This window comes from Myotis yumanensis, unplaced genomic scaffold (genome assembly GCF_028538775.1).
Source record: "Myotis yumanensis isolate MYYU_CA2020_CCGP unplaced genomic scaffold, mMyoYum1.0.hap1 SCAF_1, whole genome shotgun sequence".
Lineage (NCBI taxonomy): Eukaryota > Metazoa > Chordata > Mammalia > Chiroptera > Vespertilionidae > Myotis > Myotis yumanensis.
In genome coordinates this window covers 83,952,060-84,094,213 of record NW_027223752.1, presented here as the reverse complement: position 1 = coordinate 84,094,213, position 142,154 = coordinate 83,952,060, and the positions used below count along the sequence as shown (strand labels likewise).

Here is a 142,154-nt window from a genome sequence, read left to right as displayed (position 1 = left end):
TTATAAAAATATTCTATGTCCAAAAAGGCAGACTTAAATAAGTTGGATATATAATAGTTAAGCTAACCCTAATGATTCTAACACATAAACTTTAGCATTTCCTTGACTAACACAATAAAAATCTATTTCTTCTTCACATGCAGTCCAAAATGAGCAGTGCCCCCATTTACTTCAAGTGTCCCAGTTTGGACAATAAATTACTAGTACATGGTCAGCCCATGCGAAGAAACCCTCAAATAGTTTCCAAATTCCCAGGTTCACCTGCATCAAAAACTGGAAGGGGCCCTAATCAGTTTGGCTGAGTGGATAGAGTGTCAGCCTATGGACTCAAGGGTCCCAGGTTTGATTCCGGTCAAGGGCATGTACCTTGGTTGCAGCACATCCCCAGTGGGGAGTGTGCAGGAGGCAGCTGGTCGATGTTTCTCTCTCATCGATGTTTCGAACTCTCTATCCCTCTCCCTTCCTCTCTGTAAAAAAATCAATAAAATATATATATTTTTTAACCTGGAAGGGGATGGTCAGGCACGAGAGGATGTTTGGGGCCAGGACTAGAAGGTGTCCACATCCTATCCTCTCACATCCCATTTGCTATGACAGTCACACAGCCACACATGGCTTAAGTGACGCTGGGTAATGTAGTTCACCTATGTCCCCTAGAAAGAAAGGAAATTGTTTTTGCCAAACTATTACCTCTTCTCCACTACAATGTTTAGCAGTGTTTGCTGTCTATAAAGATTAAGAGCCCTAAATATGATTCTGCTCATAAAACTAACATTTCCGTTATAGAAGAAAATTAGTAATATAAAGGTGACAAAGAGCCCCATAAAATAGTTGTTCTGGTTGTTGCCCTTTTTTAACAGAATTAGTATCAACTTATACACATCATTTTACATTCTACTTTTTCCTCTTAATATTAGATGAAGCAAACTGCTCCATGCCATGAAGCATTCTTCTAAAGCTGGAAGTTTTTAATAGTTGGATAGCATTTCATCCCATGACTATATCATGATTTATCCCATTAATATATCATCTTACCATCTCCTATTGTTGAACACTTGGATAGTCTGAGCAGTTTGGGAAGAGGGTCTCAGGGAATATGTCCGCCTCCAGCTCTTTCTCACATTTACCCAGGGCCCCAGGGTCAGCTGCTCAAACTCAGAAGTGAACTTTTCTGCCAGGAACACCTGAGAGCTTTGAACATTTTGCAAATCTTTCTCTGCCACATCCAGGCTTTGCAGACCCCTCTTTCCTGCTAACTACACTGATGGAAAGATTTTATGCAGATCCCATTAGATTTCCTTTGTCACCTGCTCTTCTCTACAAGAAAGTGCCTCAGTAACGCTGGCACAGTCTTCTCCCAGTACCGACACTCCATGAAATAATCACAAGCTTGTCAGTAGAGACTTGCCAAAGAGTTTCCAAAATACCCTTCAAAGGGTGATATTAAGGCACCTCTGAGGATGTCCAGGATCCCTCAGAAGTACACGGCCTCCCACAGAGCCAAGAACAGCTACATAGTGACTGACTAGAGCAGCATCAAAGGGGAAGTGACCCAGCATCAGCTGGCAACTGCTTTCCCAGAAGAGCTGGGCATGGGGGCCCCAGTGGGAGCTGGGAAACAGCCTACGTTAATGTCCCAACATCCCAGAGGAGAATAACGTTGTAACTGACGGAAATGTAATAAAGCAGTCCAAAGTAGATGTAACCAGCTATGGATATTGTGAAACAAAGTGCTGTATTATTAGTACAAATATTACAATTTTTATTAAGATAGAAAATAAAAACTTGCTTGCCCATCTACTCTCATATAGTCCCCTCTTTCTCCAAATGCTCTCTCTAATCCCCACCCTCTGGCAAATAGGCTTTTACATTGTTTTATTGTAAAATATACAGACATGAGGAGTGCACAAAACATAAAGGTACAGTTTATAGGATAATTATAAGGCGAGCACTACCATTTATGTCAAATAGACCAGGAAACATTCCAGAAATCGCCCATATATCTCCTCCTGATCAAAAAGCCCTCTCTGCTCTCCAACACCAGACTTAACTACTATTGTGACTTTTGTGATAACTACTTCCTTGCTTTTCATCATAATTTTCCACCTATGTATACATTTCTATCCGATGATGTTTCATTATTGCTAGCATTCAACTTTATATAAAGAGAATCATACTGAATGCAGTCTTGTTGGGTTTTTTGCTCAACATCATGTTTCGGAGTTTCATTTGTGAGCTGCCTGTGCAATAGTCATTCCTTTTCATTGCTATACAATATCCCATTACATAAGTATGCCACAATTTGATTATCTGTGCTGCTGGTGATGGACCTTCCACGTGCTTCCAGTTTGGAGCTATCATGAATAATGCTGCTATGACCTTTTTGGACATGTATCTGATGGAAATTTGCACGTGTTTCTCTAGGGTATACACCCAGGAGAGGGAACATAACCAACCTGGTGATTGTACCTGGGATCTCACTGTGATTTAAGGGGGAGGTTCTAACTACTGAGAGTAATACCTTATCACATGTTTATTGGCCACTTGGATTTCCTCTTTGGAGATGCAGCTGTTCCAGTCTCTTGCCCATTATTCTACTGACTTGAATATCTTTTTCATATGTGTGTTATAAGCATCTTTGCCCCCTCTACAAAGTATCTTTTACTGCTCTTGATTTTAATAGATCAAATTAACAGTCCTTTTTTATGATTAGTACTTTTATGTACAGGGGTAGACAAAAGTAGGTTTACAGTTGTGAGTATGCAAAACACATTGTTTATCCTTGTATTATTTCTTAATTATTGTATTACTTATTTGTATTACAACTAAAAACCTACTTTTGCCCACCCTTATATATAGCATTTAACATTTTTACCTATCATAAAGACATTATTACATTACTAGAGGCCCAGTGCATGACATTCGTGCACTGGAGGAGGGGAGTCCTCAGCCCAGCCTGCACCCTCTCCCAGTCCGGGACCCCTTGGGGGATGTCTGCCTGCCAGCCCAGGCTAATCCTCTCAGGGATCGGGCCTAAGCTGGCAGTCAGACACCCCTCTTGCAGTCTGGGACCCCTTGCTCTTTACCACCCACCTGCAGTGGAGGCAGAAGAGGCTCCCGCCACCGCTGCTGCACCTGCCAGTCATGAGCCTGGCTTCTGGCTGAGTGGCACTCCTCCCATGGGAGTGCACTGACCACCAGGGGGCAGCGCCTGCATTGAGCATATGTCCCCTGGTGGTCAGTGCACATCATAACAACCAATCATTCCACTATTCAGTCGATTTGCATATTAGGGTTTTATTATCTAGGATATTTTCAAATCTTTATTCACACCTAAAATGGATTCTTGGATTTGGTATGAGTAAAGGACAAGTTTTTCTTTTCCACATAGAAAATGTGTCCCTACAGGACACCATGAAGATACCTACTGTCCTAGCATCATTAATTGGGGAGGAAAAAAGTCCTTTCCCCTCTATCTGTCATGAAACCTCCATCATAATTCAAGTGTCTATATATGTCTGTATCTGTCCAAATGGGTGTGGAATCTCTATTTCTGGTCCAGTAGTCTATTTTCTCTATGCCCCCACCAATAACACTCTAGCTTCATCACTGTGGCTTTATTTGCTAAAATAAGACCTCCCATCTTATTCTCATTCCTCAAGAGTGTCTTGGCTATTACTGGCCATTTGTTTTTGCGCATATATCAGGAATCATTTAAGTTCTATAAAATCTCTCTATAGTGCAATAAATCTATAGATCACTTTTTGGAGAATTGACATTTTTAAAATATTTTGTCTTGTAATCCACAAACATGGAATACCTTTATATTTAGGTCTTTTTAAGTGTCTCTTAATAAAGTCTATGAGTTTCTTCAAAGAAGTCCTGCACACCCTAAGCAGTTTTGCTCAGAGGTTAAGAGCATTAGCCCACAACGGAAGGGTCTAGGGTTCAATTCTGGTCAAAGGCACATACCTCAGTTGCAGGATCCTTTAGGAGGCAACCAATCAATGTATCTCTCTCACATTGATATTTCTCTCTCTCTCTTTCTGTCTCTCTCCTCCCTTCCACTCTGTCTAAAAATCAATAAAGTGAGGATTTTAAAAAAAAGTCCTGCACATCTCCTTAAATTTATTTTTTGTTATTTGATCACTTTCATGCCATTTATATTATTTTTTTCAAAATTTAAGTTTCTAGCAGTACTTACGTACATGTAGAAATATGGTTAATCTATATATACATAAATTTCTCTAGCAATTTTTTAAACTATATTTTTAATTATAATAATTTATCTGTAGATTCTTTGGCATTCTCTATGTACATATTATGTATCAATTTCTGTCCTTATATCTTTCACTTCTATTTCCTGCCTAAATGCACTCACTAAAATCTATAGCATAATATTGAAGAGAAATGATGATTATGGCTACCCAGGTGTCATTGAATTGTTTCACTCTCAAACATTAAACATTTCAACATTAGGTATAATCATTATTGTGGCACTTTTGTGGATAATTTTTACCATATTAAAAACATTTTTCTATATTATTTTTAAATGAATGAGGATAAATTTTGGCAAATGCTTTTTTGTTTTGCTTCAATTAAATAACCACATGGTGTTTCTTCTTTCATCAATCAATGTGATGTGTTATAGCAATTGAGTGTAGAATGAAAGGTCACGCATACCTAGTGTGAACCCACATTAGTCATGATATAATATCTTCTTGCTAATTAATTGATTTGGTTTACATCAATATTCAAGTGGCCTATGATGTTTCTTTCCCATGTTGTCTTCATTGGCTTTGGCGTTCAGGTTTTGCCAGTCTCATAAAGGAAATGGGTAGCATCTACTCTCCAGAAGAAATTCTATAGCATTCTTTGCATATTCTGTATAGATTTTCAGTGCAGCCATATGAGCTTCTGCATGTCCTTGATGAAATGTTTTTGATAACTGAATTAACTGACTTCATATTTATGAAAGAAATTCAAACTTCTTGAGTATGTTTTCTAGGAATTTGTCAATTTTCAAAATTATTGGCTTTCTAATACTTATAAGACAACATAGATGAGATTTATATATAAACTATATATACATACTAGAGACCCAGTGCACAAAATTCGTGTGTTCAGGGGTGGGGGGTCCCTCATCCTGGCCTGTGCCCTCTCGCAGTCCGGGACTCCTCGGAGGATGTCCGGCTGATGGCTTAGCAATCAATCGGACATCCTTAGGTCTCCTGCCACCACCGCCGTGCTCTCCAGCTGTGAGCCTGGCTTCTGGCTGCATGGTGTTCCCCCTGTGGGAGCACACTGACCACCAGGGGGCAGCTCCTGCATTGAGTGTCTGCCCCTGGTGGTCAATGCACGTCATAGCAACCAGTCATTTCACCATTCAGTTGATTTGCATATTAGCCTATTATTATATAGGATATCTTCCAGGCACAAACCCCTTTCCAGTTATTGCAAATACCGACTTTACCTTTCACTATCTTAATAGTGCCTTTGATAATAAGAATTTCTGAAGTTTTACATAGATCAATTTATCCACTTTTCCTTTCTATACTAATAAAAGCCTAAGTGGCCCTGACCGGTTTGGCTCAGTGGATAGAGCGTTGGCCTGCGGACTCAATGGTCCCAGGTTCGATTCCAGTCAGGGGCATGTGCCTTGGTTGCGGGCACATCCCCAGTGGGGAGTGCGCAGGAGGCAGTTGATCGATGTTTCTCTCTCATCAATGTTTCTAACTCCCTATCCCTCTCCCTTCCTCTCTGTAAAAAATAAATAAAATATATATTTTTTTAAAAAGCCTATGTGGTCCTCATGCCCTCACACCGTGATGCCCTTACGCCATCACAATCCATCACCAGGAGGCTGCATGTGCAGTGGGCACACGCGGGTGGGCGGGGCTGCATGCACGGCAAGGCGTGCGTGGGTGGGCGGGGACTTGACGCTGCGTGCACGGCACAGAGGTGGGGCCCAGCAGCTCCGTGTGGCAAGGCCTGGGGGTCCTGCAGCTCTGCACACCACAGAGGTGGGACCCCTGGCTCCAGCCTACTTCTTTGGGGCAATCCATCGAGGAGCCCCAATGGATGGGAAGGGCCTACCTGTTTGGGGAAATTGATTGTGGGGCTCCTGCACTGTGAGAGGGCACAGGCCAGGCTGGGTGACCCCCTCCCCGAGTGCACAAATTTCTTGCACTGGTCCTCTAGTCTACACTAATAAAAGAGAAACTTGGTAATTAGTGTACGACCGCTACCCTTTTCATTGGCTAATCAGTGAGTATATGCAAATTAACTGTCAGCCAAGATGGCGGCCGGCAGCCAGGCAGCTGGAGGCGAACATGAGGCTTGCTTGCTGCGGACTCCAACGTTCCCCACCTCACTTGCCGGCCTCTCAACTGCAACTCTAAGCAACTATGTACTATGTTGCAAATAAGAAGATAAACAAAACTCCAGAAACCAGCTGGACTGAAAGCCAGGTGGACCGAAACTTTGTATCGATGTTTTCAGCAGTGAGGCCTCAGAGCTAAAGCTGGCCCAGAATAAAAAAATAAAAAAAAGAAAACAAGGAGCGGTTGGAAGCTTCAGTCACTCACTTCCGGAAAACAGCCCTCAGCCCCTCAGCCAGCCTGGCCAGGCATCCCAGTGGGGACCCCCACCCTGATCCAGGACACCCTTCAGGGCAAACCAGCCGGCCCCCACCCGTGCACCAGGCCTCTATCCTATATAGTAAAAAGGTAATATGCCTCCTGGCACCGGGATCAGCGGAGCAGCGAGGCTCCCGGCACCGGGATCAGCGAGACAGGTGTCAGCGACCAAACCCCCTGATCGCCCTGCGGCTCTGTGTGTTATAGGGGGCGGGGCCACAACCTCCCTATATGCCCTGTTCTGTGCCTGATAGGGGGGAGCTCCCCAATCCCCTGATTGCCCTGCGGCTCTGTGTTTGACAGGGTGCAGCACACCAACCCCCTGATCGGCCCTGCTCTGTGTGTGACAGGGTGCGGCGCCCCAACCCCCCCCCCCCCACGGGCCCTGCTCTGTGTGTGACAGGGTAGAGCCATAACCTCTCCTGCCCCGAGTGTGACAGTGGCGACGCACCAACCCCCTGATCGGCCCTGCTATGTGGGTGATAGAGGGTGGCGCCCCAAAGGCCCTCCAAGGGCCTTGCTCTGTGTGTGACAGGGTAGAGCCATAACCTCCCCATTGGCCCTGCCCTTAGTGTGACAGGGTGCAGTGCCCCAACCCCCTGATCCGCCCTGCTCTGTGTGTGACAGGGGGCGGTGCCCCAACTCCCCTATTGGCCTACTCTGTGAGTGACGGGGGGAGCTCCTCAACCCCCTGATCGGCCCTGCTCTGTGCGTGACAGGGGGTGGCGCTGCAACCTCCCCATTGACCCTGCCTTGAGTGTGACAGGGGGCGGTGCCCCAACCCCCCAATCGGCTGTACCCTGAGTGTGACTGAGGGTGGCATCGCAACCTCCCGATCCGCCCTGCTCTGTGCATGACAGGGGGCGGCGCCCCAACTCCCCAATCGGCCCTGCTCTCAGCCCGACCAGGGGCTGCACCTAGGGATTGGGCCTGCCCTCTGCCACCCGGGAGCAGGCCTAAGCCAGCAGGTCGTTATCTCCCGAGGGGTCCCAGACTGCGAGAGGGCACAGGCCAGGCTGGGGGACCCCCCCCCCGAGTGCACAAATTTTTGTGCACCAGGCCTCTAGTATAATTATAAATGGTCAGTGTTTTTTATGTCTTGTTTAAAAATAATTTCCTACCTTATGTTTATAAAGAAATTTCCCTATCTTATATTTTAACATTTTTACCTTTAAATTAATTAATTGGAAGTATAATCTATCTACACTAATAAAAGAGAAACATGGTAATTAACGTACGACCGCTACCCTTCCCATTGGCTAATCAGCATATCCTTATGCAAATTAACTGTCAGCCAAGATGGCGGCCGGCAGCCATGCACTGAAGCGAACAGGGAGGCTTGCTTGCTCCAGTGACTGCAGACTCCAACATTCCCCTCCTGACTTGCCGGCCTCTCAGCTGCAACTCTAAGCAACTATGTAGCAAATATAGAAGCTAAACAAAACCCCAGAAACCAGCTTTCAGTCAGCTGGGCTTCAGCCAGCCTGACTGCAACATTGTATCAATGTTTCAGCAGGGAGGCCTCAGAGCTAAAGCTGGCCCAGAATAAAAAAGAAAAAAAAAGAAAGAAAAAAAGGAGCAGTTGGGAGCTTCAGTCACCCACCAGCCGGAAAACAGCCCTCAGCCCCTCAGCCAGCCTGGCCAGGCACCCCAGTGGGGACCCCCACCCTGATCCAGGACACCCTTCAGGGCAAACCAGCCGGCCTCCACCCGTGCACCAGACCTCTATCCTATATAGTAAAAGGGTAATATGCCTCCCGGCACCGGGATCAGCGTGACAGGGGGCAGCACCCAAACCCCCTGATCACCCTGCGTCTCTGTGTGTGACAGGGGGCGGGGCCACAACCCCCTGATCAGCCTTGCTGTGTTTGACAGGGGAAGGCGCCCCAACCCCCTGATCAGCCCTGCTCTGTGCCTGATAGGGGGGAGCTCCCCAATCCCCTGATTGCCCTGCGGCTCTGTGTGTGACAGGGTGCAGCGCCCCAAGCCCCTGATCAGCCCTGCTCTGTGGGTGATAGAGGGCAGTGCCCCAAACCCCACCCCCGCCCCACGGGCCCTGCTCTGTGTGTGACAGGTGGAGCCATAACCTCCCCATCGGCCCTGCCCTGAGTGTGACAGTGGCGGTGCCCCAACCCCCTGATCGGCCCTGCTCTGTGGGCAATAGAGGGCGGTGCCCCAACACGCCCCCCCCCCACGGGCCCTGCTCTGTGTGTGATGGGGTAGAGCCATAACCTCCCCATTGGCCCTGCCCTGAGTGTGACAGGGTGCAGCGCCCCAACCTCCTGATCCGCCCTGCTCTATGTGTGACAGGGGGCGGTGCCCCAACTCCCCTCTCGGCCCTACTCTGTGAGTGACAGGGGGGAGCTCCTCAACCCCCTGATCAGCCCTGCTCTGTGCATGACAGGGGGGAGCTCCTCAACCCCCTGATGGGCCCTGCTCTGTGTGTGACAGGGTACGGAGCCCCAACCCCCCTGATGGGCCCTGCTCTGTGAGTGACAGGGGGCAGCACCCCAACCCCCTGATTGGCCCTGCTCTGTGCGTGACAGGGGGTGGCGCTGCAACCTCCCCATCAACCCTGCCTTGAGTGTGACAGGGGGCGGTGCCCCAACCCCCCAATCGGCTGTACCCTGAGCGTGACTGAGGGTGGCATCGCAACCTCCCAACCCGCCCTGCTCTGTGCATGACAGGGGGAAACACCCCAATTCCCCAATCGGCCCTGCTCTGAGCCTGACCAGGGGCTGCACCTAGGGATTGGGCCTGCCCTCTGCCACCCAGGAGCAGGCCTAAGCCTGCAGGTCGTTATCTCCCGAGGGGTCCCAGACTGCGAGAGGGCACAGGCCAGGCTGGGGGACCCCCCTCCTCACCCCTGAGTGCACAAATTTTTGTGCACTGGGCCTCTAGTATATTTATAAAATCCTAAGCAACCTTTACAACCCAACAACCCGAACGACCGGGACGACCGGTTGGCCAGTCACTATGACACACACTGACCACAAGGGTGAAGACACTCAATGCAGGAGCTGCCCCCTAGTGGTCAATGCACTCCCACAATCAACCTTCTCCAGCCCCTCCCCCTGGCCAGCCAACTTCCTGCAGCTCCACCCCGCCCCCTCCGGCCAGCTAGCCAACCTCCTGTGGCCCCTCCCCCCTGGCTGGCTGGCCAACCTCCCACGACCCCTTCCCCTGCCAGCAAACCTCCTGCCACTACTTCCCTCCTGGCCAGCCAGCCTACTCCCACAGCCCCTCCCCCTGGCCGGCCAGTCAACCTCTCACTGTCCCTCCCCCTGACGGTCAACTTCCCAGGGTCCCTCCTCCCAGCCAGCTGGCCCTCCGATAGGCCTTGATCACCAGCCAGGCCGAGGAACCACACCCATGCACGAATTCATGCACTGAGCCTCTAGTGTTTAATAGAGGCATCATCTTTATACATAACCGACACATTTTGCTATAAATTATTTTCATGATTATTAATCATTTTGAACTCACTTTTGATTTCCATTATGACTTAGACTTTGACTCATGATTTATTTAACATTCTATTTTTTTAGTTTTAAAAATAGAGGGGAGCAGACTGGGTCTTGCCCTCTGGTGTGACCTCAGCCAGGACAGTGTTTTGTAAGAAAATCAAATAGCATGATCCAGAGCTCATGTGGCACTGCAGTGGGGTGGACCCAGAGTTCAAACACAGATGAAGATCAGAAACTAATCTCACATTTCTGTTAGTGATAATTATTGCAGAAAAAAATGAAGAATTCAGAAACCAGCCATAGGCTCAGATCAACTGCAAAAGCAGGAATGAATATTCAAAAACCTTGGAACAGAATTCCAGCAACATCAAACCAACAAGCATGGCCTTGCTTATTGCTCATAAATCCAGGACATCCTCCACCATATCCACAGGCAAGCAAAGGGCCCTCCCCAATACCACCAGCTCTGCCAGCACCACTCCACCACCTCTACCCGCAGGAATTGCTCCTGCTTCTCATATATATGTGGATTTTCTGACCATATTTTCTGCATTTCTAGCTTAAATTCATTGTGACCTACATACAATAAATGATGTGTAATTTTAATCCTTTAAACACTTGTTAAGACCTAACCTATGGCCTAATCTATGGTTAATATTTTGTAAATATTGTACATGTGCTTGTAAAGTATATAATCTTCATTTGTTGGCAAGATGTCATATCATTTCATCAGCTATCCATAACTTCTATATCATTACTAATCAATTTATAAAATGTGTCTGAAAAAGCCCAGAGGATATGAAGTTGTTTCTTCCTGGCCTTTCCTCATTATTGCTATTGAGAATTCAGCCTTTAATCACCATTCAGTTGAAAGTCCTCTTTCTGTTTCATTATCTCTCTTTCTTAAGATTTCTGCCAGGTGGCCCTAACTGGTTTGGCTCAATGGATAGAGCATTGGCCTGGGGTCTGAAGGGCCCCAGGTTCTATTCTGGTCAAGGGCATTTACCTTGGTTGCGGGCACATCCCCAGTAGGGAGTGTGCAGGAGGCAGCTGATCAATGTTTCTCTCTCATAGATGTTTCTAACTCTCTATCCTTCTCTCTTCTTCTCTGTAAAAAATCAATAAAATATATTTTTTTAAAAAAAGATTTCTACCATGTGTCTATGGCATTGATTTCTAGGTATGCATTTTTTGTTACTATTGTACTTAAATTTTATTTATCCTCTTAAACCTGTAATTGGACGTTTTTCATCACTTTTGGAGAGAAAAAATATCCCTTTTCTGATTCTTTCATTTTTCTTCTAGAATTCTAATTATATTTATATTCAACCTACTAATTGGGTTATTTAATATATTTTTGTCTTTGTGACTCTCTGTTCTTTATTCTTGACAACTTTTTCTGAGCTACTACACATTACAAATTTTCTTCTAATCTTTGTCTAATCTGTTAACTTTATCCACTATGACTTTAACTCTGCTTGTAACATTTTTCAATTTTAGAAGTCATATTTAGTTCTTTTTCAAATGGCATGTCTCTTTTTAAATTTTCGTATTCCCTGCAACTCCATTTAAAGTTTGTTTTTATATCAACCCACTTGTTTTGTAATCTGTTTCAGATTATTCCTATAATATTAACCCATGGTTTCTTAGTCATGGTGTCATATTTCTTTGTTTGCTTGTTGATCTTGTTTACATTTGAAAATATGGTTGTCATTATCATTGAAATTACCACACCACATCTCTATTCAAATCATTGGATGCATATATGTTATTCCCTTGGCTACATGTGCAAGCTATACTTTATCCTTCTGTTTTTAAATTTGACTAATGTTTCTAAAACAAAATTAAGTTGTAAAAAATAATTTAAGTAACAATAAATTAAAATAACCCCAATGCTAAGAGACTAATGAGCTATTATACTATTTCTCTTTTTTCTCTTTGTTCTGCATATTGCTTTTCAGATGTATAAAAAGAAATTCATGATGTTGCAATCATGGAGATGTATTAGAGAAGGTATTAAATTCCTTACAGCTTTGAAAATTAAGTGAAAATCTGTGTATCCTATGTAATAAAAGGGTAATATGCAAATTGACCCTAAAGGCAGAACGACCAAGAATGACCATTCGCTATGACGCGCACTGACCACCAGGAGGTAGATGCTCAATGCAGGAGCTGCCACCTGGTGGTCAGGGTGCTTCCACAGAGGGAGCACTGCAGTCAGAAGCTGGCTCATGGCTGGCCAGCACAGCAGCAGTAGTGGGATGTACATTAGGTGGACATCCCCTGAGGGATCTCAGACTGTGAGAGGGCACATGCTGGGCTGAGGGACCCCCCAAGTGTATGAATTTCCATGCACTGGGCCTCTAGTATTTATATATAAGGAGAGGACACTTAACTTTTATAAGATTTTCAAGTGGACCTATCACAAACTTTAAAAGTTTAAGAATTGTACTACTTTGTACCGGATTATACTGTTTTTCTGAACATACACAGAATCTCCTACACAGTCTCACAGCCCACTGTATTATTCTGCAATTCTCTACCAGGTCTTACTCTCAGTGTTGAGTGAGTAGCTTCAGTCCTTTGGATTTATGTATTATAGGGAGCACAGCAAGGATGTCCTTCTAAATCATCCCCATTCCTGGAAAGAGGATGGGGATTTGGATGGTGGGTCTCATATCCTGGATAAAATAGGATCTTATACATTTCAAGCCAGGTTCTGACAGCTCTCAACAAAATCAACCCACCAGGCCTTTCCTGCATACAAAGAACCCTCTGAGAAACAAAGGTTTTCACCTTGAGCAGGAAGCAGCAAACAGAAGACCTCAACTGTTCTGGCTTTTACTGAGAGTTCCTTCAGGCTCAAGTGACCTAAGAAAGTTGCCATCAGTGGAACAGCCTTGTTCTTCCATTTTCCTTCTCTGCCAGCACCCTCCACCCACCCAGCAGAGAGAGCTACTCAATCTGCCTTGACAGCTTCTAGAAAGAGGTAGGAGCAGCCAGGGTTTCAGCAGGTGGCCAGGGCCCAAAGGGTTCAATCCCAGAGGGACAGGAAATGAGGTAGCAGGCAGCTAGCAGATTCTGTGCCTTCTTGGGATATTATTGAATTAGATGGGTTTAGGGTCCTGGGATGCCATGCCCAAAGCTTCTCTCCTTGTGCCCTGGTCCCCATTTCTGCTGACAACATGACTCAGCATCTGTGGGAGATCCAGTGTTGCCTTCCCCCAGGTCACTGGCAGTTTGTAGACGAACCTCCTGGCCAGCCAGGGGTGATGAAACCTATTACACCAACAGAGGAATGGGAATGGGAACCCTCGAGTCCCCACCCTACCCTTCCTTCCTCTCTTGGGGATTAAAAGTCTGGCAGGAGGAAGCACCAGCAGCAACTGACTGGTCAGCCTTCCTGGGAAGATGCAGCAACTCCTGCTCCTGGTGGCCTTTCTCCTACCCACAGGGGCTGGAGCAGGTGAGTGACTGTCCAAACCTGTAGCGGCCCAATCCCATCCCATAGATTCTGGGCCCAGACAGCCTAGGCATTTTCTAACTCTGTGTCATTGGGCACAGTATTTGAATTCATAGTTCCCAGGTCCTTCATCTATAAATAGAAATAATAGCAATGCCCACCTCATGGAGTTGCTAAGACAGTTAACTTAGTTAGTGTACATGAAACTCTTGGAATTGCCCCTGGCACGTAGAATGTGCTCTGTAACTCTGCTCTATGAATTTTTTTGCAACCCATATGCCAAAGCCAAGGAGACAAGGATACACAATAACAGTCCCCTTAGCTTATATCTAGACTAGTGGCCTGGTGCACAAAATTCATGCACGGGGGGAGGGAGGGTCGGGGGGAGGGGTGTCCCTCAGCCCGGCCTGCAACCTCTCCAGTCTGGGATCCCTCTCACAATCTGGGACCGCTAGCTCCTAACCACTTGCCTGCCTGCCTGCCTGATTGCTCCTAACCGCGTCTGCCAGCCAACCTGATCGCCCCCTAACTGCTCCACTGCAGGCCTGATTGACACCTAACTGCTCCCCTGCTGGCCTGATTGCCCCCAACTGCCCTCCCCTGCTGGCCCGACGGGCCTCCTCCATGTGAGGCGGCATAGACGCTGGGACCGGCCTCCGCTCCACTGCACAGAGCCACGGGACGCCCAGGCCTCACTGCACAGAGTGGCTGCTGGACCCCTCCTCCACTGTGTGCACGGTCATCTTGGGGCTGCCATCTTGTGATGACATCGTGCAGGAGGGCATGAGAACCACCTAGGCTTTTATTAGTATAGAGTCTTGAAAAACAGTTTGTGAGCTGGTCATGAGCTGGACTCAGAAGGATTAGGAAGGTCCTTGAAAAAGAAAGTCCCAGGGAAGTTCAGGGAGAAGCTACTCCAGCGGACTCTGGATGCCAACAGGAGAGATTGCTCCACATTGTGAGAGGTTTAAGTGCCTTGCCTGAAGCAAGGGTTATTCTCCTTTTGGGGAGGTGGGGTGAAGCTGAGGTCTGGGGTGGGAGCCAGCAGTGTTCCCTGAAGAACCCTGGAGCCCTCTCCCATAATGTGGTACTCTGCAAACCCCAATTCTTACCACCAAATTCTCCTTTCCCTGCATCATTTCTGTAACTTTCCCAGCTTCCAACCTTTCAAGATCAACCAAGCTGTGAGTTCAACGAACACAGAGATAAATGCTGAATACTTCCTTCCAGGGGAGATCATCGGAGGCCAAGAGGCCCTCCCTCATTCCCACCCCTACATGGCATATCTTCTGACTCGAACACCAAGGGGCCTGAGCACTTGTGGGGGATTCCTGGTGCGAGAAGACTTTGTGATGACATCAGCTCGATGCTGGGGAAGGTGAGGAATTAAGGATCTTCCAGGCGGCCAGTAAGGTGGGTTCAGAAGAGTTTATAAGACCATGAAGCCAAAAGCAGGGTTCCAGCAATGAAGGGGTAAAGAGAGACTAAGTAAACCCTGGGAGGCAGGGAATAATCTAGTGTAAATGAGGTCAAGAGGAAGAGATGGAAGGCATACATTAGGCCTCAAAATGTGAATTCAAGATATTTCTCAAGTTATTCTAGGGGAGGCAAAACTTAAGGTCAGTGTGTCCCCCACCATCCTCAGTGCAAGGCTTTGGAGAAGCAGCAGACAGAGATCTCAGCCCCAGAGCCTCCCTGTCTCCTCATTTCCCTCAGCTGCAGTTCTGCTGCCCTGAGCTCTCACTTGCCCAGAACAGCTGGTGGACTTTAGCACGTGAAGCTCATACCTACTCTTAAGCCACTATTCCTTTGCAGCCGTATGCGCGTCATCTTGGGGGCCCACAACATCAGGAGGCAGGAAAGAACCCAGCAGAGGATTTTGGTGCTCAGAGCCATCCGCCACCCTAGATATAATCAGCAGAACCAACTGAATGACCTCATGTTACTGCAGGCACCACCTGCCTGAGCTAGCTCCTTCCTAGCATGGGGGCTTCATGGAGGAGGAAGCAGGGGCAGAGTCCCAGGGGTGGTGGGGTGAGGGCTGCATAGACATTCCTTGAGTGCCTGCCCTCTTCCTGCCAGCTGGAAAATAGAGCCAGACGGAACCGATTTGTGAGGCCAGTGGCTCTGCCTCAGTCCCAGATCAGACTGAGTCCTGGGTCCTTGTGCACCGTGGCTGGCTGGGGCCTGGTCAGCCAGCACAGGAGAACAGACACACTTCGGGATGTGCAGCTGAGTGTGCAGAGGGATCAGGAGTGCAGCAATTACTTCGATACCTTCAACGGCCAAAGGCAGATTTGTGTAGGAGACCAGATCGCGGGGAAGACCACCTTCCTGGTAAGGCCACTGGCATCTGCAACACTACCTGAGATGGGGGAACAGACTACATCCCCCATCAAGGCAGTGGGAACAGACTACATCCCCACAGCCTGTCTAGGGACCAGACCAGAGTAAAGTGGGGGGTTTTCCCATCAACCCAGTCTCTGAGGGAAGGTGAGGAGCATGGGACACACAACGCATACACATGCAGTGTTTTCATGGGAAAGGGCAAGATACCTTGACTTGGGTTGAGCTATAGACAGTCACCACAGCCAGGGTTGAGGCCTAACCAATGAAAGACCCAGGAGCTTGACTTCTGCACCTGCATCAGCCTCCCTCCTCTGAGGGCTAGACCTTAGGGCCCCAAGGTTGGGAGGCATGGAGTTCGGGGGCCTGACTTGGTGTCCCTTCCTCTCCACACACACAGGGGGACACTGGAGGCCCCCTTGTGTGTAACAATGTGGCCCAGGGCATTGTCTCCTATGGAAGAAATTTCGGGGTTCCTCCAACAGTCTTCACCAGGATTGCTCGTTTCCTACCCTGGATAAATAGAACAATGAACCAACTTAACCAAAAGGGAGCACACTGAGACCTCTCTCCCCGCTGTAACTGACTTCTCTGGGATGGAAGCCAGCTCCAGTGGGGTTGCCAGAGCCTTAATAAATGGTCATGTCTACAGGGGAAATAACAGATAGATTTCTCATGTTATTAAACATCTATTCTGTACAAAACAAATGTATCCAGGACTGAGTCTGACCTCCTGCAGGAAAATGGGGTCTTTTCCTCAAGTCAAATGAACCTCCGACAATCCATCCTGGGGGACAGAATGAGCTATGTACCTCCTCCAAGCCATCCATTCTCCATCTTCCCTCCCCACATAGCTTTGGGGAGTGATGGAAAGTCAGATGTCTCAGCAAGGCAAGGGTCTCTACTCTCCACCCTACCAAAAACTCTCCTAACAGATATTAAAGTATACTTTAGAACTCTGTGCCACTGGTGTGTGTAGCACAGGCCAACCAAAGGAAAGAATTAAAATTCCATACAATGTTCAGTTTAATATATGGCAAAGGTGGCATCTCAAATCCCTGGGAAATAATGAACTTTTAATACATCGCATCAAAACAGCTGGATAGTTTGGTGGCGAGGGGCAATAAAATTGGATTCACTCCTCACACCATAACCCAAAATAACTCTCAAATGGACCAGAGATCTAAATGAAAAAAAATTAATCATACAAGGCTTAGAAGAAAGAAAAGGATCTGCTTATTTAAAAATAGCCAATGAACCTGCCCACTGTGGCTCATGGTTGAGTGTCAACCTATGACCCAGGAGGTCATGGTTCGATTCCCTGTCAGGGCACATGCCTACGTTGTGGGCTTGATCCTCAGTAGGGGCATGCAATAGGCAGCTGATCAATGATTATCTCTCATCACTGATGTTTTTATTTCTCTCTCCCTCTCCCTTCCTCTCTCTGAAGTCAATAAAAACATATTTTTACAAAATAGCCAGTGAACACCCATGTTCACAGCAGCACTATTCACATGGCCAAAAGATGGAAGCAATCCAAGTGTCCGTCAATAGCCAGAGTCCTTCTCTCAAATCCCCATGCCAACCAATGTAGACCAATATCCCCATTTTCAATATGACAGGGGCCTGATTCCTGTTTTCAATACTCTAAAATTTTACCAAACTCAACCCAAATGTTGACTAAAATAACATGACTTCTACCCTAAAGATTATTCCATGACTGTCTGCATTAATAGTATATTCAAATAAAAGGTTACTGAAGTTGCATGACTTAAAATCACACTTTAAAGACATTCTTAATGTGACTGTACAAAATCAGCTGGGAGGTTCGTCTATGTCCTTCAAAATGTCAATTATTCCCTTTGATCCGACATTTACCATCTGAACTTTGTAGTTTCCATCCTCTAAATGGAATTATCATTGAACACATTGCAAATCCAACTGGCTATATACATAAATACTTTGGTAAATTCCCATTATTTTGTGGGAAGTTCTTATTAGAAAGTCATTTGCCTAATATTCAGTATAAGCTATTTAGCAACAAAATTTTAATCAACAATGCATCTTTGACAATATGGTCATTCTCTCTATATGTGCTACAACCTAAGCATAGGAATTCCATCACTGCATGTTCTGGGGGATAAGTCTCATTTTTCAAATGTTTGCATTGCCAAATGGAAAAAATACTTGTTGATAGAGCTGGGGAGGAGAAAATGTGGAAGAGCCCTCATGCAGCCTTTACTGTCTGTGACAGGTACTGAGATTCCCAGAGCCCCACCCAGTCTCCAGGATTCAGTCCCAGGAAACACTCAGGGCAAACCCATCTCACTTCCTCATCTTTCTCTGACACTCAGCACTTCTAAGGCAGCTCTCTGCCTCCACCTGCTCTGCTGGAAATGATTCTATAGACCTCACGGTGCTCACCTCCAGAAGACAATTTCCTGACCATCCCAGACCCAGCTGCACCACTTCCCAAAGCTCTGCACACTTCCCCACTAAATGAACCTCAGCAGCAGAGCTTTGGCAAGAATGTATTTTCAAGGCACATTGAAGCTAGTGCAAAAGGACACAATTCCTCCCACTTTCTTTTTCCAGGTACAGACTCTGTGCATTAGGGGCCCTACTGACTAGACTGGAAAATCATAAAGCCAAAACAAGCTCTTGTGCAGTAACCTCACGAGGAACCTCTCTCCCAACCCAATAGCCAAGGCAGACTTCCCATCTACAGAGGCTACTGCCTCTGGCCCTGCACAGAGTATCAAGATCAGGAGAAACTAGACACGGGCTGTTCATCACAACTGTAGCAGAACTGCAGAAGTGATTGGTTGGTGACATTGATAATGGTGTCTGAGTTTGGGGGGAAAGTGGGTGCTCCTGGAGAAAGCCATCTGAACCTTGCGTAGGACAACAGAGGGCAGCACAGGTCAGTCCCAGTAGCTCCTGGAAAACAGAAATGTGAAAAAACCATCGAAGTGCATGAAATCTGAAAAATAAATTATAAATGATTTCAAGATTTTAGACAGCATGACCCCCAGAAAAATTAAGAACTCTGTTAGCCTGATACCCTGCCACAATTGCTTTTTCAAGTTTCCAATGAATTTTCTGAAGTATAATTTTCCAAGGCTACATTATGATCCACTATATAGCAAATTATTAAAACAGAGTTTGTTTTAGGAGCTGCTGTCACAACTTTGACAATTAGAATGGGTTTCAGAGGTAGTCAGCCTCTAATATGGCCCTGAATGATTCCCTCCCCCCCACACACACACGTCCTGGTATTCATACTGGTGTGTGAAGATTTTGTTGGCAGACAGTCATCACTGAGACTCCAAATTCCCAGTGCAATGGAGACCAGAATGACTAGGGAACATCAAGATAAACTGCACCCTCTTCATCTACTCATGGTGCCCACAACATCACCAAGGGGATAGCCACCCAGAAGCAAATCTCTGTGGGCAGAGTCATCCCAAACCCTGATGGAGACAAGAGACAGGGACTGGATACAACTTAAGTGCCCCATGCCTGCATTCCTGGCTCAGGCAGATCAGGCCCCATCTCCACCCTCTCCTCCAGCCTGACTCATCTACTGGGTCCCAGGTCACTCAGGGGCTGGTACAGCTTCTTCAGGAAGGCTCAGGAAACATAGCTCCTCCCTGGCTCTAAGGCCCAACAGAGAGCAACAGATCATTTGCCATCTCTTCCAGCCATCTGTACACAGGCCAAAAGACTTCCACTTTGAGGTCCTTCTTCTTGCACAAGAGCTAGAACTAGGGGATTGAGGGGATGAAGTGCAGATAGCCAGGATGGGAATATGTAAATGATGGCAATTATCCAGACACACTCTAGGAAGTGGAAATGGAGGTACACAGAGCATCATTACTACTAAGGCTTTGACCAGTTGTGCATGGGATGTTGCATGTGGGAAAACCAAAAGAGAAGAAGGCTGTTGCAAGGGATAGTTGACCCAGAGGCAACAAAAAAAAAGTCCTAGTGGTATCTGGGAAGATTATTATGACACTAGAGGCCCGGTGCAAAAAAATTTGTGCACTCGGGGGCAGGGGGGTTCCTCAGCCCAGCCTGTGCTCTCTCGCAGAGTGGGACCCCTTGGGGGATGTCCACCTGCTGGCTTAGACCCGCTCCCCAGGGGATCAGACCTAATCTTTCAGCAGCTCAGGATCCCTTGGGGGATGTCCACTTGCCAGTGGGGAGCAGGCCTAAGCTGCAGTCAGACATCCTTAGCACTGCTGAGGAGGCTGGAGAGGCTCCCACCACCACCTCTGTGCTGGCAGCCATCAGCCTGGCTTGTGTCTGAGCAGAGCTCCCCCTGTGGGAGCGCACTGACCACCAGGGGGTAGCTCCTGCATTGAGCGTCTGCCTCCTGGTGGTCAGTGTTTGTCATAGTGACCAGTCATTCCCAGTCTTTCTGCTGTTAGGGTCAATATGCATATTACCCTTTTATTATATAGGATAGAGGCCTGGTGCATGGATGGGGGCCGGCTGCTTTACCCTGAAGGGTGTCCTGGATCAGGGTGGGGGTCCTGCTGGGGTGAGTGGCCAAGCTGGGTGAGGGGCTGATAGCTGTTTGCAGACTGTTCAAGCCCCCCAGTGGGGACCCTCACCTCATGGGGGTTTGACCAGCCTGGGTGAGGGGCTGAGGGCTGTTTTCAGGCTGGCCACACCCCCTTCAGGGTGGGGTGCCCTACTGGAGTGCCTGGCCAGCCGGGGTGAAGGGCTAATGGCTGTTTTCAGGCTGGACATGGCTGCGGGCTGGAAGCAGGTATCTGGGATTTATTTATCTTCTATAATTGAAACTGTGTAGCCTTGAGCAGAGCCCAGGTCCTGGAAGCCTGGGTTGCCCCTGGCAACCTAGGTGCCCAGCCCCTCCTTGAGCAGAGGGCACCATGGCTGGAAGCAGGTATCTGGGATTTATTTATCTTCTATAATTGAATATTTGTAGCCTTGAGCAGAGCTCAGGGCCGGCAGGGCAGGCAGGAAGCTCGGCTACCTCCATTGCCGGGGGCAATCCAAGCCTCCTGCTCACTCTAGCTCCGTGGCTGCCACCATCTTAGTTGGGTTAATTTGCATATTGCTCCTGATTGGCTGGTGGGTGTGGCTTGTGGGTGTAGCAGAGGTACGGTCAATTTGCATGTTTCTCTTTTATTAGATTAGAGGCCCAATGCATGAAATTTGTGCAAGGGGCTCGGCCCCCACCACAGCGGTGGCTGCCTCTGCCTCGGCCCCCGCCATGGGGCTCTATCTGGAAGGTCATCCAGAAGGACATCTGGAAGGATATCCAGTCTAATTAGCATATTACACTTTTATTATTATAGATGGGTGAGTCTCAGATCCAAAGAAAATCTCCCTCTGAGAGGAATACACCTGAAAAGCCAGGTGAGAAGAATGAGGAAGACACCTGAACAGGGGCGGTGAGCTGGGCTAAGAAACACCTGAGGGTCCAAGAAACCACTCATTCCACCATGACCCCTTTCCATAGAAAATCACCCACATATCTCTGGCCCAGGTTCACACAGCTGACTGTTGCATACCCTGTGGGTAACTACTGGAATCCTTTTTGTGGTGCCAGAACTCCTGGCAACTCTGGTCTGGATGCTGGAGGACAAGGTGGTAGCACCTGCCCCAACCTCAGGGTTGGTCACTCAGCAGCCACAGCATATTTTAGCCCAGCACTCTGGTCACAGCTGGCAGTTTGGCTCTGCTCCTGCCATCCATCAATAAATGGTTAGTGAGGATTAGTCAACTGCTAGGCAGAGTGCAGGGTCTTTGAGATACAATAGTGAGAATTACAAATGCCTAATGACCCATTATCAGAGGGGCCAGCATAACCATTCAGCAAGAGATGCACAGAAGCAAGGCTGCCTGATGTCTCCACTACCAGGTCATCCAAGAGATTTTACTCCTCACACTCTCTTCTCTCCAAAACTGTGTCCATACAGCCATACAGGATGCTCTGACGCCTACTGGAGAGGATGTCCCCTCTGGGACCATGAGGCACATCCCATATCCTGTCCATAAGCTCAAATCAACCCCTCTGGGCTTCCAGACAACTGTATTTCTCAATTAAGAGGTAAAATATAAGTTATCTGAGTATCTTCTCAACCCCCTCCATTAGTGTAACTCACCAGGTTATTGAACTTCAAGGAGAAAATCTCACCCAGGCCCTGACAGTCCTTAAGTTCGGTGAGCAATCATGTATACCATTCTTTTAATCCAACTACACTTACACTCTCTTCCAAGCTAAATGCCTCCAGTTCCTTACCCATCCTCCTCCTAAGGAAGTGAAAACCCATTCAACTCTAGTGGAAATTCTCCTCAGAGGATAAGATGGGATCTCCAATGGCCAGATTCTCTTGGTTTCTCTCTACCATATTCTCAAGTAATGAAGGAATCTTACCAATTTGGACAAGACCCCATTCTCCACCCTAATGAGCTGCTCCAATGAAGCTCAGGCCAAAGAATGTGATGGCAGGAGAAAAGTGGCCAGTATTTCCGCCACACCCACCATTCCTCTCATGATACTAAGTATTGGTCAGGACATTGAGTAAGAAGAAAGGCAGAAAACAACACCCAGGTTGAGTCAGTCGCCCATAACTGGGATTATTTCTTTCTGTGGAAATTAAATCAGACACTCTCAACCAGGAATGGAAGAGCTAGCTAATACTATACAAAACATCACAGCCAAACACTGTAGAACCTATATTCCTTTCAAGTGTATGTGAAACATTGACCAATATTAGATATCTGCTAAGGCAAAGAATTTTAAAGTTTTGAATTCATACAGTATTGCTCTGACCCACAATGGATGTTATGAATAAAAAATTAAAAAGTATAACTAAAAATTAACCAACATTTTTCAAACAAACTCTAAATAATCCTTGGATCAAAGAAAAAAAGGGTGCAAATTGAGAAAAAAATTAAATTAATAATAATAAAAGTAATTATTACCTTGGCTGGGTGGCTCAGTTGGTTGGAGCATTGTCCCCTACACCAAAAGGTTGAGAGTTTGATTTTCGGTCAGGAGACATACCTGGATTATAGGTATGATCCCCAGTCAGGGCATGTATAGGAGGCAACTAATCAATGTTTCTCTCTCACATCGATGTTTCCTTCTCTCCCCCTTCCTCTCTCTCTCTAAAATCAATAAAAACATATCCTCAGAGGAGGATTTTTTAAAAAGGTATATATATATATATATATATATATATATATATATATATATATATTAAAATACAGAACTTCCAGTCAAATTTGAAGTGCAGATTTTAAAAAGTCTTGTATAAGTATGCACCATGAAATAGCTGGACCTACCTATTTATGCTTAAAATGTATTTATTGTTTATCTGAATTCAAATTTAACTAGACATTTTATATGTTATTTGACAATCCTTAAAATGATTTTAAAAGATTGAAGAAAAAATTACCAAAATAAAACATGGGAAAGGGGACATCACTACGCATTTTATAAACATTTAAAAAGTGTGTATGATATTTTAAACACCTTTTTGGTAATTCATTTTTAATTCTAAGTTAAAAATTGACTAATCTTTTCAAAAGCATAACTCACCAAAATTTGAAAATATGAGTAGCCCAATATCTGTTAAGAGATAGAACTTGCCATTTAAAACCTTCTAGAAAGATGCACTAGCCAGTTTGGCTCAGTGGGTAGAGCATCAGCCTGTGAACTGAAAGGTCCCAGGTTCAATTCCAATCAAGGACAAGTACCTCAGTTGCAGGCTCCTCCCCGGGCTGGGCCCTGGTCAGGGCACATGCAGGAGGCAACCAATCAATGTACTTCTCTCACATCGATATTTCTCTCTATCTTTCCCTCTCTCTTCCACTCTCTCTAAAAATTAATGGGAAAATATCCTCAGGTGAGGATTAAAAAATAATAAATAATAATAATAAATAAATAAAATCTTCTAGAAAGAAAACTCCAGAAGCTAATATCAAACACTATCTTCATGACCTTTAGGTGTGCAAGAATTTTAAATAAGGCACACACAAAACCACTAATCATAAAGAAAAATATCTTAAATGAGCAAAATATTAAACATGCCCTTTGCAAACCAGGATATTAAGTGGCCAATAAGCAAGCAAAACATTTTCAACAGCATTAGTTCAGGAAGAGCATAAAAGATATCTTGGGGTTGGGCCCTCTGACTCTTGCCATGCTACCTGACTCCATTCCTGGCAAATCAGACAAGCTTAATGTAGGCACATGAAAAGGATAGTTTGTGCTGCAGAGGCCTCCCCTAATAGCCCACCAGATATGAGATGATCGCCAATGACAGATTTGATTCTAAGATGCACAGAACTATCTCTTGCAGGCTGCCCATGCTTTCTACTGGTAAAGAGACTGGCTGCATCACAGAGTATATGAGAGAAGCATCCCAGATTTAAGGGACTTTACCCAAACTCATGGAAAAAGAATGGCTTGAAGACTGCCTAGCATGACTCCTAGACAAATGGAGAGGCTGGTAAAGGAAGTGAGACGGAACAGGAAACAACACAAGGCCAACTGTTGTCAGATCTGCAATGAACCTACAACAGAAGTCAGAAACCAAAACAAAAATCTGTCCCCTGCCATCTCTCATTCTTGAGAAATTGGAACCCACCTCCCCTCCATGTTTTACTTCCCTGGCTACTTTATTCACTACCACCTTCAAGCAGGAGCACAGTTAAAACAAATAAATAACAACAAAAGACCAAGATGCCCTCAGGCATATGGTAGAGAGCCCAGAAATCCTATAACTAAAGACTAAAGTACAATGAACATCAAAGCAAGGCAAAACTTTCTAATAAAGTGAATATCAGAGAACTATAAATAGATTCTGGCTAAAGTACAGAAGAAACAAATTATCCAGTCCCTATCCTATGCACTCATCTTGGGAAGCCCTCTTTATACACAAAACAGGGTGTGTGGCATTCAGCTAAGTGTCAAAATAAAATTCAGGGAGGTGGGGTTAAAACCACAAATTTCATACACACAAACACACACACACACACACACACACACACACACACACACACTAGAGGCCCAGTGCACAAAATTCATGCACTGGAGAGGGTGTCCCTCAGCCTAGCCTGCACTCTCTCCAATCTGGGACCCCTCTGGGGATGTCTGACTGCTGGTTTAGGCCTAATACCACAATCGGACATCCCTGCTGCAATCTGGGACCACTGCCTCCTAACCACTCACCTGCCTACCTGATTGCCCCTAACCGCTCCCCTGACGACCTGATTGACACCTAACTGCTCCCCTGATGACCCGATTACCCCCAACTGCCCTCCCCTGCAGGCCTGGTTGCCCCCAACTGCCCTCCCCTGCTGGCCATCTTGTGACAATGTGGGAGCGACCATTGTGTGATGACATGGGGGTGGCCATCTTGTGATATGAGGCATGAGAGTCAATTTGCATATTTCCTCTTTATTATATAGGATATAATGTGTTGTTTCTACACTAGTAAAAAGAGAAAGGGAATATTTAAAAACTCAATCCCTTACAAAAGCAGACAAGAAAGGAGGAAAAATGCATACTATAAAAAAGTTAGTTAAAATAAAAAAAAAAGAAGAAGAAAAAAGTTTGTATATATAATTCAAAATATAACAGCAGTTAAAGAAATTGTAAATGAATTCAACACTTAAAAGATAAATATCAACAGATTTGGAGAACAAATTCAGTTAAATGTTTACTTACTCTTAAGAATGTTAAAAGGTTGGAAATAAAGTGACACAAAAAAGATATACCTGGCAGACACAGACCAAAATAGAGATGATTAGATTATACTAAGACCAGACTACCAACTATCTAAGAACCCACCTTAAGAAACTATTAAAATAAGAGAGAAGAATCGAGATGTCAGTGTAGGTAAACACTGGTACTCGTTGCCTCCCACAACCATATCAAAATTACAACTAAAACACAGAACAACTGAAAGCTGGCTGAAAGGAAGTCGTACAACTAGAGGTGTGAACAGGCAGGTCCAACACCCACATGTAGTGTGTTTTGAATTGGGAGGAATATCTCTGTTGCGGAGGCCCTCTGTGAGAAGCAGGGGGTCCCAGCCCCACACAGACCCCCAGCCTAGGGTTCCAGAGCTGAGAAGAGAAGTCGCCATAACTTTGGGCTGCAAAAACCAACAAGGACTGTGGCTGACTGACACGGAGGCTGCTGGAGACTCAGGCAATCCCTCTTAAAGGGCCAGTGCACAAACTTAGAAGGTCCTGCTCACTCTGAGCTCCAGCTCTGTGCAATAGCATTGGGGAAACTAGGGACATACATGGAGGAACTGGGTTGTCTGGCATCAGGGCAAGAACTCGGGGGTGGTTTTCTCCCAGACTAAGATGTTAGCAGGGGTCATTGTTCCTATGCTGAAATTTCCCCAATCACAGAACTGACTGGCAGACATCTCTGAGTTTCCATAAGCTTGGCTCACAATGTTCACTCCACCCTGGTGATATCCTAAGACCCCACCCCATCCAACTTACAGCCCCACCCAAGCTCTTTGCAGTGGTTTTTCCATATGAATAGCCTATCCTGGCTCAGGCTTCAGACTTTCCTAAAAGCTCTTAAACAAGCAGCAGCTGTCATCAGCATGCCCCATCCCTATCAATAAGAGGCCCAAGACCTGGTACTAGCACCAGCCTGCCTTGCTTCACAGCTTGGCCTCTCCTGGGCACTTCCAAGCCCAATACAAGTAGCATCACCTGCAGATCACTCCGTTACTCCTGTCAGGTCATTCCAGTCAGTAGCTGACTTTGCACTTCTTAGGAGGCCCCAGAGCCAGAGCACCCAGTGGAGTTCAGATCATACCAGATTACAATTCTACACATCCACAAGTGTCACCTAAGGGTCAGACTCAGTGAGCACCAAAGCTCCACTGAAACAAGTCCTGCTCCATCAGAGTATCTCCTGTACAGCAGCTCTTCCACTGTAGTCGCAGCTGGCCCTCACAGCCAATTGGCCTGGAAGTCAATTCCTTCCAGTGATGCCAACAGCAATCAAGGCTCAACTACAACAAGACTGTGCACACAGCCCACTCAGGAGCGCACCTAGAGTGCCCCGCTTGGAAAGGCTGGGGAGGCTGAGCCACTGGGCCCTACAGGACACCTACACAAAGCCACTCTGCCAATTCCAGGAGACAGAGCAATAGTAGCAAACAGAGGGAAGCAGTCAAAATGTGGAGACAAAAAATCGTGTCACAAATGAAAGACCAGAAGAAATCTCCAGGAAAAAAAGGCTAAATGAAATGGAAGCAAACATACTACTAGATACAGAGTTCAAAACAATGTTTATAAGCTTGCTCAAGGATCTTAATGAGAGTTTCAAGGGACTTAGTGAGACTTTCAAGAATCTTAGTGAGAATTTCAAAGACATGAAAAAGGACCACTCAGAAATTAAGCATACACTAACTGAAATAAAGAATAATTTACAGGGATTCAACAGTAGAGTAGAGGATTCTGAGAATCAAATCAACAATGTGCAATATGAAGAAGGAAAAAAACACTCAATCAGAATAGCAAAAAGAAAAAAGAATCCAAAAATATGAAGATAGTGTAAGGAGCCTTGGAAACAACCTCAAGCATACCAACACTCGCATTATGGAGGTACCATAACATGAAGAGAGATAGCAATATATTGAAAATCTACTTGAAGAAATAATAACAGAAAAGTTTCCTTACCTGGTGGAAGAAATAGACTTACATGTCCAATAAGCACAGAGTCCCAAGCAAGAGGAACCCAGAAGACCACACCAAAACACATCATAATTAAAATGCCAAGGGTTAAAGAGAAAGAGAGAATTCTAAAAAACAGCAAGATAAAAGTAGTTAGTTACCTACAAGGGAGTGCCCATATGATTGTCAGCTGATTTCTCAACAGAAACTTTTCAGGTCAGAAGGGAGTAGCAAGAAATATTCAAAGTGATGAATAGCAAGGACCAAGTGATGAATAACAAGTAACCAAGATTACTCTACCTGCTGGGGTCCAACCCAGCAGGTCCAGGGGTCCCCAAAGGTGTGGACGGAGTCGGCGAAGAAGGAATGACACGGAGACAGTGTTCAGTTGATCAGCAGCCTAGCCAGGGTCTCCAGGCAAGTTCTGGTCAGGATCTCCAGCGAAGTTCTGGTGCCATGTTCTCTGGCTAGGTTCTCCATCCAGCTTCTCCAGGTTCTCCTGCCATGTTCTGTCTAGGTTCTCCAGCCAACTTCTGTAGCCAGGTTCTGTCCAGGATCTTTTGCCAGGTTCTCTCACTAGGTTCTGTCTCTAGGTTCTGTCTCTAGGTTCTTTAGCCAGGTCCTGTCTCTAGGTTCTGTGTCTAGTTTCTTCAGCCAGGTTCTCTCGCTAGGTTCTGTTTCTAGGTTCTGTGTCTGGGTTCTGTCTAGGATCTCCAGCCAAATCCTGTCTCTAGGTTCTTTCTTCTGTTGTCTTGTTACATCTGTATTTATACCAGTTGATTTTAATCCTGTCAATTTCTATTCCAAAGGTTAGGGCGTTGTTTCTTATCTCCATTCCAGGGAGTAAAGATTATGTAGCTAAAGCGTGATTGTTCTTAGTTAAAGTGATTAACTACCCACCTGGCACTTAGTTAAGGGGTTTTATTCCCTCTCTAACTTCAGGGAAAAATTCCTACCTAGGGAAATAACCTTTCTCGGAGAGGTGACCTTGGTTAAAACACACAGCGCCAAGAAGGGGAGCAAACATATTAAGAACAGTATGCCATATACGCCAGGTCCCTTGAAACATATGCTGTGCAGATGTTTCTTCTCTGCAGTGATTGTGTCAAGCAGCAAGGATGGACCGGCTCCCGGCAAATTCCCCCTTTTTAGGGAGAGAACATGGCAAAAGATCCTGGCCAGAACCTGGCACCAGAACTTTGCCACAGAACCTAAAGACAGAACCTAGTGACAGAACCTACACAGAACATGGCAGGAGAACCTGGATAGATCCTGGCTAGAGATCCTGGCAAGAGAACCTTGCGACAGAACCTGGCTGAAGAACCTAGAGACAGAACCTGGCTGGAGAACCTAGCGAGAGAACATGGCTAGAGAATCTGGACAGAACTTGGCTGGAGATCCTGGATAGAATCTGGCTAGAGAACCTGGAGAGAGAACCTCGCTATGATGATCACCTGAACGCTGCCTCCGAGTCCTTCCTTCATCATCCGACTTCGTCCACACCTTTGGGGACCCCTGGACCTGCTGGGGTTGGACCCCAGCATCTACCCAGCAAAGCTCTCATTTAGAACTGAAGTTCAGATAAAGAGCTTCACAGACAAGAAAAAGGCTAAAGGAGTTCATCACCACCAAACCGTACTACATGAAATGTTGAAGGGTATTCTTTAAGAAGGAGAAGAATAAAAATAAGAAGAAGAAAAAAGAGGAGGAGGAAGAGGAGGAGGAGGAAGAGAAAAGGGAGGGGGAGGAGAGAGGGGGATCAAAAACAATTAAATGGCAATAAATACATATCTATTAACAATTGAATATAAAAATAAACAAACAAGGAATCTAATGAACAAAATAAGCTGATAAATAAAATAGAACCAGATGCATGGAAACATGGAACAGACTAACCAATCTCAGAGGGAAGAAAAGAAGAGGGAATGGGAGGAGATTCACCAAAGATCTTATATGCATATATGCATTATGTGTGGACACAGACAATAGGGTGATAAAGTCCTGGGGTGGGGCAGGAACCAGGTAGACGGAGGCAATGGAGGGGAGGAGAGGGAGACATCTGTAATATGCTCAACATTAAAGACTTTTTAAAAAGAAACTATGAAAAGAAGGGAAAGTTAAATCCAAAGTAAGCAAAAGAAAGAAAATAATAAGAACAAAAAACAAGAATTAAAAATTAGAAAAACAATAGAGAGAATCAATGAAGCCAAAGCTGGTTATTTGAGAAGATCAATACAATTTATAAACCTCTAGGCAGCCTGACCAGGAAAAAAGAGAGACAATCCAAATTACCAGTATCAGCAATGAGAGAAGCAATATCACTACAGATTCTACAGCTATTAAAAGGGATAATATGTTAATATTATGAAAAACTTTATGTTGTAAATTTGACAAATGAGGTAAAATGAAAAAATTCCTTAAAAGACACAAGTTATCAAACTCACTCAATAATAAATGTGTTATTTAGAGTACCACATCATGTAGTTACTCATCTTCCTTCAAACAAGCTTCAGACCCAGAAAGCTTCACTAGTGAATTCTACTGAACTTGGGGGAAAAAAGTAATACCAATTCTTCCAAACCTTCTTTAAAAATAGAAGAGGCCTGGCTGGTGTGACTCAGTGGTTGAGCATCAACCTATGAACCAGGAGATTCGATTCCTGGTAGGGGCATGTGCTCAGGTTGTGGGCTCAATCCCCAGTAGGAGGCGTGCAGAAGGGAGCCGATCAATGATTCTCTCTCATCATTGATGTTTCTATCTCTCCCTCCCTCTCCCTTCCTCTCTGAAATCAATAAAAATATATTTTTTTAAAATATAGAAGAGGAGAGCTCATTTCCCAACACATTCTTTGAGGTCAGTATTACCCTTATACCAAAAGCAGACAAACATATTACAACAAACGGAAACAGATAAATATCCTTCATGAACATTGTATTAATTATTTCTGCAAAACAAATTACCTCAAAACCTGATGACTTAAAACCACAATTTCTGTGAATCAGGAATCCAAGTGTGATTTAACTAAGTGCTCCTGGTTCAATTTCACCTATGAGGCTTAATCAAGCTATTGTCTGAGGCTGTGGTCTCATCTGAAGATTTGATTGGGGCTACAGGACCCACTTGGAAGCTCACTCAGGTGGTTGTTGGCAGGTTTCAGTTTCACACAGACTAAGGAACTAAGGGCCTCAGTTCTTCACACATCATTAGCGTCACTCCATAGAGTTATGTACAGTATGCCAGCTTGCTTCTCCCAATGCAAAAGAAAAGCACTTTAAGAGAAAAAAGAAAAGAAAAGAAAGAAAGAAAGAGGTCTGGTCAGTGTGGCTTAGTTGGTTGAGAGTCATCCCATGCACTGAAGAGTTACCAGTTAGATCAGGGCACATGCCCAGGTTGTGGGCTCAATCCCAGATGGGGAGCATGCAATAAGTAGCCAATTGATGTTTCACTGTCACATTGATGTTTCTCTCTCTCTCTCTGCCTTCCTCTCCCTCTAGAAACCAATAAAAATATTTTTTAAAAAGGAAGGAGGGAGGAAAAGAAAGATACCCAAATAGAAGTCATATTATTTTAGCAAGATAATCATGAGCCCATCCAGTCTCGTTCAGTGGTTGAGCATCGACCTATGAACCAGGAGGTTACAGGTCAATTCCTGGTCAGAGCATATGCCCAGGTTGTGGGCTCAATCCCGTGTGGGGCATGCAGGAGGCAGCCAATCAATGATTCTTTCTCATTATTGATGTTTCTACCTCTCTATCCCTCTCCCTTCCTCTCTGAAATCAATACAAATATATATTTTTAAAAAGATAATCATAAAAAAAGATAATCATGAAAGTGGCTTTCTGTCACTTCTACAATATACTATTAAACAGAAGTCAGTCAGTCAGTCTAATCCACACTCGGGGGGAGAAGATTACACAACAGTAGGTATCAGGAGACGGCATCACAGAGGACCATCTTAGAGGCAATAAAAGATTCAAATAATCTTTTAAAGATTTTAGAAAATCAAATATAACAACATAGAGAAGAATGATGTATCATGATCTGGTAGAGTTTATCCTAAAATTGTAAAGTTAAATATTAAAAAATCAATTCCTGTAATTCATCATATTAACAGACTAAAATTGGGAAACCTTATGATCATCTCAAACTGTGCAAAAAAATTTTTAATAAAATCCAACATTCATTCATGATTTTTTTTACTTAAGCAAACAAGGAATAGAAGGGAACTTCTTCAACCTCATAAACAGCATCTACAAATACCTACGTCTAACTTCATACATAATAGTAAAGGACTGAATGCTTTTCCCTTAAATGAAGGAACAATGTCATTCTCACCACTCACTTGGCACTTCACTGCAGGACCTAGCAAGAGCAATAAGACAAAAAGAAGAAATGAACAGTATATAATTTTAAAAGAAAACTGTCTTTTTGTTGTTGTTGTTTTGTGTAGTTAATCCTCACTAGAAGATTTTTTTTCATTAATTTTAGAGAGAGTGAAAAGGAGGGGGAAGGGGAGAAAGGAGAGAGAAAAATATCGATGTGTGAGAATCACATTAATTGGTTGCCTCCCACACATGCTCCAACCAGGGCGGGGAACCTGCAACCCAGCTACATGCTGTTGACCAGGTACATGCCCTTGACTGGAATTGAACCCGAGACCCTTTGGGTTCAAAGGCTGATACTCTAATCACTTAGTAACACCAGCCAAGGAGAAAATTGTCTTTATTTGCAGGTGATATACTCATCTATAGAAAATCTTAAGGAATCTACAGAAAAAACTACTAAAAGTAATGTGAGTTTAGCAGGTTTACACATTAGATCAACATATAAAATTCTATTGTATTTTATATACAAATAAATATGTGTCCATTTATATAACATTCTTTTTTAATTTTTTTATCCTCATCCAAGGATATGTTTTTATTGATTTTAGAGATAGAGAAAGGGAGAGGAAGAGAGAGAAACCTCAATGTGAGAGAGAAGTATTGATTGGTTGCTTTCCATAGTATGTGCTCCGACCAGGGATCAAACTCACAACCCCGGTATGTTCCCTGACCAGGAATCAAACCGGCAACCTTTCAATGCACAGGACAACACTCAACCAACTGAGCAATTCCAGCTGGGCTATATAACATTCTTGAAATAACAACATTATAGACAAGAGATTAATGGTTGCAAGAAGATAGGGAAGGGGTGAGGGACCACAGTAGGGGAGAGGTGAGTGTGGTTATAAAATGGGATCCTTGTAATAATAGAACTGTTCTATAACTTGACTATTGTGGCGGGTAGATGAACCCACAAGTGATAAAATTACATAGAACTAAATATTACATGTGCACGCACACACGCACTCTCACATATACATTATGAGGTGGATCCAGGCCAAAAACTGTTTGTAACTCCATAAGCCCCTCCTCTGACTGGTGGTGCACAGAGGCCTTGTGGGTCTTTAGAAATTAATATCAATCAGAGCCAGTGCACAGTAACTGAACAAAAAGACATGGTTATTTCTCAGATTTCTTTTTTCTCTAATTCAGTCACTATGGGAGATGGCCACAGGTAGCTTTGGGAAGTCATGAAGGATATGTACTTGACACCTAGTTCTGATATTCATTGGTTATGAAATCTCCTCAAGTGACTCATATTCTCTGAGCCTCCATTTCTCATCGGTAAAATGGACACAAAAATACTTCTCAGAGTCTATGTGAGGGTGAGTGAGATAAAGCACATACCTGTATTATGCTATAGTTTGTAATATTTCATTGATTCTAAGGTGCACAATATTTCACATTTTAACCTCTTTACAAGAATGAATCCTGTAATCAATGGCATGTTCCTATCTAATTGAGAACACTTTTTTCCTTTCTTGGTGCACATCTATACTAATAAAAGGGTAATATGCTAATTAGACCAGGTGAACCGGACATCTTCAGGACATCCAACTTCCTTCCAGACAAAGCCACAGTGGCGAGGGCCAAGGCAGAGGCAGTTAGGGGCAATCAGGCTGGCAGGGAAGCAAGCAGTTAGGCGGCGATCAGTCGGGGAGGGGAGGGCAGTTAGGGGTGATCAGGCAGACAGGCAGAGGGGTTAGGGGTGATCAGACAGGCAGGAAGGTGAGTGGTTAGGAGCCAGAGGTCCCGGATTGTGAGAGGGATGTCTGACTGCTGGTTTAGGCCCTATTCCCCAAGGGATCCCAAATTGGAGAAGTTGCAGGCCGGGCTGAGGGACCCCCCCTCCCAAGCACAAATTTTGTGCACCGGGCCTCTAGTCTACACTAATAAAAGACAACAATGCTAATTGACCTACCTTCATTATGCCCCAAGCCAAGCCCACCAGCCAATAAGAGCAACTATATGCAAATTAACCCAACCAAGATAGTGGCCGGCAACCACGGAGCTGGAGCAAGCAGGAGGCTTGGTTGCCCAGGTGATGGAGGAAGCCAAGCTTCCCGCCTGCCTTGAGTCGGGTGTGGCCTCCACTCATGGCAACAAAGTTTCAATTATAGAAGAGAAATAAATCCCAGATACCTGCTTCCAGCCAGCCTCCACTGGGAATGTGGGTGGCTGGGGGCCGTGGCCAGCCTGCAAACAGCCATCAGCCCCTCACCCAGGCTGGCCACACCCTCATGGGGTGAGGGTCCCCTCTGGGGGGCTTAGCCAACCTGCAAATGGCCCTCAGCCCCTCATCCAAAATGGCCAGGCACCCCAGTGGAGACCCCCACACTGAAGGGGCTGTGGCTAGCCTGCAAACAGCCATCAGCCCCTCACCCAGAATGTCCAGGCACCCCAGGGGGAACCCCCAATCTGAAGGGGCTGTGGCCAGCCTGCAAACAGCCAGCAGCCACTCACCCAGCCTGGCCAGGCACCCCAGGGGGAACCCCCAATCTGAAGGGGCTGTGGCCAGCCTGCAAACAGCCATCAGCCCCTCACCCAGGCTGGCCAGGCACTCCTATATAATAAAAAGGTAATATGCAAATTGATCCTAACAGCAGAACCACTGGGAATGACTGGTCACTATGACACATGCTGACCACCAAGGGGCAGATGCTCAATGCAGGAGCTGCCCCCTGGTGGTCAGTGTGCTCCCACAGAGGGAGCTCTACTCAGCCACAAGCCAGGCTGACAGCTGACAGTACAGAGGTGGTGGTGGGAGCCTCTCCCGCCTCCTCAGCAGTGCTAAGGATGTCCTACTGCAGCTTAGGCCTGCTCCCCACTGGCAAGTGGACATCCGCCGAGGGCTCCCAGGCTACCAGAGGGATGTCTGACTGACAGCTTAGGCCCAATCCCCCAGGGAGCGGGCCTAAGCCAGCAGGTTGTTATCCCCCGAGGGGTCCCAGACTGTGAGAGGGCACAGGCCGGGCTGAGGGATCCCCCTGAGTGCACAAATTTTTGTGCACTGAGCCTCTAGTAAAATAATAAGAGCTCAGAGTAACATCTCAAGTAATGACAAGTGCAGCCCTAGCCGGTTTGGCTCAGTGGTCAGAGTATCAGCCTGAGAGCTGAAGAGTCCTGAATTCAATTCTGATCAAGTGTACATACTTCAGTTGCAGGCTCAATCCCCAGCACCAGTCAGGCCACGTGTGGGAGGCAACCAATCGATTCTCTCTGTCGCTCCCCCTCCCTTCCATTCTCTCTAAAAACCAATGGAGAAAATATGCTCAGTTGAGGATTAACAAAAAGAAAATAATAATGACAAGTTCAGATATCATTTCATTATCAAATAAAACATGACTCAGTGCACCGGTAGAAAACCTCAACACCCCCTAGAGAACACAAGTGTTCTCCTTTACACATTCCATTCCTTTCTCCATTCATTGTACTAACCCTTCATTCCACAGTCCTTATTATTCAGTTTAGTGGAATGAAAAAGTATGAGTTTTAGAATCTAACATATTACATTTTCAGTCTTAACTGCTATGTGACATTCTGAGCATCAGTTGAGTACTCCATAATTGTGTATAATAATACTTACCCAGATCTTGAGTAGCTGTTATCCGCATCCAGAGATCGGCTACTAACCTGGAGGCAACGGCTCTCAAGCAGCGCGACTACATGAACTCAGAGGAGACCTGCTTCCCTCCACGGAAAGCAGATTCAAGCAACAGCGGCCTCCTGATCACCACACACTCTGTCTGGGGAACAGTTACTGTGTGTGAAGCCTCCCTCCACCAGCCAGAAGAGCCACCACAGCTGTGAACAGCACCCACCAGAGGCCCTGCTATCAACGGAGGAGCTGCTGCTACCACAACCGCCCAAGGAGCAACCACAGCCCGAGGAGCCACTGCCACCCAGGGAGCAGCCACTGCCACCCAGGGAGCAGCAACTGAACGACTCAACAACTAGATATGTCAGTGAGATCAAACATGGGTAGACAAAGAAACCCCCAAAGGAAAGAAAAGGAGGACTCGCCAGAAAAGCAGCTAAGTGAGACAGAAGCATGCAACATGACGGAAAAAGAATTCAGAATAAGGGTCCTAGAGTACATGCACCGGACGGAGGAAAAAAATCAATACCATATGCAAGAAGCTAGAGGAAACAGATGAAAAAATCAACTACCTATGCAAGAAGCAAGAAGAAATGAAGAGCGACATAGCTGCAATAAAAAACACCATTGAAAGTATCAATAGTAGACTAGGAGAAGTGGAGGACCGAATTAGTGAATTAGAAGACAAGGAAGCAAAACACACTCAAACTGTACTGCAATTGGAGAAAAAAATTAAAAGACAGGAGGAGAGCCTAAGGGAGCTTTGGGACAACATGAAACGAAACAACATACAAATAATAGGGGTGCCAGAACAACAGAAAGATGAACATGGATTAGAAAACCTATTGGAAGAAAACTTCCAATAGGTGGGGAAGAAAAAAGTCACACAAGCCCAGAGAGTCCCAAACAAGGTGAACCCGAAAAGACCCACACCAAGACAAATCATAATTACCATGGCAATGTTCAGGACAAAGAGAGAATCTTACAGGCTGCAAGAGAGAGACGGAAAGTTACATACAAGGGATCTCCCATTAGATTATCAAATGATTTCTCAACAGAAACACATCAGGCCAGAAAAGAATGGACGGAAATCTACAAAGTGATGCAAAGCAAAGGACTGAATCCAAGAATACTCTACCCAGCAAGGCTATCATTCAAAATTGAAGGGGAAATAAGAAGCTTCACAGACAAAAAAAGGCTATGGGAGTTTATCACCACCAAGCCAGCCATGCAAGAAATGCTAAATGGACTGGTGTAAAAAGAAGAAATAACAAGCTCAGAAAGAAAACAGCCACACACAAAAAAAGAAATGGCTACAAACAAGTACCTTTCAATAATAACTTTAAATGTAAATGGACTAAATGCTCCAACCAAAAGACATTGAGTGGCTGAATGGATAAAAAAAACATGACCCATACATCTGCTGACTACAAGAGACCCACCTCATTAGAAGGGACTCACACAGACTGAAAGTGAAGGGATGGAAAAATATCTTTCACGCAAATGGAAAGGAAAAGAAAGCTGGGGTAGCAATACTTATATCGGACAAAATACATCTCAAAGTGAAGGCCATAACAAAATATAAGGAAGGCCACTTCATAATACTAAAGGGATCAATACAACAAGAAGATATAACCCTGGTAAACATATATGCACCCAATGCAGGAGCACCCAAATTCAAAAAAAAAAAATCCTGGAAGATATCAAAGGAGAGATCGACAACAATACAATCATAGTAGGGGACTTTAATACACCACTGACATCACTGGATAAGTCCGCTAGACAAACAATCAGCAAAGAAACAGCAATCCTAAATGACTCACTAGATCAGATGGACTTAATTGACATCTTCAGAACACTTCACCCCAAAGCCACAGAATATACATTCCTCTCAGGTGCTCATGGGACATATTAAAAAATAGACCACATATTGGCTCACAAGCAAAGTCTCCACAAATTCAAGAAGATTGAAATCATAAAAAGCTTCTTCTCAGACCACGATGGCATAATGTTAGAAATAAACTACAATAAAAACAACCCAAAATACTCAAACACTTGGAAGCTGAATAGCATGTTATTAAATATTGATTGGGTTACCAATGACATCAAAGAAGAAATTAAAAACATCCTGGACACTAATGACAATGAAAACACAACAATCCAAAACCTATGGGACACAATGAAAGCAGTCCTGAGAGGGAAGTTTATATCTCTGCAGGCCTATCTCAAAAAACAAGAAAAAATGGTAGTAAATCATCTAACTCTTCAACTCAAAGAATTAGAAAGAGAGCAACAAGAAAACCCCAGAGTGAGCAGAAAGAAGGAGATAATAAAGATTAGAGCAGAAATAAATGACATAGAGACCAAAAAAACAATACAGAAAATCAATGAAACCAAGAGCTGGTTCTTTGAAAGTATAAACAAGATTGACAAACCTCTAGCCAGGCTCACCAAGAAGCAAAGAGAGAGGGTCCCAAATAAACCAAATCAGAAACGATAGAGGCGAAATAACCACAGACCTCACAGAAATACAAATGATTGTTAAACAATACCACAGACAACTCTACTCCAACAAACTAGACAACCTGGAGGAAATGGAAAAATTCCTAGAAAAATACAACATTCCAAAACTCAATCAGGAAGAATCTAAAAATCTCAATAGGCCAATAACTATGGAAGAAATTGAAGCAGTCATCAAAAAGCTCCCAGCAAACAAAAGCCCAGGACCAGATGGCTTCTCAGGGGAGTTTTACCAAACTTTCAAGGAAGAACTAAAAGCTATCCTCCTCAGACTACTACAAAAAATCCAAGAGGAAGAAACACTTCCAAGCTCATTCTATGAAGCTAGCATAACCCTAATACCAAAACCAGGTAAAGACAACACAATGAAAGACAATTACAGGCCAATATCCCTCATGAACATAGATGCCAAAATCCTCAACAAAATCTTAGCAAATCGGATCCAACAGTACATCAGAAGGATCATACACCATGACCAAGTAGGATTTATCCCAGGGATGCAAGGATGGTACAACATCCATAAATCAATAAACGTAATACATCACATAAACAAATTGAAAGAAAAAAATCACATGGTCATATCAATTGATGCAGAAAAAGCATTCGACAAAATCCAACACCCATTTTTGATAAAAACTCTCAGCAAGGTGGGAATAGAAGGATCATACCTCAACATAATAAAAGCCATATATGACAGGCCCCCAACATCATACTCAATGGACAAAAACTAACACCATTTCCCCTAAGAACAGGAACAAGACAGGGATGCCCACTCTCACCACTCCTGTTCAACATAGTCCTGGAAGTATTAGCCATTGCAATTAGACAAGAAGAAGAAATAAAAGGCATCCAAATTGGAAAAGAGGAAGTAAAACTGTCCTTATTTGCAGATGACATGATATTATACATACAAAACCCTAGAGACTCCATCAAAAAACTACTAGACTTAATACATGAATTTGGCAATGTAGCAGGATACAAAATTAACCCCAAGAAATCTGAGGCATTTCTATACACCAATAGTGAACTTTCAGAAAGAGAGATTATAAAAACAATCCCATTTACCATTGCACCAAAAAAATTAATATGCCTAGGAATAAACTTAACTAAAGAGGTAAAAGACCTCTACTCAGAAAACTACAGGACGTTGAAAAAAGAGATAGAGGAAGACATAAAGAGATGGAAGAACATACCATGTTCTTGGATTGGTAGAATCAACATCATTAAAATGTCCATGCTGCCCAAAGCAATCTATAAATTCAACGCACTTCCCATTAAAATACCAATGGCCTACTTCAAAGATCTAGAACGAACTCTCCAAAAATTCATCTGGAATAAAAAAAGACCCCGAATAGCTGCAGCAATCCTGAGAAAAAACAAAGTAGGTGGGATCTCAATGCCAGATATCAAGCTGTATTACAAAGCCACTGTTCTCAAAACTGCCTGGTACTGGCACAAAAACAGACATATAGATCAGTGGAATAGAATAGAGAGTCCAGAAATTAGCCCCCCAAACCAATATGCTCAATTAATATTTGACAAAGGAGGCAAGAACATACAATGGAGCCAAGATAGTCTCTTCAATAAATGGTGTTGGGAAAATTGGACAGATATATGCAAGAAAATGAAACTAGACCACCAACTTACACCATACACAAGAATAAACTCAAAATGGATAAAGGACTTAAATGTACGACAGGAAACCATAAAAATTCTAGAAGAATACAAAGGCAACAAAATCTCAGACATATGCCAAAGCAATTTCTTCACTGATACAGCTCCTAAGGCAGTTGAAACTAAAGAGAAAATGAACAAATGGGACTACATCAAAATAAAAAGCTTCTGCACAGCAAAAGAAACCATCAACAAAACAACAAGAAAACCCACTGCGTGGGAAAACATATTTGCCAACGTAATATCTGATAAGGGCCTAATCTCCAAAATTTATAGGGAACTCATACAACTTAACAAAAAGAAGATAAACAATCCAATCAAAAAATGGGCAAAGGATCTAAATAGACACCTTTCAAAAGAGGACATCCAGAAAGCCAAGAGACATATGAAAACATGCTCAAAGTCACTAATCATCTGAGAGATGCAAATCAAAACAACAATGAGGTACCATCTCACACCTGTCAGAATGGCTATCATCAACAAATCAACAAACGACAAGTGCTGGAGAGGATGTGGAGAAAAAGGAACACTTGTGCACTGCTGGTGGGAATGCAGACTGGTGCAGCCACTATGGAAGACAGTATGGAGTTTCCTCAAAAAGTTGGAAATGGAACTCCCATTTGACCCTGTGATCCCACTTCTAGGAATATATCCCAAGAAACCAGAAACACCAATCAGAAAGGATATATGCACCCATATGTTCATAGCAGCACAATTCACCATAGCTAAGATCTGGAAACAGCCTAAGTACCCATCAGTAGATGAATGGATTAGAAAACTGTGGTACATCTACATGATGGAATACTATGCTGCTGTAAAAAAGAAGGAACTCTTACCATTTGCAACAGCATGGATGGAACTGGAGAGCATTATGCTAAGTGAAATAAGCCAGTCAATGAAGGAAAAATACCATATGATCTCACTCATTCATGGATAATAAAGACCATTACAAACTTTTGAACAATAATAGATACAGAGGCAGAGCTGCCTCAAACTGATTGTCAAACTGCAGTGGGAAGGCCAGAGAAGGGTTGGGGGGCAGAAGAGAGGGGAGTAAGAGATCAACCGAAGGACTTGTATGCATGCATATAAGCATAACTAATGGACATAAGACACTGGGGGGTAAGGGAGGGCAGGGGATTGTCAAGGGCGGGCGGCGGGGGGGACACATATGTAATACCATTTGTAATACTTACTATAATATTTTTTTTAAAAAGAATAAAAAAAAAATACTTACCCAAAAGGATGTTCAAAAGATTAAATGAGATGATACATGTAAAGCTCTATCAGTGCCAAACATATTGTGGGTATTCAAGATCTCATCTTCTGCTGATTATTTGCCTTGAAGGAAGGGCTGATCTTCAGGATGGGGAAGTAGGGCAAATTCTGGCACTCAGGCCAAACCCACCCACTTCCTGTTTTTCTAAATAAATTTTTCTTGGAATACAGTCACCTCCACTGGTTTACATCTTGTTTTTTTTAGTAGGCCCAGGCAATACCATTTATTGTACATGTTGAACAGCCTCTTACACCCAAAGGCTCCCTGTTTTGTTTTGGTTTTTTTGTTTGTTTGGTTTTTTGGCATCAGTTTCTTCCAAGAGCCTGCTCACAAGGAAGACAAAAACAGAGTAATCCTCAATAAAATAAAACAAACAGGAATAGCTGAACAGTCTACATATGAAAAACAAAGGTTAAAAAACTCAACAGACAAAAACCACCCCAAACACTCATCCTATTTAATTTCCTGTTACATGCACTGAGGAAACCAAGAACATCAGGCCCCAAGGCAGTAATGCTCTGAGGTTCTAGTTTAGGCTCCTTTTATGTGACAGATTCAAGCACACACATCACACATACTACTGACCCAGGCAGAAGTACACATGCATGCACAGGTGGCCAAAGAACCACGATAAGGAATGAGGAAAATGGGGAGTGGTGGCTGGTCAAGGATATAATATCAACTGGAAACTAGGGACCCTGAGAACCTTTCCGCTGCAGCAAGAGTCAAAATTAAAACAAAGGCAGAACACATGCCCTAGCCAGTTTGGCTCAGTGGATAGAATGTCGGCCTGCAGACTGAAGGGTCCCGGGTTCAATTCCAGTCAAGGGCACATGCCCCAGGGTTGTGGGGGCATCCAGGAGGCAGCCGATCAATGATTCTCATCATTGATGTTTCTATCTCTCCCTCTCCCTTCCTCTCTGAAATCAATAAACATCTTTTTTTTTTAAAGGCAGAATACAGGATAAATGTAGGATGGTCAGAGAAGACTGGATAGATGAAGAGGGAAAGATGCAGGGGAAATATTGGGAAAGCAGCCTCAGAAGAGGTTTTTCTTTATTGGGAACTCAGATGGGCAGAGGTCCTGTTACTTGAGTGATACACTGAGGCTAAAGGAATATGCTGCAGCATTACCGCCGCCTCCTGTGCTCTCTCTCAAGGTGGAGGGAAACTGCAAACACTCTAGTCCTCCCCATTGCCACTCAAGGACTTTCTCAAGTACTCCCCCCAAAAAATGACCCCGCCCACATTCAAAGTTAAGCCCAGAAAAGGGCCAAAGTAACTCTTCTTGGTGGAACCAAAGCCAAAGAAGCCCATCACAGCTGTCATCTCATCATCATCCTCAAATGTCAAGTCCTCCTCAGCCCTCCTTTTCTGCTCTGTCCAGTTCTCTTTCTTGTAGGCTTTGGCCTTTTCCTCTTCTTCTCTAAGCTCCTTCCTCCTTTCCTCAAAATCATAATCCTTTTGTTTCTCTTCCATCTTCTTCTTGTTGACTTCAAAACATTTTTTCACCTAATCCAAGGTGGAAAGTTCCACACCCCTCGACATGCCCAGGTTTCGCTGATGTTTCTTTCCATTAATGTGGTCCAGGAAGTTGATGGAGTCCTTCACAACACAGTCACAGACATTGCAGTAATATCCTCCCATCTCAGTTTGTGGGGTGGTCTTGGTAATGACAATTGTCTTCCCAAGCTCGGATTCCAGGTCCACCTTGTAGTTCCTATGCTGGAGAAGCTCCCGCTTGACTGGCTGCACTGGTTTTCCATCCTTCTTTTCTCTCTCTTCTGTGAGCCTCTTCTCAGCAAGCTTCTCATATTCATCTTTGCCCCACTTGTGGCAGAAGTCCAAGTTTTTGGCCCACTGCTCAACACCATCTTCCTACTTGTTTACATCTTGTGTATGTCTGCTTTTGTGCTTTTGTGCTTTTGGCAGAGCTGAATAGCTGAGACAGAGACAGTATGACTCACAAAGCTGAAAATGTTTACCATCTTGCTATTTACAGGAAAAGTTTGCTGATCCCTGTTCTAGATTCCTACAACATCTAAAACACGCACCCCTTCCAATTTGTGGTACTATTATGCCTCTAGAGAGCTGCGTTAGATGAGAGAGGTGCGTTCCTCACCCTAGAAGCCAGGACTCTGGGGCTCTGACCACAGCTTCCACACCAGCCGAGCGGAGAGAAGAGCTATGAGAATCTCTAATTAGGAAGATAAGCCAGGCCAGAGTGAATGACAAAAATGTGGTTTCCAGCCCCCCGCCCCCCACACACACACACACGCACACACCCTTCTATTACTGGGGTTATAAAAGCAGGGACAAGAGTGGGGAGTGACAGAAGAACCTTGCCATGGGCAGCATCACTGGGAAAATGCAGGTCCTACTCCTTTGGTTGCTCTTTTTCTTGCCTCCTGAAGCTGGAGCTGGTGAGTCTGGGATATAACTCCCTGTCCTCTGGATCCCTAACTTCTATTCCAAATTTATTGATCTGAATCAAAGAAGACCTTAAATGAGAATGCAAGATCCCACTGCAAGTGTTCCAGGGGAAATCTCTACCTGGAAGAGTCATATTCTTTACCAGCAGTTAGTAACAGTTTCCTAGTGGGGAATCTTGGGTGGAGATAGAGTCAGAAAACTGGCTTTAGAAGTACTTCTTAAACTGCTCTCCTCAAAATATCTATAATTCTGATTCCTGGTCCTTTGCTCCTCTGTCTTTGCTCTCATGTGGAAAAGGTCAGGATCAGGACATGAAGAAATGTTTAAATGACAACTCAGAATCAAGACCAGAAGTGGGATTGACAGGGTGGATTGGGATAAGGAAAGCCAATAAAAAGGATACATGGAGGGGCTGAGTTATATTACAGGTAAGGGTGAGGCTGGGGTGGGGGGGTTGCCTCAGCTTTCAACTCATTTTCCTTACCTAGTGCTCTATCTAAAGGCTTAGTTACCCTGTGTTTGAGGACATGGGATTTTCTGTTTCAGGGGAGATTATCAGTGGCATTGAGTCCAAGCCACACTCCCGTCCCTACATGGCCTATCTGGAAATCATCATTGACCAGAACTATGTTGCTAACTGTGGTGGATTTCTCATAAGTGAAGAATTTGTGGTGACAGCTGCTCATTGTAGTAAAGGAAGGTAAGAAAACTTTGATTTGTTCTCTTTTCATGTGAGGAGTTGTAGGAACCAGAATTAACCCAACTTTCAAGTGGCCTTAGGAGAGATTTTTGTGCCTCACTAATCTCAAGATGGTCAGTGATGTATATTGGGAGGAACTGGGCCATTGTGATTGATTAGTTATCTCTATCCCCAGAGGCCAGGGCTTTACTAATGGGCAGCCCAGATCAAGACAGGCCAATACTGCCCCTCTCATCCTGGTGCCAGAGAGCTCTCTCAGTCTTCCAGGGCCTGGTCCTTCCTAAAACAGCTGTGGTCCCTGAGAGGAACATCTTTCCTCAGTAAGAACTGAGTTCCTCAGTTGGGCCTACACTGATGAAGAGGGCCTGTTGTCACTCTGCTCAAAATGGGCCCTTCTCAGGAGACCAGTACTTTTCCTGACTCTTCCCTCTCAACAGAAAAATTACTGTCATTCTTGGAGCTCATGACATAAAACAAGAAGAATCCACATGGCAGAAGCTAGAAGTCAAAGAACAATTCGTTCATCCAAAATACAACTCTTCCACTGGCGTCAATGACATCATGTTACTGAAGGTGCCATTCTCTTTTTTGGACTTCTCAATTCCCCCTTCTTAACCCTTCTCCTGACTTATACCTTTCTCATTCTCTTCCAACCCACTTCCTCATATACCACCCCCAATCCATGTCATCACCACTCCATTCAGGAAAAACTCTAGGTCCTGCCCAGGGAGCCTCTACCACACCACACCACCCACATTCCCTGTGACTGACAACCACCTACTCTTCCTCCCTCACAGCTACAAACGAAGGCCAAGCTGAACCATGCCGTGGGAACAGTCCCCCTGCCCACCAAGTCTACCTTTATTCAACCTGGAAAAGTATGCCGAGCAACTGGCTGGGGGAAAATAGGAGTGGAAATGCCAGGGTCAGATACTCTGAGAGAGGTGAAGTTGAAACTCATGAAGGCCGAGGACTGCAACCACTTTATGTTTTACGATCATAGCCTGCAAATCTGTGTGGGCAACCCCAGGAAGAAAAAATCAGCATATGAGGTAACACAAACTTACACTTCCTCCTCACACTCAGTTCCTGGGAGACAGGGTCCTGCTGAGAGGGGGTGGGTGGGGAAGTCCGCTGGTTCAGTTACTGGTGTCTGCATTCATGGGTTTCTATAACTATGGGAATTGGAACCCTCCTTCTGGGTTCCTTCCTTCCATACTCAAGTCCTGCCTCTAATCTTCCCATCTAGTCTGCATACAGGGTTCCAGGAGAGAAAAAATAAGATGTTGGGGTGGGGCAGGATCTATGGTCTATGCTAGAGAGAGAAAGAAGACATTTAAATTATAACTCCTCACTTATGACTTCATGGGGAGTCAAGATTCCTGGCCTGACTCTGGGGTATCTTGGGGCCAGCCTGGGTGCTGATAGAACCAGGATGAAGTAATAGGAGGGAGAGAAGAATGATCCCTGCTCATGATCTGCTTTTTTTAACCCACAGGGTGACTCTGGGGCCCCCCTTCTGTGTGCTGGGGTGGCCCATGGTATTGTGTCATATGGATGTCCAGATGCAAAGCCTCCTGCTGTCTTCACTCGAATCTCCCCATATGTGTCCTGGATTAATAAAATCGTAAAGCGCAAGTAGCCACAGAAGACTGGCCAGCCACAGGAAAGATTCCAAAGCCAGAGCTCTCCCTGGGTAGCCCCCAGGTTCCACAGGAGCCTGGACACAGCCCAAGACCAGGGAGGCTCCCAGAGGTACCCAAAACCCCTGCTGATTGTATCCCCAGCAAAATTCAATAAAGATGCAGCCTTTGGCACATGTGTGTGAGACTGTTTCTTCCCCAGAGCTCCCCCAGAGATGGACTGCTCCAAAGGGAAGAGTTCAGGTCCTCCTCCCTAGTTTGAATGAAGAATTTTGCTGGGCTCCTTTCTTGTTAGATTAATAACCAAACCTACCAATTTCCATGTACATTGTGTGGTGCTATGAATTATTAAATAAAATATTTTAACCTACACAATACCATTTAATATCTAGAGTAATATTGGCACTGAGTGACCTTCTTTCTCCTCTGTCCCCTCTTCCTCTTCCTCTTCCTGCTTCCCTTCTCCTCTCACTTCTCTTCTTCCCTTAAACCCATGCCTCGGCCACTGCACTATAGGACACAGATGAGCCATAGCAAATTCTCCATGCCTATTTCTGAAGATGGGCCACGGCCTGGGCTTATGTCCTTATACCCACCTCTGCCTCATGATCGTCACCTCAATAGTGTGTCTACAGCCACAAACGCATCTGCCAAGGGGGGAAAAAAGAAAATTTCCCAAGCATGAGAGCTCAGGATAGTGGGGTGAGGGAGAGATGACCCTTGGAAGTCCTCAGGATGTGTCTGTCTACTGCAATAGTCACAATGGGCTTTATAGGGGTCAAGGCCATTCTAGCCCAGGAGAGGGATCCTCAAGAGCATCAGAGTGAGCCGCATCCCTGAATTACATCACAGCCACCCAAATTCAACTGCCATCTTCCTTCAGATATGAGATGGTATCTCCAGGTCTTCCAGAAAAAGAATACCTGAGTTAGGCAAAGTCCTCCAAAATTTCCTTCCCAAATGGCCTTGAGTGCTCTGAATCCCATACCCACCAACATCTGAGCTGGATGAGTTCACTCACAGCTATACACACCAAATACAAGAGGAACAGGGCATGACCTCCAGCTACCTCTCAGGAGCCTGCACTTAAAGGACCTCTTACAGGCCCTTGATCCCTAAGAGGCCTAAGAAGATAGGCCTGGCCCCATGCAAGAAAGAGCTGCTACTGTTGGTCCCAGATCAGAAACCCGAGAGCTCCTTTACTTTCCCCACTGCCTGCCAGCCCACATATCTGAGCTTCCAGCTTTACCAATGACTAATATGTGTAAAATAAAAAAGAATAATATGTACAACTTTGATTATAGACTCTGACTCTATGCAAAAAAACAAGCTTATGTACAACAACAACAAAACTTGGAAGATCTCAAAAATAAGAGAACATACGCTGAAATGATAATATAAAGATGTTTTTTCTTTTTATCCTAACTCATATTTTACATTTGTATAACTAAATATGAATTTTTAAATGTGAGATACAAGAGGCAGAGACACTATGTGTAATACTAGTATTTGCTTAGGAGATCAGAGCACATACTGAGTTGCAGCTAAAACCACATCCACTCTTGACCCCCAGACCCTAAGGACAGCACATCCACAAGGCAGCCCTTGTTCCCTCAAAACTGGACAATGGAGATGTGAGGAGAGTAATCAGCATGTCCTTCCAGCCCCAAGAAGTAGCAGGGCCAATGGAGACTGCAGGGAGCTTGACTGAGCCCACAGGCTATATTGGACTCCAACAGATTGGCAGGCACTGACTCCAGTACAGCCACCGCAGAAGAACAAATGAGCATCACATGGTCCCCTGACATAGAAAAAGCAGTTGGTGGCTGTCACCCAGAGAAGATAAGCACATCAACATCACCACAGTGTTAGTTCTGCCATGCAGAGGATACGCCCACAGAGTGTGTCCGCCTGACCGACATCAAGAGTGATAAAGTCTCAGCATCACAGGGTCAGCAGGAGAAACTGTCCAGATAAGAGGGCTTTGCCCAAACTCATGGGAAGAGGGCCTCAGGACAGCTGAGGGTGGCACACAAGGAAATAAATACTAAACAGCCAGTTCCCATGGTCAGGGTTGTTGGGGCCCAGGTCCAAAAGCCCAACAAGAAAATATTTCCTTCTCCCACCCCACCCCAATGCCAGGCCCTCCCCTGGGAACCTAGGGACTGTTCTCCTGTACCCACAGTTTCCCTGGCAACTATTACCCTCACATAGTCATACAGTGTGCAGTGGCTTGGCACGTGTATTTACTGAAGGAGTTTTTATGGATTGTATTGTGTCCCTCAAAAAAACATATTGAAGTCCTAACTCCCAATGCCGCAGAATGTGACCTTATTTAGAAAGAGTCTTTGAAGAATTAATTGAGATGATGAAGAATTAATTGAGATGAGGTCAAACTAGAGTCCGGTGGGCCCTTAATCCAGTATGGCTGGTGTCCTGATAAGAAGAGAAGAAAGACACACACAGGGAGAAGGCCATGTGATGACAGAGGCAGAGATTGAGTGCTGCATCTACAGACCAAGGACCACCACAGACTTCCAGCTGTCACCGGAAGCTAGAGGAGAGGCATGGGACAGATTCTTCCTCACAGCTCCCAGGAGAAAAACAAATCTGCCAACACCTTGATCTCAAACTTCCAGTCTCCAAACTGAGAAAGAATAAATTTCTGTTGTTTTAAGCCACCTAGTTTGTAGTACTTATTTTCTCCCTCTATCTTTCTTCCAAATACAGTTAAACAAAAGCACTACTGAAAACTCCCCAAATGACAGCTGGAGGATTGGCCCTAGCCTGTACTGTTGAAACACCATACTTCCTATCTCATTAGTCTCACATAACTGGCCCCTTCATCCTCCCCCCGCAACCTTACCAAAATCATATCTGCAGCTGGGCAGCATTTTCCATTCAATAAACAAAGGAATCCTCTTGCAACCAAGGATGTAGGATAGGGAGAAAAGACTAGACAGATGAGACACCTTTATAAGGTCTCCACATAGAAAGTAACCCCAGTAGAAGATTATTAGGCTATTCTAGAGCTAATAGAAGAAAAGTCACACCCAATCCAAGACCTATACCCTGATAGGAAGCAGGAATGGAGACTGTGAGGAGCAGGGCTGAGCCTACAAGCGCTTACTTCCCATTGGCAGAAACCACACATTAAACATGCATCTTGTGAACCTCTGAAATGTAAATAATAGTTGTTTTCTCTCCTGTAGCCCACCCAGCAAAGATCATCATGGATATTATATTAATTCCGAGGTACACAAGATGATGACCCAACACTGGGCCGAACTGAGTGATGTTGAGAGCAATAAGGGGAATGGTAGCATCACAGAGTCTACAGGAGATACTTTACTTAGCCAAACTAATGAGAGGGAGCATTCTAGGACTTTCCCTCCTCAAATACTAGCCTATTGTCGGAATGGTAAATGGAAACTAGAAATAGGGGGCTCCCAGTCAAGATGGCATAATAGGTAAATGCTGTATTCGCTTCCTCCCATGACCACATCAAAATTACATCTAAACTACATAAAAACCATCATTGAGAACTGCCTGTAGGCTAACTGAACAGAACTCTTATGCCTAAGAAGAAGCCACGTAGAGACTGGTAGGAGGGGCAGAGACACTGAATGGGCTGATCTGGTTAAATATAAGGAAGGATATCTGGACTGCAAAGGTCCCCCTGTGAGGAGCCAGGAGTCCCAGCCCCACATTGGGCTCCCCACCCCAGTGCCACAAACGATGCAAGCAAAGGACAGACTTGGCAGGCACCAGGGCCCTGCTCAAGTGAATTCTGCTCTATAGGGTTAGCCCCTGCACAACAGCTCCCCCACTACAGTCACAGCCAGTTCTTACAACCAACCAACTTGAGGGACAATCCCTCCCATTGCTGTGTCAACAATGATTAAGGCTAAACTACAACAGAAGGGCACACACAATCCACACAAGGGACATACCTGGAACACCCAGCTCAGGCGACCAGAGAGACTGCATCACTGGGCCCCAGGAAACACCTACAATATAAGACCACTCTACCAAGACCAGGAGACATAGCACCTCTACCTAATACATAGAAACAAACACAGGGAGGCAGCCAAAGTGAGGGGAAAAAGAAGAAGAAAAGGACAAAACTCCAGAAAAAGAACTAAACAAATTGGAGACAAGCAATCTATCAGATACAAGAGTTCAAAACACTGTTTATAAGGATGCTCAGTGATCTCAGTCATAATTTCAACAAGGAGATAGAAAACATAAAAATGGAGATAGAAAACATAAAAAAGAACCAATTAGAAATGAAGAATACATTAGAGGGGCCCTGGTCAGTATGGCTCAGTGGTAGAGCATCGGCTCACACACCAAAGGGTCATGGGTTCAATTCCCAGTCAATGGCACATACCTGGGTTGCAGGTCAATCCCAGGCCCCGGTCAGGGCACATGCAGGAAGCAACTGATCGATGTGCCTCTCTCACGTAGATGTTTATCTCTCTGTCTCTCTCTATCTCTCTCTCTCTCTCTTTCTCCCTCCCTTCCTCCCTTCTATGCTCTCTCAAAAAAAATCAATGGAAAAAAATATCCTTGGGCAAGGATTAACAACAACAAAAAAAAGAATATATTAGAGGGAATCAATAGTACAGTAGATAAAGCAGAGGATCAAATCAGTGATTTCTAAGATAACGTAGCAGAAAACACCCAATCAGAGCATCAAAAAGAAAAAGAATCCAAAAAATGAGGACAGGTTAAGGGGACCTTGGGACAACATTCAGTGTTACAACATTCACATCATTGGGTTACCAGAAAGGAAAGAGAGAGAGCAAGGAACTGGAAACCTATTTAAAGAAATAATGATGGAAAACTTCCCTAACCTGGTAAAAGAAATAGGCATACAAGCTCAGGAAGCACAGAGTGTCCTACACAAGATGAACCCAAAGTGGCCCACATCAAGACACATCATAATTAAAATGCCAAGGTTAAAGACAAAGAGAGAATCTTAAAGATAGCAAGAGAAAAGCAGTTAGTTACTTACAAGGGAGCTCCCACAAGACTATCAGCTGATTTCTCAACAGAAACTTCGCAGGCCAAAAGAGATTGGTACAAAATATTCAAAGTGATGAAAAACAAGGACCTATAACCAAAATTACTCTACCCAGCAAAGCTATTATTTAGTATTAAAGGACAGATAAAGAGCTTCCCAGATGAGAAAAAGCTAAAGGAGTTCATCACCACCAAACCAGCATTATAAGAAATGTTAAAGGAACTTCTCTAAGAAGAAGGAAAAAAATAAAAAAAATATGAATAATAAAATGGCATAACTACAAACCTATCAATAGTTACTTTAAATGTAAATGGATTCAGTGCTCCAAACAAACGACATAGTGTGGTTGAATGAATAAGAAAACCCTTGCATATGCTGTCTATAAGAGACACTTCTGATGGAAAGACAGAGACTGAAAATAAAAAGATGAAGAAGATATTTTGGATGTCAGAGGAATGGTGGCATAAGGGCACATCTATTCTCTCCCCTTAACATCTCAACAAAATAACCACCTATAATTCAACAAAGAAGTCCTTGCTCAACACGGATGTATGCCGGAGAGATGTGCACACTGGAACAATTAAGGTGGGCTCCTTGGAATAAGCCGGGAGACAAGAAGGGAGGGAAGCCAAACACAGCTACAGTGCAGCAGCATGTCTGAAGCACAGCTGGGAACTGGCAGCAGCAGTTATGGGCAATTCCCTCAGCCAGTCAGGACTAACAGAGAGCAAACCCAGCAAGTAGCAGGCTGTTGGACTTGCCACTGGAGTAGTGGCATTGTGTGGTCACACACACAAGCAGTAAGAAAGTGTCTGAACTGTGGGGGTGCATTGTGAATGGGGTCTGAGTTGGATGTGTGAGCTGTGAGTCAGCAGACACCCACCCTACAGAGCTGCTCTGCACAGCTGGGCCTGACTGTAGGCTTTCAGGCAAAGAAAGGAAATCGCAGAGCCCTGCCACTGATTAGACTCCCAAATCTCACTTCCCATTGCCCTTGGAGTTTGCTCCAGTAGTGTATTATCTGTAGGCCAAGAGCTATTGCAGTAAAAATACAGTTTCCCTCTGTGACTGAACCCCAGGTGGGGTGCTTGGGCTGGACCTATGGAGGTCAGGGATCGCTATTATTGTCAGGGAAAAACAAACCGCACCCCCAAGCAACATAGGCAGTACAGCCCTACAGAAACTACAGAGGCTCAAAACTGTAAGGCCACAGAGGATAAAAATCTTGCAATTCAGCGCCATTTGCTGGAACAGAGTAGAAAGACCTCCTCAGAGATAAATGGGAAAACAAAGAACAGCAAATGCCATGAACAACCACAACAACAATGATGACCAGAAAGAAAATGAAAAATCCCCAGAAAATAAGCTGGAACACATGGAATTATGCAAGTTGAATGACAGAGATTACAAGATTGCAGTTCTGAAAATACTTAATGAGATGTGAGAAAATACTGACAGGCAATTCAGTGCACTCAGAAAACAAATCAATGAACAAAATGAGTATTTCTCCAAAGAAATTGAAATTTTAAAAAAGAGTCAGGCCCAACTCCTGGAAATGAAGCAGGCAAATGAAGAAATTAAAAATGAGCTGATGAGCACAGAAACTAGAACCAACCAGTTAGAGGAAAGAACTAGTGATATTAGGGAGAGAACCAAGATGGCAGCATAGGAAAATGCCTGTACTTGCTGCCTCCCACAACCACATCAAAATTACAACTAAAATACAGAACAACTATCATTCAGAACTATGGGAAAGCTGGCTGAGTGGAAGTACTACAATGAAAGAGGTAAAGAAGAAAGCACATTGAGACTGGTAAGAAGTGCGGAGGTGTGGAATGGGCTGGTCCGGCACCTGGGTGTGCGCTTTTTTAATTGGGAGGGAGATCACCTTTTTGGAGGCTGCCTGGAGGATCAGGGAGTCCCAGCCCCACACCAGACCCCCAGCCCAGGGTCCCAGAGCTGGGGAAAGAAGTCCCTAAGGGCCATAGGAACTACAGACTATAAAAACCAGTGCAGATGGGGCTGAGTGACACACAGGTTGCTGGAAACCCAGTTGCTCCTCTTAAAAGGCTGGCGCCATGAACTGAATTTACAAGCTCTTGCTTGCCCTGAGCTCCAGTGCCAGGTGAAGCTCTGAGGGACCAGACACATATGAGGAGAAACTGGACTGTCTGGCATCGGAACAGGAACTTGGGGGTGGCTTTCATCCAGACTGAGTTGTTCACAGTGGTCATTATTCCCATGCTGGAACCTTTCCGGTGCAGGGTTGACTGGAAGCCATTTCTGTTTGCTCCGCCCTGGTGATTCCCTGAGACCTCACCTCACCCAATTTACAACCTCACCCAAGCTGGGTGCAGCAGCTGTTGCATATGAATGGCCTGTTTTTTCTCAGCCTAATACCTGTCAAACAAGCTGCAGCTGGGTCAGGAAGCCCCAAAGCTATCAATAAAAGGCCCAAGGCTGGCACCAGCACCAGCCTGTCTTGCTTCACAGCTGGGCCTTGCATGGACACTTCCAAACCCGATACAAAGAAGAGGAATCTACAGATCTCTCTGTAGCTCCTGCTGGGTGGCCCCAGGCAGTGGCTGACTTTGCACTTCCCTGGAGACCCAAGAGCTAGTGTACCCAGTGGTCAGTGTCAGACCATATCAGATTACAACTCTTCACATCCATAAGTGACACAATCAAGGGGCAGACTCAGTGAGCACCAAAGCCTCACTGAAGCAAGTCCTGCTCCATAAGGGTGTCTCCTTCACAGCAGCTCTCCCACTGTGTTCACAGCTGGTCTCCACAGCCAATTGGCCTGGAGGTCAATTCCCCACAGTGACACCAATAGCAATCAAGGTTCAACTACAACAAGACTGTGCACACAGCCCACAAAGGGGTGCACCAAGAGTGTCCACCTCAGGTGATTCGGGAGACTGAGCCACTTGGCCCTATGGGACACCTACTATACAAGGCCACTTTATCAACTCAAGGAGACTTAGTAGCTACCCAATACATAGAAGCAGACACAGGGAAGCAGCCAAAATGGGGAGACAAAGAAACATGTCACAAATGAAAGAAATGGAAGAAAGCAAACTACTGGATATAGAGTTCAAAACTACAGTTATAAGGCTACTCAAGAATCTGCTAGAAACCTCCGAGGAACTTAGTGAGACCTTCAAGGATCTTAGTGAGAATGCCCCAAAAATGGAAAAGGACTAGTCAGAAATTAAGCATACACTGACTTAAATAAAGAATAATATACAGGGATTCAACAGTAGACTAGAGGATCCCAAGAATCAAGTCAATGATTTGAAATATGAGGAAGCAAAAAACACCCAACAAGAAGAGCAAAAAGAATCCAAAAATATGAAGATAGTGTAAGGAGCCTCTGGGACAACTTCAAGCATACCAACATCCGAATTATGGAGGTGCCTGAAGAAGAGGGAGAGCAAAATATTGAAAACCTATTTGAAGAAATAATGACAGAAAATTTCCCCTCTCTGGTGAAAGAAATACACTTACAAGTCTAGGAAGCACAGAGATCCCCAAACAAAAAGAATCCAAAGAGGACCACACCAAGACATGTCATAATTAAAATACCAAGAGCAAAAGACAAAGAGAGAATCTTAAAAGCAGCAAGAGAAAAACAGTTAGTTACCTACAAGGGAGTACCCATACAACTGTCAGCTGATTTCTCAACAGAAACTGTGCAGGCCAGGAGGGAGTGGCAAGAGATATCCAAAGTGATGAATAGCAAGAACCTACAACCAAGATTACTCTACCCAGCAAAGCTATCATTCAGAATTGAAGGTCAAATAAAGAGCTACACAGACAAGAAAAAGCTAATGGCGTTCATCACCACCAAGCCAGTATTATATGAAATGCTGAAGGGTATTCTCTAAGAAAAGGAAGAAAAAGGTAAAGATAAAAATTATAAACAACAAAGTGACAACAAATACATATCTATCAACAGGTGAATCTAAAAATCAAGTGAATAAAAAATCTGAAGAACAGAATAAACTGGTGAATATAATAGAATCAGGGGCATAGAAAGGGAGTGGACTGACAATTCTAGGGGGGAAGGGGATGTGGGGGGTACAGGAAGAGATTGGACAAAAATCTTACACCTATGGACGAGGAAAATGGAGGGGGTGCGGTAAGGGCATGGGGTAGGATGGGAACCGGGTGAAGGGGAACTATGGGGAGGGAAAGAGGAACAACTGTATTAATCTGAACAATAAAGATTTATTTCTTTTTAAAAAGTCAGTTCTTTTACATCAAGTCCAACCCTCTCCTTTCCCCTAATTGTGAATCCTAAACAAGAATCCATGCAACATCTACTTGAAGTATCTCTAGCAAATAGGAAATCACTTACCTTCCCTAAACACACATTCATGTTTTAACAACTGATCATTAATAAATTCTTCTTCATACAGACTCAACATCTATTTGCCAAGATGCTGTACAACCTGATCTGGAAGCAACCTGGCCAGAAACAATATCTGAACTACACCATGAGACTGTTCAGCAAAAGTCTCACAGCCCACTGGCTTGGTCCAGACACTGTAGGCAACACCAGACACCTGACCTATGACTAATTCTGTCCCCAAAGCCAGGTCCCTTTGAGACTTACTTTCACCATGAAAATTAATCCTCCATAATGCCTGATATCTCATGTTAGCCCTTCTAAATCAAATTTTACACTCATTCATCTGATTGGCAAAGTCTTGTTCACCTGGGCCTCGATGCAAGACAATCAGGGAAAGAAAATCTGTGGATTCTACCTTAGGAAGGCAAGAATCATAATTGAGAATTCTCCTAATACTGAAAGGGTTTTCACAAGACACTAAGGATCCGCCACATGCATGGCAAAAGTCCGCTACAATCTACCCAACATGAATGTGCACTCTTTCTCCATACTTTACATTGCCCAAAACAAAAATTCTCCCATTGAATATAATTCTCACTGTCTTTTGTACAAAAGAAAAAGAGGCTTGACTCTCCCCAGAAATAAAATAACCCAATCTCATCAATTACTGCCTTCAACTCCAAGTACAGGAACTCTATGTGATACCCCATTCCACTTCTAATCTAGTCACACTCTCAATTTGATATTCTGCAAACTGTAGATAAACTATAAACTTTACCACCAACAACATATACAACAGCAGAAGGAGAGAAGAGGAGGGAGAAAAAGGAAATCTATTGAAATACAGAAATACACACATGACATTGCAAGGAAGAAATACGGACAGAAGTGCAGTGCTCATTTCAGAAAGTGGTCACCTGACTGACACTGAACTTATTCCATTCACTTGTTCTCAGCCAGTGCAGGTGAAACAAAACTTAGTCTTGGTGAATCTGAACCTTAATGATTCTGTGAAGCTATCATACTCTCCCTGGACGCCCTATCTCTCAACTTCTCATTACATGAATGAAAAACAGATGCCCTTCATTTATTTACCCCTCTGCTTTTTGGTGTAACTGGTGCGGGGCTACAGGGCAGGACTTCTCCAACTCCAGATTCTCCTCTGCTCTGCTGAGGGTAAATGCAGATGGCAGCAAATAAAAATACAGGATTCCAGTTAAGTTTGAATTTCAGATAGATCATTTGTTTTAGTATAAGTATGTCTCATTCAATATTGGAACTACTACTTAAAATGATTTGTTATTAAACACATTTCACTGAGCAGTATGTATTTTAAACTGGCAACTCTAGAAAGTGAAAGAATTAGTGCAGAGACTCCTTCAACATTAGGAAAAATGTGTAAATGTTCTATTCTAGACAGGGTCAGAGCTGAGGGCAACAAAGGACTCAGCCAATATATACTAAGAATTGGATCACCCAATTGCAAGCCCAAGCTGAGACTTAGGGCATGATAGAATGATTTGGGGCGGTATTCACCCCCTGTGCTTCCCCAGCTCTGAACTAAATGCCTTACAAATCTCCAAGAGAAATGACATGCCACCATGTTACCCCTGGACTCCCTGCTTCTCCAACTCTTGGGAAACAACAGATATGCACTTGAAACCCAGTTATGAGTTGTGTGATCTTGGTCATGTTTGGTCTGAGTCTCAGTTCTATATCTGTAAAGTGACAGTAATGGTATTTCCCAAGGTTATATGGGGGAAAATCTCAGATACTAACACCTGTGTGTACATATTCTTTTTCAACAAAAGCAGCTTGGTTCCTAATGTGAGAATAGGAAAATCCAGCCCCACAGAAGCAAACATCCTTCTACATCTATATCCCCATTGGCAGGATTCAATTTCTCTATTTCCCTCTGGAGGTAAAGCAGAAAAGGGCCTTAATTTATAATCAGGAAAGTCTCATTCTGGACCATACACCTGGATACATAAAATTGAAATAGTAATACCTACTTCACAGGATTGTGATGAAAATATGTCAAAGAGTTATGACAATATTAGATGTGCATAGGCTCTCAAAAATGCTACTTCCAATCCCATTTGCTCTTGTGATAATGTGTGTGAAATCCTAAAACAGGGTATATTCCCTTTCCAATCTATTCTCCTTGGATCTCTCTTCTGCCAATGAACATTTGATTCAGAGGAAGCAAGAGATCCAGATCAACGTTTTTCAAATTGCAGGAAATAATCCTTTAAGTTGATGCTGCTCACATTTTTAACATGGAATAGAATGGAATAGAATGCAATGCAATGCAGTGCAATGCAACAAAATTGAATCGAATAGAATTGAAACTAACAGGATTTAGGATTTCATCACAATCCTGAGAAGCAGGTAATACTATTTCAATTTTATTTACCCAGGCTTATGGTCCAGAATGAGACTTTCCTGATTATAAATCAAGGTCCTTTTCTGCTTTACCACCAAAGGGAAATAGAGAAGTTGAGTTCTGCCAATGGGGATATAGATGTAGAAGGATGTTTGCTTCTGCAGGGCCGGATTTTCCTATTCTCACATTAGGATTCTCTCTCTTTTTTTCTCTCAAAAATGAGAGAAAAAAACATGACTACCAGTTCCTGTGGTTACCAGCCCTGCCCTTTCCTCTCTTGCTGGGAGTTATAAAGCCCAAGACTGGAAAACAGAAGCCGAATCTGCCATGGGCAGCCTCTCTGACAAGATGGGTCATCTTCCTCTTCCCCTGTTGATCTTCCTCCTATGCTCCACATCTGAAGCCGGTGAGTCTCAGGCCCTTCCCTCTAGAAGCTTCAGGATCAGTTCCTAAAACAAAACTTTGTCTGAATATATCCGACTCTTAAACAAGAGAGGGGCAGGATACCTCTTCAAGAGTCCAGAGTGACATTTCCACTTGGGATGTGCCCACCGATTCTCTGCAGCCTATGGTAGTTCCCAGGAACAAAGAACACCACGTTGATTTGGGGAAAATTCCAGAGCAATTGGGAGGAAAAGGGGTATCTTCTCTAACATGTGTGATCATGTGGATAAAGTCCTATGTTCTCTTCACCTTCTGAATTTTGGGGCTACACATTACCTTATAATTTGACCTTCTTGTGTCACAGCTCATGGGCTGTGGAGAAGGTCAAGACAGAACCCTGGAGAGCTTGTCCTGCAAGGTGACAGAAGAGGGTTGAGGTTGGAGCAGAATGGGGGTGGGGGAAATCTGAGGTGAAAAATGCATCTGAGGCTGGTTGGCTATTGTGCCTGAAGGAAGGCATGAAAATTCATGTAGAAAGTTGTGCCTGGGGAAAGCTGATATCAAAGACACCTGTGAGGGAAGATGGGCAGAATTCAGGATGAGGATGGAATTCAAGAGAAGCCTCTCTCAGCTTTAACCCAGCTTGTGCATTCTCTGGAGAGAGTACCAATGTGTTCAGGCCTGTTCTCTGTTCCAGGGGAGATAATCGGGGGCACAGAATGCAAGCCTCACTCCCGCCCCTACATGGCCTACCTGGAAATTACCACTCCCCAGAATTCAGTGGCGCATTGTGGTGGTTTTCTGATAAGACGGAACTTTGTGCTGACAGCTGCTCACTGTGAAGGAAGGTAAGAAACAGGGTCCTGTTTATCTCCAGATGAGAGATAAACATCTAGGCTAGCAACCAGGGACACCCCTATTGGGTGCCTAAGGAGGGGCTCTTGGGCCTGGGTCACTTTAAGGAGAGGTAAGAATTGGGCTAAGGAAATTGTTCTCACAATTGAATGATGTCCTCACCCTCTGTCATTGTACACTCAGCTCCCCTTCAAAGGAATAGGGGACCCCATCCAAGCATTCCTCCTCTAAAAGTAGTTCCCCCTCTCCCCAACCCCAACACATAAGATGCCCAACTCACTTCTCAAGGCTCCACCCAGTTCTCTGGGCCACTTCCTCTAAGCTCTTTCCAGGAACACTGGCCCTTAGTTCTCAGGGACCTAAATGCATCCTTTCCGTGCATTTAGGAGGCAGGAACAGAGTCCACCTGAGACCCCACCTCTTTTTCTGACATCTCTTGATCTTGAGGGCTGGCCCTCATATAAGACTCCCTGAACTAGGAAGTGCTAACCCTGCCCCCTGGGTCCTCCATGGCTTGCTCAGTCCCAAGCATATCCTGAGAGTCTTGGAAATTATCTCTATTCCCTCAGAAAAGCCTTCCCTGAGTAAAACCTGAGGCCCCCCCCCCCCCCCACACACACACACATACAAATGCCAGAGTAACTCAGGAAAAGGAGAGTGGGTAGAGTCCTGTGACCTACTGAGAGACTCCAGTCTGCTTATCTCGGAAAGGGTACATCTCAGGAGAAACCCCAAACCGCCACTGCTTCTCCTTGACCTTCCTTCTCCTTCACAACAGGTCTATAACGGTCACCCTTGGAGCCCATAACATAACAAAGAAAGAAGACACATGGCAGAAGATTAAGGTCATGAAACAATTCCCTCATCCAAAATTTGATTACATTCTTGCTCATCATGACATCATGTTACTAAAGGTGACAACATCTTTCTTCCCCTTCTTCACTTCTTGTTCTCTCAGGCTTCTCCTTCAGGTCCCCATTGCCCTGAAGTTTTCCCAACCTGCCTCTGGACTACACCTCCCCCCAACTCAACTCTCTGGATATGGCTCTATTGTGAAGCAATGTACGCTCTCCCTCCCTGATTGCTTCCAAATGCACCCTAACAAATCTCTAGCACTGACAGCCTCTCATTCCCTCCACAGTTGAATGAGAAAGCCAACCTGACACTGGCTGTGGGGACACTCCCCCTTCCACCCCAGTTCAACTTCATCCCACCTGGGAGAATGTGCCGGGTGGCTGGCTGGGGAAGGACAGAAGTGGAGAAATCAGGCTCCGACACTCTGCAAGAGGTAAAGCTGAGACTCGTGGATCCCCAGGCTTGCAGACACTTCGAAACTTTTGACCACAATCTCCAGCTATGTGTTGGCAATCCCAAAAAGGCAAAATCTGCATTTAAGGTAATCTTTAGATTAGGGTTCTTCCCCACAAATCACTGTTCAGGGTCCAGATATCTCCTGAAATAAGATGGGGTCAGAAGGTTGTCAACAAATGACAGGGTTTGAGATCAAAGGGCTGAGGAATCTGGAATTGTCCCTCTGTGAATTCATTCTCCCATGGCCCTGTGCAGTCTCTAACCATCCCTCTCAGTCTGCTAAACAGGACACATGAGATAACAAGAAGGAAAAGAAGAAGGGGCATCAGAACAAGATACATAACTCTATCCAGGGCTCCTGGGTCTAACCCTAGGTCTGACTGTGACTCAGAGTTGGAACCATGGGCAGGAGTAGATGACTTTCCTGACTCACCATCTGCTTTCTCTCCTCTCTCCTCTCTCCCCTCTCCTCTCTCCTCTCTCCTCTCTCCTCTCTCCTCTCTCTCTCTCTCTCTCTCTCTCTCTCCCCTCCCTCCTCCCACAGGGAGACTCAGGGGGGCCTCTTCTATGTGCTGGGGTGGCTCATGGCATTGTCTCCTATGGAAAGAAGACTGCAGAGCCCCCTGCTGTCTTCACCCGGATCTCCCATTACCGGCCCTGGATCAATAAGATCCTGAAGAAGAATTAACCCTGGAGTCTGGGTCAGCCCAAGAGGAAATCTGAACCAAATCTGAGCAGATTCTCTGTACCACATACTCTGGTTCCTGCTAAAGTCCTGGCACACCCATAATCCTCAAGAAGATTCATCTAGGTCACTAAACTCTCAATCAACCTCAATAAAGACTCAAGTTCCAGACATGTGTGTGTGTGTTCCTCCTTCTACTACTCTCTTCTCCCTACACACAGCAACCTGATGCTAAGCCCAGGCAGCCTATAAGCTTTGAAAGAGGTGGGTATATAGGTGTTTGAGAGAGAAACAAAGAAAATAATGAAGAAAAATAGGGAAAGAAAGAAGAGAAAGGAATTACCTGAGAGATCAGATCCATATTTTCAACTTAATCAAGAAATTACACCAGATCCTTCCTTGCCTTAATTATCAACCTTATATCAAGATTTATTTTAATAATATTCAGAATCACTAGGAACATTTTGAATTGCAAGCAAGATGTATGATGTTTACAACATCCCTGACCTCTCCCCCACTTAATGCCAATAGCAACCCCCTCCACCGCCAAGTTGTGGCAACCAAAAATGTCTTCAGGCATTGTTAGATGTCCCTTAGGGGGGTAGGGGGGGGATGGGACAGGAATAACCCTCAGTTGAGAACCACTGGTTTAGATACATTGTGTAGAAAAGGCAGTTAGTACTATATAGGCTCCACTTCAATAAGAAAAGATCTACCATCTGTGGAGCTTTATCTGAGATGTAGATTACTTCTCACTCATTGCTTCAGAACAGATTCCTGGAGCTGATAAGAAAAGGGACAGTATCACAAGTTCTGCACAAGCAACACCCTGCCACAAAGGGCTACACCCAAACCAGCAGGAAGTCAAAAGCCTAGAGCCTGCACAGCACAAACTCTTGACAGCTGATGGACTGGCTGGAGGAGAGAAAACAGGGCAGGACAGGGACAAACACACAGGATCCTGCAGCTGATAGCAGTCCTCACTGAGGGTATGGTGAATCCCTTCCATGAAGTGAACTCTTTCTAGAAATTCGTCTTTAAGAAATAATCAGAGATATACACAAAGAGTCATGAATAAAGAATTTAACCTCAGCATTTTTTAAATATATTTTATTGATTTCAAAGAGGAATTCATGCACCGGGCGTCTAGTATGCATATAAGATCTTTAGTTAATCTCTTCCTCACCCTTCCCCTTCCCTCTGAGATTCATCAGTCTGTTCCATGTTTCCATGCCTCTGATTCTATTTTATTCATCAGTTTATTTTGTTCATTAGATTCCTTATTCATTTATTTTGATTTTTAGATTTAATTGTTGATAGATATGTATTTATTGCCATTATATTGTTCATATTTCTCTTCTTCTTCTTCTTCTTCTTCTTCTTCTTCTTCTTCTTCTTCTCCTCCTCCTTCTTCAATAAGACCCTTCAACATTTCATGTAATACTGGTTTGGTGGTGAACTCCTTTAGCTTTTTCTTGTCTGTGGAGTTCTTTATCTGAAGAATTCTAAATGAGAGCTTTTCTGGGTAATCTTGGTTGTAGGTCCTTGCTATTCATCACGTTGAATACCTGCAAAGTTTCTATTGAGAAATCAGCTGACAATCATATGGGCACTCCCTTGTAGGTAGCACTGCTTTTCTCTTGCTTCTTTTAAGATTCTCTCTTGGCATTTTAATTATGATGTGTCTTGGTGTGGGCCTCTTTGGGTTCATCTTGTTTAGGACTCTCTGTGCTTCCTGGACTTGTAAGTCTATTTCTGTCACAAGGTAGGGGAAGTTTTCTGCCATTTCTTCAAATAGGTTTTCAATATCTTGCTCTCTCTCTCTTCACCACTGGCACTCCCATTATGCAAATGTTGGTAGGCTTGAAGTGGTCCCAGAGACTCCTTACACTATCTTCACATTTTTGTATTCTTTTATCTTTTTAATTATATTTTTATTGATTTGCGAGAGGAAGAGAAAGGGAGAGAGAGATAGAAACATCAATGATAAGAGAGAACCATTGATCAGCTGCCTCCTGCATGCCCCCTACTGGAGATGGAGCCCACAACCTGGGTATGTACCCTTGACCAGAATCAAACCTGGGACCCTTTATTCCTCAGGCCAACACTCTATCCACTGAGCCAAACTGGCTAGGGCTAGTTTTTTTATCTTTTTGCTCTTCTGCTTGGGTGTTTTTGCTTCCTCATACTCCAAATCATTGATTTGATTCTTGGAATCCTCTACTCTACTGTTGAATCCCTGTAAATTATTCTTTTTTTTATCCTCACCTGAAGATATTTTTCCATTGATTTTTAGAGAGAGTGAAAGAGAGAGAAAAAGACAGAGAGAAATATTAATGTGAGAGAAACACATCTATTGGTTGCCTCCTGCATGAGCTTCGACAAGGGACCAGGCCAAGGAGGAGCCTGCAACTGAGGTACATGACCTTGACTGGAATAGAACCTGAGATACTTCAGTCCTCAGGCCAACACTCTATCCACTGAGCCAAACCCTCTAGGGCTAAGTTATTCTTTATTTCAGTTAGTGTATGCTTAATTTCTGACTAGTTCTTTTTCATGTCTTTGAAAGTCTCCCTAAGATCCTTATAAGCCTAACCCATGGACACAGACATCATGGGGTGAGGGCATGAGTGGGGGATGGGGGGGGGGGGCAATGGGGCAGTAAGGACACATATGTAATACCTTAATCGATGAAGAGAGAAAAAAATCCAAGAAAAAAAGAAAGAAAGAAAGAAAGAAAGAAAGAAAGAAAGACTCCCTAAGATCCTTGAAAGTCTCCCTAAGTCCCTTGAGGCTCTTTTTTAGTCCTTTGAAGCTCTCATTAAGATCCTTGAGCCCTCACCGGTTTGGCTCAGTGAATAGAGCATCGCTTGTGGACTGAAGGGTCCTGGGTTTGATTTTGGTCAAGGGTACATGCCTGGGTTGCAGATTCGGTCCCTAGTGGGGGGCGGGGTGCAGAAGGCAGCTGATCAATGATTCTCTCTCATCATTGATGTTTCTGTCTCTCTCCCTCTCCCTTCCTCTCTGAAATCAAAAAAATATATTTAAAAAAATCCTTGAGCAACCTTATAACCATTGTTTTAAATTCTGTATCTAGTAGTTTGCTTGTTCCCATTTCACTTCAATTTTTTGATATTTCCTCTGTTCTTTCATTTGTGACATGTTTCTTTGTCTCTGCATTCTGGCTGCTTCCCTGTGTTTGTTTCTGTGTATTAGGTAGAGCTGCTATGTCTCCTGGAATTGGTAGAGTGGCCTTGTGTAGTAGGTGTCCTATAAGGCCCAGTGGCTTAGCTTCCCCAGTCACCTAAAATGGGCACTCTAGGTGCGCCCCTGTGTGGGCTGTGTGCAGTCATATTGTAGTTGAACCTTGATGCTGTTGGTGTCACTGGAAGGAGTTTATGTCTAGGCCAATTGGCTATGAGGACCTACAGTGGAACTCCAACTACAGTGGAAGAGCTGCTGTGCAGGAGACACCCCAATGGAGCATGATCTTCTTTAGTGGGACTTTGGTGCTCACTGAGTCTGTCCCTTGAATGTGTCACTTATGGATGTGAAGAGTTGTAATCTGGTATGGTCTGAAGCTGTCCACCAGGTGTACTGGCTCTGAGGCACCCAGGAGATGCAAAGTCAGCTACTGCCTGGGGTCCCCAGGCAGGAGCTACTGAGTAATCTGCAGATGGCTGCTGCTTGTATTGAGCTTGGAAGTGCCCAGGAGAGACCAAGCTGTGAAGCAAGGCAGGCTGGTGCTAGTGCCGGATCTTGGGCCTCTTATTGATAGGTATGGGGCACACTGAAGCCAGTTGCTACTTGTTTAAGAGGTTTTAGGAAAGTATGAAGTCTGAGCCAGGAGAGGCCATTCATATGGAAAAGCCATTGCAAACAGCATGGCTGGGGCTGAAAATTGGATGGGGCGGGTCTCAAAGAATCACCAAGGTGGAGTGAACATTGTGAGCCAAACTCATGGAAACTGAGATATGGCTGCCAGTCAGTTCTGCAAAGGGGGATATTCCAGCACAGAAATAATGATGCCTGCGAGCACCACAGTCTTGGAGAAAGCCACCCTGAGCTCTTTCCCTGATCTCAAACAATTCAGTTCCTTCCCAAATGCACTGGAGCCTAGAGGGATAGAGTCCAAGTAAGTCCTTGTGCCCAGCCTTTAAGAGGAACTGCCTGGGTCTCCAGCAACCTCTGTGTCACTCAGCCACAATCCCCACTGGTTACGGGGACTTCTCTTCCCAGCTCTGGAACCTTTGGCTGAGGGTCTGGTGTGGGGCTGGGACCACTTGCTCCTCACGGGGCACCTCCACTGCTGGGATATTCCTCCTAGTTAAAAACACGTGGATGTCAAACCAGCCTGTTCCGTGTCTTGGCCCCTTCTACCAGTTTCTATGTGCTTTCTTCTTTACATCTCTAGTTGTAGCACTTCCACTTACCCAGATTTCAGGCAGTTCTGAATGATGGTTGTTGTGTATTTTAGTTGTAATTTTGATGTGGTTGTGAGAGACGGCAAGTAGTGGCGTTTACTTATGCCACCATCCTGTAATGCTTTTTTAAAGCAATATAAAAATCTCTCTATAGCAGAATCTCAGTTTTGTAAATGTATGTTTTATGTATGCATAGAAAAAAAATGGAGAGCGTATAAACCAGAAAGACCTTCCCAGAAGCCTATGAAACCAGAGCACAGAGAAGCCAGATCCCCAGGACAGAAAGTACAGGAGAGACCCACGACCCTAGACTCAGAGCTGAGGGAACCACTCACAGTAGCAACTGTAAGGGAACCCCAAATTAGACACTGCCTTGGCCTGCCACCCAGGGCCCAATGCCCTGATTCAGCCTAAGCTAAGGGAAAGAGAAAGAAGCTAACACTGCTCAAGTCAAAACACATTGTCTGAGTACTGACTGCATGCCAAGACGCAGTGCTGTGCATGTAACAAAAGGGGAGGGATCTCTGTCAGTATGGGGGCTTGTTTTTCCTGGGAAGACCCTGGACATTTCCTCTTCTCACTGTAAAATATCTCATGACTGCACGCCCCACATCAGTGCCCCATGCCAGAGAGAGATTAAGTAGAAGCTGACAGATCTCTGCCCAGATTACGTGATTTGTGGTTAAGACCACTATTTACTGAGTCCATGTTTTTTATTAAATGATGAAAGGCTTCTGTCCTTACTCAACCTTTCAGTACTTTCAACTTATTTGGATAGTTGAAGTGTTTGAAGTTTTTTGGTTTTGGTTTTGCAACATGGCCTGAGGGCTATCAGACATCATGGCTCCCAGAAGAGGAGTTGGCTGCATTACTTTGGGTTGGTTTCCTCATCAATAGTTGCATCACTGGGCATGGGTAGTCAGGAAGCTAAGATCTTTGTTAGTTGTCATTATGCTTTTCCTGATTAAAATCTTCTCTGATTTTTGAGTTCGATCAGTAGCGGGAGTGGAGAGCGGACCCCAGAGAGCCCTGAGCAGCCCCACCGCCACCGCAGGCCTAGTTATCATCACACCCCGGGAGGAGCCTCCGGCCTAGTTACCATCACACCCCGGGAGGAGCCGCAGCTGCCACAGCCAGCCCCAGTCACCATCACCGCAACCATGAGCAGCGAGGCCGAAACCCAGCAGCCGCCAGCCACCCCTGCCCCGCCCCCCCAAATGCCCCATACGGGGAAAAATTACTTTAGCCCCATGAAGGGTGTCATGAACAAAACCCAGGCTTCAGAGCCAGACAGGCGGGGGTTCAAATCCCCACTTAGCCACCCTACCACCTAGGCAACCTTGGGCAATGAAGAAGGTGAGAAATGGGCTCAGGCTTTGCTGACAAATTCGATGCATCAAGGAAGCATTCATGGTTTTGTTCTGAAAACTAGAAGCCTATAATGACCATTTCTGAAAGAGGGAGGATTGCTGGGGAGACATCACAATCATGGACATACTGAATTTGAGATGTCACTCTCCATTGTGGAATGTCTTTTTAAAACTGAACATCGTCTGACTCTCTTAACAACAAAAATAAAAAACCTCAGTGTATAATGTTAACAAAGACTCTACCTCTTGACTTGGTCTTATCAAAGACTCTGACCATGCAGTCATATTAAGTCACTCTCCTATTTAAAACTATCCAGTGGCTTTCCACTGAATATAGAATAAAATCTAATAATTTCTTACCATACTCTCCAAGGCCCTTCCTGTACGTCCTATCTGCCCAACTTACCTTGTAACACTCCTGGTACATTATACTACTTCTATAGGGGCCTTATGTCTGTGTTGTGAACATGTCAAGACCATTTAGGTCTTAGGCACTTGCTACTACTGTTGTCTCTTTCTGGAATACTCTTCCCACTGTTTTTCTTCTGTTCCAGAGACTGTGTGTGATCAGTCAGCTTGCAGCCTTCCTGTTATCTCCTCAGAAAGTTCTTTTGTAATCTTGATTATCTTCTTAGCCTTTCTCATCCTCTGAAGTTGCTCATTCATCACCCCCACCCCCCCACCCCATCCTCAGCGCTGCTGACACCAAGCCCGGCACCACGGGCAGCGGCGCAGGGAGCAGCGGCCCGGGCAGCCTCACATCTGCGACAAGAAGGTCATTGCAACGAAGGTTTGGGGAACAGTAAAATGGTTCAATGTAAGAAACGAATATGGTTTCATCAACCGGAATGACACCAAGGAAGATGTATTTGTACACCAGACTGCCATAAAGAAGAATAACCCCAGGAAGTACCTTCGCAGTGTAGGAGATGGAGAGACTGTGGAGTTTGATGTTGTTGAAGGAGAAATGGGTGCGGAGGCAGCAAATGTTACAGGCCCTGGTGGAGTTCCAGTACAAGGCAGTAAATATGCAGCAGACCGTAACCATTATAGACGCTATCCACGTTGCAGGGGTCCTCCACGCAATTACCAGCAGAATTACCCGAATAGTGAGAGTGGGGAGAAGAATGAGGGATCAGAGAGTGCTCCCGAAGGCCAGGCCCAACAGCGCCGGCCCTATCGCTGGCGACAGTTCCCGCCTTACCACACGCGGAGACCCTATGGGCGTCGACCACAGTGTCCCAACCCTCCTGTACAGGGAGAAGTGATGGAGGGTGCTGACAACCAGGATGCAGGAGAACAAGGCAGACCAGTGAGACAGACTATGTATCGGGGCTACAGACCACGATTCCGCAGGGGCCCTCCTCGCCAAAGACAGCCTAGAGAGGACGGCAATGAAGAAGATAAGGAAAATCAAGGAGATGAGACCCAAGGTCAGCAGCCACCTCAACGTCGGTACCGCCGCAACTTCAACTACCGACGCAGACGCCCAGAAAACCCTAAACCACAAGATGGCAAAGAGACAAAAGCAGCCGATCCACCAGCTGAGAATTCGTCCGCTCCCGAGGCTGAGCAGGGCGGGGCTGAGTGAAAAATGCCGGCTTACCATCTTTACCATCATCCGGTTTAGTCATCCAACAAGAAGAAATATGAAATTCCAGCAATAAGAAATGAACAAAAGATTGGAGCTGAAGACCTTAAGTGCTTGCTTTTTGCCCGTTGACCATATAACTAGAACTATCTGCATTATCTATGCAGCATGGGGTTTTTATTATTTTTATCTAAAGATGTCTCTTTTTGGTAATGACAAACGTGTTTTTTAAGAAAAAAAAAAAAAAAAAAGCCTGGTTTTTCTCAATACAACTTTAAAGGCGTTTAAATTGTTTCATATCTGGTCAAGTTGAGATTTTTAAGAACCTCATTTTTAATTTGTAATAAAAGTTTACAGCTTGATTTTTTCAAAAAAGTCAACAAACTGCAAGCACCTGTTAATAAAGGTCTTAAATAAAAATAAATAAATAAATAAATAAATAAATAAATAAAATCTTCTCTGATTTTCAACTCCCACATTGAGCTTATCTTTGCTGGGCCTGCTGGGCCTGAAAAGTGCATCACGACCAACTGTAAGTTTTCCATTGCCCCACTTCTGGACTCTGAAGCAATCATATCAACCTGTGTTTTAGGCTTTTATCCTCAAAGAGTCTGTCTGTCAGGTCCCAGCAGTGACCGATGGCATAATCACATAGGAGACAAGTTCAGTGGAGGATCTGTTTGCAAAGGGGGCAGAGTTACAGGAAACCAATAGGGAATAGTGATGCAAGAGTGAGAAGCCACCATAGTCTCTCCGGCATGAAACGGCCTGGAGAAGGAGTGGTTACTAGAACCCAGAAAAGGGGTTCTACTAGCCTCTACTAGCTCTAGCTGTGACTGCAGAACAAGAGCTGTAGGCCATGGTAGAGGAAGGACCCACAGCCAGCCAGTGGTCTGGCACAGAGAGTATGTGAATAAATTCCACCATCCACTCTTTTCCTGCCACCCTCCCCTCCCCCAACCCTCCCCCCCCCACCCCCACCCCCAGCTCCTGCCAGTGTTCCTTTGGCCAATCCCCACTGAAAACCAGAAGGGGGGTGGGGTGGGGGGGGGGGGTTGAAGCAGCCCAGAAGGTGGGCCACAGAGCAGGATGAAGAGTGGATCTGGAGGGGGAGGGCCTTTTCCAGCCTATGCCGTCCTTCAAAGAACCTTCCATGGAGTCCTTTGGCCTCTTCTCTCTCCTATATCTTTGGTTGAAAGTTCTAAAGCCGCATGTCATTCTATACACAGCAGGCTCCTCAACTCTTCCTCTTCAAGGAAAAAGTCACATCACTGAGGCTTAGATTCTTAAGCCTGTACTAAAGCAGCTTTCGGTGCGGGAGTGGTAACAGGCCCAGAAAGGCTACTGTTGGGATTTACTTCTACATGGGAGGCATGAAGGGCTACTTTTTTAAGGCAAACCCCTCAAGAGGGAGACATCTGGTCCTAGGTCAGCGGTTCTCAACCTGTGGGTCGCAACCCCTTTGGCAGTCGAACGACCCTTTCACAGGGGTCGCCTAAGACCATCCTGCATATCAGATATTTATATTACGATTAATAACAGTAGCAACATTACAGTTATGAAGTAGCAATGAAAATAATTTTATGTTTGGGTCACAACATGAGGAACTGTATTTAAAGGGCCAGAATGTTGAGAACCACTGTCCTAGGTGATCATGGGGGGTCTAGAGCTATTGTAGGAGCCAGAGCAATATTTTTTGATCACTCAGTAACAACTCACTCCCACCATTCCATCACACAGAGGGAATGGTGATGGAATGGGAACACACTCCCATGCCAGGGAATGTGAGGTGACACTAATCAAAGTTCAGCTTACAGCTTCAGAGAACTGCCTTGTGTCTTTCCTTCTTTGTTTAGTATTTTATAAACAAATTCTCTAGTCTTTCACTGCCCGTTTGCATCTGAGAGAACTGTTCACATCAGGGCCTCCCACTACACTTGATCTGACCTTCAGGAAATATTTTTCTAGCCCTTTTCCAAAGGGACCCACAAAATATCCAGCACCTTTGAGGGCTCTTGTATACAGGATCTAAGTTGATACTAATGCTTGGGGATCCAAAATGCAATCATGGCCCATCTGTTAGAGTTAGGACTTAGCAGATGCCAACTGATAAATGGAGTTCTCACCTATATCCATCCAAGAGTGGGTCATTTGGGTCCTTGATGCTCAGCCTGTGATCAATTCCTTGACTCTTAAGTGCATACTTGGAATGTACATACAGTATTTAGATGCTGAAAGACTCTCATATGAGTCTCTGATTTATGAAGTAAGGTCCATTTTGGTAGGAAAACCTGTGTAGCTGCCTCCCTACTTCTAGCCAAAGTGGAAACTCAGGAACAGTGTAACATCATAGGTGAAATGGCTTAGTTTAGTGGCACCCTCAAAGATGTAAAGCATGCAGGGGATGGTGCCCTGGAAAGCAAGATCTACCAAGGCAGATAACAATGAACTACCATAAGCTTCACCAACTGTAGCCCCAATTGCCACTGCTGTTCTGCATGTCATATCTTTGCAACATAATAGGGCAGCAACTCAAATCAACAGACGTGCTTACCAAGGGGTGGAGTGGGGAGTGGGAATCTGGGAGTAGGAAGGTGCTAGAGGAGAAAGATATCAATCCTATATAATAAAAGAGAAACATGTAAATTGACCATCCCTTCGCTATACTCACCAGCCAATCAGGAGTGAATATGCAAATTAACCCGACAAAGATGGTGGGTTAATTTGCATACACAGGCGCTGGGCGAAGAGAAGTGGGAGAGCCGGCAGCTTGGGGGGACATGGCTCCCTCGGTCACTCCCAGAGCAGGGAGCACCAGCAATTTGGGGAATAGTAGTTCTGATGGCAGGCCCAGGACCGGAAGCAGAAGCCCAGAGTGCAGGGAGCATGAGGAATGCTGGGAATTGTAGTTCTGGTGGCAGATGGATCTCCTAGACACTAGAGCAGGGGTGGGCAACCCTTTTGTGAGTGCGTGCCAAAACCAGCAAAATCTCTGACTCAAAATTCTTCTGTGTGCCAACCCTAATTTTTTGAGAACATGTTACACCTACTTGATATCTCTTAAGGTGTATGTATGTGAAAAACCTTGAAGAAATAATAAAATTCATTCGAGCGACAAAAACACAGTATATGATGATGAAAAATACATTTATTTTTTAATGTATACATGTACACTGATAGTCTGACAGAAAACTTTATGATTCCGTTTGATATTATCAGTGGGACTTTTGCTGCTGCATCACTGATGACAGAGATTTTACATCAGGTTTATATTTCGTGACCTTCAGAGATATGCACAAGCTACAACTTTCATCCATCAGGCTACTCCTATTATGAGACTTAACAAAATTCATCACTGAGAACAAAGATTCACAAGCGTATGTGGATGAAACCAAAACACTGGTCAGATCTAGGAAGGCAGGGAGAGTTAAGGCAGAGGCATAGAAATTGCTCTTCCCCTCTCTCATCAATCCATGTCTATGGTCTTTAAGATAACTTGTTATGTAAAATTATTTATTTATCTAAGATGCACCAACACTGAATTTATCTGAAAAATAAAAAAGTCGATATTAAGAAATTGTAAATGGAAGATTATAAGAGAGGGTTTCGCCCTAAATGGTTTGGCTCAGTGGACAGAGCGTTGGCCTGAGGACTCAAGGGTCCCAGGTTCGATTCCGGTCGGGGGCATGTACCTTGGTGGCAGGCACATCCCCAGTAGGGAGTGTGCAGGAGGCAGCTGATCGATGTTTCTCTCTCATCAATGTTTCTCTCTATCCCTCTCCCTTCCTCTCTGTAAAAAAAATAAAATATATTTTTTTAAAAAAAAAGAAAGAGAGGGTTTCACGTGCCAGCAAAAGTTACTGGTGTGCCATGTTTGGCACGCGTGCCAGGGGTTGCCCACCCCTGGCCTAGAGATTATAAGCCTCTCAGAGAAGCCCTAATTGCCACCACAGAGTTCGTGGTGTTTTTTATTTGACACTCCTCTCTTCAAAAGTTAGAGCCTGTCTTGGCCAGTTGCTCAGTGGTTAGAGCATCAACCTGTGGACCACTGGGTCCCAGGTTCAATTTCCAGGCAAGGGCACATACCTCCATTGCAAGTTCCCCAGCTCCGCCCCTACTACAGGAGGCAACCAGCTGCTGTGTCTCTCTCATGAGGTGTTTTCCTCTCTCTCTTTCTCTTTCTCTTCCTCTCTCTCTCTCTCTCTCTCTCTCTCTCTCTCTCTCTCTCTCTCTCTCTCCCCTCTCTTCCTATATCCCTCCCTTCCACTGTCTCTAGAAATCAAAGGAAAAAATATCATCAGGTGAGGAATAAAAAAAAAAAATTTGAGTTAGAGCCAAATTCCCCTCCTGATGGATTTAGTGACTCACTTGTAACAGAGTATAGTAATGGTGACTGTGTGGGGAAGCACTGGGCTTGGTTGAAAAGCCTGTAAGGAGAATTCTCCAAAAGTTCAGGGGCCTCTGGGGGGACCTTGCTGAAGGCAGCAGCCCCTACCTTGACATTCCCAAACAAGTCCGAGACCCCAGGTGTTTTACTGGAATCTCTATGTTTAGTCTTCAAACCCAACCTTGTAGAAGCATGTGCTTTCTCAAGGATACTTACCCTGCTGATTGTATCTAGAGGTTAATTATAGTTCAACCTGTTGTTACAATAAAAGCCTAAGGAGGCAGGCAATCAAGGCTGCTTTGTTCCTAAAGCGAAACAGCCCCTTAGCCTCTCTTTCACAGAAACATGTGTGTGAGTAATCTATTCATCCGTTGCTCAGGGTCTGCTGGTCAGCCCCAGCATGACTGTATGTAACTTCTAAGACTAGGTTGGCTATTAAGGGCATTGAGGCTTCCTCCTCATTCTTACTTTCTTAGATCACTCACTCCAGGGAAGCCAGCTGCCATGTCATAAGGACATCAAGCAGCCCTATGAAGAGGTCCATGTGGCAAGAAATTGAGATTTTCTACCAACAACCAGCAAGAAACATGACCCCCTGTCAACAGCCATTTGAGTGAGCTGTCTTAGAAAAGAATCTTCCAAGTCTTCAGATCATTGCAGCTCTAACTGCTATCTTGACCATAACCTCATGAGAAACCATGAGTCATAACTACCTAGCTAAGCTGCTTCTAGATTTGTTAGCAGCAATATATAACTAATAGTGTCAGACTGTAGCAAGGTGCCTGAGCCCTCATGCCTGTGGCAGTTACTCAAGAGATGAGCCTGAGGGGAGACTAACCAAGGCCCATACATTCCATGCTATTAACCAGAAGACAAGCCAAGTGTTCCTCAGTGCTCTAGAAGAAACTCTGGAATGCTGAGATCAAGGCAAGGAACATGAGCATCAAAAGCAGAAGGTATGATACCCAGAAGTATGGGTATTGGTATCAAAACATGCCCAAACACCTGACTTAACCAGCTGTGCCTTAGATGTCAGCAGGCAACATATAAAGGCCCAGTGAGATGAGATTCTTCTGAGAAGGCATTGAGGACTAGACCACAGTGCCTGGACCACAGGGCCTCCTACACCCAGGTAACTAGCTCAGAAAAGGAAAGGGGAAGAAGGATATAGCACTCTAAAAGACTAAGAATATACTCAGAGAAACTGAGTTAACTGAGAATTTTTAAACCAGAAATTACAATGTTACTTGGGTTGGGTGAATTTAAGTTTATTCCACTACTAAGGAGAAATGTTCATGAGTACCTTATGTTCAATTATAAAAAATAAAGTTATATTTATGCATGTCTGAGATACAACTATAAATTTTAAATCTACTATATATATATTTTTTATTATGAAACTAGTGGCCTGATGCACAAATTCATGCACATTGAAAGAAAATTAATTAGAAGAAATATTTTAATATTGCTATTTGCCCTTTCTCTATAATAGAAGTGTCAACCAAATTCATGATCAACAATGACAAATGGAAATACACACGTGCAATTGGCGCCAGTGAGAGCTTTTTATGTATCGCGCATGCATGAATTAACTTAGCCTTTTATATATAGTAGTATAAAATAAACTTGATTAATTATACCTGCTTTCTGATTTAGCTGAACTTTTTCCAGCCCAGTGAAGCACCCCAACTTCTCTTGTCAGCAACACAGCAGTAAATATCAACAGGAAGCAGATTATTATTGTAGATCACTCAGGGAGAACAAAGGGTAAAATATTTAACTGCAGCAATGTTTGACTATATTCTGTGCAATGAGAAAACCTGAAGTCATTTTTCAAGGTCCACCATTTCTTACTTCTTTTCAGTTGAGTCAAGTTTCTAAGCTTTCTAAATCTTGTTTTCCAGCTAATGAAAAGGAAATAGGATTTCGAGTCTCCTATCTACCTACTCCAGGATTTCTGTGAAGATCAAATGAGATGAGGCATGGGAAAACACTTCACAGACATTTGATTAAAGTGTGAAATGTTTCCACCTGGCTATAAAGCAAGTCGTGTTCCTGGGCTGAAGAAACTGCAAGGAGGCTAGTTGTCACTAGGAAGAGGAAGCTGGATGTTGCTACATGACATCATTACCCAGAAGGACACTTAGCATATTAGCTATATAGATAGATAGATAGATAGATAGATAGATAGATAGATAGATAGATACATACATACACACACACACACACACACACACACACACTAGTGGCCCAGTGCACAAAATTCGTGCACAGGGGGAGGGGGTTCCCTCAGCCCAGCCTGCACACTCTCCAATCAGGGACCCCTTGGGAGATGTCCGACTGCCGGCAGTCGAACATCCCTCTCGAAATCTGGGACCTCTGGCTCCTAACCGCTCACCTGTCTGCCTGCCTGATTGCCCCTAACCCCTCTGCCTGTCTGCCTGCCTGATTGCCCCTAACTGCCCTCAACTGCCGGCCTGATCTCGCCCCTAACTGCTCTTCCCTGGCAGCCTGATCACCCCTAACTACCCTCCCCTGCCGACCTGATCTCGCCCCCAACTGCCCTCTCTGCCTCGGCCCGCACCACCATGGCTTTGTCCAGAAGGAAGTTGGATGTCCAGAAGATGGCAGGTCAATCCAGTCTAATTAGCATATTTCCCTTTTATTAGTATAGATAGATTATATAGGATAGGATTGCTTAAATGGGTGGGGGCGGGGGAGCCTTTTTCAGCAGAAGGAGATGCTCTTGGCAGACAAAAATACATAATCCCTATATCTGGACTGATAGCCAGCCATATACACTATACTGCCAAACCAGTCATTAAAAAATTGAACCACTTTCCTACACCTTACATCAAACAGCTGTTGCCCTTAAAACCCCTCGTCAGCCCCCACCTTAGGTTCAGCCTTCACAGTTCACCCAGATTTGGTTCTGATTGGTTGGTTTCTATGCCAGTCAGCATCAAAAGCTCCACCTCCTAGGCAGCCATTGGCTCCTCGCACTTCACCCCAGATTTGGTTTTGATTGGTCAGTTTCTATGCCAGTCAGCATCTCAGGGCCTATCTCCGGGGCTGATCAGCAGCCCCCGCAGAGGCCCGGAGATAAACAGAGGCACTACTGCTGGCGAAGCCCGGAGAGAAAGAGAGAGGCAACGGCTGATCAACAGCTGCCACAGAGGCTGCGGATCAGACCCTGCCTCTCTCTTCGGGCCTCACTCCAGGCCTGATCCGCAGCCCCCTCAGCAGTCAGTGCTGGGTCACTGTAACTGCAGCTGCAGCAGTCAATGCCGGGATGCCGTGGCTGACTTCCAGTCGGTCGAGCCTTTGGTCATTACGGACCCTGGGTTTTTATATATTAGGATGGCCTGTCGCTAGGGAGAGGAAGCTGGGCGTTGCTACGTGACATCATTACCCAGCACCCACAGTGATCTTTTCTGGGCTGGGCTGGGGGTCACATTTTGCACCGTGGCAGTGTTGGCTGTGATTTTGTGGGCTGTTGCTCCAGGGTGGTGGCAGAGCCTGTGTCCCACTTGCAGGAAGCCAAGTGTTCCTTTGTCGGCGCCAGGTCCGCGCTGCCATTTCTCTGTAAATGGCCAGTGCACATCATGGCAGCTCCTGCATTGAGCGTCCGCCCCCTGGTGGTCAGTGTGCATCATAGCGACTGGTCAGACCAGCAGAGGGACACTTAGCATATTAGCCTTTTATATATATATATACTAGGGGCCTGGTGCACAAAAATTTGTGCACTGGGGAGGGGGTTCCCTCAGCCCAGCTTGCCCCCTATCACATACTGGGAGCCCTAGGGGATGTCCTACTACCTGCTCCCTGCTCCCCTTGGGGAGCGGGCCTAAGCCACAGTCTGGCCTCCCTTTGTGGGAGTCGACTGGGCTGATCAGGGGAAGGCACCAGCCCCATCACCGCACTGTTGCAGCCACTGCCAGTCACCGCAGTCACCAAGGTGTTTTCATCAACATGAACTCCAGTCCCTTTACCATGAAAAAATGACAACTTTCTTTAGGCATTTTCAAGAAGTGTCTTTCATAGGATATGACATTTCTTTCTTTCTTTATCCTCACCTGGGGATATGTTTCCATTGATTTTTAGAGAATGTGGAAGAGAAAGGGAAAGACAGAGAGAAACATCAAAGTGAGAGGAACACTTTGATTGGTTGCCTCCTGCATGAGCCCTGACCTGGGCCGGAGCCAGGGAGGAACCTGCAACCTAGGTACATGCCCTTGGTCAGAATTGAACCCAGAATCTGCGTTGGGCAGGCCGAGGCATTATCCACTGAGCCAAACTGGCTAGGACAGGATATGACATTTCTTAACCCTCCAGCAGCAAACCTTCATTTTTTTCTCCAGGAGTGTGGTAAAAAAAACCCTAGATCACTTTTTGGACTCTTATTACCCAAGTTACTAAGAATATTACCAGTGGCATACAGGGAGCTTAACCAATCAGCAGTCAGAAAAGGTGTTTCCTCTGTAGTTCACACCAATTGCTGGTTTGGCCCCTGCCCAGGCCTAACGCCTCTGGCGAGTCATTAGCCCTGGGCCAGGGCACCCACAGCTCCAGGCCACGGTGGCCATCAAGGATTGCTGGCTGGCTGCGCCCCGGTTCCAGCCGCCACCACCATCAAGGATCACTAGATGGCTCCTCCCCGGCCCAAGCCTAAAGCCTCTGGCCGAGGCATTAGGCCTGGGCCGGGGCACCCCCAGCTCCCCGCCACAACTGATCGCTAGCTGGCTCCTCCCCGGCCCAAGCCTAAAGTCTCAAGCCGAGGTTTTAGGCTTGGGCCGTGGCACCCCCAGCTCCCCGCTGCCGCCTCCGCCGCTGTGGAAGATCGCTGGCTGGCTCCTCGCCCGGCCCAAGCCTAAAGCCTCAGTCTGTGGCTTGGAGCTGAGATATGCAAATTAGCCGCCATCTTGGCTGGGGATTAATTTGCATATCTCGCTGATTAGCCAATGGGAAGGGTAGCGGTCGTACGCTAATTACCATGTTTCTCTTTTATTAGTGTAGACTAGTGGCCTGATGCATGAAATCCATGCACATTAAAAGGGAATTAGAGGAAATATTTTAATATTGCTATTTGCCCTTTCTCTATAATAGAAGTGTCAGAGATGAAAGAAAATTAGTAAAATGTACTAATCTTCCTCCTGTCAGAGTCTGGGGCACACCACAGGACCCAGAGTCAAGTCCCTGCCCACTCACATGTGCCTCAAAATTGCACGAGACCCAGACCCGGCCGGCCCCACCCCCACTGGGCTAGATCCAGACCCGAACGGTTCCACCCTTGTCAAGCCCCGCTGGGTGCGGTCACAGTGTCAGGTCCCCTGGCCCAGCGTTGGGGTGGGGGGTGCAGCCTGAGGTCCCCTGGCCCAGCACTGGGGCAGGGGGCGCACCTTGAGGTCCCCTGTCAAACCCATGGTGGGGGGGCAGGGGTTAGGGGGAGCACAGCCTCAGGTCCCTGCTGATTGCTCGTTAAGGCTCGTTACGGGAACTCGGCCTGCGTTGTGGGTGCAGCCATCTTGTGTTATGGAAACACCCCCCTCCACTGTGGGTGCCATCTTTGTGGTAGAGTGACGGTCAATTTGCATATTCCCTCTTTATTATATAGGATAGACGAGAGGCCTGATGCACGAAATTCGTGCAAGAGTAGGCCTTCCTTCCCCTGGGTGCCAGCACCGGCTTCCCTCTGGCACCCGGGACCCGGGCTTCCCTCCCTCTGCTGGCAGGCACCCAGGCTTCCTTCACAGCCCTGGCTTCATTTGGAAGGATGGAAGGATGACCATAAGGACATCCAGTCTAATTAGCACATTATGCTTTTATTATTAAGGACGACTAGGCATGAATTTTTTTATTTATCCAGCTAGAAATTTATTTTGTTTACTGAATCTGAGTATTCATATTTTTCATTACTTTGGGTATTTAATCAGCTATTATCTCTTCAAAGATTTTCTCTATCCCTTTCTCTGTCTCCTCTCTTCTGGAATGCCAAAAAAAAAAAAAAAAAAAAAGTCAGAATCTCTCACTTTATCTTGTATCTTACTTTTTTCATATTTTCTACCTCTTTGTCTCTCTATGCTGCATTATGTGTAATTTTTTCATATCTAATTCATTTTCCCTTAACCAATGATAAATCTATTTCCTGCTGCTTAAACTCATTCAATGGTTTTTTACATTTCAATCATTATGTTTTTAATTTTTTAGGAATTTAAATTGGTTCTTTATCAATTCTGCTGGAAATTTTTTTATAGCATCTTGTCTCTTTCACATGTTTTTAATGTCTCCTCCTTCAAACATTTTAGATATTCTAATATCTGAAATCCTTTTTCGTCTAACTCCGCTGTGTGTTGTTTCTGCTGACTCTTCCTCAGAGTGGTTTCTTTCCCTTTGTTTTGTAATTCTGTATTGTGTGCTCGTGCTTGGCAGGATTTTATCTATTAAGAACCTGTGAAACCTGTTCTTGGCTTAGGGCTTCCTAGACCAAGCAGGTACTAATGAGTTCAAACTCCAAAACAGAATGAGGGCAGGACAATAGTTACAACTTCTCAAAAAAGACTAATTTTTTTAAATTTAATTTTTTCCATTACCATTTATCCCTTGTCCAGTCCATGAGTTGTTTTTTCCTCTTTTGCTCAATACCCCCACCTCAAACCCCACCCCCACAATACCTCCACCACCAACACCAGAGCTAGTCTGCCTACTATCTATGAGTCTGAGAAAAGACTAATATTTCTACAACCAATCCTGCCCAAGAGCCAGGCCTACAGACACAAGTTTCCTGATCATGTTCTTTTATACTAAGTGGGCTTTTTAAGTTAACTCTTTCCCTGAGGACACAGCCCACCAAGAACTTTATGCAGGGGTCTCAGTCCTGATCTTGCTTTGTTCCCAATCATCATCTCCTGTCACCCAAGCCTCTGAGTTACTGAAACTGACAACCACAAAGCAGCCTCAGTACCAAGGCACACTTTGTTTTGGGTCTCTGAGGATTTCCTTTATTTTCTAGTTAGCTCAGCAAGCTATTTAAATGGGGACATGTTAAACTTTATTCAGCATATCCAGGAACTTTGCAATTGAAGTTTTTTTTGTTTTGTTTTTTAGGATATATATGCCATCTTAGTGTTCCTCCCACATGTTCTTAAACGATAATTCAGCTTGCAATGTATGGACTAGTTTGGAAAGGAGAAACAAGCAGAGGCAGGGAAACCTATTAGGGAACTATTGCAGAAATTTAGACAAAGGTTTAGATAATAACTTGAAGGAGAGTGGTGGTGGCAAAGAGAGAAATAGATGGGCAATATTTAGTAAGTGAAATCAACAGGGTTTCAGACGATCAAGAACAGATGTCTCGTGGGGAGTTTTTATAGGAAACAGGAACTCAGAGGAGAGATTCACTTGCATAGAACATCTGGCACGTCTTTGAAACACTGGGAATTGAATTCACCCACGTAGATGCTTGGGGGAAAGTGCACAGTGGGAAGAGAAAGGTCCTGGGACCTAGCTTGGAGGAATACCAACATTTTAAAACCTTAGAGGAGGCGAAACAAGCAACTGAGACTGAAAAGAGCGAGGAGACAACCCCAGAGGAGAGTGTGACTTTCACTCAGACCAAGCGATGAACATTGCACAAAGGGAGGGAGGAGCCAGCGAGTGTCCAGTGATACGGAAACCAAGAAAAATGACTGGGAAACGAGGCATTCCTTTTAGTGACACATGAGAAACTGGCAGTCTTGGCGAGAGAGGCGATGGGCGATGGAGTCAGAGCCGGGCGGCAGTGAACTGGGAAGGAGAAAACGGACACGGCTCATGGGGAACGTCTGGCAATGAAGGCGAAGACGGAGGACGTTAGCAGAGGACAAAGGGGGCTGCAGAAGGGCTCTTTAAAGACGGGGGAAACTTTAGGATGCTTAAACGCCGATAGGAAGGGGCTGGAACAAAGGAAACATAAAAGGCCGCGTAAAAAGATGTCCACTGTAAAAGTGGGTGGATTCTTTCGGAGTAATGGCCCACCAAACTGAATGTACCTCCAGAAGCTGGGGCTTGAGCAGCTTCGCGTTTTAGCTCCAGCGCGTCTTCCCGCCTCCTCCCCTTCTTTCCCGGCCCCAGGGCCAACCCCGCCGCTACCCTTCCAACCCCTCCCTCGACTCCCCCACCCCGCCCACGCCTGCCCCACACAACCACACACACTCAGTCCGGGCCACGCCTCGCAGTGAACTGCGTGTAGTACCGCCTTTGCTAGGAATTCTTCCGGGTCACGGGGCAGGGCCACGCCCAGTCTCGATCCCGACCTGCCCACTCCCCATTGGGAGCGCCCCTCCCAAAGGACGCATGCGCGTGTCCTCCCTCCTCCTCCCCCCCACCCCCCAGCTTCTAGATGTTGCGCAGGCGCGTTAGGTCCTGGTTGCTATGCGGGTGCTCGTGGGTGAGGGAGGGCAAAGAGGGAACGTGGGGGGCGGGTTTATGGAAAGAAGATTGAGCCGGAGTTGGGGAGCTAGGTGGACCCCGAGGGAGGGCACTGTCTCGTGCCCCGGCAACCTGGCCTTGGCCTCCTAACCGGAGAAGCCGAATCTCCCTAACCCCTGTGACCGGGGTCACCTGTGTATCGCGGAGACGGGGCCGAGGAAGAGGGGAGGAGGCGGGGGGCAAATGGCCTGGCGCCAGAAGAGGGGGCCACATGCGGGAACGGAAGGCACCCCCTGGAGAACAAACACCTCGTATTTTCTGATCAGGTGGCGGGACAGGCTTCATTGGGACAGCCCTAAGCCAACTGCTGAAAGCCAGAGGTCACGAAGTGACACTCGTCTCCCGACAGCGCGGCCCGGGTCGGATCACGTGGGTATGTCCGCCCTCGGGAGGCTGGGGCGGGGAGGAGGGTGGCCCTTTGGCGGCGCTGGGCTAGGCGGGCACTGTGCGCTTTGCTCTCTCTGACAGGATGAGCTCGCCACGTCGGGGCTGCCCCGCTGCGATGCCGCCGTCAACCTGGCTGGAGAGAACATCCTCAACCCTCTGCGAAGGTCAGTCCGTGCTGGGCCCTAAGACCGGCCCTTCAGAGCAGGAGGTGGAGAGGGACGACTCAGACCCTCTGAGATGTGAAGAATGAATGGATCGCTCATCCCGCCCCACTCCCCCAAACCCACCCTCGCTTCTACCCACTCGGCCAGTCGGCTTTAGTCCTCACTTACAACTCAGGATGCCCAAAAGGGATGTGCCTTTTCCCTCTATAGGAGAGACGGACAATTTCTCTAAGCCACAATGCAGGGTTTTACTTAGAAATGGGCACGGACGAGCCTCAGGGAAAGAGAGGGGAAGGGAGATGTGCATGTATGCATTCAGTGGCTTATTTCCCTTGTTTCTCCTGCAGGTGGAATGAAGCTTTCAAAAAAGAGGTTCTCAGCAGCCGCTTGGAGACCACCGACCTGCTGGCTAGAGCCATCACCAAGGCCCCACAACCCCCCCAAGCCTGGATCCTAGTCACAGGTGTAGGTATGCCCCAAATCACCAACCCCTTTCATTAGCCAGAGGAAGAGAGTACACAGTGAGGGGGTAGCTCAGGCCCTTCTAGCCATCCATGCCCAGAGGTCTTCTTCCTGGGCCCTTGTTCCATGCACGTTTCTCCTGACCTTTGTGGACTTTCGCCGAGAAATAGACCCTCAGAAAGAGAGTGGAGTTGTACCACGTCCCTTGCTTCTCACAGCACAGATCTTTAGGAGCAGCATTTCTGATTCTTGTATTTCACCTTTAGGACCAAAATAATGGCAAATAGTGTTAACATATACACCAGCCACTGAATGTTTTACACATATTACAGCATTTAATCCTCAAAAGAACTCTATGGGGTAGGTACTATTATTCCATTTTATTATTTTTTTAAAATATATTTTTATTGATTTCAGAGAGAGAGAGATAGAAACATCAATGAGAGAATAATTGATCCACTGCCTCCTGCACACCCCCTACTGGGGATTGAGCCCGCAACCTGGGCATGTGCCCTTGTCCGGAATCGAACCTGGGACCCCTTAGTCCACAGGCCGACCAACACTCTGTCCAATGAGCTAAACTGGCTAGGGCCTATTATTCCATTTTAAAGATGCAGATATTCTGCACAGAGAGGTTATGTAATTTGCCTGAAGTCAGAGTTGATAAATGGGGCTGAGGTTAAAACTCAGCCTGGCGCCCGTGTCTTTATTCTTAACCACTACACTCTAGCAGCCTCTCAGCTTCACTGTGCAGCTAAAGGTAAGTTAATCCAGGCAGTAACAGGTCAGCTAATGAAGAAGCTCAAGGGAAAAATACTTACGGCTCTGTCCCATGGGGACATCCAAAGGCCAAGGGGGGACCTTTATGGCAAAAGGCCAGGCAGGACCCAGGACAGCCAGGGCAAACAAGCGCTGTTCTACCGGCAGCTTACTACCAGCCCAGCCTGACGGCTGAGTATGATGAGGACAGCCCAGGAGGGGATTTTGACTTTTTCTCCAACCTCGTAACCAAGTGGGAAGCTGCAGCCAGACTTCCTGGAGATTCTACACGCCAGGTGGTGGTACGCTCTGGTGAGAACAAGGGGCCTGCGTGTCAGGCAGGGTTGCAATGTCTTCTCTGGGCTGGGGGGGGGTTGGGGAGTAAGGGGAGCTGAGCTTCCTGAGTGAGGATGCCACTGCTTCGGGCCCGCTTGCAGATGGGCGGATGGGAAGTCCCAGAGAGCCATGCTCTTGGACGACGACAGAGCTAAGCCTGCGTGGGGAAAGAGTGAGAAAAGGGAGATGGGGAGAAACAGTGGGCTGCCTGGAGGCTGAGGGGCCTCCCTGTACCATCCTTCTTGCCTACTCTAGGGGTTGTGCTGGGCCGTGGGGGCGGTGCCATTGGTCACATGCTGTTGCCCTTCCGCCTGGGCCTGGGGGGCCCCATCGGCTCTGGCCAACAGTTCTTCCCCTGGATTCACATCAGGGACCTGGCAGGAATCCTGGCCCATGCCCTTGAAGCAAGCCACGTGCAGGGCGTCCTGAATGGAGTGGCTCCAGCCTCTACCACTACAAATGCTGAGTTTGCACAGGCCTTAGGCACCGCCCTAGGCCGCCCGGCCTTCATCCCTCTCCCTAGCACTGTTGTGCAAGCTGTCTTTGGACAAGAACGCGCCATCATGCTGCTGGAGGGCCAGAAGGTGATCCCACGGCGGACACTGGCCACTGGCTACCAGTATTCCTTCCCAGAGCTGGGGGCTGCCTTGAAGGAAATCATAGCCTAATTGGGGAGGTTCATTGTAGGGCCTAAGGCCTGTCCCTCAATAGAGGCTTCCCAGTGAGAGACAGTGAATAGGTCAGGTACTCCTCTACCTGAGACCTAAAACCTCTTCCTTTTTCCTTCTCATTATTCTGTTGCTGCACTTTAACTGACTGCCCACGGTTTCAAGGTTGCAATTTCATCTAGTTGGGACCTTAACCTCTTCAACTCCTTGTAAGAGTTTCCAAGTTTGGTTTCCCTATGTGTCCCATTCCTGCCCCATTTCTCTTTTGCTGTGTAATGAATGCTCTACAATTTAGGCAATAAAGATAAATTATCTCATTAGCTTTGGCTTGTCTCTCTGGCCTAGGTTGTGCTTGAATGTATTTCAAGAAACGTCACCCTAGATGACTCTCCTCTATGTGGGGTTTTGAAAGTGACAATGAGCAACATCTTTTTGTTTCCTCCATTGCCAAAAGAGTTAAACTGGGAGCATGAGATTATGATAAAGTAGAGGCTATAAGATAAGTGACTCATTTCCAATGGGTTCTGTGGTCATCCTGCTGACTTATTCACATAGTACCATTAGGATGCCAGCAAAGAAATGGGGCCCCAAGTCCAGGACAGCCTTCCATCTGTCACTGAATTAATAAACCAATCACATACTGGTCAGAGTTCATCAAGCTGCAGGAGTAAGCTAGCACCCCTCTGAGAAGCTTAGGACAGGCCTAATATCAGAGTCCCAGGCAGGACAGAAGATACCTTTGGCCTACTGTACACCCACCATCACTGAAAGTGAAAGGGGCAAGGAATATACCAAAAACTACAAACAACCCCGGGGGAGGGGGAGTATGGTGGAAATGCCAAATGTTTATTTAGGACCCTCTCCCTTTTTACCTACCCTGATTTCTACATGACCAGTGGTTCCTCAGGCCACCAAGTTGTACCATATTAACCGATCTCCTTTCTTCCAAGGAGACTTTGAGTCACTGTCAGCTCCCTGGCTAGCCTTTCTCCTACACACCTGTCCCCAGCCCAAGTCAATAAGGTCTAGTAATATACATCCCCAACAGCGAGGAGGGGCAAAGACACTAGGACCCAGGACCCTCCCCATCATCAGTCAGCTCCCACTAGAATGAGGAACTGGGTGACAGTCTTCACCTCCCCACGCTGCTCAGGGAACAGAAGCCAGAGCCTGAAAAGGATCATGTCCAGGGACTTGCTGCAGGGCCCAAACACAGAACCCTGTGGCGCCTGTCCCTCTTCTTTATCTGGTCTTAGACTCTTTAGGAAGTTGGCTGGCATTCTATTATTCCTGAGGGAATGACCAGTCTCAAAGGCAGAAGTACAGAAGGGTATGTTGGGGGCTGCAATAAAAGACTAAACTGTCCACAAGGTAATGTGCTACCTTGAAGGTAGTTTTTTGGCACTAGCGGACTTCAAGCAGATACAGGACAATGACCTGTAGGATTTTGGGTGGAAAGGATGTTCTGATGGGACAGCAGTTGGTCTGATTCTCCCCATTTTAATTCTTTGGTTTTCATTTTCCAGATAATTAGTTCATCTAGTTACAAACTCTATAGCCCTCCCCCACCCCCACCCCCCAATACATACACACACACACACACACACACACACACACACACATTAAAAAAAAAAAAAGCAGAAGTGGGCCTTGCTTTATGCAACATAAGTGTTCTGTAGAGAAAATGCTAGGGTCAGATCACATTAACATTGTCATAGCAGAGCATGGCTTCCATTGATTTGGTGAATGCGCAACACCACAGCAAGTGCATTGAACAGGGGACTTTCTGACACATTCGGTAATCTGTAAACAAACACTTGAATGCAACAGGAGAGCTGCCATTTAGAGGAACCCTGAGAGTATTCTGGTAATGCAAACAGTCACCCCTAACTAACTGTTTTGTAAATGTGGATTTGGGGGTTGCCCAAAGGGACGCAGCCATTATAGGGCACAAAATGAGGGTGCAGTGTTAAAATCTAGGGCATAGGCCCTGGGGACAGAGGACACTTGGTTCTCTGAAAATGAGGTTTTGGTTTGGAAGCCTGTGCAGCCACAGACAGACACACCTGAGACTTGGTCCATGTCCTGTTCCTCCAAAGAGCCCTGCTCCATGTTCTCATTTCTCCCAACAGGCATTTTTTCATCTGATTTATAGGCAGAAGTAAAGGGCAAGTAGCTCAATCAAGGTCACTGACAGGTACAGCTGAGACCAGAAGCCAAGTCTTCCTCTACTTTCCCCACCAGCTCCCTGTTGCCCACTGTAACCCAGACCCCAGCCTTTCCAGGGCTCCGCATTCCCTTTTCAAGGTTCCCAGGAGTTCTGCCAGGCCTGGGAGCATCCTGTCCTCTGGCTATCCAGAGCAGCAGCCAGGGGTAGGAAAGGCTTGCTTCCTTGCCACCTGTCTTCATTCCCCTCCCACCCACCCCAGCCTCCATCCCCAACTCAGCTTTGAGGAGAAACTGGAGTCCCAATCTCCAGGACCTAGCCTTTCCAGCAGCCTGCACTCCCTACAGAAACCCTGTGCTAAGGCAAGCAAGGTTGAGGAGTTAAGGCTGACCAGAACCTCTTGAGAGCTGGTTGAGGTCCTGACTCAAGAGGAGATCAGGTCTCGTTACGTCCCCAAAGTGCCCCAGGCAAGAGCATTCCCCACTCACGAAGGCTCTTCTCAGTGCTTCCCTTACCCAATGCACCAACTCAGAGTGGGTCTGGGGCAGGGTCTGAGCATCACAGAAGGGACTAAGCTAGGCAAGGCTGGAGCTGATGTGATGGCAGCCACTAGGGCAGGTGAGGCTCAAAAATTGAGACTGAGCAGGGCCTCAGAGAGCTGGTTGATGTCGCGGCAGTAAGGCTCCCGCTGCAGGATGAAGTCCACCTTGTGATCCTGGCCCCAAAACACCTCTAGCAACTGGCGCCGGAGCCTCTCAGTCTCCCGGGTCTTCCGAATGCCACCACTGCCTTTTTCCTCCTCTTCTCTCCCCTGCTGCTGATGACTGTGTTCTGTGAGGCCCCTGGAAGGATGCTGAGCCTTAGAAGATTCCTGTGCCCTAGGAAGAAGCAGAGGGAATAGAAGAGCTGATGTGCATCCTGGAGAGAAGTTAGAGGCTCAGTGGGCCTCCCAGCTCTCCACTGCTGTTAACTGCCCTGCCTATTCCTGGCTCTGAAGTTCCCTAAACCGACCACTGAGCGGCAGTATCAACCCACTTCTGAAGGGGAGACAGACCGTTCCTTCGAAACCAGAAAAGTGAACCTTGCCATTACTATAAATCTAGCCTAATAAATTAATCACTTACTTAGTGGTCCAGCAGAGGGCGTGCTGAATACAAGTGGCCATAAGTAAAATCAACCACGTTCCAAATAACTCCAGCAAACTAACTAGAGAAAACAGGAAGCAGCAGCTTCCCTCCCAGCCTGCCGAGTCTGTGTCAGGACTTCCAGGGAAGCAGTTAAAGGCAAATTAAGCTGGTCCACACTGAGGTCACACTTCCTCCAAGTCTCCAGGCCTGCAAGGCCCCTGCAGAAAGGGGGCCAGGGCCAGGCTTGCCCACGAGAGTCTGAAGCGTTACCTGACTGGCTTCTTCAGGAATTCATCCAGCATGGGGCCATTTCGCCCCAGTGGGTCATCAGGGACCATGAAGAGGTTTCCCACGAAGGTGAAGGGCAGCAGGCTGGATGGGAACAGAAATGTAATGGTCACAGAGGGACCCCTGCTCAGCTCCCAAACAGCTGAGACCAACTCCACCAGAAGCTGTCAGCCATTATCCGTCAAGCCCGTGTCAAGCCCGTTCCCAGAGTCCTCACCCGGTGGTAGAGAAGCACTGGTTTTAGAGAAAGGTCTGAGTCGGAGCCCTTTTCTCAGGGGATGCCCCCTCACCGCTCTCTGATGATTGCCATCCACTTCTCAGACTCCTCCGCCAGGTCCCGGAACTGGTCGTTGGAGACAATGATCCCGTCGGTCTCTTCAGCCAGCTTCACCATGAACCTGTCTCAAAAACCACAGCAGCATTCTGGACTTCTCTAAAGCCTCAACCCCAAAGAGCACTATCAACTCCCATGACCCACTTCTGGTGATGGAGATCTTGTCCCCGCCACCACCCCCATTTTGACCCAGCCACCAAGGAACCAACTGGATACATAGGTTAGAGAGAAAACAAAGACCAATCCAAGAACGTCCCCTCCACTCACCACAACCCTCTACCCAATACTTTGTGCTTTGTTAATAAGACAGTAAGATCTAGCCCTGGTCCTTTCTTCCACCCTACAGTCACAACTCTATCAACAATCAGTCACAAATCCATCCTGTTTTTCCTCTTAAAAGCCTTCCATTCTGTCCCCTTCCTTTCCAGTCCCACCATTACAACCTTAGCTGTTCAGACACTGCAACTGAGATACTGATTAAGGGTCCCCTGACATTTACCACCCTGTGGTCTCTCCTGCCCTCCCCCAAGAGAACATGTTCTTCAGCTACACAAAACTTCCATACCTGCCCATTATCTACTGCATGAAGTCCACAAGTCCAGGCCTGGCAGCTAAACCCTTGTAGAACCCAGATGCAGCCACTTTTATGGCCTTCTCTCTCCCGGTATTCCCAAAGGTACTCTCAACTTCAGCCAAAATTAATGATTGGATTACATCTCTTCTTCAAACATACTCTCTGACTTCTATGTTTCTCAAATTATTCCCTCCATTCAGGAAGGTGATCCCAAACCTCACTGATGAACAAAATCACAAGAATAACTTATTATTATTATTTTTTAAGAATAACTTTTTAAAAGAGATGCCTGCCCTAGCCAGTTTGGCTCAGTAGATAGAGCACTGGCCTGCAGACCAAAGGGTCCTAGATTCAATTCCAGTCAAGGGCTTGTACCTTGGTTGCAAGCTCCTCCCCGGCCCTGGTCAGGGAGCAACCAATCGATGTGTTTCTCTCACATCGATGTTTCTGTCTTTCCCTTTCTCTTCTACTCTCTCTAAAATTCATGGGAAAATATCCTCAGGTGAGGATTAACAAAAAATAATAATAATAAATTTTAAAGTAATAAATAAAAGGAGATGCCTGGACCCCACGTGAGTAATCCTAATTCCACAGAACTGGGCAGTGTGGGGAAACTCACAAAGGGGTAGGCTGGGATCTTTTTGAACAGGTTTAGGAAACAAGAGATCCAGCTCATCCCATATTCTTCTTTATCATCGAAAAATACAAATCTCTCCCTTCTCACAAAACCCCAGCCAGAAGCGGGCTCCCTTTCCTCCAGGTTCCTGAAGTGTTTGATTTATAGTTTCTTTTGGCTCTTCAAAATCAAATTCCCAGCATTCCCACCTCCTTCTGCAAGCCACACACCTAGCAGTAAGTGGGCAGTCAGTATTTGAAAGACTGGTACAGAGGGACTACTAATCAGGATAGGGTGTGCCAGATGTCTGGTTCTGAGTTTCTGTCTGGGAAACAAATTAAGGAGATGACATTCAATTGTATACAGTGTCATATAATATACAAAAAGGTATTTTCAGGCTATTATCCTTATGTGACATGATACCATTATCATGTTACATCACATGTTCTTCAGCAGTATTCACCCAGTTGGCCTATGCACCACTGAGAAGTCACTATAAGTAGACAAAACTCCAAATTCATATTGTGCTGTCAGCTTGTCAGGACCTACACAACTGTACAGACATGTGCCTTTAAAATTCACAACTGACTTGACCTTCAGTTTCAGTTCTGTGTCAATGCTGGTATGAAAAGAAGGTTCCATATCTTAGATAATCTGTGAAATCTAGACATAAAAAAAGAGTATCAGGAGACAGTGAATTGCCTTTTTGTAGAATACCATTTACTTGTCAGGGAGAAAAAGTTAAGTACTTGAAAAGATAAAATATGTAATCACTATGGTTTGGAAACTAGTTGTTTGTTTTTTTCATTTAAAACTGAAAATCGAGAAACCAAGATGGCGGCATAGGTTAATGCCGGAGTTTGCTGCCTCGAACAACCACTTCAAAAATACAACTAAAAGACGGAACGGACATCATCCAGAACCACAGGAAGGCTCGCTGAGTGGAAGTTCTACAACTAGGAGGAACCGAGAATCAGAGGAGGCGCAGTGCTGAAGTAAAATACTAAGGTGCGGAGTGCGCGCGGTGAGGGCTGGTGGCTGAGGGCGCGGTTGACTGTTTCAATCCGGAGGGAGCCTCAGACTCTGAGCTACAGTCCGGGCGAGTCTCTAGGGACCCAGACTCAAACAGGAGAAGCAGGACTGTCTGGCTACGGTCCCTCCGAGGTTTGCAGCGGTTGCTGGGACAGAGAGGCAGAGCCCCTGGGGACGGACTGAGAGCAGCCATACCAGCTCCCTCCTCCGCCCTGTTGATCCCGTGGGACCCGCCCCACCCAAGCCCTGCGCAGAGGCATTTGCCAGATAGCCTCAGGCAAAGGCTAGATTAGCACCTCCCTAGAGGACACAAGTTCTTCCACTGCAGACACAGCTGATTATCACAGCCAGTTGGCCTGGAGGTCAAATCCCTCTAGTATTAACTACAACAATCAAGGCTTAACTACAACAAGACTGCGCACAAAGACCACTAGGGGGTGTACCAAGAAAGCGTAAAAAATGCGGAGACAAAGAAACAGGACAAAACTATCAAGGGAGGATATTGAGTTCAGAACCACACTTTTGAGGTCTCTCAAGAGGCTTTTAGAGTCTGTCGATAAACTTGATGAGATGTACAGGAAATCTAATGAGACCTTCGATGGTGTGATAAAGGACCATCTAGAAAGTAAGCATACACTGACTGAAATAAAGAATATTATACAGACTCCCAACAGCAGACCAGAGGAGCGCAAGAATCAAGTCAAAGATTTGAAATGCGAAGAAGCAAGAAACACCCAACCGGAAAAGCAAAATGAAAAAAGAACCCAAAAATACAAAGATAGTGTAAGGAGCCTCTGGGACAGCTTCAAACGTACCAACATCAGAATTATAGGGGTACCAGAAGATGAGAGAGAGCAAGATATTGAAAACCTATTTGAAGAAATAATGACAGAAAACTTCCCCCACCTGGTGAAAGAAATAGACTTACAGGTCCAGGAAGCGCAGAGAACCCCAAACAAAAGGAATCCAAAGAGGACCACACCAAGACACATCATCATTAAAATGCCAAGAGCAAAAGACAAAGAGAGAATCTTAAAAGCAGCAAGAGAAAGAAACTCAGTTACCTACAAGGGAATACCCATACGACTGTCAGCTGATTTCTCAACAGAAACTTTGCAGGCCAGAAGGGAGTGGCAAGAAATAGTCAAAGTGCTGAATACCAAGAACCTACAACCAAGATTACTTTATCCAGCAAAGCTATCATTCAGAATTGAAGGTCAGATAAAGAGCTTCACAGATAAGGAAAAGCTAAAGGAGTTCATCACCACCAAACCAGTATTATATGAAATGCTGAAAGGTATCCTTTAAGAAGAGGAAGAAGAAGAAAAAGGTAAAGATACAAATTATGAACAACAAATACGCATCTATCAACATGTGAATCTAAGAATCAAGTGAATAAATAACCTGATGTACAGAATGAACTGGTGATTATAATAGAATCAGGGACATAGAAAGGGAATGGACTGACTATTCTTGGGGGGAAAAGGGGTGTGGGAGATGCGGGAAGAGACTGGACAAAAATCGTGCACCTATGGATGACAGTGGGTGGGGAGTGAGGGTGGAGGGTGGGGTGGGAGCTGGAAGGAGGGGAGTTATGGGGGGGAAAAAAGAGGAACAAATGTAATAATCTGAACAATAAAGATTTTTTAAAAAATAAAAATAAAAAAAAATAAAACTGAAAATCCTGGAGAATCAAGAACTGTAGTTGCAAACATTTTTAATTGGATTAATTAGCTTTTAAAATCTGCCCATTTCCCACACGGTGTATGTACACTGAGGATGAAATGTGTCCTGTGTTTTTCATTTAAACCATCTGGCAGCTTTCAATTTTTATTTTTCCTTTGCCACTTAGTAGGTTTTGCCAAGAGAGTTAACCACTCTTAGCCTCTGCTCCATTTCGGTACTGTAGAAATAAGACCTTCTGCCACACTTGATTGTGTTCATGAACAGTTCAGGAATATCACTGTATTCTTGCCTAGCACCTTGAGTGAGAAAAGCACATAACTTATCTTCTTTTGACAGTCACAAGGAGCATGAATGAATGGAAGAGGACCCTGAGACAAGAGGTTAATTCACTAAGAGACTGGTCCACAGTCAGAGTCAATGAGTAGTACAACTTGGGGCTCCAAGTCCGATCATCCAATTCTAGATCAAGAGATCTTCCTTTCTTTTTTTTTCTAAGTATATTTTATTGATTTTTTACAGAGAGGAAGGGAGAGGGGTAGTTAGAAACATCGATGAGAGAGAAATATCGATCAGCTGCCTCCTGCACACCCCCCACTGGTTTGTGCCCGAAACCAAGGTACATGCCCTTGACCAGAATCGAACCTGGGACCTTTCAGTCCGCAGGCCAACACTCTATCCACTGAGCCAAACCGGTTACGGCAGTCAAATGATCTTTCTATGATGCCATGTTTTATTTATGTTTTGTTTTATGTTAGTATGCGTGGATTGTGTTTCTTCATTTGATTTGTTATTTTGAACATTTACTCTGGTTTTTCCAGAATGTTGGGGGAATTTCTCTAAGTGTTTGCAAATTTAGGATGTAAGAACATATTTGTCAGCTATTCATGTCATAAGCTTTCACATCTCTCCATTAAACCAGTATTTCCTAGACAGTAGGCACTATATAAATACAAAACATTGTTTAGTTTGATGAATGAGCAAACACAGTTGTCTACCATCCATTTCATCTCACCTGTGGGGCAGGTTTTCCTGCCCAGTCATAGAGACACATGAAGAAATAACTGGCCCTGTACCCAATACCCAGGCTTAGAAACAGTGCAAAGGGTCAGGAGCTTCTGACTGTCCCTTGATCTCCCACTGGGGTCCTTGAATGTCAAGGCCGGGGCCAGGAGAGAAGCAAGTACCTGTCATCATAGGAAGAGATCCTCTTGCCATCCATGACTCGGGAAGGAGTGAGGGAGAGCAGACTGAGGGAGTAGAGCTTTTGCAGGTAGTGACCCTCTAGAAACATAGGAGCACAATGCAGTTATCTTTAAGGTAGAAGCAGGGTCTAGCCCAGGACACAAAAGACCAGGCCCAACTCACCTTTGACCCTGGCATCCCTATTGAAGCGCCACTGAGGCACAAAGACAGTTATGTCCCGGTGGCCACGGTCCCAGAAATACTGCACAGCAATGGCAATGCCCCGGCTGGAGAAGTTGTGCTGGAGGCCATGCCTGCAGTGGGAAGGGGTCGGCACTCTGGGGCCCCAGATGAGGGCCTAGCAGCCTGGCTGGAGTGCTCTCCCCTCAGCACATTTCCCCCAGGAGAAAACTGCCCATCTCCTCCCCCTCCCCAGAACCCCCAGTCCCACCTGGTACTCACACCATGGCCACGTTGCTGCCATCAATGACAATATGGCGGAGGTCTGGCTGGCCAGGTACATTGGCAAGGCACAGGGTAAAAGGGTCCTGTAGAGCCTCCTGGAAACGCTGTGTGCCAGTCACCAAGTTGCCCCCCCGGGTGCCTCGTTTCCACGGAGACCCCCGACCTCGAGCCGCAACCTGCTGCTTGTCTCCCCTGTCTCCGCGGTCTCCACAATGCCATGGGGGTTCAGGTGCAGGTGGGGGACTAGGCACTCTGGGAGGTGAGGCTTCCCCGTTGTGGAGCCGCTGGAGGAGAGAGGCTCCCCGGAGCTGAGCTGCCCTCTGACAGCCGTGGGCACCAGGAGGCTCACCCTGGATACAAAACCTTCCTCCTCTTTCCTGAGGCACCCCCTCCTTCCCCAGGGCCTTCTTCTTCAGGAACCCTTCCTGCCCTACCTCTCCTCCCCCTAACTGTGACCTGTAGGCCACTTCTTTCTCCCAGGCCTCTTCCCCAGGCCGCTCCTTCAATCCCAAATCCATCTCCCTGGGGCCACCCTGCTTCCCTCCCTCCTTCTCTGTAGCATGTCTCTCTCCCCTTGACTCTGGCCACCCTGTAGGTCCAGTGTCCAGGGACCCCCTGCCTTCATTCAGGGGAGCTCTGACTCCTTGATGCTGATCACCCAGCAGGCCTGGGCTCCCCCCCTCCCAGGAGAAATGCGCTTGGGGCCCTTGTCCCCTGGATGCCTCCTGTACCAGGCTCAGCAGTTCCTCCTGGACAGCCAGGGGCAGCTGCAGCAGGGCCTCTCTGTGGGCATCCCCCTGGGGCTGCAGCAGGGCACCGAAGTCCCTCAGCACTCCAGCACACTGAGAGGCTCCAGGAGGCAGCCCTGGCTGAAAGTCCCAGCTCAGCCGCTCCACCAGCTCCTCCACTCGGCTCTGAGCCATGACGAAGGCCTCCGTGAGGCCACTGACCATCAGTGATCCAGGCACCCCAGGCACCAGGTGAGCTGATGTGCTCCAGACCAGGCAATCGAGGAAGAAGCCCTGGGCCCCCAGGAAGATGCAGTGCAGTTTGGGTGGATAGTGGATTTCATCCTGCAGCTCTGGGCTACAGAGACCCTTCAGGTACTCCTGGGGAAAGGGGGAGAGGAGGGGGAAAGGAGACTGCTGGAATCCTAAGTGGCCCAGTAGCCACTTCAGGCTCACTGCTCTCCCCTGAGCTCCAGGATGCCTGGGCAGAGCAATGATGCCCCATAGATCCTGACAAAGGTAGGGGCTAAAAAGGGGTCAAGAATCTCACTTCCTTTCCTTTCCAGCTGACAGCTATAGCTAGTATTTCCATTTAGAACTTGACTGGCTTTAAGATACAATTATAACTAATTGATTACAAGACTGTCTCTCTATTTATGTGTGTATGTGTGTTGTCTATTTCTATCATAATGATCGCCACTGCTAACTTTACTAAACTCATGCTTTATTTCATTCATGCCAAGCCCAATGAACTGGGCACTGCCATTATTCACATTTTATAGATATAGAAACTGAAACTCAGGTCAGGGGGCTGGTAGGCAGTAGAGCTGTACTGGAACCCAGGCCTGGCCTCCTGCAGTGAATTCCTTGGTGGGGCCTGCTCGCCCAACCGGATTTTCTCTACTGTTCTCCCGAAGAACACACACTGATCTGAATTGAATCACTTGTCTCCAAGCCCTGGCAGAAGTTAGGTCATCATATCAGAAACGAAATCAAAACTCCAAACAAATACAAAGTTGGGGAGTCTCCCACAGCTCAGGGCCACTGAGGTTGCCAGAGAGACGAGCAGTAGTGGAGACCATTCCCGGCCTCTCCTCTCCCCAGCCTTTGCGTGAGGGAGGGAGGGGCTGCTCCCTGAAGGGGTCAGGGCGGAGCGTTCACCTTGGCTCTGCTGACGTTCTCCTTGGGGCCCTCCAGCTGCAGCCAGATGTGAGGGTTCTCGGGGCAGTCCTTCCGGAGGACGCTCATCCTCACGCGGAAGATGCGCTCCACGTGGGGTTGCTGCTCCCACACTTTGTCCTCCGCCCCCGCAGACACCGCAAAGCGGTCCGGGGACGGGGAGCCGGCCCCCCAGGTCGGCATGGCTGCTTGGCGGCGCAGACCTGGAAGCAGGAAAGGCAGCTCAGAGCCTCGCCGGCCCCTCGGCCCACATCTCGGTCTCCCGGGCGACCTCGGCCACCAACAGGTCGCACGGAGTTACAAACAGAGTAAACAACCCAGGAGACCTCGGGCCATCTTGGAGGGAGGGGGAGAATGTCAGGTTAAGGCAGCCCGGGCCTTCTCGCCAAAGCGGGCGTCATGCATAAACAAGGCTGTCTCTCTGGGACGGGCGTCTGGCCTTTGTAAAAGGACGACCACAGCCCCGAGCAGGACCGGGGACCGGGGCGGGGGAGGAGGGGCCCGGCTCCGCCTGGGGCCAGAGGAGTGGGCGGTGAGAAAGAGTCCCTCTTCTCCGGGACTCCGCCATCCCCGGGCCGAAGACGTCCCCTCGCAACGGGTCCTCACCAGGGCCGGCACCGGGCTGTCCTCCCGCGTCCCCCGTCTTCTATTTGCCAGGTTCCAGCCACTCTCACGCACCCCTCCCCCTGCCGCCCGCGGCCACCCCCCTAGATTGCGCCACGCACCCCGCCCAGGGCCCAGGGGCCGGTCCAGCCCCGCCCACAGCCTCCGGCGGCCGCCGACCCCGACCGCGCTCGGCACCGAGGCCTCCGCTCCCGCGGCCCGCGCGCCCCTACCCGCCTCGGCCGCCCGCTGCGTCCGCTCCCGCCGGCGCCTCTAGGTGCCCGCGGCCCCAGCTTCCCCCGGGCCCCGGCCCCAGCCCCAGCCCAGGGGAGAAAAGCGGGGGGCTCCGATCTGGGCGGGCCTTCCCGGATTTCTCACCCAACTGGGACCTCTCTTCACATCTCGAACTGTTGTGTTGTTTTTTTTTGAGTCACTTCCTGGCCGGGGGCGGAGTCAGCCGGGCCCCTCGGGGGACGGGGCCAGCGCAGTGCCCGCCCCCTCCCTCCATGCCCCGCCCCGCCCCGGCTCGGCCCCGCCCACCCGCCCGCAGTTCCCTGGGCCTCCCCCAGTCTCTGCTGATCCCTCTGGTTCCTGCTGTTCTCCGTTTTCTCAGGAAAGAGGCACCACTGATTGAGAGTCAGAGGTGAAGAGAGTTTTCAAGGGACGAATTCAGGCCCTGCAGGTGAAGCTATTGGAAGGCCAAGGAGGAAAAGTGACTGGCCGAGTGACACTGTGGGCCCAAGTACTTTTCCACCAAAACAATTGTGGGGAAAAGACAAGGGCTTTCCTTCCTAACAATGGAAAAGGTGCCACTGAGAGTGCTGTAAGGGACTTTGAAGAGGGGAGGAATGAGGAGGAGGAAGGACCGGAGGAGCCGTCTCCTGCACATAATGCACACTCACACACACACACACACACTCACACACTTCTCTGTCGTCCCAGTTCCAGTCGTCAGTGCTCTCTGGAGAGGCTGCCTGGGGTTCTGGCTGTAGCCGTCCTGTCTGGCTGTTTCATCTCTCCTCTCCCTCCCAGAGCCCAACTGCTGTCATGTTGTGCCCTGCCAAGGAGGAGGGAACTGCAGTGACAGCAGGAGTGAGAGGCAGGACAGAGTTGTGGGGCACGGAGTGGTATGGAGAGGGAGATGCTGAGACCAGGTGACAGGGAGACGCAGAGAGAGGGCTAAGGGGTAGGGTGAGGGCTGTTGAGAGTCTGGGGGAAGAGTAGAAACTAAAAGGAGTAGCAAGAAGACAGGACTTGTGGGTCACAGCCACTCAGCCATGCTGGGAGCAAAGCGACTCTGGCTACCAGGTCTTGCCCCCAACCCCTGGTTGCCCTTGGCCCTGACGCTTCTGGCCCTGGGGACCGGATGGGCCCAGGAAGGGTCAGAGCCTGTTCTCCTGGAGGGCGAGTGCCTGGTGGTCTGTGAGCCCGGCAGAGCTGCTGCAGGGGGGCCTGGAGGAGCAGCTCTGGGAGAAGCGCCGCCCGGAAGAGTGGCATTTGCTGCAGTTCGAAGCCACCACCATGAGCCAGCAGGGGAGACGGGCAACGGCACCAATGGGGCCATCTATTTTGACCAGGTAACCCCCTGCCCTGCAAGGACCTGGAATCAATGCAAGCCCACTCTGCTGCTAAAAAGACAGCCCTGCTATGGCCAATGGCCTCTCTGCCCCTCTGCCCATCTCCTTTCCCTTCACTCTTACCCCGACACCTCCTTGCCCTTTCTCACTATTTTTTTTCTTGAATCTGTGCATTCCTCCTGTGGGCAGCTACTTGCAACCCCCTATTTTCCTTATTCACTGCCCTGTCCCTCAACCCAGTGGTTTCCCTGAGCCCCAGGCGTTCCCCAGCCCACTCAGCAGGGTCTGCTTCCCCCAGGTCTTGGTGAATGAGGGCGGTGGCTTTGATCGCGCCTCAGGTTCCTTCGTGGCCCCTGTCCGAGGTGTCTACAGCTTCAGGTTCCACGTGGTGAAGGTGTACAACCGCCAAACTGTCCAGGTAACCTGAACATTGGGCCCTGTCATTGTCCAGACTCGGGTGGGGGGAGGAATAAGTGGAGCCCAGCTGACTCCTGGGCAGACCCCCATTGGCCTGTGTCGTGGGGGGCCAGGAGCAAGGGAGGAAAGGACCTGCCTCCCAGAGAGTGGGGGATCTTCAGAGTGTAACACTGGCTACCCCTCAGCTCTCCCAGGAGATTGCACTGAGCCTCAGATTCCCAGGTTCCAGAGTGTCCCTCTGGGGCTGGGAGAAGAGGAGTAGCCCTCAGAAAAGTGGGGTCCTAGGACAAGGGCTGGATAGAGACGCTAACTGGTCTCCCTTCCCAGGTGAGCCTGATGCTGAACACATGGCCTGTCATCTCAGCCTTTGCCAATGACCCTGATGTGACCCGGGAGGCAGCCACCAGCTCTGTGCTACTGCCCCTGGACCCCGGGGACCGGGTGTCTCTGCGCCTTCGTCGGGGGAACCTGCTGGGTGGCTGGAAATATTCAAGCTTCTCTGGCTTCCTCATCTTCCCACTCTGAGGGCTCAAACCTCTCAAGAATGGGAATCCAGCCCCTGACCTCTGTCCTCTGCCCTCCCCTGCCCCAGAAGCAACATCTTTGGGGCAGGAGAAAGGCTCCCTCTGGCTGCCTGAATTCCACCTTCTTGCATGGGACCTTGTGCCAAACACCCAAGGTGATGAGTAGAGCTATATCTAGGGACGGGCCCCTCTAACCTCCCTGCCCCTTCTCACATGCCCTCACAACCCCTCCCTGCATCTCTCTGTCTGCGACCTTAGGATCAGGGCAGGATTTGGCAGGTAAAAGTCCTGCGATACTTTGCAGACTTTGCTGCTCCTTCCCCCACCCCACCCCCAGCCTCTAGCTCAGTGCTACTTGGAAACAGGTGGCACAGGTGAACCTGACAGGCCCCCACAAGGGCCCAGATGGACCGGCCTCATCATACCCTACAGGCTCCTTCCTGTGAGGAGTGCCAGCATCACGGATTTCTGCCAACAGCCAGGAGCTGAGCCAGCACCATATGGACGAGGGCAGGAGGCTCAGCCAGCAGTATAATTGTGGGGAGGGCCACTGAGGAGCCCAGAGCCTACGGCTGGTAGGACAGGAATGGGACATGTGACCAGCCTGAACAAGGTACACACTTTTCATGCACACTGGGGCAGCCAGCAGGCAGTGAACCTGGGTGTTCATCTGTACAGGTCCCAAATGGACTCTGGCCCTCACCTCCCCACCTGAGTCATGGGTGTGTGTGTGTGTGTGTGTGTGTGTGTGTGTTTGCTCTGGCTGAGAGCAGGTATACAGTGCTTCCTTGGGCAGCTGTTAGTGGGGGTAGAAGGTCACCTGTGGACAAGTGTAGATCTCCAGGCATGGAACACATCAATGACCATAGCAATCTTTTAAAAGTGCTCAACCTTTGTAGTCTAAAGTTCAATCACTTCATGTTCTAGCCACCACCTCCTTCCTCCCAGCTCTATCAAATACCTTCACCAAACCTGCTGTGGAATATCCCACAACCTCTCTTCTTTCCCCTGATCTGTGCTATCTTAGCCTCCTTTTAAACTTCCCATTTCCTTGGTTTCAATGATGCATCCCTTCAACCACTCTCCTGCCATTATTATACACTCTCTTACCTGGCTGTCCAATTGGTCCAGCATGGATGACTCTATCAATAAAGTAATAGAGAATGATAGTTGATGAGACACTATAAGATCACTAAAGATAAAAGATGCCATTACAGTTTGGATTAGAGACTCCCGGATACAAGCAGGTATGTTGTAGAGAAAATAAGTATAATACTATGCCCTGGCCAGCGTGGATCAGTTGGTTGAGCATCAGCCCATGCTCCAAAAAGTTGCCTGTTCTATTCCCAGTCATGGCACATGCCAGAGTTGCGGGCTTGATCCCTGGTGGGGGGCTTGCAAGAGGCAGCCAATTGATGTTTCTCTCTCATCAATGTTTCCCTCTCTCTCTTTCATCCTCTCCCTTCCTCTCTCTCTCAAATCAATAAAAACATATTATTTTTTTAAAAAGGAAAACTGTATGTTAGAGTCAAAAAAAGATTTAGTAATGCTTGAGTTAAATAGGAAATACCAATGTGAATGTGTGGTTTTCAAAAGACATAATTTTTTCCAATTTTATTACTAAGATAGCATAGAAACAACATTAGGAAAAAATCTGATATGCATTCCTAGCACCTGGATCTTTGCTTCAAATATTACTCACCTTTAAAAGGACCCAGGGTTACTTGGAGAATAGCTCCTTATCTCAGATAACTATAGGCCTGGAACATGTTGTTGAAGACAATAAGCAAGGATGTATAGAATAAAGCTGAGAAGGTAAAGGAACCAGTTTTTAAAAACGCCTGGCATTCTGTGACAATTTGATAATCAAAAGAAAAATAACATAGTTAATTAGAACAAGGTGAATTTTTTAAATTTATGACTTTCCATAGTGATATTCCTAAAGGAAAAAGTCACTATGAAGTGAAGAATGAATATAATAGGATATTTTTAGTTTGTTTTGATAAGTAGAAGAGTATAAATGTATTATGTATTTTAACTATTCATAAGGTACATTTACTTTTCTTTATCTGTATAAGGGAGGGGTGTGTATAGAGAGCTGTGAGTAATTCCAGAAAAAGATTGGAACTGTACCAAGAATGAAAGAGACTGATTGGCACCATCTGGTCATATATTACAACTAGAAAGAAAGAAAGTCCAATAGTGTGTTACAAGATAATGAATTAGTCAAGTGTCCAAAAGATAACTGCTCACTGCTCAAACTTGATCCTTTATCTCTCAGGAAAGGGAGCCTCTGTATTACCATACTAATTATAATGATATTACAGCAACATTGAAGCCCAAAATAAAAATGGCTTAAGCAAAGTAGATTATTTCTGTCTCACATAGAAGAATCTGCAGATAGAGTCCAGGGACGAATGACAGTTCTTTTGGGTTCCTGGATCCAATTCCAATGTGTGTGTGGAGGACGGGGGTTGGCGGGGGGCGGGGGGCGGGGGGTGTTTCCCACAAAAGACCAAGCAATTCTCAGACACCAGCAGGATATCCAAGAATTGGGTTCAATGCAACATGATTCTGAACCTACCTACCTAGATTTTCCATCAGATTCCACAGGTTAAGGATCAGTCCTACACCACCACCACTCTTTACTTCAGACCCCGGCTGAAAGCCCAGACAGACTGTTAACTGTACTTCTAACCAACTGCTATAGATTGGAAATTCCAATTGCTCCTTCCTTGACAACTTCCAGGTTGTTACCTGTGCCTCTGATTGACTGACTAGGTTCCAGGGTTAAACAAAAAACTTTTAACTTCCACCCTGGCCGGTGCGGCTCAGTTGGTTAGTCATCATCCCCGTGAAAGGTGGCTGGTTCAATTCCCAGACAGGGCACATACCCCAGTTTTGGGCTCAGGTTTTAGGTTCGATCCCCGGTAGGGGATGTGTAGGAGGCAGTCAACTCATCAATGTTTCCTTTTCACATCAATGTTTCTCTCCCTCTCCCTTCCTCTCTCTCTAAAAATCAATAAAAAATCTTTAAAAAAAACTTCTAACTTTCACAGCTGAGTTTTTTAAAAGAAGGGGTTTATTAGGCCATTTCTAGCAAAAAAAAGAAGACTGGTTGTGGGGCATGGAGTCTAAACCACTGCCTGGGGTCAGGACTTGCATGCATGCATATAAGCCTAACCAATGAACACAGACAACAGGGGGGTGAAGGCATGAGTGGGGGTGGGGGTGGGGGCAACGGGGCAATAAGGACACATATGTAATACCTTAATCAATAAAGAAAAAAACATTATAAAAAATAAAACACTGCATGGGTAGGTTGAAAAGATAACATATCTGATGTCCAGGAGTTTTGCCAGTGTTTTTATACATCAAAAATGGAGGCGAAAGCTGTAAGCCATTCTGAAAGAATTTACTTTAGCTACAGATAAAGGAAATGGGGGAAGGTGGGGTGGGGCTAGTTCTGGGATGGGCATAACAGAGTCCACAAAGTTCATGTGCAATAAGAAGCGGGCTTCAATGGCACCCCGAAATTAATTCTCTCTTGGATGATCACAGAGATAGCCACCTGGAAATTAATCCTAAATTCCAACAGATACCCAAGAATGTGAGCCGTCTTTTGTCATACAGCAATTAACAGGCTAACTGTTGGGTCTCTTTCACTCTCTGGTGCTGGAGTTTTAACTTATAACATCCCAGAATTTTTTCTCTTGTCACCAGTGACCTCCAATTAATTTGCTAGAGAGGCTCACTGAACTCAGAGAAACACGTTACTTACTTACCAGATCACCTGCTTATTATAAAAAGACTCAAGAGCCCTAGTTGGCCAAGTAGCTCAGTTGGTTAGAGTATTGTTCTGATATAACGAGTTTACAAGGTTCTATCCCCGGTCAGGGCACATATAAGAATCAACCAATGAATGCATAAATAAGTGTAAGGGACATCCCTGGTCTTTAAGGATTTTGTCTCACTGTACCAGGGCTACCTTCACGCTCAATGGAGAAAGCCCTGGACTGAAATCTGCATGACAACCTTATTCTTGTTCACTGTGCTCTTTCTGGTGACCTCCCATAACTGACTCTCCATGGCCAACATCTTCGTCTTTGGCTGATGATGGTATTACAAGGGATGGCCTCCGCCATTTTGGTGAATTACCTCAGTGTTCCTTGGTCTCTCCCATGTATACAGAAGGTATGCATGTTATTAAACTTAATTTGTTTTCTCCTGCTAATCTGTCTCGTTAGTTTGATTATTAGTGTAGTCACCATTAAGGTGAAGGATACATTAGGGTAAAGGATAATTTTTCCTTCCCAACATGGTTGTAGGACTGGGGCTCTGGCCCCCTCCATCTTTGAGCCAACAATGTCAGGCCAAGTCCTTCTCACATTTTAATCTCTCTGACCTACACTTCTGCCACATGTCTGACTTCAGTGGAGAAAGTTCTCTGATTTTAAGGACTCGTATAATTAGACTAGAGGTCCGGTGCACAAAAATTTGTGCACTCGGGGCCGGGGGGGGTCCCCCAGCCAGGCCTGTGCCCTCTCGAAGTCTGGGACCCCTCGGGAGATAACGACCTGCTGGCTTAGGCCTGCTCCCGGGTGGCAGAGGGCAGGCCCAATTCCTAAGTGCAGCCCCTGGTCAGGCTCAGAGCAGGGCCGATTGGGAGTTGGGGCGCCGCCCCATCATGCACAGAGCAGGGCGGATCGGGAGGTTGCAATGCCACCGTCAGTCACGCTCAGGGTAGGGCCGATTGGGGGGTTGGGGCACCGCCCCCTGTCACACTCAAGGCAGGGTCGATGGGGAGGTTGCGGCGCCACCCCCTGTCACACACAGAGCAGGGCCGATCAGGGGGTTGGGGCGCTGCCCCCTGTCACACACAGAGCAGGGCCCATCAGGGGGTTGGGGTGCTGCCCCCTGTCACTCACAGAGCAGGGCCCATCAGGGGTGTTGGGGTGCTGCCCCCTGTCATGCACAGAGCAGGGCCCATCAGGGGGTTGGGGTGCTGCCCCCTGTCATGCACAGAGCAGGGCTGATCAGGGGGTTGAGGAGCTCCCCGCTGTCACTCACAGAGTAGGGCCGAATAGGGGAGTTGGGGCACCACCCCCTGTCACACACAGAGCAGGGCGGATCAGGGGGTTGGGGCGCTGCACCCTGTCACACTCAGGGCAGGGCCAATGGGGAGGTTATGGCTCTACCCTGTCACACACAGAGCAAGGCCCGTGGAGGGGGGTTGGGGCGCCACCCTCTATCACCCACAGAGCAGGGCCGATCAGGGGGTTGGGGCGCCACCACTGTCACACTCGGGGCAGGGCCGATGGAGAGGTTATGGCTCTACCCTGTCACACACAGAGCAGGGCCCATGGCAGCGGGGGGGGGGGGGGGGGGGTGTTGGGGCGCCGCACCCTGTCACACACAGAGCCACAGGGCAATCAGGGGATTGGGGAGCTCCCCCCTATCAGGCACAGAGCAGGGCAGATAGGGAGGTTGTGGCCCCACCCCCTGTCACACACAGAGCCGCAGGGTGATCAGGGGGTTTGGGCGCTGCCCCCTGTCACGCTGATCCCGGTGCCGGGAGGCATATTACCCTTTTACTATATAGAATAGAGGCCTGGTGCACGGGTGGGAGCCAGCTGGTTTGCCCTGAAGTGTGTCCTGGATCAGGGTGGGCGTCCCCACTGGGGTGCCTGGCCAGTCTGGGTGAGGGGCTGAGGGCTGTTTTCCGGAAGCAAGTGACTGAAGCTTCCAACCGCTCCTTGTTTTCTTTCTTTTTTTTTTTTATTCTGGGCCAGCTTTAGCTCTGAGGCCTCGCTGCTGAAAACATCAATACAATGTTGCTAAATCCCGGCTGACTGAAAGCCGGTTTCTGGGCTTTTGTTTATTTTCTTATTTGCAACATAGTAATAGTTGCTTAGAGTTGCAACTGAGAGGCCGGAAAGTGAGGCGGGGAACGTTGGAGTCCGCAGTCACTGAAGCAAGCGAGCCTCATGTTTGCTTCCAGCTGCCTGGCTGCCGGCCGCCATCTTGGCTGACAGTTAATTTGCATATACTCACTGATTAGCCAATGAAAAGGGTAGCGGTCGTACGCCAATTACCATGTTTCTCTTTTATTAGTGTAGATTGCCCCCACCCAGATAACCTTTTAAGGTTCATAACCTGAACTACATATTACAAGTTCCTTTTGCCATGAAATAGAACATATTCAGAGGTTCCAGAGATGTGGGCATGGACATCTGTTGACATCATTTAAAGAAAAGGCATCTAGTTACAATACACCAAATACATGGAAAAGGTGTAGGCTTGAAAGGGTCCTGTGATAAACAAGATAAGCTCAGGTTTTAATCATCTTAAAAGGTTAAACCAGTTCCCAGGCCCCAATCAAGACTTCATCAATTTTTTTTTTAATTTTCATAAGACTTTATGTCAGTCAGATTGACGACATGCTGGAAAGCAAGATCTCAAATGCTGGAGAAAGATAGTTTTGCAATTTTCTTTATATATAATATTCTTTGGGATATCTACATTCAAACTTTGGTCTCAGCTGAGATAATATCCATCTCTTGGGTCTACAAACCAATTTCTATAACGGGACTAAAGGTCGGTATGATAAACTTTGTAAACTTTGTAGGATTTGTGTGCTTTACCAAAATGTGTGATGCTTTTAGAGAAGCTGGCATACTATACTGGTGATTCTATCAAAATATGGAGGAGGATTTAAGTTTACAATCAATGTTTAAATAATTTGATTTGTAAAATGTGTTGACTTTGATTTGCTGGTTATATAAATCATGTTTAAATGTTTAGACAATTTTTGCTTAAATGGATTTATGATGTAAATAGATTAAGCAATAAATAAAGCACAGATGGTGGTTAGTGTTCCCCTCCAGGTACAAAAAGCTCCTCAGACTTTAAATATTCTAAAAATAGGATCCAACTGCCCTGCTTTCCCTACACCCACGCCCTGGCAGCTGCTTACCACAGAGAAAAGTCCTATAGGATTCATTGTGAGTCTTATAGGATTCACTGTGGATCTAAGCCCATGGTCTCCAGCCACCCCGTCCTCAATCCGCCAAGTAATTCTTCTGTGGTTCCCTTTGCCAGTCTCTTTCCTCACCCTCCCCAGAATCCAGTTAAAGCCTTCTGTTTTCTCCTTAAATCCCTTACCCCCCCACCCAACTTTGCTCCCACTGTCAGCAGCAGATGGCCTCACCTTTTACAGTGAAAAAAAGTAGAAACTCCAGGCAGGAACCCCTCCTCCACCACCACATTGAGAAACTCACCGGCCTCCTCATCTTGGCTTTCTCCTAGCTGGTTCAGTAGAATATGTGTCGCTTCTCTTATCAATACAGCTATCTTCATCCTCCAGCCATGGATGCCATTTCTTCCAAACATACTCTCTTCCTTTCCTCTCACCTCTCCTATATATTCAACTTCTCCCTCTCTACTTATTTCTCCCCTTCAGTTAAATAGACTCAAGTCTCTTCAACCTAAAAGAGAAAACAATGGGTGTGGAAATGGCTGTAGATGTTTAGTTATTCTCGGCTCTATATGCCCCCAGAATTGATTGGCATAATTCTCCTCCTCTTTAGAGCCAAATATCTATGCTCACCAGTTGCTCGCCTCTATATCAGCTATGGCCTCCATAGCTCCACCTAAATTGCGCTCAGCTACTCACTCACTACTTCCCTGTGGACACTTCCTAGTCCTTCTGTTACTGGGGCTCTCCCTAACATTTGACCCTGTTGACCACACCCTCCTAGAAGCACTCTCTGACCTGATCCCTGACTGTACTCTCCAGGCTTTCCCTCCACCTCTTTGCCAAAGACCCACATGCCCAGTTTTTTGTTTGTTTGTTTGTTTGTTTCAGGCTCCTCTACCTCTGCACATCTCTTTTTTTAAAAAAAATGTATTTCTTTATTGATTTCAGAAAGGAAGAGAGAGGGAGAGAGAGACAGAAACATCAATGATGAGAGAGAATCATTGATTGGCTGCCCCCTACATGCCCCCTGCTGGGGATCAAGCCCACAACCCGGGCATGTGCCCTGGGCCGGAATCGAACCTGGGACCCTTCAGTCCGCAGGCCGACGCTCTACCCACTGAGCCAAACCGACTAGGGCTCTGCACATCTCTTAAATGTTGATTTTCCTCAAGGTTCTGCCCTAGGATTCCTTCTGTCTCAAGAGCAGGATTTTCCCCCATGTACTGACAACTTCTGCATTTTTTTTCTCTATCCAGAATCCACCTCCTAAACCTCAGACTTATACATTGTATGTCCCACCTTAAAGTCAACCTGCTAAAATTATAGTTTCTCCTCCCTAAATATGTTCTCCCTCCTTGTTCCCTGTGTCTACACATGGAACCTCCCTGTTACCTCAACCAAATACCAGCTCTTATCTTCAATTCTTGCCTCTCCCATAACCTCGTATCCAATGACTCACATCCATGGGTTCCACCATTGTTTTCCATCCACCCTGGCTCTAACCACCAATCTCTCAGAGTTCTACAAAAGCTTCCTAACTGGCCCCTTGACCTCCAGTTTTGCCTCCCCTAGTCATTTCTCTGCACTGGGGTTGCCATAATGATCTATCTAAATTAACTTCACTGGCTAAAGCTCTTAAGGGGAACCCCAGGAGGGGAGTGGGTTTCAGAATGAAGTCCATATTTCTTAACATTGATATTTTAGGGTCCTTTGTAATCCAGTTGCTGCAATATCCCTGCTTCATTTTTCACATCTACAAGAATGTAGAAACCTATGAAATAACGCCATTTATTAGCTGAGGGAAAATGGCACCTCTTGGAAAAGAGAGTATGGCATTCAAGTCAAAACTTACCAGGGCCAGCCCTGGCTGAGGAGCTCAGTTGGTTAGAGCATCGTCCCAATGCACCAAGGCTGTGGGTTTGATCCCTTGTCAGAGCACATACAAGAAAGAGTCAACCAATGAATGCATAGGTAAGTGGAGCAACAAATTGATCGATCTCTCTCTCTCTCTCTCTCTCTCTCTCTCCAAAATCAGCAAATAAAGGGAAAAACATTACCAGGGACAAAGGAATCATTTGTAGACACAACTGAGGTAAATCAGGATCTATTTTAGTTTATAAATCACATTAATCTGGGCCAAACTGAAATGGAGAAATCTTCACTGACACTATATAACATTAATGAATAACGGAAAGACCATAGATTGGGGGAGGGGGGAGGGGGGAAGAAGCTCGAGGAACAAAGTTAATATACTTGCATGAGAGTCAGTGAACATAGTGGTTAAGATGGTGAACACAGAGCCTCTTAGTAGCTGCACAGGACCTTGAGCAAGTCAATTCTCTTTTCTGTGCCTCATTTTCTCCGTCTATAAAATGGAGAGAATAATTGTACTAGTATGTACCTCACAGGATTGGAAAGCACTTAGAACAGTGCCTGGCTCAGAGAACGTACTCAATATATGTAAGTTACTGTTACCATATGAATTAATAGACAAGTTAAAACTTGTACATGTCCCAAGGATTCTTGGACAATCTTTTAAAAAACAGGTAGGATTTTCATTTTGTTTTATTATGGCCATTTACCAGTTACAATGTTTCTTTCTTTTAGGTATGTTCGCCTTTACCCATGAACACAGACTTCGTAAATATTTGCTTGGGAAATACGGTATAGCAAGACTGAGGGGACGTCCTAATCTCACCAGATAGTCTATGTATGTTTTAGCGTGGAAATGGGACACAGTGTGGACGTTCTTTATAGTTTGCTTATGTCATTGGACTGTCTGCATACTGGTGACTTTGTAATTTCTCTATTAGAGACTTAGGGAGCCCACCTACCAGTGCCACCAGGGAGAAGGGGAAAAGGTGATGGGTAAACAAGAAAAGCAGTGACTAGTGTCCAGCGCCCAGTGTGCTCAGCTGTGAACAAATTTTTTAAATTTACTCCTTTAAAAATAGGAAGAATCTTTAATCTCGGTGTAGATTGTTCAACAGTGAAGAAATCTCATCCTGTCCATTTTCAAGACATAAACTGGAAAGAGCACTAGCTGGCAAACCACAGCCTGGGCTTTCCTCCTGGCCCTGCCATGAACCAGCCATGGGCCTTCAGATCACTTACCTGAGTGCTGGTCTGGCCTGGTGTGTAAGAGCTTGGGTCAGATGAACTTGAAAAGGTGCTCTTCAGGTCTTCAAATCTGCAAGTTGGCCTGGGAACATGCAGCAGCCATGCCTCACGGCTGCCCCCCAACCTACTCACTCCCATAATTGAAATGAAGCTAAAAAAGAACTGGGCCCTAGCCGGTTTGGCTCAGTGGATAGAGCATTGGCCTGCAGACTGAAGGGTCCTGAGTTTGATTCCAGTCAAGCACACATGCCTGGGTTGTGGGCTCGATCCCCAGTGGGGGGCGTGCAGGAGGCTGCCGGTCATTGATTTTCATCATTGATGTTTCTATCTCTCTCTCCCTCCCCTTCATCTCTGAAATTAGTAAAAATACATTTTTTTTAAAAAAAGAACTGGACACTGGCTCTATTTTCATCTGTTTATTGATAAATCAAATGAAAAATAAAAGGATATGGGATCATAAATGTGGTTAACAGGAGGAATGGGTATAGCCCTGGAGAAGGAAAATGAGGTTGGCCATACCATTAGAGGGAGAGGGAAGAGAAGTGGGAGGGGAGGAAAAGGAAAGAAGGTATCTGCTAAAACTCCCACAGCTCACCTCTCACTTTATCATGTCATCCAAGCATTCTTTCCTGAACAGAATTAACATCTGGAAATGGTTTAAGGGGCAACAACTAGTAGTTTGTCAACAAGATATGGGAAATGGGGAGTTGGAGGGGATATACGTATAGGATTTTGAGGGATTCTCTGACTTGAACCTGTCACCAGAACCCTCCCTGTCTATGGTGAACTGAGAGTCAGGAAGCTTAATCCTGGTCCCGGCTTAGCCACAAACTATTGTGTGACTTGGGGCAAGTCACCTTCCCTCTCGGGGCATTTCTTTGGCTATAAAACAAGCAAATTCTACTCTATGGCAGGTTCTACTCCGGCTCTTGCAATGCCAAGTGTGTTGGCAACCTGAGCTAGGCCAGGAGACTGGCTCAGCTTTGGAGAAATAAAACTCCTCAGAGGCCCAGGCAGAGGGCTATGGTACTGGCCTTCCCTGGAGTTCATTTTGTCAGTGGTGGCAGCAAGTCAGAGGGTGAGTGTAAGCACACAGACCTATGAGAACTCACTCTTGCTATAAGAGCAATCATTGCAGAGTGCTCAGACAGAGCCCAGGTTTTGCTCTACACAGAAAGCAGGTCCAGGGGATGGGGGTGATCCAACCACAGCAGTCACACACTATGTGGGGGCTGGGGATGCAGGGCACAGTGGAGGCAGGAGGAGGAGAGGGCTGTGGGCTTTGGGGTGGGGTTGGGAGGTAGAGCCACATCAGCACCTCACCATCTGCCACACTGCTCATTTCAGGCACCCTCCCCCCTTGTAAGAGAGGCCTGGGCCCCTTGGTCTAGTTGAAGCAGCTCTTCAGGTAGAGATGCCACACTTGGCATCAAGATCCTTGATTCCCGTGGGGTTAATACCATCACAGCAGGGGTCAGCGTTATCTCCATGAGCTGGAGTCAAATGAGGTAGGCTGACTCAGTCTCCCCCTTGCCTTTCTGTGCTGACAAGCCCGCCCTCCCACCCCAGCTCCGAGCCCCAGGGCCCAGGACTGCCAGCCCTTCCTGGACAGGGGGCAGGCCTAGCCTGGCCGAGAAGCTGGCCATGAGAATGGGAACAGGCTGCCTCTCCACAGCCCGTGTGGATTTGTGTCAACTGTGACAACTACAAGGGCCAAGGGTCCCCAAATGAAGGTCGGGGGAGAGGAGTCTACATTCGAGGTTTCTGTTTGAGAGTGCAATGTGGTTCTGGTTCTGAGGTCCCGAACCACACTGTTTTATGGTTAGGTAGCCAGGAGTCAAATTCTGTGTGGGTGTGTGCGTGTGTGTGTGCATGTGTGTGTGTGTGCACGTGTGTGCGTGTCTGTGTGTATACACCTGCACATGTGTGACAGGGTGAAGGGGATACTTGGGGAAAGACCTTGAGCCTGGCCTACCTTAGAAAGGGGAAACTGCCAGAGGCCCATATCTGACAGCAGATTCTCGCAATACCCCACACTGGGGACATTTCCATAGGGACGCTGGTCCCCAGTTCAAGGCAATTCAGCAAAGCTTTATGAGTAAGTTCTCCACAAAAGGCACAAAGGGAGTCCCAGGGGGCTTTGAGAGCACTGAGGAGGGTGGGGGGAGGCCTAGCAGCAGCAGCCCAGGACCCTGGGAGTGGGGCCTCCCCCACTGCTTCAGCTCACTGCTCCAAGAGCTTGAAGGACAGGGGGGTGCCGCTCTTGGCAAAGGACTTCATCAGACTGCTCGGATAGATGCACCCGAGCTTCTCTGGGGTTGGGAAGCCCCAGACCCTGTAGAGAGACAGGCTCAGCCGGTCCCCGATATAGAAGGGGCCCACCCATTTGGCACTGCTGCCGTTCCTGGGGAGGGACAGCAAGAGGACCTGGTCGCCCACGTTCCACTCCTTCTCCTGGCTCTCCCGCTTGAAACGCCTATTCTCCACCTTTTCACTGACCTTGTCGGCCATCCTCCAGTGGAGCTCCAGCAGCTCCCCCGTCAGCTGTAGCAGGAAGACATCCATCTTGAGCCCTTCTATATTGGCACTGCTCATCTCCCACCACAGGGGTCCCATCAGCCTCTCCTGGCCCCCGGTCAGGATCTGGAATGGGGTGGCCTGGGGGGAGGAGGCCCTGAAGGCCAGGTGCAGCAAGGGCAGGGAAGCTGCCCACTTCTTGCCGTGCAGGAAGATAAACTCCTTGAGGGCCCTCTTGAATTCCCAGTAGGCCCCTGAGCTCATCAGACAGGGAAACTGGAGGTCCCTACTTAGGGAGGTAGCCTGGGCTCCCAGGGCCAGCCCACAGCTCACCAGAACATGCCGGGCAAACTGGGGGCCTTGGGTGGCCTCCAGCCTCACGGGAACACCCCACCTTGCAAATACATGCTGAAGCAGCACTTGGGCCACAGCCATGTGCGTGTAGGGTTTCAGCGGGAATGCTTCCACCCACCTGGTGTTGGGGTCAGCCACAATCAGAACATGCTTGTGGCCCTCCTCACTTACAGTGACTGGGCCCACCACCTCGATCTGCAGGTTCGACCAGGGGGCAGTCGACCTGAGGGGCCACAGGGACTCGATAACCTTCAACTCATTGCCTAGGAGATTTCGGGGGATGCAGAACAAGCAGCTCCTGCAATAATTTCTCACATGCTCCTGCATCCCGGGCCACCACCCCAGCAACCGCAACTTCTTGTAGGTCTCCTCGGGCCTCTGGTGAGCCCCCACCGGAAGGTCATGCACAGAGAAAATCAGATCCCTTCGGAGCTGCCTCGGGACTACCCAGACTTTGGGCTTCTTATCTCCCTTGAACAGAAGCAGGCCGCTCTCCTGATCCAGGCTGAGCGAGTTAGAGGCAGAACTGAAGGGTGAGGAGTTGGACAATTTCTGCCCAGCCCGCAGTTTGGCAATGACATCTGCCAGAGTGCTGTCACTCAGCTGTAACGCCAGCAAGTTGGGCCTCTTGCCCATGGTATGGGGGGACACTATGGGGACTGGCACATCCGTTGGCAAATTCCAAAACTCCCCTCCCCCCTGCGCACCCTCCTTGGCCAGGTTGTCCACTGTCACAGCAAACAGGGAGCCACGGTAGGAGGTTCGGTAGATAAATGGAAGGGATGGGAGGCCAGAGGTGAGGGATATGATGTAGGAGAGCAGGCTTGGGTGAGGTAGTGGGGACCCATCAGAGGACAGGAAGCCCCGGGCCCTCCACAGGGGCAGGAGCTCCCAGAGGACACTGAAGACCCAGTGGCAGTGAGTGAGGAAAACCACGGGGTAGTGGGACTGGCTGAAGCGCTCCAGGCCACAGGCCACGGCAGCCAGGTGGGCATAAGTGGGTGTGTAAGGCGAACAAGAGAAGGAAAGGGAGACAGGTGGGCTGGTGGGAGACAGGACATAGAGACCAAAGCCAGCACACCACTCATCCTCACGGTAAAAGCAATAGCCCGACATGTGGATGCAGACAAAAGTGGACAGGTCAGAGAAAGGAGGCAGGATCTGGAAGAAACGAGGCAAGGAGGATGAGGGTGTCAGCAGTCGGTTTTCCCCCAGCAGGCCCTGGAGAAGGGTCAATTCCAGCGCCCTCTTGCCTTTGTCCTGTACCAAGAGGGCCCATCGGATCAACCATGCTTTGGAAAGCCTGCGGTCCTCCCATGCCTCAGGGTCCACAGTGGTCCGAGCAGCGTAGGAAAGGTCCAGGACCACTGGGATGTCTCCAATGCAGCGGGAAAAGTGTTTGAGGGCCCAGGCCACAGCGTAGGGGCTGTCTCCCCCTGACTGGGGGCCCTCGCTCTCCTCGTCGGGGAGGAGGGGTTTCGAGGTATAGGCAATGAGGTGCTTTCTCCCTGAGTTCTCCTGATAGACAGTGGCCGTCAGGGCCACTTGGCTCACCATCACCTCCAGGTAGAAGGGCAGCTGAGAGTCAGGGGCCTTCAGGCAGAGGGCAGACACCAGGGCTCGCTTCAGGGCCAGGAAGGCCTTTTCATGCTCCTGGTCCCATTGCCAGTCTGGCTTCTGTTTGAGGAGGCTGTGTAGTGGGCCCACAAGGGCTTCATAGTCAGGGATGACTTCCCGGTGGGAGTCCATAAATCCCATGAAGAAGGAGAGTGCGGTGAAGTTCCTGGGGATGGTCATCTGGGCCAGGTGGGCAAGAACCTGCTGGCAGGGAGCCTTCCCATCCCAGGGGATACCTAGGGACGGAGAAGCCACCACTGGAAGGAGATCGATGTCAAGGGCTTCATCGAGGGGATCGTGGAGGCTGAGGCACCGGAGGATTTCCTCTGAAAGGGTGGGGCACTCCAACTTGAACACCGATGCCAGCGAGGAGTCCTGGTCTTCTTCCTCGGCTGGCCTCTGTGTGTCCTGCCCCTCCCTCTGCTCCTCATCCTGTCTCTCCCTCAGCTCTGGCTCTTCGTCCTGCCTCTCTTCCTTCTCCTCCCTAACTTCTTCCACTTTCTGAGGACTCTCCAGGGGCCCTGAATTGGCGGTATCACTCAGCTCAGACATCCTGGCTGAGCTGGGAGGAAGAGCCTTCCACACCTTCAGGAAGTTGCCAACGTCAGTGTCCAACCTGCACGGAAACAGCAGAGAGGAGGGACCGATGCAATAGGGAGGGAGAAAACCTGCCCCCAGAGGTCATCCAAGGGGGAAACCACACCTGTGGAAACCCTTTGGAGCTCCACCCCATTGCTCAGTATCCCTGAAGCTGGGCAGAGTGCCAGCCTCTGACATAGCAGAGCCTCAGTCAGGACCATGCCTGCAAGTACTTCCCCTACCTCCACCATGTACCAGGCCTCAGTGTGAGATTCTGCCTTGCTTTGAAGGCTTATACAGTCAAAACTTCATTGACCAGGTGACATTTTCAATCGGGTTTAAGTCAGTGGTCGATAAGAATTAGATGACCGGTGCTTCCAACCTGACCCCAGGATGAGCAAGCCAGGGAGAGGTCAAGAAAGAGAAGGAGAGGATTCCAAGATGGTGGCGGATTAAGTAGAAGCTGCACTGACACTTTCCCAGGGCCAAGCTGGGTATACAACTAAAATATAGAAAAACCATTCTGAATAATCAACTGAAGACTAGCTTGAGAGAACCCTGATAACCAAGGATGGAAAGTGGAGACCGCATAGAGACTGGCAGGAAGTGTGGAGGCACAAAAGGGCTGGCTGGGCTCCCATAGACAGAAGCTGAAGTTCCAGAGGGATATCTCAGCTGTGAGGGGTTCCCACTGAGAACTCTGGAGGCTAACCCCCAAGCTGGGCTCCCCAGCCCAGAGGATCAAAACCAAGAAAGGTACCCATGTAACATCTGGCTGCAAAAAGCAGCAGGGTTGCTGTCTGCCAGGGAGAGGCAGCTGGAAATGCAGGCGCCCTCTTAAAAGGCCAACGCACAAAATTTCCTGTGTAGCCACTCACCTTAGGCTTCAGCAGAGGGAGGGCAGAGTGAACTAGAGTTGTGTGAGGAAAATCCAGGGTTCAGGGCTCTGGGGCTAGAGCTCAGAGGGCAGCCACCTGGATTCCTGTGCTGAGTCATTCCCTCATACTGCAAAGGACACCTTTCTCAGGCAGACCTTAACCATCCAGGCAGCTTTTGCCTGGGGGAGGAAGCAATTGCTCCACCCTGTTGGGAAAACCTGCTGAGTTTACATCTTGCTGTGGTCCACAGCCTGAGGCTAATTAAGAGACTGAGAATAAGAATCAGCCTGCCAGTAGAGGTGAATCTCTGGGTGCTTTGAGTTTTTGCCTGATCTACTTCTGGATCCAGGGCTAGCAAAAGCCAAGCTTGATGCACATCTTGGTCTTTTCCAAACTCATCCAGCCCTGGCAGAGGGAGTCACAGTGGTCGGTTGCTTATACCTACAAACAGGGTTCTCAGGGCTAGTCACAAACAGCATCTGAAATTGTGCTGCACAGAGACCTTCCGAAGAGACTGGGAATCATAGAAGATCTACCTAATACATAGAAACAAACCCAAACAGGCAGCCAAAATGGGGAGACAAAAAATGCCCCAAATGAAAGAACAAGAGAATTATCCAGAAAAGAGCTAAATGAAGTGGAAATAAGTAATTCATCAGAGAGTTCAGAATAATGACTATAAGGATGCTCAACAGCATGATACAAAATTAACACCCATAATTCAATGGCATTTTTATACACCAATAATAATCTCTCAGGAAGGGAAACTAAAAAAAAAAAAAAAAAAAAGATTCTTAGGAATCAACTTAACCAAGGAGGTAAAAGACCTGTACTCAGAAAACTACAGGATGATGAAAAAAGATTGAAAAAGATACAAACAAGCAAAAGAATATTCCATGTTCATGGGTTGGTAGAATTAATATCAGTAAAATGGCCTACCCGGCTGGCATGGCTCAGTGGTTGAGCATCAACCTATAAACCAGAGGTCACGGTTCAATTCCCAGTCAGCGCACATGCCTGGGTTGTGGGTTTGATCCCCAGAGATGTTTCTATCATCTCTCCATCTCTCTCTCACTTCCTCTCTGAAATCAATAAAAATCTATATTTAAAAAAATAATTTAAAAGAAAAATAAATAGAATACTACCCAAAGCAGTCTATAGATTTAATGCAATCAAGAATAAACTAAAAATGGATAAGATACTTAAATGTAAGTAGTGAAACCCTTAAAATCCTATAAGAAACTATAGGCTACAAAATCTCAGACATCTCTCATACCAATATGTTTGCTGATATGTCTCCTAGGGCAAGGGAAACACAGGAGAAAATAAAATGGGACTACATCAAAATGAAAAGCTTCTGCACAGCAAAAGAAACCATCAACAAAATGAAAAGGGAGCCTGCTGTATGGGAGAACATATTTGCTAATGATACATCTGCTAAGGGGTTAATAGCCAAAGTATATAAGAAATTTATACAAATTAACAAAGGAGAACAAACAATCCAATTAAAAAATGGGCAAAGGACCTAAATAGACATTTCTCCAAAGTGGACATACAGATGGCCAAGAGACATATGAAAAAATGCTCAAAGTCACTGATCATCAGAGAGATGCAAATTAAAATGACAATGAGGTATCACTTCACACCTGTCAAAATGGCTACCATCAACAAATCAACAAATTACAAGTACTGGTGAAGATATGGAGAAAAGGGAACCCTAGTACACTGCTGGTGGGAATGCAGACTGTATGAAGTTTCCTCAAAAATTAAATATGAACTGCCATTTGACCCAGTGATCCCACTTCTAGCAATATATCCTAAGAAACCCAAAATACCAATTAGAAAGAATATATGTGCCCTTATGTTCATAGCAGCACAATTTACAATAGCTAAGATCTGGAAAAAGCCCAAGTGCCCATCAGTAGATTAGTGGATAAAAAAGCTGTGATACTTTTACACAATGGAATACTATGCAGCCATAAAAAAGGATCTCTTATCCTTTGAGATAGCATGGAGGGACCTGAAGAGTATTATGCTAAGTGAAATAAGCCAGTCAGAGAAAGACAAGTATCATATGATCTCACTTATATGTGGAATCTAGTGAACAAAGTAAGCAGATGAACAAAATAGATCCAGAGACATAGAAGCATGGAACAGACTGATAAATCTCAGAGGGAAGGTGGGGTGGGGGATAAGGGGTAGGGAGAGATTAATCATATATGCATAACCCATGGACACAGACAATAGTGTGGTGAAGGTCTGGGAGGAGAGGCAGGGAAGAGGGTCAATGGTGGGGGGAGGGAGACATCTGTAATACTTTCAACAATAAAAAAAAAATTTTTTTTAAAGAAGAATCTCTTACCCTTTGAGACAGTATGGAGGGACCTGGAGAGTATCATGCTAAGTGAAATAAGGCAGTCAGAGAAAAACAAGTGTCACATGATCTCACTCATATGTGAAATCTAAGTAACAAAATAAACTGATGAACGGAGTGGATCCAGAGACATGGAAGCATGGAACAGAGTGTGGAATCTCAGAGGGAAGGTGTGCGAGGGGTAATCAACCAAGGACCTTGTATGTGTATATGCATGGCCCATGGACACAAACAACGGGGCGGTGAGGGCCTGGGGCAGGGGGCAGGGTGGGCTGGAGGGGCTCAGTGGGTGATAAAGGGGGACACATGTAATACTTTCAACAATAAAGAATTATAACAATTTGTTTTAAAGAGAGAAAAAAAGGAGGGTGGAAAGGGGCCCCAGTGACCTCAGCGAAAAAAAGGGTGGGAGAGTGGAAGCTTTGAAACTTTGGCCCCAACTCAAACACATTTTACATGGTGACACAGGGGGGGGGGGGGGGGGCGTGGGGGGGGCGCGTGCATGAGGGGAGGAAAGGAGGTCTGACAAGGTTTGGGAGAAGCCAGCAGACAAACCTCGACCAAATCACGTTTTTTTCCAAACAGGGAAAGTGTGACTGGGAGGACCTGGCCCAGGAAGCGGTGCCATGCCCAGAAGATCCACCACAGTCCCCCGCTGGGCTCAGGGAACTGGGAGATGGGCAGCAAGGTGGCTCGGAGGGACGAAGGCCTCAGGATCAGAGTTACTACAAACCAGTTCTGCTGGCACCAGCAAAGGGGCCTTGGGAAAGTACTAGAGTCTCAGATTTCTCATCTGTAAAATGAGGATAGTGGTCATGTATGTATAACTCAGGTTGTGAGGACCAAAGGGGATAATAAATATGGAATAAATTCTACTTGGCATAGACTCTCGACACAGCTGCCCTCGTACACAATGGAACAAGAACGAGGCTGTTCACTGCAGCACTGGTTCCAATGGCCTAACAAGAAAACCGTCAATGGCCCTGCCCTCCACAGAGACCGGATAACTGTTGTGTACTCCTGTAATGGAGTACCACCCGGCCATTAAAGTGAGCCACATGGATTAACAGCTGGAAAAAAAACAATAGAAATTGAGTACAAATGCCTGTTTAGCACATACAGTGTTAAAGTGCGTGTGCAAAACCATACTGGAAGTGGTTCGTGGATGTGCAAATGAGAGAACTGTGAAAATCTGGAAGAATCAAGTCACTCTGCTCACTGTTAAACACAACAAATGCTGGCCAGCACTTAGGGCAAGTTTCTAATCAGTCCCAGGAGGGGCTGGACGCAGGGGAGGCCCATTACCTGTTTGGCTTCCTCAGGAACTCATCCAGGGTGGGGCCATCCCGGCCCAGGGGGTCATCGGGCACCATGAACAGATTCCCCGCAAAGGTGAAGGGCAGCAGGCTGGACTCAGAAGGGAGGAGGCACCGTCACAGAGGAGCCCGTGACCCGCCCACACCCCACTGCTGCCTGGGCGTCTCCACAGGGGCCAGGACCCACATCTCCCCTCGGCAGGTGCTGGTGGGCACTGGCCCGGGGACCCTCTCACTGCCCCAGTACCCCACTGCCACAGGCTGCCTGACATCCAAGGGGAAGGAGCAGCCCACCCCCTCGCAGCCACCTCACCGATCTTTGACCATCAGTTTCTTGGAATTATTCATCAGGATGTGGAGCTGCTCATTGGTGACGATGATGCCATCTGTCTCCTCTGCCAGCTTTACCATGAACCTGCAAGGACAGGGAAAGTCACTGAGACCCAGTAACCAGCTCCTCGCTTCCCTGGGCCTCTGGGGAAAAGAACTTGCAGCTTCACTTTGTGTTGGACAAAGGCTGCCCTTGGTCATTGGGAAGCCAGGGCTCAGGAGCCCATCCCCTCAATCTGTGCAGCTGTTTGGGGTCACCACTAGCCCCTGGGAGGGTGAACTGGGAATGTACACTTCCCAACTGTTTATTCAAACATAGACCCCTATTTTACACATACACATACACATGCGCACATACCCACAGAAACCCACACACTCATTCCCATCCACACATGCATTTTACTACTTCAGTTTCTGCATCTGTAAAACATAAATGCCTTCCCTCTCCTGCTGTGAGGATTGAACTGAATGACCACACATGGAAGCATCTAGCTCAGCCTCTGCCACACAGCATACACACACATTTTCCCTTATTCTCCTTCACCAACACATAACATTCATGTACATGCCAAGGCACATATATGTGTGGGCATGTATACACATATAAAAACATACCCGAAGAAACAAACCTATTTCCCAAGGATCCCTTCTCAATCGCTGTGACCAGAAAGCATGCTATTCCACTAGTGCCCAGCAGAGGGGCCTTCTGCAGAAAAGCCGTCTTCCCTCGAACCCAAGCCTGCATCTAGAGAGGCACTTACACACCTCACCCAGGGGGCTTGCTCTTGAAGGAGCGATGCCTGAGCGGCCCTGCCCAGCCCTTCCCAGGCCTGAATGCTTAGGGTGTCAGTTTGGGGAAAAGTGAGGAGGAACAGAATTTCTCCCTGCCCGGCATGGGAGGAGCCTAAGTGACGCCAAGACCTGTGTCTGCCCGGCCTGGACGCCAGCCCAGGACCCGTGACTACCGCAGGGCCTCCCTGCCCCCGCAGAGGCAGCATCGCAGACTCCCCTGTGCAGTGTGCAGCCAGGTTGGGGACCGGGTGCTTAGGGCTGACAAGCAGGGAGGCATTCGGGCATTAGCTAGGAAATGGGGCCAGTCTAACTGTTTTCAGAGGCCAGCCAGAGCTCCAGCCACATACAGCCACACACATACCTCCGCCCAGCGCCAGGGCTGGGGAAGGGAAAAACTGGAGCCGTTCCTTGAGACATGAACTTCAACCAGCTGCCTGGGGGAGCAACCCACTCGAGGCGCCAGGAGCCACCTGGGCTAGCCCACCCACAGCAGTGGGTCTCAGTCCCCAGGTCATGGGGGGAGAGAGCCTGTGAACTAGGGAAATGGAGCTGCAGAGTCCCAAAGTCAGGAGTGCCCCTGGCCTCAGGCAGAGCCGACCTGGGAGTCCTCTCCTCACTGTGTCCCTCTGCGCAGAGGCCAGGTGCCATCCCCTCTGAAACGGCCCCCTCGGACACAGAGCAGATGAGGCAGGACTCCACCCGACACACCAGCCCAACCGCAGAGCCCCACAGAGAGCAGGCTGGGGCCTGGCACACCTGTAATCGTAGGTGGTGATCTTCTTGCCGTTCTCAAGCTGGGAGGGGGTGATCGAAAGCATCTTGAGGGAATGTAGCTTCGTCAGAAAGTGGCTCTCTGGAGGCGAGAGGCAGAAGATAGAGATCGTCAGAGGAAGGGCTAAGTGGGAAAGGCCGTGGTGCAGACAGAGAGGCAGGGAAAGGAAAAGCTGGGTGCTGCTGGAGGGGCTGAGGGGGGCTGGGAGAGTGGACAGCTCACCTCTCACCCTCCGGTTCTTCTTCAGTTGCCAGGTGGGCACAAACACAGTGACCTCCCGGTGTCCCCGGTTCCAGAAATACTGCACTGCCATGGCAATGCCACGGCAGGAGAAGAAGTGCTGGAGGCCGTGTCTGTGGGGGTGGTGAGAAGTGAGGGAGCAACTTCTTGCCAAGGAATCGCCCTGCCTCCACCCCTCCCTCAGAGCCTGGGCAATGCCAGGGCACCAGCATCAGCACCACAGACACCGACAATGCCCTCTCCCTTCCCTCCAGCATTAAACATTCTGTGAGCACCTACTGGGTGAGCTCACCTCCTGTGTGTTTTACGTGTGTGTGCATGTGCACGGGTGTACGGGGGCCTGCAGGGCGAGAAGAGGAAGAAGGCAACCTCTACACCCAAAGAGCTCAGATTAGAACTGGAAGCAAACAAACATTTGCTGACCACCAACCGTGTGCTGGGAATGTGCTCAGCACAGATAACTCTCTACCATGTTGGCACATTGAGTGGTCTTACATATATTCACGCCAACACATACACACAGTAAGTGCTGGGCAGAGAGGGCAACCTCTAAGGCTTGATCAGTAAAAGCTCCACAGAGGAGGTCTGTGCTGGGCCTTACGGTTCGGGCTAAACATTTGAAACCTGGCTGGGGGTTGACCGACGCCATGTTATGTGAGGCAGCCTGCAGTGGAAAGAGCGTGCACCCCGGCAGTGGACAATCTGAACCCAAAGACCAGCTGGAACCCTTACTGGCTCTGGGATCTTGGGCAAGATTCGTCACCTCTCTTTTCCGCTTTTGTCAAAGAGGGAGAACGGAAACATACATTTGTAGGGCTGAGAGCTGCTGTGACAACGTCGCACACACTGCCTAGCATGCAGTAGCCACTCAACATGGGCCACTTGCAGCTTTGCCCCATCTGAACCACGTCACCCTTACACAGAGGTCAAAAAGGGGTACCCACAGTCGCCCCAGGGATGCCCTGTCCCAGCTCCCCAGCATGCCCAGCCTACCCTCATGCTACTCACACCATGGCCACGCTGCTGCCATCAATGACCACTCGCCGCAGCCCCTGGTTCCCAGGTTCCCCGGACAGGTTCAGCTCGAAGGGCGTATTCAGGGCCTCATGGTACCTCTGAAAGCTGGTCACTGTGCTGTTCGCCTGTGGCTGTCGAGGTGGCTGCCTCGGGGTCCCCTCCGGAGCCCCCAGGAGCCCACCCACCTGAGGCTGGTGCTTACTACTGGGAGCCACGGTGCTGCAGGGCTGGAGACCCTGCCTCCTGGCCTCCCCCTGGCCCTTTGGGGAGGACGCACTGCCCCTTGACGAAGGCTGGGCCTCTCTCAGGAGTTTGGCTGCATCCACGGCTGTCCCTGGATCTGTGAGCGCCTTCTGCGCTGCAGGTGTCTTCGGAGCTCTGGAGGCTTTGGGGGCCGCAGACACTTTGGGGGCCGCAGGCGCTTTGGGGGCCGCAGGCGCTTTGGGGGCTCCAGACCCTGTTTTAGCCACAGGCCCAGTTTGAGCTTTGGGTGCTTTGGGACCTGCAGGTGATGTTTTGGCTGCAGGGATTTTCTGAGCTGTGGGGGTTTTCGGAGTCGCAGGTACCGTTTGCACTGCTGGTGCCAGTTGACCCACGGCTGCCTTTTGAGCTGTGGACCCCCCAGGAGCGCCTGGCTTTGTTGGAGCCAAAGGCACTTTGGGGGCTGCAGGTTCTGTGTGGTCTGCGGGCGTCATCTGGGCTGTAGGCACTTTGGGGGCTGCAGATAGCACTTGATTTTGGGGTGGGGTTTGAGCGGTAGGCACTGCTGCAGCCATGGGCACTTCGAGAGTTTCAGGCACTGTTTGAGTGTCAGGTACTGACTCAGCCGTCAGCTCCCCTTGGCCCACGGGCCTCCCTTGAGCTGTAGGCACCCCTTGCCCTGTGGGTGGTGCTGGTAAGGGCCCCTCTTCTGGCCCCTTACAATCCCACTGTACACTTCCTTGGTCCCCCAGCTCACTTCCAGCTTGGAGTTGGGGTGTAGAGGTCAAAGGCGGCCCTACCTGTGGAAGTCCTGGACTAGCTTTGCCCTTTATACCAGAGCCCCCTGAGACCACCAATAAACTCATGACTTTTGGGGGGGTCTCTGGCCTTGGGCAATTCTGTAGGTCTGCCTCTCCTCCTGGTCCCCCATCTGGGCTTTCCACACTGGGCAAAGGAACCAGCTCCTTCTGCTTCCACTCCAGGTTTAAGGGCAAAGGACTCTGCCCTGGGAGCTTGAACTGAATGGGGCCCAGAGGCCTCTGCCAGAACGGGAAACTGAAGCACGCCTGGGACAGCAGCCAGGCCAGGTGGAGAGAATGCAGTTCATTGATCCTCCAGAAGGTCGTAGCAATGGTCCCTGGCCACAAGGGCCCAAAGGCTGGCCCCGGAGCCCAGGCCTTCCAAGATGGGCACACACCCAGGGTTGTCACCGGAGGCTGGAAGGAGAGTTTGTCTTCCACCCTCTGGAGCTGCCGCTGCTGTGCCAAGGCTTTTGAGTGGTTCGCAGGATCCTGGCTGCCGGCGGCTGGCACTGGCCCTTCCCTGTGAGCACTGTCCGTACCACCTTGATTGTTGGAACCGACTCTGGAGGAAGCGCAAGTTTGTTGGAAAGGTGGGGAGGCCAGTTAGATGCAAAATTATTTCTTTGGGGTGGGGGAACAGGGTAGGGGCCGAGAAGCCAGACTGATTCTCCAAAACTTACCGTACCAGCTGGTTTGCTGTCTCCTGCTGTGCCTTCTGGCCTGGGCTGGCTCCCAGGCTGGTTAATCTCTTTGTATTTTCTGTGTTCCCATTCTGGAGGGTCCTCATCTCCAGCAAAGGCCCAGGACCATCGCCCACAGACGTCATGGCCGAGCCTTCCTTCTGCTGCTGCGGAGGGCAGATCAGGACCTCCGGGTCGGAGCGGGCGTTGGAGGTGCCAAGGCGGCCGAGCCACTCGATGATGTCCTCCTTGCCCGCAGCATCTCGCACCAGACTCAGCAGCAGCTCCTGGACTGCTGGGGGCAGCTGCAGCAGGTCCCCGGCATACTGGTCGCCACGGATCCAGATCAAAGCCCCAAAGGCCCGGGTCACCTCGGCCTCCCAGATACCCCGGGGGGTGCAAACAGGGGCAGGGCCCCAGCGCAGTCGCCCCACCAGCTCCTCCAGCCAGTTCTGGGTCATGATGAAAGACTCGGTCAGCCCGCCCACCATTAGGGAGCCAGTGGGGCCAGGCACCAGGTAAGCCTGGGTACTCCAGCAGAGGCAGTCGAGGAAAAGGCCCTGGGCCCCGAGGAAGGCGCAGTGCAGGGCTGGTGGGTAGCGAACCTCCTTCCACAGCTCTGGGTTGCACAGGCCCTTCAGATACTCCTGAAGCCGAAGTGGGGAGAACACAGAGGAAGTCATTCCTGTAGGGGGCAGCCACTGGCTCACACTCTCCAACCCAGAAGGGCCACCCCTCACCAAGCAGGTGCCCTTCCCGGCTACCAGAAGCCAATGACTTCCACGGCCAGCCCCTCTCTCCCTGGTCTTGCCCCCTCACACTCATTTCTTTACAGGAAACTCTGACAGAAGGGGGAAGGCCTGGAGGGAAGGGAGCACCTGGGTTTGGAGACAAGGACCTGGTTCTACTTTCAATGTGACCTCAGTAGGTCAGGTTAATTGTGGGAAATTTGTCATTTTTCCAGGGAATGATCAGAGCATGGACTCAGCCGTTTCACCTGTCTGACAAGTTAAACAAGGTACTCCTAAGGTCCAAGCATTCAAGAATTGTGAAATACCTAGGGGGAGGGGTATTGCATCCTCTAGGTACCAGGAACTCATGTGACCTGGGGCAAGTTGTTTATCCTCCCTGTGCCTATATTCCCTCAGCAGTAAAACGGGGATAACAGTTCTGCATCATTGGGCTATTACAGAGCTTCCATGAGTTAATACCAGGGGTCCTCAAACTTTTTAAACAGGGGGCCAGTTCACTGTCCCTCAGACCGTTGGAGGGCCGGACTATAGTTAAAAAAAAAAAAAAAAAAACTATGAACAAATTCCTATGCACACTGCACATATCTTATCTTGAAGTTAAAAAACAAAACGGGAACAAATACAATATTTGTATTTGCATGTGGCCCACGGGCCGTAGTTTGAGGACCCCTGGTTAATACAAAGGAAGTGCTTAGCCTAGTGCCTGGCACATCTTAGTCCCATTTGGCAGGCTCAGAAGGGCTATGCAACTCGTCCAAGGACACACACTAGAGAGTGACTGGGCCAGGATCATAAGCCACATCTGTCTGACCCTGAAACCAGGGGTTCTTTCCACTTCCTCAGGGTGACTACACAGTGACAACAAGGTAATCTTGTGGGATTCTGGCTTAATCCCCCTTCAGAAGGTCTGTGGCTCAATCTGTACCCGTAACCATGGTAACTCTGTTACCCAGAGCAGACAGAGAAGGAGAGGAGGAGATAAGTCGCTGGGCCAGCACCCAGGAAAACCCCACAGATACACACAATGGCTGAACCAGAAGAAAGGCCTCTGGCTTTCTGGGCAGACCAAGTCCTCCTGTTTACAGGGTGCACACACTCAGTCTTTAGCAGTTGCTGGGATGGGAGAGGTTGGGTTCCTCCACTAGATGGCTGAGCTCCACCAAGACAATCCCATGAGCTCCAAGGGAGCGTGAGCATTCCCTCTTAATCAGCCAACTCATGTTGACCACATTCGCCCTCATGTCATTTCATATCACCATGTTGATAACGGTCATCTTCTTGCTCTCCCCTGACAGTTCCATTAGAAAATAAATGCTCCAGCCCTAACCGGTTTGGCTCAGTGGGTAGAGTGTCGGCCTGCGGACTAAAGGATCCCAGGTTCGATTCCGGTCAAGGGCATGTACCTGGGTTGCAGGCACATCCCCAGTAGGGAGTGTGCAGGAGGCAGCCGAATCGATGTTTCTCTCTCATCAATGTTTCTAACTCTATCCTTCTCCCTCTCCCTTCCTCTCTGTAAAAAATGAATAAAATATATTTTTTTAAAAAAGAAGAAAATAAATGCTCCATTTTGGGTCCCCAGCAGCTACTCTGAAGACGGCTCCAGGCCCTCTGCTCAGTGCCCAGCCCATTATTCCCTGCTATGGCCTATGCTTGCCTCTTCCATCTGACCCTAAACTGCCAACCCTTCCCCAAAGGGACCGAAATGCACCCCAGCAGTTAAACCCAGGTCTAACCCTTTTCTAATCCGTCCAAAACCATCTCAAAACATCATCCCACAGGCCCTCAGCTGGACCGACTGCCAGGCAAGGGTGAATCTGACCAGGTACGGGACCACTCTCCTTAACAAGCTCTCCCATCCCATACGCCCCACATTCTAACCATGTGAAAGCAATATGTAAACACAAAGAGATGTGCTGGGTAAGAAGATGGTGGGTGGTTTCTTTCTCTTTGTGTAAAGAGCTTAAAATATTTATTATGCCAATAATTGTTCAATATTTTTAACTAAAAGATATATAGGAATTGAAACAATTTTCAAAATAATACATCTGAATATTTATTGAACACTTACTATGTGCCACACATCATCTCATGTATTCCTCTCTCAGCCCTGTAAGGAATTGCTATCATCCCCATTTTAGAGGAGCAAGGTTGGGCCCAAGGTTACACAGATAGTAGGCTGGGACACTCAGCCCCTCTGACTCCAACGCAAAACCATGATGTTGTCTATAGTTTCAAGCAAAAAAAGATAAAAAGAAGAAAAGGTATACAACAGGCATTTATATCCAGAAAATACCTGAAGTACTTTTTCTGCATAAAGCCTACCCAGACCATTTTCCTCCAAGGGGAAAAAAGTAGAGACAAGGCAGGAACAAAATAAGCACATAAAAAGAATGATGTGTCTGTAAAAACATATTGCCCAATGTCCCACAGGTCTTTTGTCAAATTGTAAATTAAATGAGAACACCACTAAATCATTTAATACTGCTCTATACTTGATCAAGTTGCTTTATTATTTAACACCGGACTTAGGATTCTCCTTTCTCATAAATTCGTTACCATTCATCGTCTACTTTCCAGAACCATCCAAAATTACACTGCAGAGTACACAAAAGGCTCAGAAAATGGCAACACCAAGAAACTCTGGAATTGGAATTGAAGGGGAACATGAAAAAAAATTTTTTTAAGGCAAACTGAGATAAAGTTGTTTGAATAACACAGGCTTAGCAAGTACCTCCCTACCCACAGGAGGTTTGCTCTCTAGAGAGTTGAAAACAGGTCCTAGAATTAGAGGTTTATCAGCATACTTGAGAGTGTAGGTACCATAAAAAATAAACAAGCTCTCCCATCCCATACGCCTCACATTCTAACCACATGAAAGCAATATGTAAACACAAAGAGATGTGCTGGGTAAAGGGAGGAGGGCCAAATATGATGTCTACAATGAAGGCCAAGTGCAGAGAAACTCATTCTTCTCTTTCAGAGATTCAGCAGCCAGACCCTGATGCTCCTGGACAGAGAACAGAGAAATACACTCTAGAAATCCAGCCAGCTCAAGAGCAAAGACCACCAAACAGGTTCCCTAACAGACAGTCCCCCCAGATATCCGTACAGCCACGCTCCAGATCAGTAAGCCTCAGTCTCAGTTCCCAGTTGGCTTTTTGGGTCTTACTCTTAACCATGCAAAGATTACCAAACATATGAAGAAAACTAATGTGAGGTAAATATGCAAAAGATATATAGGAAGAGGTGGGGAGCAACTTGAAGAAAAAGAAAGTAGGGAGGGAGAAGAAAACTTCAGAAAGTTTACTATCATTCTCCTTGCTGTGGTTCTCAACCTTCTGGCCCTTTAAATACAGTTCCTCATGTTGTGACCCAACCATAAAATTATTTTCGTTGCTACTTCAAAACTGTAATGTTGCTACTGTTATGAATCGTAATGTAAATATCTGATATGCAGGATGGTCTTAGGCGACCCCTGTGAAAGGGTCGTTCGACCGCCAAAGGGGTCGCGACCCACAGGTTGAGAACCTCTGACTTGGAGAGATAATAGAGAATATTGTACACACTGAACAAGAATAGGATACTATTTTTTAAAAGAGAATTCAGAGAGAACATAAATGACTTTTAGACTTTAAAAATATGATGGCAGAGTACTGGTTTGGCTCAGTGGAGAGAGTCGGCCTGTGGACTGAAGGGTCCCAGGTTTAATTCCGGTCAAGGGCATGTACCTTGGTTGCGGGCACATCCCCAGTAGGGGGTGTGCAGGAGGCAGCTGATCGATGTTTCTCTCTCATCAATGTTTCTAACTCTCTATCCCTCTCCCTTCTTCTCTGCAAAAATTCAATAAAATATATTTTTTAAAAAATATGATGGCAGAAATTAAAGACCCAGAAAGGGATTGGAAAATAAAGTTAAGGAAATCTCCAGAAAGCAAAGCAAAAAGTCAAAGTTGGAAAAAATAAGAAAAGTGGACCAGTCAGTCCAGAAAGTCCAGTGTCTGAATAGGAGTTCCAGGAAGAGAGAGAACATAGAAAACACAGGGGGAAATCATCCACAAAGTATTTCCATAAAATGTCCTAGATCTGAAGAATATGAGTATCCAGATGGAAGGGCCCATCGAATACAATAGTAACTAACAATGGATGAAGACAGATCTACACAAAGGGGGTCTCGCTGGCAAACCTTAGAACAGTGGGGGAAACTACAAACTTCCAGAGAGGAAAAACTTCACATACAAAGGATCAGGGACCCGGAATAGCTTCAGACATCTAAAAAGCAAGAAGTCTTTGGAGAAATGCCTTTACTCTTCTGAAGGAAAATAATTTCCCATTTCTAATTCTATTCCAGCCAGACTATCAATCAAGTGACCTTCAGATACACAATTTCAACATTTTACTTCCTAATCTTTCCCAGAAAGCTACTGGAGAGTACTTGCCAGCAAACAAGAAAGGAGACCAACATTGGAAAAAAACAAAGGCAATCTCCAGGATGATAATGAAGAGAATTTTCAGAATTTATTTATCCATCCAAGAAATCATTATTGAGCACCTACATGTCAGACACTGTTCTAGGATGACAACCGTCTGCAGGCGTAGAGAACAACTAGTTCAGATTGGAGGAAAGGACTCAAGAAACAACCACATTGAGAGCAGTCATCAGTAAACTCTTTACCACTGCTCCATCTTTTAACTTGATGAAGCTAATTTTTAAAACACATTTTTATTGATTTCAGAGAGAAAGGGAGAGGAGAGAGAGAGATAGAAACATCAGTGATGAGAAAGAATCATTGATCGGCTGCCTCCTGCACACCCTCTCTTGGGGATAGAGCCCGAAACCCGGGCATGTGCCCTTGACCAGAATCAAACCCAGGACCCTTCAGTCCGCAGACCGGAGCTCTATCCATTAAGCCAAACCAGCTAGGGTTTGATGAAGCTATTGATGGATGTGCTCTAGCAACCCAAGAAAAATAAAGATATTCAGCCCAGGAAACAAGACATTTCACAACAACAACAAAAGGCAAAGGGATGCCAAGAATGACAGCAAACAGAAGTCTCAGGATGACAGCTCTGCAGGCCAGACAAGACAGAAGGAAGGATGTCTCTAAGAAAAAATTTGGACCTGAAAAAAACACCTTGAACCCATAAATTGACCTTGTAGAAAATTGTAGTGAGAGTCCACTGAAAGTTGTAGAAATTACCAATAGATACAAAGAAAAACAAGTATATTAAAAAACAAGAAATTCCTGCCCTAACCGGTTTGGCTCAGTGGATAGAGTGTAGGCCTGAGGACTGAAGGGTCTCAGGTTCGATTCCAGGCAAGGGCATGTGCCTTGGTTGCGGGCACATCCCCAGTGGGGAGTGTGCAGGAGACAACTGAATCGATGTTTCTAACTCTCTATCCCTCTCCCTCTCCCTTCCTCTCTGTAAAAAATCAATAAAATATATATTTTTTTAAAAAACAACAAGAAATTCTAAACCTCAGTGAAATAAAAAAGAAAGAAAATGTAATCATAGTACACTTAGATGTTAATATTTGCATAAGGCATAATGATGAAAATACTAATATAAATTGAACAGAAAATTTAATAATAATTATATGGGAAATAATCAAATCTTCACCTTCAATAATAGGAAGTAAAAAAATTATCTAAAATGGGTTGATCAAAGATAACAGTATCTACAATTTTGTTTTAGGAATGTAGAGATGTGTAAATGTCAGAGTAAACATTGTCTACAAGAAAGGACCCTGAAGAGAGAGAGTTGGGAAAGACAGGCAGGGATTCACCGTGTTCTACTGTGAACTTTTTCAAAATTATTGGACTTTTAAATTGTTAATTACTTGGATAAAAGAAAAAAGTTTAAAATAAAGGAGAAGGGTAAGATGCCCACAACACAATTTGGGGGTAGCTCTGATATGTAGCATTTGCCAAATTCTGAGGTGTAAAGACTCCCCCATGGCTGATTTCAAACTACCAATGGAATGCTACCGGTTTGCAAACTTCCTGAAATTTTAATAGGGCCAGCTCCAGCATACCCCTGGCCACGACCAACTTCCATGGTACTGTGCTCTACGGTTAGTGCGGAGTAGGAATAGATGAACTTCCAACTGACAGCCAGGCCAAAAGACAGCAAACCACACCCTCTTCCCCAGCTCCCTGAACCCAATCTCTGGCTCCCCATCATCTCCCTCCCCCATCTTCAAAAAGAGTCTCCAAGAATGGGAGAAGCGAACATGTCATCTCTCCTCTGTGAGTCCAATCCTTCCTCACATCATTGCCCAGGAGGACAGAGGGCTTGTCCCTGGGCAACTCAGATCATTATTAAAACCTTCCTTTCCACTTGCTGATTTCACCCCAGAGGTCAGTCACCCCTAGTATTTATTTTTGCTGCCTGGGAATGTAATTCCAGCAATGTCTTTATTTAAAATATATATATATATATTGATTTCAGAGAGGAAGGGAGAGGGAGTGAGAGATAGAAACATCAATGATGAGAGAAAATCATTGATCAGCTGCCTCCTGCACACCCCCTACTAGGGATCAAGCCCACAGCCCAGGTATGTTCCCTTGACCGGAATCGAACCCGGGACCCTTCAGTCCGCAGGCCAACACTCTATCCACTGAGCCAAACCAGCTAGGGCAATATCCTTATTTTTTAAAATCCCACCACAACAAAACAATGTAAAGGCATTCTAGAGTTCTACAGAGATTTTCCTGGAAAACCAGCCACATATGATATAGAAACACAACCCAGCCCATCTCCAGATAGGCCTATATCCTTCTTGATCCTTTTTCCCCTCACCAACATGCCATCCTCATCCTCAACCCTTCCACATCCTGCAACCTCCAGTCTCACTGAGACCTCACTGCCAGTTGCCCTGTGTATAGCGTCCCATTAACAAAGTGCATGATTGTGTTCCTACAGTTGGAATTGGGGTCGGCCACAGCACCTCCACACGGAAACCAAGATACATCCTTATACTTGGGAAATTTCCCTGTGTCAGATCGCCCGACCTTAGAGAGATTTAATACAAGCTTCTCACTTTACAAACAAGGAGACTGAGAATAAGGGAGAGAAAAGGACTTGCTCAAAGTTACACAGCTAGTTAACAACAATAACTGACATCTGTACTCTGTAGCTTTCCACATTTTGCAAAAGTACATAAGCATGCATTATCTCAGCTGATTCTTACAACCCTTTCATGAAGTGGGTGTTACGTTATTTTATAGATGAGAAAATAGGCTCAAGGGAAGGTAAATGATTTGGCCCAGTTAGAAGGTAGCAAACCCCAATCTCAAACTCTCTCCACCATATCCCTGGGTCCCAGCGTGACTTGGTGACAGCAAATTGAGCCCAGATCTCCTAACTCCTGGGACAACGCCTGATACTCCCTGCCCTTCTGCTCATTCTGTGAAGTCAGGGAGGGAGTTACTTAGAACCCCCTCATGCTCAGTTTCCATCTTAAACAGTGCCTCTCCCCAGGGGAAGGGGGTACCAGGGTGGGGGGACTGAGGGAGCCACACTAACAGGGCCTGGTGTGTGAGGGAGGGATCCCTGAGGAGGCAGTGGGAACAGGAGCAGACAGGCCTGGAGAACGTGATCCAGGATTTATTTAAGCAGGGAGCAGGGGAGCTGGGCACCTCAGAACGCGCTAGTAATATATAAGGGTGAGCTGTTGTAGTTCAAATTAACAAAAAGATTAAGAACCCAAAACAACCAACCCAAAAGGCTCCTCTTGTTAACCCACCCTGAAAGTCCTCATCTCAGGGGCTCCTACATCTGTTCTCTGGGCAGGCGCTCCTCCCCTCCCCCAGCACCTCTGTCAGAATTGGAAAAACTGCTGAGACAGCAGCTCAACAGAGGAGCTGAGGGAGGAACTTTCCAGCCTGTCTGCCCGCCTGCCTGCCTGCTGGCCAGTGCGTTAGGGCCTCCCCCACCCATGGCCTTGACCAATTAGGATGTTAGTGTAGACGCAGCTGGGGAAGAAGTCTGCGTTGGTGCCGTCTGGGGGAGAGGGAGGCTGTAGCATTCCTACCAGGAAAGATAAGATAAAGGAATCCTGGGGAAGAAGGAGACCTTGGCCATGACTGGGGCGGGGGGAGAAAGGGTCAAAGAGAACTTGAGAGTCCAGAGTGGAGGAGAAGCTTGAGAGAGAAGCCAGGGAGGATACAGAGAGGAGCGCTATGACCTGCCTATCCCGAAGTCATTTCATCTGAAAGCCCACGGCCCTCTTCCCAGATTTCAAGCCATCCCGAAGGGCTGGTGCCTCCCAGAGCAGCTGCACCCCCACCCTGAGCCCCTGCAAGAGTGTGGAGCAGGCAGCCCAGAGCTCTAGGCTCCTGTCCCAGCCCCCACCGCCTCCACCTACCTGGCCTGAGCCCTCAGGCCCCTTACCCTCTCCAGTCCCCGACAACTAGTCGGTAAACTCGGGCACTGCTTTAGTAGCATCTCTAAGGGCCCCTCGAGTCCCGGCACTCTGAGAGGTTCCAAAGATTTAAGGAGACTTAAAAAGAGACAGAAGGATCGCCTTGGTGGAGAACAAAGAGGTGTGTTGCAAAGGCCACAGAAATGCAGGAGCTTAAGCTGTTCCCCCGATGGAGGAGGGGAGCTGGGGGTGCTGGGGCCCAGGCCAAGGAGGGCTCATGGGGCACACACCCGCGGAGCCTCTCTCAGGACACTCGAGGGGTAGAAGTGACATTCAAGAGAGGGGTGGGGCAGAAAGAAAGAAGGAGCCAGAGGAAAGGAACCAAGGCTGCGGACCTGGAAAGGGGGGGGCGGGGGAAGGGAGGTCTAGTACCTGCCCTTCCCACGGCCGAAGCCAGGTCGGGGACCTGGGGGACCCTCGTCTCCGCGGCTGGCAGCGGGGCGGGCCAGGGGTCTGGCAGGAAGGGACGGGTGGGGGCGGGGAGACGCTGTTTACCTTGGCTTTGCCCATGTTCTCCCTGGGCCCCTCGAGCTGCAGCCAGAAATTGGGGCTGTCCGGGCGGCTCTGGAAAGCGTTCAGCTTGATTCTGAAGATGCGCTGCACTTGCAGGCGCTGCCGCTGCACGCGGGGCTTGGATTTGGTTTGCACCATGACCCATTCCTGCGCCGGAGGGTCGCCCCCGGCCAGGAGCATGGCTGCCCCCCTGCCCCTAGAAGGAGGGAGCCCCAAGTGTCACCCGGGTCCCGGCGCGGGAGGCTCCCCAGCCCCTGTCCGGGGAGCCCAGGCCACGCCCCCTGCTCCCTGCGGCGCGCCCCCCGCCTCGGCGGGTCCTGCTGGCTCCCCGACCCACCCACCGCCGCCCAGGCGCCCGTCCTCCGCAGCTCGTCGCTCCGGCGGCGGCTCCGGCGACAATCTCTTCCTGCCAGGGGTTGCAGCCGGGGGTGGGACCGGTCGGGCTCCCGCCGCCCTTCCCTCCGCCCCCAGCCTTCCCCTCCACCCCTCCGCCAGCCCCTCCGGGACCGACTCCTCCGTCTGGGCAGCTTACGGGGCGGGGAGGGACATGGGAGGGAGAATGGGGCGGGAGGGAGGGGGCGGGGAGGGTCCTGGAAGCCTCTGCCTCTTCCACCCAAGTTTTGGGCCCTGAGCCAGAATCCGGGGGTCAAAGTTAATTTCCTTCCACGTTCCCCTTTCCCCAGTGGAAGGAAGAGGAAGGGGAAGGAGGGGCATTCCGGCGGCGAGGGAGAGGTGGCTTGCTTTCAGGGACCCGGCCTTTCCCTCCGTTCCTCCCTCCCGCCCCGCCGCCTCCCAGGCCTCCCTGGAGAACCGGGACCTGTGCCACTCCCTCTCTCGAGGAAAGGGTTAAGCGAGGGCAGGGTGAGGAGGGCCCCAGGAAACTCTGGGCTGGAAACCGGGCGGGCAGGCGGACTGGAGACCGTAACAGCACCGCCTCCCGCCCCCCAAGTCTGGGGACAGCCAGGCGCTGGCAGGCAGCCCAGACCCTCCTGAAGCCCCCAAGGCTGGAGGGGCCTCCCCGCCCGAGCTTTCAGACTTGCGTTGTTTATGAAAGCCCTTTTTAGCAAGTTTGAGTTATACCCTGAGGCTTTAGATGAGAGCGAGGGTCTGGTGGGTAACACAGCCTCTGAGGGTTCCCGTGGAGAAAGGGTTGACCTTGACCCACAGCCAGCTGCTTGGCATCAGTGGTCAGGGACTAGCCCTGGGCTGGGGCCACCTCCAACACAGGCCCTTGAGGCATCCCCAGGACAAAGGACACCTTATGCAGCCCTGCGGCCTGAACAGAGCCTGGCTCTGTGGAGGGCACAGTCTGCGTCTGGGCCTCAGTGACCTTTATTTTCCATACCAGCGCTGCTGTCTGACAGGCACGAGTGAACCTATGGAGACAAAGGGCAGTGGGGTTTCAATAAGAGCTGCCCTGGAACATCTGGAACATCTATGTTTGTGTGCCTACAGGCAAGGGCCAAGAGTGCCCACTGGAAGGAAGGGGCCCAACTGGGGGAGGGGAGATGGGCTGACACCACTTCTAGTCTGAACTGAACTCTGCCCAACCAGTCCCACTCCCACTCTGCTTCTCCCTAGATTGGAATCCAGATAAGGAAAAAGGTGATCTGTATAACCTCTGGCTCCAAGTCCTGCAGTTCCTAACCTGCCTCTCTACAGCACCTTGAAGCAGACCCTCAGGGTGAACTTATCTCTCCACTCTTCACACCTCTATCTGCTCTCCCTTTAGCAAAAGAAGCCCCTGCCTTATTATTATGCTTCTCCTCTGAAGCAAGGTGCCAGCCAAGTACCCCTGCTCCCTACTAATAAATACTTAACTCTTGCTGCTCTCTTCCAATTAACTGTGGACCTCAAGCATCTTAAAGGAAAAGTCTCAGCTTTAACCCTGTGTTCAAAGAGGCATGTGGAGGGTGGAAAGAGGTCAAGCTTAGAGTCAGGTACTTGATAAATGGGAAAAAGAGCCCTAACCGGTTTGGCTCAGTGGATAGAGCGTCAGTCTGCGGACTCAAGGGTCCCAGGTTTGATTCCAGTCAAGGGCATGTACCTTGGTTGCAGGCACATCCCCAGTGGGGAGTGTATGTTTCTCTCTCATCGATGTTTCTAACTCTCTGTCCCTCTCTCTTCCTCTCTGTAAAAAAATCAATAAAATAGATTTCAAAAAAAATGGGGAAAAGAGGGTAATTTATTTAAACTCTTGTGCCTCCATTTCCTTAGCTCATAAAAATGGGGACAATAATACCTACAGCACAGGTTGTAAATCATACCACACAGGTACAGGTACTATACCTGGCACATTGCCTGGCAAGAAGTAAACATCCAATCATTTTAATTTTTTCTTTCTAGATCTTGTCTCTTCTCCACCACCTCAACTCTGGCCACTACGTCACTGTACTTCCCCAGAGATGCCCCTCCTTCCTTCCCTTTTGAACCTCAATGTCTGGAGATGCCACTGGTCTAGCTCCTAGATCAGACTCTCCTTACTCTTCCTGCTACCCCATTCCTCTCCTGCCTCTCCACCTGCATGTAGTGGACTTAATTAGATATCCTGTTTCTAGTCCCAGCTTTGCCAATGATGAGTTGTGTACTCTAAAGCAGACAACTAAATCCCTTGACCTCTCCAGGCTTTCTCATCTAAATTCATTCATTGGACCAAATTCATTTGCTCATTCAACAAATTCAAACACATATTTATTGAGTGCCTACCATGAGCCAGGCCCTGGGAATGCAGCATTGACTAAGACAGGTATCTCCTGCCTTCATGGAATAGCAGTGATGGCGAACCTATGACACGCGTGTCAGAGGTGACACGCGAACTCATTTTTCTTTGTTAAATGGCATTTAAATATATAAAATAAATATCAAAAATATAAATCTTTGTTTTACTGTGGTTGCAAATATCAAAAAATTTCTATATGTGACGCGGCACCAGAGTTAAATTAGGGTTTTTCAAAATGCTGACATGCCAAGCTCAAAAGGTTCTCCATCATTGGAATAGGCGGAAAAAAGAAGAAAACAGCTGTGATTTCAGAGAAATATACATATTCTGCTGGAAATAAAACGAAGTGTGGTGATGGAGAGTGCCCTGATGGAGCCTCTCTAGTTGAAGTGATACTTTGCTAGAGGGAGAGCAAGAACATGGGCTCTGAGATGGAACACCCTATGCTCTTAACAAGTGTTGATCCAGGTTTCTCCCCAGCTTGAATACATTTAGCCATTCCTTGACTAGAATATTAGGTTAAAACTTGTTGGATTATGTTGGAGGCCTTCCTCTTCCTGACCCAAATCTACCTTCCCAATCTTGTATGGAAAGATCCCAGATCAAGTCCAAATAGAATTAGATATGTCTAGGCATGTCTGTCAACAGGGCAGCACACCTTGCCAGGAGCCTGCTTGCATAAGGAATGAGAAACTTCTGGGAGAAAACTCAGTGTGATTAAAGGAGGGGCCTGCCCTGTGATCCTGACAATAATAAATCTTATCCCTCCCAGGCTCCAGAGAGACAGGCAGTTCTGTCACTAGACCTCCCCACCTAGCCCAGACCATGCCTAGCCCAGTTCCTGGGGATGGGGCTGGGGAGCCCTGAGAGCCAGGCAGCCAGTTGGGAAACGTTGTGTGGTGTAACCCAGAGGGAAGACAGGCTTCTCCCTGACTTTGCCAGAGTTCCTGAGCAGCTTGCCTTCCTGGAGAGCTCTCACCAGAGCAGAAGTGGTTTCCCAGAGGCACATAGAATGGTCAAGACTTAATGTGGGCTGAAACCGGTTTGGCTCAGTGGATAGAGTGTCGGCCTGCGGACTGAGGGGTCCCAGGTTTGATTCCGGTCAAGGGCATGTACCTGGGTTGCGGGCACATCCCCAGTAGGAGATGTGCATGAGGCGGCTGATCGATGTTTCTCTCTCATCAATGTTTCTAACTCTCTATCTCTCTCCCTTCCTCTCTGTAAAAAATCAATAAAGTATATTTTTTAAAAAGAAAGACTTAATGTGGTTCCAAATGAGCAGGTGGAGGCAAAAGCCAAGGAAACTAGAGTTACTCTGGGGGTTGGGGGAGGAGGGGAGATGGTGACACCCCCTGTTGTCAGAATCTGGGTAGGAAACACATGGTCCTCTCAAAGGGATGGCTGATGGTATTTTAAAGAATAGATTGTTGTTGTTATTAATCCTCACCGAAGGATATTTTTTCCGTTGATTTTTAGAGGGAGTGGAAGGGAGGGAGGAGGAGGAAGAGAAAGAGAGAAACATCAATGTGAGAGGCACTTATGTAGATTGGTTGCCTCCTGCATATACCCCAAACAGGGCTGGGGATGAAACTGCAACTGAGGTATGTGCCCTTGATGATGAATCGAACCCACAACCCTTTGGTCTAAGAGATAATGCTCTAACCACTGAGTAAACTGGCCAGGGCTAAAGAATAGATCTTGTATGGGGATGTGAGCAGGGTTAAAGAAAATGAACAAGGAAACGATGACTCTAAATGATACACTGAATCAGATGGATTTCATTGATATTTACAGAACATTTCACCCTAAAGCTGCAGAATATACATTCTTCTAAAGTACACATGAAACATTCTCAAAGATAGACCACATATTAGGACACAAAACAAGTCTATACAAATTCAAAAATATTGAAATCATATCAAGCATCTTCTCAGATCACAATGGAATGAAATTAGAAATCAACTACAGTAAAAACACTCAAAAACATTCAAACACCTGGAGGCCAAATAGCATGTTATTAAACAATGAATGGGTTACCAATGAAATCAAGGAAGAAATAAAAAACTTCCTGGAAACAAATGAAAATGAATATACAACAACCTAAAATCTATGAGACACAGCAAAAGCAGTCCTGAGAGGAAAGTTCATAGCCCCACAGGCCTATCTCAAAAAAAAACAAGAAAAATTAATAATAAACTATTTAACCCTACAACTTAAAGAACTAGAAAGAGAACAACAAGAAAAGCCCAGAGTAAGTAGAAGGAAGGAAATAATAAAGATTAGAGCAGAAATAAATAACATAGACACTAAAAAAACAAAAAAATCAATGAAACCAAGAGCTGGTTCTTTGAAGAGATAAACAAGATTGATGAACCTTTAGCCAGACTCATCAAGAAACAAAGAGAGAGGACCAAACTAAATATAATCAGAACAAAAGAGGTGAAGTAACAACTGACACCACAGAAATACAAAGGATTATAAGAAAATACTATGAACAACTATATCCCAACAAGCTGAATAATGGGGATGAAATGGACAAATTCCTAGAAAAATACAATCTCCCAAAACTGAATCAGGAAGAATCAGAAAACCTAAATTAACAACTGATGAAATAGAATCAGTAATCAAAAAACATACTGTAAACAAAAGCCCTGGTCTGGATGGCTTCACGGGGGAGTTTTACCAAACATTCAAAGAATAACTAACACCTATACTCCTCAAACTATTCCAGAAAATCCAAGAGGAAGGAATACTTCCAAGTTCTTTTTATGAGGCCAGCATTATCCTAATTCCAAAACCAGATAAAGACACTACAAAGAGAATTACAGGCCAATATCCCTGATGAACACAGATGCTAAAATCCTCAACAAAATATTAGCAAATCGAATCCGGCAATATACTAAAAAGATTATATACCATGACCAAGTGGGATTTATTTCAGGAATGCAAGGCTGGTACAAATGTTCACAAATCAATAAATGTGATATACCACATAAACAAATTGAAAGACAAAAATCACATGATCTTATTAATAGACGCAGAGAAAGCATTCAATAAAATACAACAGCCATTTTTTATAAAAACTCTCAGCAAAGTGGGAATAGAGGGATCATAGCTCAATATAATAAAGGCCATATATGACAATCCTTCTGCGAACATCATAATCAATGCACAAAAACTAAAACCATTTCCCCTAAGAACAGGAACAAGACAGGGATGTCCGCTTTTCACCACTCTTACTCAACATAGTACTGGAAGTCCTAGTCACAGTGATCAGACAAGAAGAAAACGTGAAAGTCATCCAAATTGGAAAGGAGGAAGTAAAACTCTCATTATTCGCAGATGACATCATATCTTACATAGAAAACCCTAAACTACTAGATTTAATAAATTAATTCAGCAATGTAGCAGGATACAAAATTAACACCCAGAAATATATGGAACTTTTATACACCAATAATGAATTTTAAAAAGAGAAACTAAACAAACAATCCCATTTACCATTGCAACAAAAAAAATTAAGATACTTAGGAATAAACTTAACCAAGGAGGTAAAAGACTTGTACTCGGAAAACTATGAGACGTTGAAAAAAGAGAAAGAGGAAGACATAAATGATTGGAAGAATATACTGTCTTCATGGATTGGTCGAATTAAAATGTCCATACAACCCAAAGCAATCTATAGATTCAATGCAATCCCTACTAAAATACCTCATGTTACAGGCCTGGTACCCTGGCTCTTCATGAAATTAGATGTTATCAGAAGTCCACCGAAATTCTGATTGGAAAACTTCTCTTGTAGCATCTGGTGTGAGAAATTGCTCAGAACTTCAAAACAGAACTGAGATTCCAGAATGCAACTATCGGTGTTTTGCAGGAGGCAAGTGAGGCCTATCTGGTTGGCTTTTTGAACACACCAATCTATGTGCTATCCATACCAAACGTGTAACAATTATTCCAAAAGACATCCAGCTAACATGTTGTATATGGGGTGAATGTGCTTAAGAATCCACTATGATGGGAAAAATTTCATTCTTTAAAAAAAAATTCTCTTCTTCCTGTTATTGGTAGTTCTGAACATTAGATATTTTTTGTTTCTTTTTTAAAAATTTATTTTATTGTTGAGTATTACAGATGTTCCCCATTTCCCCCATTTGCCCTCCTCCTTCCCTCTCCCACCCCAACTCCAGGCCTTCACCTGTTTATTGTCTGTGTCCATGGGTTATGAATATATGCTTATAAGTTCTTTGGTTAATTTCTTCCTGCTCTCTTTCCTGCCTTCCTTCTAAGATCTGTCCATCTGTTTCATGCTTCCATGTCTGTGGTCCTATCTTGTTTGTCAATTTATTTTGTTCCTTAGATTCCACATATAAATGCGATCATGTGATATTTGTCTTTCTCTGACTGGCTTAGCATAATATTCTCCACGTCCCTCCATGCTATCTCCAAGGGTAAGAGCTCCTTCTTTTTATAGCTGCATACTGTTCCACTGTACCACAGCTTCTTTATGCACTCATCTACTGATGGGCACTTGGGCTGTTCCAGATCTTAGTTATTGTAAATAATGCTGCTATGAACATAGGGTGCATGCATATATTCTTGAACATTAGATATTTTTTCCCATGGTGTCAAAAGGTACCTAAGGCCCTGGCTGGTTTGGCGCAATGGATAGATCATCAACCTGTGGACCAAAGGGTCCCAGGTTCAATTCCAGTCAAGGGCACATGCCAAAGTTGCGGGCTCAACCCCCAGTGGGGAGCATGCAGGAGGCAGCCAATCAATGATTCTCTCTCATCATTGATCTTTCTATCTCTCTCTCCCTCTCCCTTCCTCTCTGAAATCAATAAAAATATATATTTTTTAAAAAGGTACCTAAGTATATGATTGCAAGTAGAAAATAGTGGAAATAGTGGCCAGAAATCAAATATTGGCAGTTTTTCCATTTTCATCTGTGTGTAAATTTGTTAAACATAAATGTGGGGACAGAAAGAATTAATGCAAGTCAAAATGTTTTAGTGAACACGTTTCAGCAGTTCAACTTTATAACAATACTAGAGGCCCGGTGCACAAAATTTGTGCACTGGGGGGTGGGGTCCCTCAGCACAGCCTGTGCCCTCTCACAGTCCAGGAGTCCTCAGGGGATGTCCTACTGATGGCTTAGGCCCAAGTGGCCTAAGCCGTCAGTCAGACATCCTTAGCACTGCCACGGAGCGGGAGAAGCTCCCGCCACCGTCACTGCGCTTGCCAGCCATGAGCCTGGCTTCTGGCTGAGCAGCGCTTCCCCTGTGTTAAGCATCTTCCTCCTGGTGGTCACTGTGCGTCATAGCGACCAGTCGTTCCACTGTTCAGTCTATTTGCATATTAGCCTTTTATTATATAGGATAAATAAACCTGTTAAATTTTTCTGGACAATGTCAGCATTTGGGTGTGTGTTTTTTAATTTTATTTATTGATGAGAGAGAGAGAGAGAGAGAGAGAGAGAGAGATCTACTCATTGCTCTATTTATTTATGCATTCATTGGTTGCCTCTTATATGCTCCCCAATTGGCTTAGACCTCAGGAGTCCAGGTAGCCTGACACTAACTACCCAGGTTGTACCCCCAAAAGGGAAACTTTTATTAGTAGGAAACACATCCTCTATTTCATAATGGCCCTTTGTTTCCCCTACAGAGTCCCCAAAGCCAGAGCTTCTCATACCTAAGTGGTTTGCTCTCTGTCTCTTTTCAATTATATTACAAATTAACAGCCTGACTCTGTTGTTTCACTGTTGGCAAACACTGGGGTGATACCGTCTTTCACAGTGGTGCTGGCATTTCCATAGGACAAATTTCCATAGAACTGATGCATTAAGGGCTCTGCATGCTTAGATTGTTCTCCAGAATTATGGTGCACTCACACTAAAAATTTATGTGGCCAATAAAAATAATGAGGTAGATGATTTATCAATTTCTTAAACTGGGTGGGGGGGGGGGGGGGGGGGTTGGCACGCAGGCTGCAAAACCAGACACCTGGCATGGTTTTAAATGAGGATGGGTAAAAGTGGGTAGGGACTGCGGGATGAGACTCCCACCTCCATTTTCTGCTTCTTAGTGCTTTACAGTCTTTTAATATTTTAAAATATTTTTAATAAGCAGGTACTGCCTTTATAATTTTTTAGAATTAATGGGAGGAAGATAGACCTGTTTTTATACAAATATATCAATACCTACAAGAGGAAATTCTTCCTTCTGTTCCAACTGACATGAAGCGGCTACGCCCACCTCTCCTGAGCTTGTTCTAAAAGACCATCCCTAAGACTTAGGATTAGTGTTTATCTGGGCTTGAGCTGGCAAAGAGGCCTCCGTCCCTGACGTCATACGAGATACGGTGATTTCTGCCTTGCCTCTGTCCTGACATGTTGCCAGCCCTTCCTAGAAGAAGCCTGGGGTGGGACCCATGGGGATCTACTCCCTGGTTTCCCGGGGACATCAGAGGACACTGGTGGCTCCCACAATTACCCCATATTTACTGCCACAAGACACCGATGCATTTTGGGAAATTGTTGCAAAAAAAAACACACAAGAGCAACATTTCAGAGCTCTCTGGGTGTTGAGCCGGGGCTTGGACGCTGGCTGTAAGGGCGTGGAGAGTAAGTGGCTGCGGGGAGGCTGGAGGTCTGGTGGGGGGGACAGTGAGCACAGCGTGTGCTGGGGCATATGCAGAGACTTGCCTGGCAGCCCCTGAGAGAATGATGTGGGGCAAAGCTGGTCAAATGGGGGCTCCAGGGGTCAGAGGCCATCACAAGTCAAGCAAAGCAGGCTAGTCAGTGGGGAACTTT

The 142,154-nt window shown here is 47.0% G+C and overlaps 6 protein-coding genes and 3 pseudogenes across 10 annotated transcripts; 6 read left to right on the top strand and 3 right to left on the bottom strand.

Annotated features, from left to right (window-relative positions):
* Nucleotides 1-13,377: 13,377 nt before the first annotated feature.
* LOC139007972 (cathepsin G-like) lies at nt 13,378-16,476 on the top strand (annotated as a pseudogene).
* Nucleotides 16,477-42,246: 25,770 nt separating this feature from the next.
* On the bottom strand, nt 42,247-43,052 carry LOC139007811 (zinc finger matrin-type protein 2 pseudogene; annotated as a pseudogene).
* Nucleotides 43,053-43,411: 359 nt separating this feature from the next.
* LOC139004118 (mast cell protease 4-like) lies at nt 43,412-46,011 on the top strand. The gene is made up of 5 exons (XM_070406857.1): nt 43,412-43,487; nt 44,044-44,197; nt 44,635-44,770; nt 44,995-45,249; nt 45,696-46,011. Exons 1-5 carry the CDS (start codon nt 43,412-43,414, stop codon nt 45,837-45,839), a joined length of 765 nt encoding a protein of 254 aa, XP_070262958.1. The 3' UTR covers nt 45,840-46,011.
* An 11,928-nt stretch (nt 46,012-57,939) lies between these two features.
* Nucleotides 57,940-61,011, top strand: LOC139004114 (chymase-like). The gene is made up of 5 exons (XM_070406844.1): nt 57,940-58,018; nt 58,694-58,844; nt 59,630-59,765; nt 59,993-60,247; nt 60,707-61,011. The coding sequence occupies exons 1-5, from the start codon at nt 57,940-57,942 to the stop codon at nt 60,848-60,850; spliced, it is 765 nt and encodes a 254-aa protein (XP_070262945.1). The 3' UTR covers nt 60,851-61,011.
* A 5,607-nt stretch (nt 61,012-66,618) lies between these two features.
* Nucleotides 66,619-68,645, top strand: LOC139007682 (Y-box-binding protein 1 pseudogene; annotated as a pseudogene).
* Nucleotides 68,646-80,991: 12,346 nt separating this feature from the next.
* On the top strand, nt 80,992-84,181 carry SDR39U1 (short chain dehydrogenase/reductase family 39U member 1). The gene is made up of 6 exons (XM_070427217.1): nt 80,992-81,044; nt 81,352-81,458; nt 81,554-81,636; nt 81,984-82,105; nt 83,026-83,169; nt 83,449-84,181. The coding sequence occupies exons 1-6, from the start codon at nt 81,029-81,031 to the stop codon at nt 83,859-83,861; spliced, it is 885 nt and encodes a 294-aa protein (XP_070283318.1). The 5' UTR covers nt 80,992-81,028; the 3' UTR covers nt 83,862-84,181.
* Nucleotides 84,182-85,498: 1,317 nt separating this feature from the next.
* On the bottom strand, nt 85,499-106,055 carry KHNYN (KH and NYN domain containing). Of its 5 annotated transcripts, XM_070427169.1 has the most exons (9): nt 105,970-106,047; nt 105,641-105,847; nt 95,222-95,442; nt 93,330-94,441; nt 93,051-93,181; nt 92,870-92,966; nt 87,734-87,841; nt 87,426-87,527; nt 85,499-86,906 (listed from the first exon to the last, which is right to left on the bottom strand). In XM_070427169.1, exons 2-9 carry the CDS (start codon nt 105,750-105,752, stop codon nt 86,654-86,656), a joined length of 2,136 nt encoding a protein of 711 aa, XP_070283270.1. In that variant the 5' UTR covers nt 105,753-105,847; nt 105,970-106,047; the 3' UTR covers nt 85,499-86,653. The 5 variants fall into 5 exon arrangements, with proteins under 5 accessions (XP_070283270.1, XP_070283279.1, XP_070283288.1 ...); XM_070427178.1 differs by lacking the exons at nt 105,641-105,847; nt 105,970-106,047 and adding an exon at nt 96,221-96,286; XM_070427187.1 differs by lacking the exons at nt 105,641-105,847; nt 105,970-106,047 and adding an exon at nt 96,076-96,214.
* Nucleotides 96,480-101,388, top strand: CBLN3 (cerebellin 3 precursor). The gene is made up of 3 exons (XM_070427156.1): nt 96,480-97,419; nt 97,718-97,837; nt 98,164-101,388. Exons 1-3 carry the CDS (start codon nt 97,120-97,122, stop codon nt 98,359-98,361), a joined length of 618 nt encoding a protein of 205 aa, XP_070283257.1. The 5' UTR covers nt 96,480-97,119; the 3' UTR covers nt 98,362-101,388.
* A 2,828-nt stretch (nt 106,056-108,883) lies between the features above and the next one.
* NYNRIN (NYN domain and retroviral integrase containing) lies at nt 108,884-132,799 on the bottom strand. The gene is made up of 8 exons (XM_070427144.1): nt 132,601-132,799; nt 122,930-123,576; nt 121,237-122,811; nt 120,211-120,341; nt 119,973-120,069; nt 118,408-118,509; nt 118,084-118,185; nt 108,884-113,563 (listed from the first exon to the last, which is right to left on the bottom strand). The coding sequence occupies exons 1-8, from the start codon at nt 132,796-132,798 to the stop codon at nt 110,683-110,685; spliced, it is 5,733 nt and encodes a 1,910-aa protein (XP_070283245.1). The 5' UTR covers nt 132,799; the 3' UTR covers nt 108,884-110,682.
* Nucleotides 132,800-142,154: the final 9,355 nt, after the last annotated feature.

Bases quoted from the DNA above. Each gene is read 5' to 3' on its own strand.
- LOC139004118 (XM_070406857.1), top strand. From the start codon at position 43,412: ATGGGCAGCATCACTGGGAAAATGCAGGTCCTACTCCTTTGGTTGCTC. The intron at 44,198-44,634 runs GTAAGAAAACTT...CCCTCTCAACAG, and splicing joins GCTCATTGTAGTAAAGGAAG to AAAAATTACTGTCATTCTTG. The intron at 45,250-45,695 runs GTAACACAAACT...TTTAACCCACAG, and splicing joins AGAAAAAATCAGCATATGAG to GGTGACTCTGGGGCCCCCCT.
- LOC139004114 (XM_070406844.1), top strand. From the start codon at position 57,940: ATGGGCAGCCTCTCTGACAAGATGGGTCATCTTCCTCTTCCCCTGTTG. The intron at 58,019-58,693 runs GTGAGTCTCAGG...TCTCTGTTCCAG, and splicing joins ATGCTCCACATCTGAAGCCG to GGGAGATAATCGGGGGCACA. The intron at 60,248-60,706 runs GTAATCTTTAGA...CTCCTCCCACAG, and splicing joins AGGCAAAATCTGCATTTAAG to GGAGACTCAGGGGGGCCTCT.
- SDR39U1 (XM_070427217.1), top strand. The intron at 81,637-81,983 runs GTCAGTCCGTGC...TTTCTCCTGCAG, and splicing joins ATCCTCAACCCTCTGCGAAG to GTGGAATGAAGCTTTCAAAA. The intron at 82,106-83,025 runs GTATGCCCCAAA...TTCTACCGGCAG, and splicing joins GATCCTAGTCACAGGTGTAG to CTTACTACCAGCCCAGCCTG.
- CBLN3 (XM_070427156.1), top strand. From the start codon at position 97,120: ATGCTGGGAGCAAAGCGACTCTGGCTACCAGGTCTTGCCCCCAACCCC. The intron at 97,420-97,717 runs GTAACCCCCTGC...TGCTTCCCCCAG, and splicing joins GGGCCATCTATTTTGACCAG to GTCTTGGTGAATGAGGGCGG. The intron at 97,838-98,163 runs GTAACCTGAACA...CTCCCTTCCCAG, and splicing joins ACAACCGCCAAACTGTCCAG to GTGAGCCTGATGCTGAACAC.
- KHNYN (XM_070427169.1), bottom strand. From the start codon at position 105,752: ATGTTTGGAAGAAATGGCATCCATGGCTGGAGGATGAAGATAGCTGTA. The intron at 87,842-92,869 runs GTACTTGCTTCT...TTTTTGAGACAG, and splicing joins ATCTCTTCCTATGATGACAG to GTTCATGGTGAAGCTGGCTG. The intron at 87,528-87,733 runs GTGAGGGGGCAT...GTTCCCATCCAG, and splicing joins ATGGCAATCATCAGAGAGCG to CCTGCTGCCCTTCACCTTCG.
- NYNRIN (XM_070427144.1), bottom strand. From the start codon at position 132,798: ATGCTCCTGGCCGGGGGCGACCCTCCGGCGCAGGAATGGGTCATGGTG. The intron at 122,812-122,929 runs GTAAGTTTTGGA...CGCTTCCTCCAG, and splicing joins ACAGCAAACCAGCTGGTACG to AGTCGGTTCCAACAATCAAG. The intron at 113,564-118,083 runs GTAATGGGCCTC...GTTTCCGTGCAG, and splicing joins TTCCTGAGGAAGCCAAACAG to GTTGGACACTGACGTTGGCA.